This window comes from Bos mutus, chromosome 22, assembly GCF_027580195.1.
Source record: "Bos mutus isolate GX-2022 chromosome 22, NWIPB_WYAK_1.1, whole genome shotgun sequence".
NCBI lineage: Eukaryota > Metazoa > Chordata > Mammalia > Artiodactyla > Bovidae > Bos > Bos mutus.
This window is the reverse complement of record NC_091638.1, coordinates 71,729,901-71,844,981: the sequence shown is the minus strand read 5'-3', so window position 1 is coordinate 71,844,981 and position 115,081 is coordinate 71,729,901. Positions and strand designations below refer to the sequence as shown.

The 115,081-nt window shown below is 55.9% G+C and overlaps 3 protein-coding genes across 11 annotated transcripts; 2 read left to right on the top strand and 1 right to left on the bottom strand.

Moving 5' to 3' along the window:
- Nucleotides 1-19,964: 19,964 nt before the first annotated feature.
- SAXO4 (stabilizer of axonemal microtubules 4) lies at nucleotides 19,965-28,945 on the top strand. The gene is made up of 14 exons (XM_005909874.3): nucleotides 19,965-20,083; nucleotides 20,606-20,743; nucleotides 20,916-21,033; nucleotides 21,290-21,443; nucleotides 22,776-22,904; nucleotides 23,812-23,875; nucleotides 24,314-24,426; nucleotides 24,797-24,856; nucleotides 24,988-25,074; nucleotides 25,403-25,516; nucleotides 25,602-25,696; nucleotides 27,893-28,057; nucleotides 28,551-28,642; nucleotides 28,842-28,945. Exons 2-13 carry the CDS (start codon nucleotides 20,635-20,637, stop codon nucleotides 28,627-28,629), a joined length of 1,287 nt encoding a protein of 428 aa, XP_005909936.2. The 5' UTR covers nucleotides 19,965-20,083; nucleotides 20,606-20,634; the 3' UTR covers nucleotides 28,630-28,642; nucleotides 28,842-28,945.
- A 15,082-nt stretch (nucleotides 28,946-44,027) lies between these two features.
- On the top strand, nucleotides 44,028-47,666 carry LRRC10B (leucine rich repeat containing 10B). The gene has a single exon (XM_070360544.1). It carries the CDS (start codon nucleotides 45,633-45,635, stop codon nucleotides 46,509-46,511), a length of 879 nt encoding a protein of 292 aa, XP_070216645.1. The 5' UTR covers nucleotides 44,028-45,632; the 3' UTR covers nucleotides 46,512-47,666.
- Nucleotides 47,667-50,752: 3,086 nt separating this feature from the next.
- On the bottom strand, nucleotides 50,753-114,553 carry SYT7 (synaptotagmin 7). Of its 9 annotated transcripts, XM_070359039.1 has the most exons (13): nucleotides 113,895-114,553; nucleotides 88,552-88,655; nucleotides 83,756-83,835; nucleotides 79,495-79,626; nucleotides 78,372-78,599; nucleotides 74,617-74,985; nucleotides 70,582-70,704; nucleotides 65,648-65,783; nucleotides 60,906-61,176; nucleotides 57,795-57,964; nucleotides 57,040-57,154; nucleotides 56,329-56,528; nucleotides 50,753-54,163 (listed from the first exon to the last, which is right to left on the bottom strand). In XM_070359039.1, the coding sequence occupies exons 1-13, from the start codon at nucleotides 113,923-113,925 to the stop codon at nucleotides 54,059-54,061; spliced, it is 2,064 nt and encodes a 687-aa protein (XP_070215140.1). In that variant the 5' UTR covers nucleotides 113,926-114,553; the 3' UTR covers nucleotides 50,753-54,058. The 9 variants fall into 9 exon arrangements, with proteins under 9 accessions (XP_070215140.1, XP_070215141.1, XP_070215143.1 ...); XM_070359040.1 differs by lacking the exon at nucleotides 70,582-70,704; XM_070359042.1 differs by lacking the exon at nucleotides 78,372-78,599.
- Between the last annotated feature and the right edge of the window lie 528 nt (nucleotides 114,554-115,081).

Genomic DNA, 115,081 nt, shown 5'->3' with positions numbered 1-115,081 from the left:
TAATAAACACACAGCAAGGGCCAGCAGCCCCCCAAGGATCCACGAGGAACCAGAATCTGGACTCATTCCTCTCCGTTTGACACCTCACTGCTCGCTGACCTCATTCAGAGCGTGTGCACATGGGCATCTGGCCCTGCCCCTCTCCTCCTGAAGAGGTCTTGCGAGACCTGCCCCACCCTACCTGAAGTTGTCTCGCGAGACCTGTCACACAGGCTCCCGCATCAGATGTCAAATGGGGGCAGTAAAAGCTGTCCTCTCCCCAGTGTTTAAGTCTCCAAAATCCGTAAGCCAAATCCCCTTTGCCCAATTCTAGACTAGATGCGGAGAAGGTGATGGCACCCCATTCCAGTACTCTTGCCTGGAAAATCCCATGGACGGAGGAGCCTGATGGGCTGCAGTCCATGGGGTTGCGAAGAGTCGGACACGACTGGGCGACTTCACTTTCACTTTTCACTTTCATGCATTGGAGAAGGAAATGGTAACCCACTCCACTCTTCCCTAGAGAATCCCAGGGACAGGGGAGTCTGGTGGGCTGCCGTCTGTGGGGTCGCACAGAGTCAGACATGACTGAAGCGACTTAGCAGCAGCAGCAGACCTTAGATGGGGCATATCTGTTGGGGTCACTACAGAGCCACCTCTGACCAGCACAGGCCGTCGTCTGGGGGTCACATGCCCTGTCTCCTCAGCTCCAGGCAGGGCAGCAACTGGCACAAACCTCACTCATATTTTTAAACAGCCCTAGGGAAAGATTCCACTGTGCAAGTTGAGAGTTTACTTTTATCTTTCCGTCCATCTGCTAGACAGAGAGTTGCCGTGATGGGGAAGCTCACACAGCCATAAGCAGCAAGCAGGGCTGGGAGACCTGTCTGGTCACTTGTTACTAGTACAGCGAGTTGTATCTGAGGGTGGAGGACTTGCCATCCTGCAGCTGGCACGCCGAGAGTGCTCATGAGGTCCCAGTTAAGCCACCGTGTTTGGTTTCTCGGTGAGCCCTCTGGAAGTGAGGACCGGCATTAGGATCTCCCCCCACCCCCGTCAGGCGACATAGCATCAGTGGGATAGTGACCTGAGGCAAGGAGTGCTCCTCTGCCTTTAAAAAACAAATATCTGGAAAAAAAAAAAAAACACCTGTCAGGCACCAGACATTTCAGGGTGGACAGCAGAAAAGTTGAAGCTATCGAAGATAAATAACATCAGGCATCCGAAGAGGAGATCTGTAAGGAGGAGATCTACCTCCTTGTAGCCTGAGAGGTAAAGTCTCCATCTGGGTCCCAGGTCTCGCCCGAATCCAGATACCCCTGCCAAGGATGAGACTATTATCTTTAAAAGGACAACATAAACGCACTTTCCATAACTACACATCACAGCGTGTAGCATTAAAAAGCAAATTATGACGTTAAGATGAACATAGTTTCCCAGTGGGTTTCAGTTAGCTTCTGTGTTGTGGAACGTTCACATTTGGTGACACCCTGGGGCACGGGTTGAAGAAATAGAGCAGAGCAGTTTAGGGAGACAGACCTAAGGTAGAATCCTGGCTCTCCCATTGGTCAGCTGGGTGACCTTGGGCACAGACCTAAGGTAGAATCCTGGCTCTCCCATTGGTCAGCTGGGTGGCCTTGGGCATGCTGTTTAACCTTGTCCACTTTGTGTCTCATCTGTAAAAGGAAAGGTCAAAGAGCCACCTCATGTGTTGCCGCAAAGACAAAAGAAGTCACGCGTGGGAAGTGCTCGGCATGGTGCCTGGCACCCGAGTGACATCGTCACGGCCAGTGGTGTTGGCTGATGGTGTGCCCAGCACTCCTCAGAGCTTTCCTCGGATGACACTCAGGCCTCACAACAGGGATCCAAGGCGGGCACAGCTCTCATTTCCTTTGTCCAGGTGAGGAAAGTGAGGCCTGGTGAGATTAAGCTGCTTGCCCCACATCACAGGCTAGAAGTGGGGCAGCTGGATTTGGAAGCTGGACAGTGGGCCTCCAGTGCCTGTGCTCCAAAGCCATCCGCTACCTCCTTTATAAAGTAAGCAGGGCATTGAAAAGCACTTGCACAATTGGGCTTGCCTGAGCTCTTGCACCGCTACTGCCACCACCTGGAAGCCTTACCAGGTGAGCTTTCCAGAGCATGAGAGATGTGTGTCCAAGTCATACTTGTCCCCTCAGCCAAAGTCAGCTGATAGGCAAGTGGCCCCAACCCTAACACAGCCAAGCCCAGTCCAGATTGCAAACCCAGAGACCCTTAAGGTAAATAAATGCTTATTACTTTAAGCCACCAAGTTTTGGGGCGATTTGTGATGCAGCATTATTATAACTGTTCGTAACTGACACAGATGGTAATTGGGCTTCCCATATAGATGTGCTTACAGAGAAGAAAAATCACTGACTGGCCAGTGTGAGTGAGTATCCTGTCTCCTGGGCCGGTGACTGCCTCACTTTAGCACTTTTTAAAAGGCAGCTGCTTAGTATATCAGACTCATAAGCGTAGTGTCCGTCTCATACTAACACATGTAACTCCTCCTCAACCATCTGAACAGGCAGCACGTCCTGAGTGCTCGCACACTGGGCTAACACAGAACCTGCATTGATTCACGCAGTCCCTGTAACAGCCCTATGAAGTAGGCTGTCCTGTTGGCTTCATTTTGCCAATGAAGATACAGGCCCAGAGGAATGGAGTTACTCGCCTGTGGTGACGTTGGCTCAGCACTTGAGCAGAAGCAATCAAAGAAACTGAGGTAGGACCCTTGACAAGTAGGAGTTCTATGTTCTGCAGTAGCAAAATGTGGGTAACGCTACTGCCTGCTCTGACTGGGGAGGAAGCCCATGTGTTTACCAGGATGACAGCCCACAAGGAAGAGGCTGGAAGGCAGAAAACCAGTCACCCCTGTTGGTTACTATTGGCTGCAATTGGTGAGGATTTATAAGGAAGACATGAGCTCAGCAAAGAATTACCTGGTGTCTGAAATTCACCAGGTATGAAAGGAAATAGAACCCAGAAATCTTGGGCCTTCCAGGGTTAGAAATCTATACTCTAAATAGACAAAGATAAGATATAGGCAAAGCTTTGGGCAACAAAGCCCCAGTAAAACTTTCCCTTGGATGAAGTGTCTCAGGAAGGATCAGATTAGAAGTGTGCCTCTTACTTGTGTATGTTGGTCACTCAGTCGTGTCCGACTCTTTGCGACCCCATGGACTGTAGCCCACCAGGCTCCCTTTCCATGGGATTCTCCAGGCAAGAATACTGGAGTGGGTTGCCATACCCTTCTCCAGGGGATCTTCCTGACCCAGGGGTCAGAGCCTGGGTCTCCTGCAATGGAAGCAGATTCTTTACCACCTGAGCCACCAGGGAAGCCTCCTACTTAATTGTTCCAAATAGCTTCAGTATGTTGAGGAGAAAGGGAGAAGCATGGAGGGGAACCAGCAAAACAAGTTAGGCTCCAGAATTAGGTCTAGGAAAAGACAGAGTGTGTGTGACTACTGGCACGTGAAACCTTTTCCTTTCCTTCTTTTCAGAAGTCAGCTTCTCTCAAGAGATGACTACACTCATCTCCACTTCCTTGTCTCCCATCCTTTCCTTGTCTTCACCTCTCTAGCTTCCCACCTCATTTCAGAGATGACGAAAGCATCTCTCACCAAGGTCACGAGGACCTCCAAGTTGCTAAATCCAATGATCATTATTCAAAGCTTTACTGTCCCCTCTGACCAATGATAGAAACCTCCCTTGCTTTTATGATTCAACACTTCCTTGAGTTTGAAGTTTCCTTCTGCCTTTCCAGTCACACCTCTACCTATTTGGAGACGCATCGGTGCCCCCCACTCCCCTGCAGTCATTAAGTTTGAAGTCCTCCCTGATACTTCCCTAAGAGTCGTCCTTTTTTCTCTCGGTGCTCCCTCTTGTGATCTCACCCACACCGGGGTAAACATTAGCACCTTGCTGTTGTTACCATTGAGCCACCAGGGAAACTCCCCATTACTGCGGAATGTGGACAATTCTCAAATCTGGGTTTCAAACCATACTTTCCTTTGAGCTCCAGCCTGCACATCTAACTGCCAGCTTGGCTCCTCCAGTGTATCTCAAAGGTCCTGCAAACTCAGCATGTCCAAAAGGGAACGAGGCTATTCCCCCTACCTCACCCACCCCCCAAAACCTCCCTAGTCTTCCTCTGTAGTCTCTCAGTGAAGGGCATCAGCCTCTATCCAGTTGTTCAAGCTAGGAATTGTGCTGAGCCCCTCCCTCTCCATCCATTACATCCCAAGGCTGGTGGACTTTCCTCCAAAATAGCTCTTGCAAACATCCCTTTCTGTCTGTCTCCAGCATCATCACCATGGTCAACTTGCATTCTTCAGCTGCACAATGGCTATGGCCATCTGAACCCCTTTCAGATCTGTTCTCTACCTGCAGCCCTGAAATCAGTGACTTGCAATGCACTGTACCAGCCATGGCTTCCCCCTCCTGAAAACCCTTCAATTGCTCTTAAATAAAAATGAAAATCCTGGGACTTTCCTGGTGGCTCAGCGGTAAAGAATCCACCTGCCAATGCAGGAGACGTGAGCTTGATCCCTAATCTAGGAGGATCCCACATGCCTTGGAGCAACCAAGCTGGTACACTAAAGCCCTAAAGCCCGGGAGCTGCAGCTACTGAAGCCCATGCACCCTAGAGCCCATGCTCTGCAACAAGAGAAGCTACCGCAATCAGAAGCGTGCACACCACGGCTAGAGAGTAGCCCCTGCTCTCTGCCATTAGAGAAAAGCCCATGCAGCGACGGAGACCCAGCACAGCCAAAAATGATGAAATTGGGGGGAAAAAAGGCCCATATTAAAAAATAAATAAATAGATAAAATACAAGGTATTCAAACCTTCTAGGAAAAAAAAATTGGGGGGACTTCCCTGGTGGTCCAGTAGTTGGGAATCCACCTGCCAAGGCAGGGGACATGGGTTCAGTCCCTGGTCTGGGAAGATCCCATGTGCCACAGGGCAACTAAGCCCGTGCACCACAACTGCTGAGCCCATAGGCTGCGGCTACTGAAGCCCAACTACCCTGGAGCCCACGATCTGCATACGAGAGAAGCCACTGCAGTGAGAAGCCCATGCACTGCAACTAGAGAGCAGCCCCCACTTGCCATAACTAGAGAAAGCCCACACACAGCAAAGATCTAATGCAGCCAAAAAGAAATTTAAAATTTTTTAAAGGAAGTGTTTAACATGACCTGTACGGGTCCTGTATGGGATGCCCACAATCTTAAACCTCGTCTTGGCGCAGCCACCAGTTTCTTTGCTCTGGCCCTTCCAAGGCTCCTTCAGCCTCTCATCCTCTCCATGACCATTCCCGCCACAGGGCCTTGGCACATGTGCTTCCTTCTGCCCGGAGTTCTCTTTCCTCCCTTTCCCTCTTCACTCCTGTCCTCTTTCAGATCTCTGCTCAGGTGCATTTCCTCAGAGAAGCCCTCCCTGACCCATCCATTTAAAATCCATCATTCTTTGATTAATGACTGTCTCCCCACTGGAGAAAGGTCCGTGTAGTTAAAGCTAGGATTTTCCTAGTAGTCTTGTACAGATGTGAGAGTTGGACCATAAAGAAGGGGGAGTGCCTTCTTACTCCTCGCTCAGTGTGGTGGACGTTCTTACACTCTGCCCACCGCTCATCCCCACCAAGCATGTATGCCCCCGGCCTTGGTTGTATCCTTCAGACTGTTTTTCCAGGTAGCACTGTTCTCCACCCTTCCCAGATGCAGGCAGTGGAGTGGCGCTTACTGTGGTCTCCCAAGCCAGGTTTTCCCTGGGTCATCTCACAACAAGCCTCCCTTCAGAGGAGATTGTGTCATCCTGCTTCTACCTGAGGAAACAAACTCAGAGAGGCTTGCCCACAGCCACAGAGCTGGGAAGCAGCAAAACAGGATTTAAGTTGAGGTCTCCCCAGAACTTGGGTATCTGACAACACCCCTTTGTCCCAGACTTACCTTGTTCACTCATTGTCATCATGAGCTCTGCCATCTATGCCAATGTACCATCTATACCAATATCTACTTACTTATTTCTCTTGAGTTCCTTTTTATTTAAACAAATTAATTTTAAAAGGAAATGACATCATCACCATAAGTAGAAAAAAATCACATCAATAGTGTCACTTGCCAAGATTAAAAAGGTAACTATAAAAAAAGAGAGATGTTACTGAATTTTTCTAACAATTATTTTTTAAAAATTTCAAACATACAGCAATGTCCAAAGTGTTTTAGAGCACGTCCCTGGTGGTCCACTGGCGAAGACTCTATGCTTCTACTTTAGGGGGCATGGGTTCAATCCCTAGTCAGGGAACTAGATCCCATGTGCTGCAACTAAAAAGATCTTGCATGCTACAACTAAGACCTGGCACAGCCAAATAAATATTTTTAAAAATCCATCCAGTTTTTGATGCATTTCAAAGAAAATTATAGACATCAAAACATTTCCCTTAAATACTTCAGAATGCATATTATTAACTAGACTTTGATACTTTATATTTAAATTTTTTCTTTTGCTATAAAATGTACATACAATGAAATGCACAAATCTTAATTGTATGTTTGCTGAGTTTTGACAAATGCTTATACCAACCTCCCATCAAGATATAGAAATTACCATCACCCCAGAAATTTCCTGCATGCTCCATCCCAGTCAGTCCCCACAACACACCTCCCCACAGCCCAGGCAACCATATCTCTGATTTTTCCCTCTGCCATAGATTAGTTCTGTCTGCTGTAGAATTTCATATAGATGGAATCACACAGTATGGACTCTTTTGCATGTGCCTGCTTTCATTCAGCACAAAGTTTTTGAGGTTCATCCGTGTCATCACATACATCAGTATTTGTCCCTGTTTATTATTGGCCATTTGTATTCCATCATCTGACTCAACCACAGTCTGTTTGTGGGTCAGGAAGGTCCCTGAGTAGGAAATGGCAACTTACTGCAGTATTCTTGCCTGGAGAATCCCATGGACAGAGGAGCCTGGTGGGCTACAGTCCGTGGGGTTGCAGAGTTGGTCGTGACTGAGCACGCACGCATGCCCACAAACACCCAAGCTGTTTCTAGTTTGAGGCTATTATGAATGAAGATATCATACACAAGTCCTTCTCTGAACACATGTTCTTATTTCTCTTGGTGAACATCTAGAAATAGAATTGTCAGGTCATAGGAAGGTGTATAACTAGTTTCAAAGTGACTGCCAGGACTTTTTCCAAAGTAGATGTACTATTTTACACTCCCACCAAAAATGTGTGAGACATGCAGCTGTCCCAGAGGCTTGCCAGCATTTTGTGTTGTCTGTGCTTTAAATTCTAGCCATCCTGGTAGGTATGTCCTGTTGCCTCACTGTGGTTTTAATTTGCATTTCCTTGATAATGAATGATGTTGAATATTTTTTTTCACGTGCTTATTGGCCACATTCATCTATCTTCTTTTGCGGAGTATCTGTTCAATGGTTTAGCTCATTTTTAAATTTCGTTGTCATTTTATTATTGAATTGTAGGAGTTCTTTGTATGTTCTGCATACCAGTCCTTAGCCAGATATTTGTTTGCAAATCTTTTTACCCAAGTCTGTGGCTCGTCTGTTCATTTTCTTAAGAGAGACTTTTGAAGAGTTGAAGTTTTAAACTTTGATGAAGTCCAATTTATCAGCTTTTTCTTTTATGGTTATTGTTTTCTGTGGCTTGTTTAAGAAGTCTTTGCTTGTCACTAAGTCATGAACATATCTTTATATCTCAAATGAATTTTTAGGTGTGGTTGAGGTAAAGTTTCAGGTTCTTTTTCTTCCAGTTGTTCCAACATCATTTATTAAAAAGACTTCCCATTGATTGCTTTGGCATCTTCATCAAAAATCACATCTGTGACTGTAAAAACAAAAAGCAGCAACAGTTTTATTAAATTTTAATGTTTTAAACAAAATGTTTAAATGAAAAGTAAGTGCAAATAAAAGTAGTCTAAGTGAGTTACAAAAGTTCATATGTAAAAATAAGTTCCTCACTAAGAAAAATGGAACTGGTTAGGACTCATCTGCCCTCCAAGGATACTTAGTTTAATACCATTAGATCTGGAATGAAGGTGAGAGATTTCCCTAATGGTCTAGTGATTAAGAATCCACGCTGCCATTGCAGGAGGCGTAGGTTCGATCCCTGGTCAGGGGAACTTAGGTCCTGAATGCCACGTGGTGTGGCCAAAATAAATAAATAAAATGGAGGTGGAATTCTCCATTAAATCAATTTTCTTTTTAAGGCGTGATATTATCCAGTGCTGAGAATGCCAACAGCCATATGTGTGTAGGTGGAGAGACTGAAAGAATTCAGCTGGCTTCTCCAACACACTTTTCTATTGGTTTGTTCCATAAAAAAATGGTTTTCAACATTCAAGAGTAACGTTTGCCATGGGATCCCCCCACCTACACTGTGCATTGGCCACGTGGCAAGAGAAACGAGCTGACATGTGGTCGGTGTCCTGGTCAGCGTCAGGAAGACAGACCACACTTCTTTTAGCTTTGTCCTGAGACTAATAACAGATGTGCTTACCATGAGAAGCAAGTTTCTAATTTAGCTAATTTATTTCTCATTAAGAAAGGGAGAGGCACTCTGGCCATCCCACTGTAACTGGGAAATGGTACAGAAGAGTCATGCCACTGGCCAGGGAGCTGGTGAGTGGGAAGGTGGGACAGAAGCCGGGAGCCTGGTTCCAGCTGCCCTCCGCACCTGCTGCAGTGTTGCCTGTTCCTAGTGAATATGAAAGTGTTAGTTGCTAAGTCGTGTCCGACTCTTTGTGACCCCATGGACTGCAGCACACCAGGCTTCCCTGTCCATGGAATTCTCCAGGCAAGAACAATGGGAGTGTGTAGGCATTGCCTTCTCCAAGGAATCTTCCTGACCCAGGGATCAAACCCAGGTCTCATGCATTGCAGGCAGATTCTTTACCATCTGAGCCATCAAGGAAGCACCAAGAAAGGGCTTTCTTTGGTGGGTCACTTATGTGTGCTATTCCCACGACTCAGCCACTTAAGGATATAAGTTCTTAAAAACCTGTCTGAGGACTTCCTAGGTGGTCCGATTGGCTAAGACTCCATGTTCCTAATGCAGGGGGCCCAGGGATCGATCCCTGGTCAGAGAACTAGATCCCACGTGTCCTGTGCTGTGCTGCTCTGAGTCATTCACTTGTGTCCGACTCTTTGTGACCCCATGGACTGTAGCCTGCCAGGCTCCTCTGTCCATGGGGATTCTCCAGGCAAGAATCCTAGAGTGGGTTGCCTCGCCTTCCTCAGATCCCACATGCTGCAATTAAAATATCACAAAGGCTGCAACTAAGACCTGGCACAGTCAAATAAATAAATAAATACTTAACAAAACTGTTTGTCTACACCCCCAGTAAAACCTCAGGGAGGCTGCTTGCTTTGGGAACCTTCTGCTCTTTGGGGCTCACTGCCTGTATCCTCCTACTCACTGCCTCTGGAGGCCTCTGCCAGGGGCCCAGCGGCCCAGCGCTCTCATCTCTTCCTCGCTCTCATCTCTTCCTCTCCGGGTCACTGCATTCCACTCCCCCCACGCAGCGAGCCCCACCCTGAGTTATCTGCTTCGCTTTCCAGTTGTGGTAACACACGAGATCCCACTTAATAAAATGGCCTTCATCTACGAAAACAAGCCCTCTGATTCAGCTTGAGAGTGATTTCCTTGAGGCATTTCCTCCAAGAACCATCAGAGAGCTATAATCAGGGAACAGACTTACTCAGATCCCTGCACGGAGCCAGGGGAAAGGCTTTCCAGGCAGAGCGAGTGCGAGAGTGCAGGGCCTGTTTGCAGACTCTTGATGTGGTTTCCTTTGTGAGGCTGGAGCAGGGGGCACATGGTGGGAGGGGTTAGAGATGACATTTGGAAGGGAGGATAGACGATTTTATACGTCATGATCAAACTTGTGTGCTTATTTCTGGAATAAAATGACACAGTAATGTTTAAAAATTATAATGCTTGGGAATTCCCTGGTGGTCCAGTGGTTAGGACTCAGTGCTTTCACTGCTGTGGCCCCAGGTTCAGTCTCTGCTTAGGGTACTAAGGTCTTGTAAGCCGTGTGGTGCAGCCAAAAAAATTATAAGTTAAGGTGGATTAGCTTGCAGCCTTTGCAGTCAGCCAGTCCTGGGGTAAGTGCATGAGTATGTGTGTGTGTGTGTGTGTGTGTGTGTAGAACTTGCCACCTGCCAGGCAGTGTTCTAAGCAAGTGTATTACATGGATTCAACTGGGATTTGAACCCAACCAGGTCAGCCTCCAATACTCTTGCTCATTCTGCTACCCTCCATGGTCCCCGGGAGCATGGAGAGATTGTTTATGCGTAACCCTCCCCTCCTACAAGTTCCATAGGGGAAGGAACCCTATATCACACCCCACTGTAGCCCCTGTTTTTAACATAATGCCTGGCACATCACTGGTGCTCATTAACACTCATCGAATGACTAATGGACTGATCAGATAAATGAAGGTGAAGGCTCTTCGTGGAGCTCTCTCTACTGGGTGCAAGACCATTCAGGAGTGTGGCCGATGGAGCCCGTTCATGAGACCCAACAAGTTAATGGAGAATGTTTGAATGTTTTATGAGGGTCCCTTAAATATTGGTTTATGTAATTGGCTGCTCCAGGTCTTAGTTGTGGCATGCAGAATCTAGTTCCCCAACCAGGGATCAAACCAGGGCCCAGGGCCCAGTGGTAAAGAATCTGCCTGCCAATGCAGGAGTCGTAAGAGTCATGGGTTCAGTCCCTGGATTGGGAAGATTCCCTGGAGTAGGAAATGGCAACGTGCTCCGGTATTCTTGCCTGGAAAATTCCATGGACAGAGGAGCCTGGTGGGCTACAGTCCATGGGGTTGAAGAGAGTCAGACAGAACTGAGTGACTGAACACACACAGAGACAATCCCAGGCATGCTACAGCTATGATTTTCCTAATAGAAAGGTACTTGCCGGGTTAGGCTAGACAATGATAAGCAATAAAAGCCCCACATCTCAGTAGCTTCATAAAGCAAGGTTTACTCCTCACTTGTATCAAGTCCAGTGTGAACCGGGCATCTCTTCAGCACAGCTCCTTTGTGTGGTGACCCAGCCATCCAGGCTCTGTCATCTCAGTGTGTGGTCTCCACTGCTGCCACTGAAGAAGTCGGGAGAGTGGGAAAGACTCTCATCCTCTCAACCCTCACAGCCCAGGGGCTGCAGATTGTCACGTGGCCCTGCTGTCTGCAAAGAGCCTGGAAAGGGTCGTCCTCCTAGGGAGCTGGGAGGAGAACCAGATCTGGCGGAGCCCTAGAAGTCTATCCCAGTCCGTCCTTCTGATCTCCAAATACTGCATTTGATGCACTCTTCTTCCTACACACAACACACACGAACCCCCTTTCCAAGAGACAAAACCCAATCCCTGCCTCTAGCCCAGGGTCTCTTGGATGCCCTGAGGTCTCCTTATGGGCCTAGATGTGGTCCCTCTTGATCCAGAGATACACGAATTTAAAAGACAATTTCCCTGCTCCCCCTGCACGCTCAGAATGCAAACACAGAGCAGTGGCAGGGTAGCCCCAGGAAAGATGCCGCTGGGGAGAGGAGACCTCCCTGGCGGTGCAGTGGCTACGATTCTGCGCTCCCAGTGCAGGGGGCCAGGGTTGGCCTGGTCAGGGAACTAGATCCTGGATGCCACAACTAAATATCCCTCATGCCACAAGGAAATAAAGTATTTTTTAAAAGATGCAGGAGGTAGATGGGAGGGAGGTTCAAGAAGGAGGGGACATGGGTGTACCTATGGCTGATTCTTGTTGATATATGACAGAAAACCACAAACTTCTGTAAAGCAATTGTCCTTCAATTAAAAATGTAATAAAGAAATAAAATGATTTAAAAAATGATGCTGTTGGGAAGAGGAGGATGGGAGGCGCCAGTAGCCATGGTTTGGAAGCCTGCTGGGCAGACACAATGTGGGTCCCTCCTCTGAGGCAGAGGAGACCCTGCGACTGCTCTCCTACAAGCAACCCCCTTCACCAGCTCTCTAGGGCCCTTGGCTTGCTCACTGGAGCCTCTTTCTTTCCTATTATCCTCCCTGATTGCATCTGAATCAGGGGTTTTGGGCTCTATCCTCTTTGAGAATTGCAGGAATTTCTCATCTACTTCCTGCCCATAAAATTTAAATAAAATATTAAATTTTATTGTTTCTCCTTTTCTAGCTTTATTGAGGTGTAATTGACATAGACCATGGGTAAGTTTAAAGTGTACAACATCGTGATTTGATATGCATATATTGCAAAATGACTACCACCGTAAGGTGAGTTAATATATTATCTGTCATCTTACATCATTACCTTTTATGTGTATATGGTGAAAAGTTTTAAGATCTACTTTCTTGTTGTTCAGTCGCTAAGTAGTGTCTGACTCTGTGACCCCAAGGGTTACAGCACGCCAGGCTTCCCTGTCCTTCACTATCTCCTGGAGCTTGCGCAAACTCACGTCCATTGAGTTGGTGATGCCATCCAACCATCTTCTCTTGCCCTCAGTCTTTCCCAGCATCAGGGTCTTTTCCATTGAGTTGGCTCTTCACATCAAGTGGCCAAGGTATTGGAGCTTCAGCTTCAGCATCAGTCCTTCCATGAATATTTAGAGTTGATTTCCTTTAGGATTGGTTGGTTAGATCTTCTTGCAGTCCAAGGGTCTCTCAAGAGTCTTCTCCAGCACCACTATCGAAAGCATCAATTAGTACTTTTAAGTGCACAATATTAGCTCAGTTAACTGTAGTCATCATGCTGTACGTTATATCCCCAGAAGTTATTCATCTTATGATCAGAATTTTGTACCCCTGGAGCACCTTCACTCATTCCCCTCTTCCCCATCTCTGCCTCTGGCAACCACCAATTTACTTATAGAAATATAAGTTTGTCTGTCTTAGACTGCATATGTAACTGAGATCATGCAGTATGCCTTTCTCTGTCTGAGAAATTGTTTTGCTTAGCATAATGTCCTCAGGCTTCCTTGGTGGTAAAAAACCCACTTGCCAATGCAAGAGACATGGGTTTGATCTTCGGGTCAGGAAGATCCCCTGAAGAAGGAAATGGCAATCCACTCCAGTATTCTTGCCTGGGAAATCCAATGGACAGAGGATCCTGGCAGTCCAGGGGTCACAAAGAGTCTGACACAACTTAGGGACTAAACAACCATGCCCTCAAGGTCCATCCATGTTGTTGCAAATGGCAGGACTTCCTTCTTTTTATGGTTGAATAATATTCCACTATAGATACACAGTTAGGAACTCTTATACATCCTATTGATTCTGTTTCTCTGAAAAACAGCAAGACACTGAGGACAGGGGTTGAGAGGAAGCCCTCTGGATGCACAGAGGGCATCTTATTTTCAGAGACTTGACTCTGAAAGAGTGTGGAGAGTCAAATCTCTGAAAAACCTTTTGCTTAGGCTGTAGCAGCAAACAGCATCCCAGCCCTGAGGGGCTGGAAGTGCCACGGTTTCTCTATCACGTCCCTGTCTGCTGAGCGAAGAGCCGCTCTCAGGGACAGCCTGCCTCCAGACAGTGACTCAGTGATCCAGGCTGCTTCCATCCCGTGGTTCTTCCATCCTGACATTCCTCTCTCCAAGCACAGAGAGTAGAAAACCCACCACCACTGACTGTCTCAGACTGGGAACGGCACGCCTCAACTCCTTGTGTAGCACATTGGCCAGAACTGGCCACATGGCCCTAACTGCAAGAGAGGCTGGGAAAAGTAAAAGACTCATAAGCACTCACTGAGTGCCTTCTGTACACCCAGCTATGCGCTAAGCACTTAAATATCGTCTTTTCAGAATCCTCAGGTATGAATTCTACCACGACCTCATCAGGCAGCTAAAGAAACAGGCTTGGATGAGCTGAGTCCCAGAGCACAGGTCCCAGAAAATCAGGTGTGTGGAGAGTCAAAACCAGGTCTCTGTGCATCCAGAGGGCTTCCTCTCACCCCCTGTCCTCGGTGTCTTGCTGTTCACTGGCAAGAATCTCTCTGTCCCGCTGGAAAACTGGGGCTGGGTTCTTATTTTCTGCTCCATCTCATTTCATCCTCCTCAGGAGTCATGAATTTTTAAACCCTGTGCAAGATCAGCCAGTTCCCCCAGAGGAGACAGCAAAAGAACAGAACAGGCAGAAACAGAACAGCCATCAAATACGCTCGGCAGAGTTCTTCCAGGAAGCATCTACCGGGGGTGCAAATGAACTACAGGAAGTTGTGCTAGCTTGGTGGGAGGTGAGGGGAGAGAGTGCTCAGACCAGCAAGAGAATCATTTCCTTTTAGGAAAAACAGAGAGGGAGAGGGGTTGGGCCCAGGTCACTAGACTCAGCTATTTCAGTGTCTGTGGTGACAGCTAAGTGAGCAAAGCCTCCAGGGCACGTTTCAAAGGTAGAGGTTTTAGGACCCTAGGCCTGGGCACCTCTTCTGCCTCACTGAAGCAGCAGCCTTCCCAGAGGCCCAAGTCACAGTGCAGAGACTAGAAATGGGCAAAATCGATAGTGAAACCTGAAGTCATCCCGGCCTGGGTACTGGCCTGATCCCTGGACCCAGTGTGTATACCCGCAATACTCCCAGCCCCCATCACTCACCAGCTCCACCATGCAGGTCACACTGAGTCCCTTTTCTTACAGTCCTCATTTCATTCCCATAATAGCCCAGGGAACAGGTGGCATCCTGCTGTCACAGGGAGGAAGGTTGTCCTTGATGAGGCTGGGATCAAAACGCAGGTTGGTAAGGCCCCAAACCCAGGGCTCCTATCCTAACACCAGGCCGTTCAGACCCAGGAGCCTCCAGATCCCCTTCCCTCGATTCAGTTACCTGGCCATCCTGAACCCTTCAGAGGGCAGCCCCCACCACCCAGGGCTGACCTGAGGGATGGTTGTGTGAATCCTGGCCACCTTGCTACCCCCAGGCCGCGGACAAGAGGGGGCCCGTGGGCTTGGCGCTGCCCCAGCCAGCCCTTCCTGCCATGACCTTTTTAATGTCATGTCCCAGTTTCAAGTTGCTCCATCTCAGAGGGTCGCTCCAAACAGATGAGATCCAGGTGATCACATGGGGGACCCCTGGCCTGGATGAGGGTTGTCAGGTGAGCTCAGAAGAGTCTGGGTTCAGAAACAGCGTTCCTGTGGGCAGAATGAGGGGTTTGATGAGCTCTGTTCCTCAAACCCTGTGGCCTCTGCAAACCTCAGGATCTCGGCTGGGAGGTACTGCCAGTGCCGGTCCCATCAGTCCCAGAGGGTGAGGCTGAGTGTGGGCTAGGTGAGTCAGGCTCCCCTCTACACTCCCCTGTAACAAGACAGGGAGGAAGGACCTGGAAAGAGGGTGGACTGGGTCCTGCTGTCTCACCGATGAGGGGGATGGGGAAGACGCTGAGCCAGTTATCATTTTAATATATTTGAAGAAAGAGTTCCAAGGCCTTGAGGCCAAACAAACCACACATCTCAAACTAAAAACAAACACGCCAAACCTCCTGTTCTGGCCCAGCGCCCTCTTTCACGGACAGCCAGATCAGAGAGGGTGATTAATTAAGGAAAGTCACACAGCGCCATTTGTGCCAGAGGCAGACAGCAAACCCAAGTTCTAGAAAAGGCTCAGAAAGGAGGAGAGATGTGACATCACCTCACCCAAGACATTGGCACATTGGCATCCCAGCCTCTTCCTCTTTCACCTAAAGGAACTCAGCCCAGGCCTTTTCTGGGGGCAGCACCTGATTCATTCTCCTACCCCAGTAACCTCCTTACCTCGGGGCCCACCTGAAGTCAGGAAACATTGCCTTTGTGCCTATCCCAGTCTCCAGCACATGGACTTTAGAGGTTATGAGTATGGATTTTAGAATTTCTAGCAATTTCAATTCTGGGTTGCATCCCTCAAAACTGAAAGCAAGGTCTTGATAAACCACATGTACACTCATGTAATAGCAGTATTATTCATGATAACCAAGAGAGGACACAGCCCAAGTGTCCATCTACAGATGAGTGGATAAACAGCGTGCGATATATGCATACAATGGAGTATTATTCGGCTTTAAGAAAGAAGGAATTCTGATACCTGCTACAATAGGGATGAACCTTAAAGACATCATGCTAAGTGAAAGAAACCAGACACAAAAGAACAAATATTGTATGACTCATGGGGTCGCAAAGAGTCGGACACGACTTAGCAGCTGAACAACAACGAGCAGTCAAATTCACAGAGACACAAAAGTCGCATGGAGGTTGCCAGGGGCTGCGGGGAGAGGAGAACTGGGGAGGTAGAAAAACTGAGGTCCAGAGGTGAGAGGTTCAAAAGTCAAAGAGCAATTGGATTAGCGCCGGGAGCAGCCCCTAGACTCCTGCACCTTGTGGGCTCCCGGTCCTTGCCGCGCCCACCCCTTCCAGCCCCTGCCCCCGAGCACACCTTACCCAGGCCGGCCCCTCTGTTCTGGAGAACCTAGGGGTGGCCTGTGGCTGGGCGATCTAGCAGCTTCTCTGCTCGCGCCCCTGCAGGAACCGCCCCTTGCCAGCATTATGCGGGCTGCACCGTTCGATCACCTGCAGTTTCTGCGTTATGACCGCTGGGTGTCGCCACACAGCAAAAAAACACAGACCGCCGCCTCCCAGAATTCCTCCCCAAGGTTTTCGTGGGCTTGACGCTGGTATCCTCAGCGATTCAAGAGCTCTCCGAGACACAGCCCTAAGGGACAATAACCTTTCACTGTCCCATTTGCCTCGCATCCACTGCGAAAAGGAAAATCTAGTCCCAGCCTCCCTCCAGGCTGCCTCCCCCAGCTGAGCCCCTCCCTTGCACCCTGTGCTCTGGACACAGGGACCGGGCAGTCCCGCCTTTGCCTGGCTAGGATTTCCACGTGGAGTGCCCTCCCTCGTCTCTGCCTGGTGCAGGCCTACTGCTTACTAGACACTGTGCAAAGGGTATTTAAGATTCACCAGCAACCCTGCAACATCGATGCCGAGTTCCTTCCATACAGGTGCAGAAAGGGGCTCGCATAGCCCCTTTAAACTGGGGTCGCATAGCTAACGAGTGGCAGAAGCACTTTTAAAAAATATTTATTTATTTAGCTGTGCCAGGTCTTAGTTGCAGCACGCGGGATCTTTAGTCTCTGCATGTGGAATCTAGTTCCCTGACCAGGGCTGGAACCCAGACCCCCTATGTTGGGAGTGCAGATTCTTAGCCACTGGACCACCAGGTCCCTGACCTGAATTTTGAGCTCAGTCCTCTCAGGGTCCTGATGTGAATTTTTGTTGGCTACATCATGCCGGCATGACTGAGACTGCTGTAGACTTGGGCTCCCAGAGGGCAGTGCCCTGGGGAATTTGTGTTCTTAACCCTAGAACCCAGTCTTTTGCCAAGACCTTTCCACAACTCGTAGATGGCACCTACCACCTCGGTGCCACTTACAGCCCCACAGGGAGGTACCCTTATCACCCCCACTTTCCAGAAGGGGAAACCGAGGCACAAGTAACATGGTGGTGGATTGGTTGCTAAGTCATATCAGACTTTTGCAATTCCATGGACTGTAGCCCACCAGGCTCCTCTGTCCATGGGATTTCCTAGCAAGAATACTGGAGTGGGTTGCCATTCCCTTCTCCAGGGGATCTTCCCAAACCAAGGATTGAACCTGAGTATCCTGCATTGCAGGTAGATTACCACTGAGCCCCCAGGCAAGCCTTCACACCAAGTCTTCTGGTTATTAAGTGTCAGAGCCAGGGCTCTGCCATCTGGCTTCAGAGTCTGGACCCTTGCTTGTAACCCTTTCCCTGAGAACCCTTGGAGGAGAGCCTCCCCGCTCTCTGTCCTAAGGGATTCCCCACCTGTTCTTCCCTGTCTTGTTTCTCGTGCGGCGCTCAGGGGAGCCTCTGTCGTTAGACAGGGAGCTCCTGGCTGAAGGGCCGGGCTGTGGACATTCACTTCTGTTTCTGCGGCTCTTCCTTTTTCTTCCTTTTTGTCTGTCCCGTGCCCATGCTCCCTGCTGGCCCATCAAGGAAGTCCCTGTCCCTGCAACTTCTGATCCCCAAACAGACTTGTCCCTCTGGAGGGCAGGTGCTTGTTACACCTCTGCTGGGTCCTGGTCACCTCTGGGTCCAGGGCCTGTCTGTGGAGGTCAAGTAGAGACACAGTCCCTTCCTCAGCAGGTCATTTACTCTGGGTGAATGCAGCAAGGGCATCTCCTGGGCAAGGGCAGCCGCCCTTCCCATGGCCCCGCTTCATTCACGTCCCACTGTCCCCTAAGAGCAGGGGTACCCTGGAACCAACTCATACAGCTCCTGAGAGCCAAAGGGGAAACTTCCAGGAAATGTGCCAGCTGATTGTTGAATGCAGCTATTGTTAAAAACTTGATGATATAAACTTATAATCTACTAAATTATATTAAAAATGAAGCAGATAAATACTTCAAAGTCATCACCTTCTCATTGCATGCTTACATTTTTCTGTCGTTCATGTTCTTGTGGTTACTTCTGTCTACTGCATCTGGATGCTGGAAATATGATACAGTATATAGTGGTGGGCTACTGACTCCGTCTACCCAGTCCTCTTCTTGGTAACATTGCATTCGTAATTTGAGAGTGACCTGTGATGAGAGTGTTTAGATCATGAAAGTGTTAGCTGCTCAGTCGTGTCCGACTCTTTGCAACCCCATGGACTGTAGCCTGCAAGGCTCCTCTGTCCATGGGATTTTTCCAGGCAAGAATACCGGAGTAGGTTGCCATTTCCTTCTCCACAGAAATTGATAAATGCTACAAATCAGGACACTTCTTCCCAACCCCAACTGCTTAGTCCCCCTTCCCCAGAGATCCAACTGTTAAACATTCACAAGCCTTATGTCAGTATGAGGTAAATGGACCCTCACAGAAGGAGCGTGGACTTTAAAATTTTTTTGAATTATTTTTTGTTTATTTATGGCAGTACTGGGTCTTCATTGCTGCGTGCAGGCTTTCTGTAGTTGGAACCAGCGGGGCCTACTCTTGGTTGCAGGGCACAGGCTTCTCATTGCGGTGGCTTCTCACTTAAGCTTCTGTAGTTGCAGTGTTGCTCCATGGTATGTGGGATGTTCCTGGACCAGGGATCAAACCTGTGTCCCCTGCATTGCCAGGCAGATTCTTATCCACTGCACCACTAGGGAAGTCCTTGGCTTATGCCTTTTTAATTTAGGTGCCCTTTTAATTCAGGTGAGGCCTGGGCCTCATCTTTCCCATCACAAAATAAAACTGAGAAGAGCTTTTAAAAACTGAGTCTCAACTACCTGCTAGGTACTGAATCCACACTCTCATCAAATCTTCCAACAGCCCTAGAAGCGGGGCTAGTGACACCCTCGGTGAAGATGAGGAAATGGGGGTGTTAAGAGGATAAATAACTCATCGAAGGCGACAGGCCAGGTTTGAACCACACTCTTCACTGCTGTGGTTTATTGGCTCTGTAATAATAGTACCCAGTTTGAGGGTGGTTTGGGGGATTATACAAGGTAATGTGTGTAAAGGAGCTTGGTACAGATTTGGCTCTAGCAGAACATAGTAAACATTAATTTACCCAGAGGCTTAAGAGTGGGATCTGGACTCACCCACGTTTGAAACTCAACTCTGCTATTTTCTGATTGTGAGATCTCTGGCCAGTCAAGTCACTTTGCTTGCCTAAGCCTCATTTTCCCTGTGTGAAAAGAAGGATAATAATAGCTACCTGGAAGAGCTACTCAGAAGCCTGGAGATAAAAGATGTAAAGTGCCTGGTGAGAAGTGGGTACTCAATAAATGCGAGTGATTGTTCAGGATTATCTTTTATGTTGTGTCACTCGGACGTCAATTCTGCTCAGCTCAGGCGAGGGACACCACAATAGGGGCTGGAGCCTCAGAGGCAGGACCTTGCCTGGGCAGCTCCTGGCCTCCTCTCTTAGCCAGGTCAGCCCTCCAGTGGGCCCTGGCTTTAGAAGGGTTTGAGAGGCCAGGGGACGCTGTTGCTAGGCACCTGTTGCTAGGCAACATACTGTTTCTCCTGGCCTGGCCACCTCCCTGAGGGCTCAGGCTTCTCTGGAGCGGCTCCTGCCTCCTGCAGCCTCTTGCCCGACCTCAGAGCCCCTGCGGAGGGCAGGTAAGGGTGGAGCCAACTGTGGCTGGGCCCCAAGAGAGCCTGAGAGAGCCAAGCCAACTTCTAGTGGGAGGTGGGCAAGGATGGGGGAGTCCAGGGGAGAGACATGGAGCCTGGGGCTGAGAGTGAGCTTCGGAGCTGGGGTGGCCAAGAATTCCCAGGGAGGGCAGTAGTCTGGCCATTCAGTCCCCAGAAGAGGGCGTGTGGGGGTTCACATAGGACTGGGGAGTCCTGGCTCTGCCACCTATTGTGAGCTAAGCCTTCATCACTCAGAACCTCAGTTTCCCAGCTGTAAAATGGGGGAGGGGTTGATGATAAGGTGTGGGGAAAGCGAGATGAGACACAGGCTGCTACGTATTGACGATCACTAGTCCTTTCTCCAGTTGAGGGTGTTGGTGGAAAGGCACAGACCTGGGAGGAAGGCCGTTGTGAAGGCTTCCATCACCCCCTCTGTGGTCCCCACAACCTGGGCCTGGGGCAGGCTGGGCTGCCAGACCTACAGGGCTCCGTGTGCTTCCTTCCTAGGCCCCCCGGGGGCCCTGCCCCACAGCACCATGATGGGAAAACTCCCCCTGGGGGTTGTCTCCCCTTATGTGAAGATGAGTTCGGGGGGCTGCACAGACCCTCTGAAATTCTACGCCACCAGCTACTGTACAGCCTACGGTGAGGGCTCCTTTGTGTAGGAGCCACCCCTGGCACATGGGGCAGGATGGGGACTGCCTTTTAGACCTTGGGGGGTGGGGGTGAAGTATGCTGGCCCTGCCTGGGAAGCCCCGGTCACTGTTCTCCCACCCTGCTGACCCTCAGTCCTGTCTGCCTGCTTCCCGTCTGGCAGGTCGGGAGGATTTCAAGCCCCGCGTGGGCAGTCACAGAGGCACAGGCTACAAATCAAATTACCGGCCTGTGGTCTCCTATCAACCGCATCTCAATGCCCTGGATAACACGGCCACGGGGTACAGTCTGTCCAACCCCTCCTCACCCCCTGCCTTCCCAGGCCTTAGCCCTCAGGGCCATCGGACCTCATCAGACCAACTCCAGCCTCTGCGCCTGGGGTCTGGGGTCCTGGGGGACTCAGGGACTGGTCCTCAGCCTGGGACCCAAAGGCAAGAAGACTCCTGAGGCAGCTGTGGGAGGTTGGAGGGAGGTGGACGACCCGCAGGGGACAAAGACAGGTGGCGCCGGTATTAATAGCTCCTGCCCCACCCTCAGGGAGCAAGGCTGCAACAATTTCCAGACCGTGACCAGTCAGAGTTACCGCCCCCTGGAGGTGCCCGATGGCACACACCCACTGCCCTGGAACTTGCACCAGACCAACTCTGGCTACTCTAGGGAGAAAGCCAGTGCGGTCACCCCCATCAAGGAGGTCAGTGCTGGGCCAGGGCCAGGGGAGACGGGGAGCCCGAGTCTGGGGTGGAGGAAGCGCTAGAGGGTGGCCTGAGTGGGGATACCTCCAGAGGGTGCGGCTGCACTGCCAAGAGTTGGTCAAGGCTGAGATGACTGGACATGTAGGAGCCACTGTAGGCTGGGGTCCACTCACCTGCATCACTTTGACTGCACCCTACGCCCCATCACGTCCCCTTCCATTTCCATCTCCACTCCCGTCACCATCATCACCACCCCCGAGTCCTATTTCCTCCCCACCTCAACCTCAACACCGTCCCACGATCCCCCCGTCCCATCCACATCTCCATGGCCACATCACCATCCCCACTTTTGCACAGGCATCCCCATCTTTTTCACTTCTGTAATTGTATGACCGTCTTCCTTATTATGAAACCCTCCCTGGGGTTTCAGACCGTAAAGAATCTGTTTGCTAATGCAGGGGACCCGGGTTCAATCCCTGGGTCAGGAGGACCCCCTGCAGAAGGGAATGGCAACCCACTCCAGTATTCTTGCCTGGAGAATCCCATGGACAGAGGAACCTGGTGGGCTATATAGTCCATGGCGTCTCAAAGAGTCAGACATGACTTAACAAGTAACACTTCCTTATTATCATCACCACCACCAGGATGGATGCTGTCATTCATTCATGCAAGCATACATTCTAAACACCTCTCTTATTATTTTTATTTATTAAGTTTTGGGCCAAGCTGTGTGGCATGTGGGATCTTAGTTCCCCAACCAGGGATTGAACCCATGCCCCCTGCATTGGGAGCACAGAGTTGTAACCACTGGACCATGAGGGAAGTCCCACCTCTTCTATTTTTGAAGGTGATATGTGCTGGAGGGAAAAATGTAACAAGGAAGGGGCAAGGAGTGAAGAAGTGAAAGTTTCCCCTGCAAGTCAGGAGGGTCAGAAAAGAGCTTGCTATGGTGACATTAGACAAAAACTTGAGGGAGGTCAATGTTCCTCTGGATGCAGCTAAGTGAGGGAAGAGCAGGCAGTCCAGACAGCAAGTGCAAAGGCCCTGAGGCGGGAGCATCTGACAGGAGGAGGGATGGCAGGAAGGAAGGAGACTGGAGCAGAGTGAGGAGCCGGGTCCTTGTGGGCTGCTGTCAGGATGTGGGATCCTACCTGGGGTATGGTGGGGATACTGCAGGGCTCTGAGCAGAGGAGGGTCCTGGCCCAGCTTCACTGTAGAAGGACCCTCGGGCTGCTGTGCAGATCCTCTGCAGGGGTCAAGGGCAGAATCAGAGTTTGGAAGTGATTGCCATCCCCTCAACAGGATGGAAATTGACTGCTCCCTCCTCCCAGGTCAGGAAGGTCCATTTTGACACCCAGGACTATGGGCCCCAGGCCATCACGGGGCTGGAGCCCAAGGATGCGCCCCTGCTCCACCAGCAGCAGAACAAGGGATCGCTGAAGTGGGAGAACGAGGGACATGTGAGTGCCTGGCTCTGATGAGGGCCCTGTGTGGGCAGAGGGGCCAGAACCCACCTCCTCCTTCCTCCCTGGGACAGGCTCTGAGCTGGCTCACCCATGGAGCTGGCTCAGTGCAGGCTCAGGGCCCACACAAAGACAGGGGTGAGCCAAGGATTTGATATTCGGTGTTTCTAAGACAGCATCAAAGTGGTCCCCCTTATGTGTATCTTTGGGTTTAATCCCCAAGCTCCCGTCTCTCCTGACCCCCTCCAGGGGCCCAGTGCTCTGTGAGCACCCACTTCCTCCCTTCAGTCTCTCTTCTCTCTTTGGGTCACCCCTGGCTCTGGCTCTCAGGGGCTCCAGGCCTGGAGTCCAGTGTGGGATGTGACTTAGTAGGTCTTTTTTGGGGCTGTGGTGGGTCTTCTTTGCTGCACGCAGTGAGTGGGGGCTACTCTTGCTGGCAGCACACAGGCCTCTCACTCTGGTGGCTTATCTCACTACGGAGCACAGGCTCTAGGCACGCAGGCTTCAGCAGCTGCGGCGCGTGGGATCAGTAGTTGTGGCTCTCGGGCTCAGTTGCTCTGTGGCATATGGGATCCTCCCGGACCAGGGATCGAACCAGTGTCCCCCTGCATTGCAAGGCAGATTCTTAGCCACTGGACCACCAGAGAACCCTGGATGTGACTTAGTTTCAGTCGTCACAGAGGAGCTGTGCTCTCATGCTGGAATTTTGGGTGCTGTGACCCTGGATGAAAGAAAGATTTGTGTGGGGGCAGGGAGTAGGGGGAAAGTGTTGCCGGCCCTCCTGTCTCAAAGAGCCATGCAGGTCTACTCAGAGCCCAGAGAACTGAAGAGCCAGCACCACCCCCACCGCCTGCAGGCCCTGGCCCACCTTGTGTGCCCCATTGCTCCATTCTCTCTGTTCCAGGGCCCCCGCTTTATGACTTCCGAGTATAATTCCAAGTATCTCAAGGAGCCGTCACATCAGCCGGGTAGGCAGATGCAAGTTGGAGCTCTAGCTACCATCCCACCACACATCCCTACCCCCGACCCTTGGGGAGGGAATCCCTGGGGACCCCAGAGCTGGCACAACACTAAAGGAGGTATCAGCAGAAGACAAGAAGGACACACAGGCTGCTTGGGGAAACTATCCTCCCCGGCCTGACCTCTGTGCTTTAGGCCTGCCGATCTCCAAAGGACAACTCACTTGCCTAGGATGGCTGCTTGAAGCCTGCCCTTCCTTGTGCTCTCCTCATCTGCTCTCTGCCCTGGACTCTGGAGCCCCCACCAGTACCCATGATCCTGGTGGCTCAGGCCTCCAGATCCTTGGAGCTGCCTCCCTCCCCACCTACTGGGACCCTGAGCCACTGGCAGCCATATGGGTGGGACCAGCTGGTCCCAGGCCAGCAAGGGGGGGCTGTCTTTTGCAGATCTCTTGCAGAAGAATTCAATTGGTGCCAAGGAGGAGACTGGCTTCACCGAAGAGTCCAACAAGAACCCCATCGTCTTCCAGCCGCCCTCCCAGGCCCTTCCTGGGGACCCAGTAAGTCAGGCTGGGACCCACTAGACTCAAGGTGATTGCAGCCCTCCAGTCTGGGGGAATTCTAGCTTTAAATATGTATATGCTGCAGATGCCTTTGTCTAAACACAAGATGAAAAAACTTGGGCAAAAATCACCACTTTGGTCAGCTCCCCATTTGACGGATGAGAAGACTGAGGTTCAAAGAAGAAAAGCAGTGTAGCCAAGGTCACTTGGAGTTTAGACAAGACCCATGGCCTGCTGGTTCCCATTCAGCACCATGCTCCTTCCCTTCTTCCAAACTCTCCCGTTTGGTGCTGAGCTGTCCTCTGTACCTAGGATAGAGGAGCTGCTGCCTCTGCTGGCTTGATGCTCCCCTGTGGCCTCTTTCCAGGTCCTCCTCCCTGGTCGGAGTGTCACCAAGTCGGACTTTCTCCCCATTTCCCACCCTCATGTAAGCTGAGCCAGGGTTGGAGCCAGGGCGGGGGTGGGGGGCAGGGATGTCTATGCTGCAGCCTGGGGTCCTCTGGTGGGGCGGTGGGGGCTGTGCCGGAAGCTGTACCAGGGGCTTCCTTGCTGCCTTAGGGGGATGAGTTCTTGCCAGTGCTGGCCAGAGGCTCCGAGCGGGAGACGGGCTTCAGCCGAGTGAATGAGAGGACCCTGAATCCCAGAGTGAGTGGCCTCAGGGGGCTCCCTCAAAGCGGGGAGCAACTCAGAAGGGAAGGGACAGGGAGGTTTCTTGGACCCGGTGGCATTTGATCCAGGCAGGATGGGAAGAATCAGGATCTTTGGAGATGCGGAGGAAGGACCCCTGGGTGGAGAGGCAAAGGCCTAGGGGCTGGAAAGTGAGGAGCATGTTCAAAGCAGTGACTTGGGTGTTGAAGGAGGAGGGACACCGTCGTGGGGCTGGGGCTGCTGGGGCTCTCTGCCTGTCCTCCATCCATCCTGCTGCCTTGCCTTGGCCACCCAGCCACCCTTCCTGTGGCTCTGTCCCTTCCAGGTGCCCCCTCCCTGCCCAGAACCCAGCAGCATGAACCATTGGCAATTCCAGTCTCCCCAGAGGATGCAACAGACAAATGTTGCCCTGCTTGGCCGGGAGACCGTGGGCAACAAGGTGAGGTCTGCGGTACCACCCCCCAGCCCCAAATCCCCACTCCCCTCCTGACCTGACAAGTCCCCTCTCTGACCTTCTGGTGCAGGAGCCCTCAGGGTTCAGCCTTAACAACCCCAGCTATGTCCAGAGCCCCTATGACCCTGACATGGATAATCGCTACCTGACCACCTACAACCAAGGGTGAGCCCCCTTCCCTATTACTTATATCTGGGTTTGTGAAGCTGGTACCCAGTTCACAGACAGGGAGACTGAGGCTGGACAAGTAATGAGTTTACAATAATTAGTGAGGACCCAACACTTGATGAATGTGGTTCCCCCCAGAAGCAGATCCCTAGCCGAGGAGTTGGGTGTGAGCCCTTTACTGAGGATGTCAGGGAGGGAGTAAGCATGATGGGGAAGGGCCGGTGGCCAACAGTAGTGTGTTATTAAACCAGATATCCCATGGGAAGACTCTAGAAACCAGTGCAAAACATACAATTCAGAATGATCCGGGCCAAGAAGTAAGAGAGCTGGGGTATTTATACCCCACCTCTGCCAGTCCTTGGTTAACAACTGTCCCCAGGGGTGATGTTAAATCCCAGGTACCTCCTTGCCCAGGCAAAGTGGGCTTCAACAACCCAAGGGGCAGCCTTCCCAAAGATGCTGTGCAGGCCATGGGTGGGCAGGTAAGGAATAATGGGTACTACGGGGTCCACGTGGTGCAACAGAGCATCTGCTAAGACAACACTAAGTCCATGGCAGGAGGGCTCCACGTACCCTCAGAAGGTAAGCTCTGTGTTGTGTGAGCCCTGGGCAAGATGAGTGTCCTGGGCATCAAGGAGGGCTTCCAGGAGGAAGCGGCCTTAGAGCCATGGTGGGGGCTGCCCAGGCCAGCACTGGGTGGGGAGGGCATCACACAAACAAGTGGGAGCAAGGAGATTGATTCTTAGGAAAATCCTGCCCTCACGGCATCTGTCATCTGTGTGTCAGCATGCGTCATCTGCGTCTACACTGCCCTCCCCCAGCTCCTCCATCTCCCAGGGAGCTCTCCCCATCCACCCTGGATCCTTGGAGCTAAACGCCCCCTCTTTTGGATGGAAACCCTGAGGCTCAGAGGGCAGAAGCAGTGCCTGAGCCCGATAGCAGATCATGATGTGCGTGGCTGCTGCAGTTCCCACGGAGGGCAAGGAGGAGGGGCAGAGCCTCCCTCAGGACACTGGGGACAGCTGTGTCCCTGCCCCTCCCCAGGCTCCTACAGACCCCTCAGCCCCCCACCTTCTCCTTCTCCACCCACCTGTCCGACTTCCTGAGCTCCCACCAGCATCAGCACGCTGCTTCTTCCTCCTGCGCCCAGAACCCCGGGGGTTGTGATTACTGATTTTTTTTTCATTTATCTCTCTGTACCCCTTCTTTGTAAACTCAAGGGCTGGGCCCACATATTACTCATCTTGGCACCTTCAGAACCCAGCCTAGGCTAGCTCAGTGGAAACTGGCAAAATGGAAGAGATGTCCAATGCTGAGAGGGGAATGGATGAGATGGAGTTCCCAGCCCCCATCCTCTCCCACCCCTGAGATATTCACAGGCCAGGAAGGCATCTCCTTTATATATACATATGTATATATATGTATGTATTTACTTGACTGCTGGGTCTTACTCATTGCAGCATGCGGTATCAAACCCAGGTCCCCTGCATTGGGAGCGTGGAGTCTCAGCCACTGGACCACCGGGAAGTCTCAGGGAGGCATCTCTTTCATACAGTGGTGAAAAATCTGCCTGCCACTGTAGGAGATGCAAGATATGTGGGTTTGATCCCTGGGTTGAGAAGATCCCCTGGAGAAGGAAATGGCAACGCGCTCCAGTATTCTTGCCTGGGAAATCCCATGGACTGAGGAGCCTGGTGGGCTACAGTCCGTGGGGTCGCAAAGTATTGGACACAACTAAGCGATTGAAGTGCACACAAACACACGTAGACACACTCACATATTATATATTATATATACTTGACTGCTCCGGGTCTTATTAGCTGCGGCATGGGGGATCGAACCTGGGTCCCCTACATTTGGAGCGTGGAGTCTTAGCCACTGGACCATCAGGGAAGTCTCAGTGAGGCATCTCTCAAAAGTCTTTTCCACCCCTGAGTATGTCTCAGTATCCGGGGCACCACAGAGGAGGGGCATGCAGCTCAGGGCAGGATTCCAGGGTAAGAGGGGAGTGAGGGGCCAGGGCCTTCAGGAGGGCCTGGCAGAGCAGGTGGCGTGGGCAAAGGCAACGAGGCGGGAGGACCACGGCAGGGCGAGCTCCTTTGGAGCCGAGATTCCTGCTGGAGCAGAGCGCAGAGGCAGCCCAGGTGGACAGAGGCTAACGTACGGCAACCTGCCCTTCTTTCCGCATGGTAGATACTTCGAGAACATCCCCAAGGGCCTGGACCGCGAGGGCTGGACTCGAGGTGGCCTGCAGCCCCAGAAGCCAGGAGGCTATGCCCTCAACCAGCCGGTCACCCGCCTGGAGGCCACCCCCACCCCCACGGAGAGCCTGAGGCGCCTGCACCCTCACGTGGGCAGGTAGCGCAGCCCCGCTGCATCCTTTGCTGTGTCCCGCGGCCTGTCCCCGGCCTTGCCTGCCTCCTGCGTCTGTCTGTCCGTCTGAGATGCACCTTTCCCCCCACTGCTTTATCCGTTGCCTCTGCTGCCCATCTCACCCCAGCGACCCCTCCTCTGCACCGCTGCTCCCCTGCCCTCTCCTTGTTCCCGGGAGCTCAGCTGGCTCCGACATGCTCCCTGCCTGGCTAATTGGGGTGGGGTGGGGTGGGGTGGGGTGTCGGGGGGGACAGAGCTGAATGACTGTGGTTCTGTCTCCTCACTCTGACTTCTTTTTGCTCAATTCAATTCCTCAGAAATCACATTTATACCAACAATGGCCTGGAGTTGGCAGGCAAAGACTGGTTGTGGTTTGGCAGTGTGGGCTGAGCCCCGCAGAGAGGGGAAGGCAGAGGGGAGGAGGCCTGGGCTCCCTGCCCCCTCCCCTCTCTCACCTGCACCCGCTTCTTCCCTGCAGAACCCTGATCTCTGTGGACCCCTTCTACCGAACTGCGCCTCCCAGCGGCCACGTGAGCCGCTTCACTGCGCCCAACTGAGCCTGAGGCCTGGGTAAGGGGCTGGGGACCCCCACTCCGTGCCGGGGTGGTCACTGTGGGGCAGCCCCCCAGCCTAAGTCCTGAGTCAGGCCAGCCCTGCCCGGGGACCCCAGCCCCAGAATAGGAGGTGGGAGGTCAGGGGCATCGAAGGAGAGAGGGGAGTAGTGCACGGACCACCCAGAGCCCTTCATGCCTCTTCTCTGTTCACACAGGTTTGCTGACCTCAGGGGACAGAGCCGGCTACTGTCCCTATTCCCACATCCCCCCGGGGGCTCCCCAGCTACTTTCCTAATGAAATAAAATCAGTGAAGCCAAATAATGTGTCTGCAGTGTCAGAGGGGTCTGGGAAAGGAAGGGTGAGGCTGGGGAGGGGGTGCACGACTGGAGTCAAATGTGGAGTCAGGGAGGCCTGGTTGGACTCACCATCATGATCTGGGTAAGGCACTTCGCTCTTCAGACTCAGTGTCCTCTCCTGGGAATGGGTCACCTCGGGCCTGTGCTGAGTGTTCTGTCCAGTGTGGGCGGGAGGAAGCCCCCAGGGTGGGGGGCGGGCAGGCCAGAGCAGAAGGTGGGTCTATAGCATGGGGAGGGGGATCAGAGCAGGTCTGCTGGGGCCCTGCTGGTGCCCACATCGGAGAATCTAAAGGAGATGGGAGGGGACTTCCCTGGCGGTCCAGTGGTGAAAGGCTCTGCAATTCCCCTGCAGGGGACACAGGTTCAATTCCTGGTTGGGGAACTAAGATCCCATGTCCCACAAGTTGCACAGCATGGCCAAAATAAATAAATAAATAAGAGGGGAGGAAAGCCAGGCAGGAAGAGTCCCAGAGATCTCTCTCCAGAGACAGACGGAGGAGGGTCCGCAATGGATGTCTCCCTGGACACTGGGCCCTGGGGGTGGGGTGAAGGCTTGTCGCAAGGCTGGTGCCTCAGTACCTTCGTGAGAATGAGAACAAGCCTTCCTCTAGGCGGATGCCCCACTTTAACACAAGACTTGAAGAGTAAAATTTTCTGGGAGGAAGAAAAGCCTCCCTTCCTTCAGGTGCGGCAGCCTGAGACCCCTCAACCTGCAAAGCAGAAACTGGGCTGCCTCTCAGCGCCTTCCATCACCTCCTCCAGTGCTTTTGTGCAGTGCCCAGCCTTCTGACCATACGCCGTGGTCCTGCTCGCACCAGCCCCTTATTTTATAAATAAGGAGCCTAGACCCGGAGAGGAGGGGACGACTTCAAGATGCTCGAAGTCGGACAGGGCAGAAAGGCAGCAGCCGCCCCTCTGGGGATGTCCTGGATGTCCGCTGCACCTCGCAGCTCAGCCCAGCAGGTGGAGGGGCAGACAGTGGTCCGAGAGCTGGGCCCCCACCCTCCACCTCCACCCCTGCCCCTGCGTGGGAGTCTGTGGAACAGCTCTGCCGGCCCCGGGGCCTGTCTGTGCTCAGGAGTCTTGAGCAGCAGGCCTGGGGGCTGTCCATGGTCTGAGTGGGGTTCCATGTGGGAAGTGGGTGGCTCCAGCTGGCTCCAGCATGGGAGGAGGAGAGGAGTGCGGGACACAGCGTATCTCGACTACAAACGCACAGAACTCAGGACCCAGTGACAGCCCCACACACTGTGGGCGGGGCCTGCTGGTCCGTGGTCCCCAGCATCAGGGGTAAGTCCAGGCAGATGGAAACACACACGCGCACTCCTCACCCAGTTTCACCTCTCCATGTCCTTCCTCAGCCGTGTCCTGTTACAGCTCGTGTTTCCTCCTCGCCCTGCCTCTGCTAGCTCAACAGGGCTTACGGTGTCAGACACCAGAGCTGGAGGATGCTCCCTCTCCATCACCTCCTGCTTCACTGTGCTAAACTCCGTTTCCAAGCCTGGGGCCACCCCCACCACAATGTTTCCTGAGCCCGGGCTGTGGACTCCACCCCTGGGCTCCCCTTACCCCTGCCTTCTCCCCCCAGCTCTCAGGCAGCCCATCCTGGCCTCCCTGTCTGGGTCCTGGGCTCCAGCCCAAGGGGTTGTGTGAGGATAGGGTGGCCCAGAGGGTGGGGTGGCAGGACAGGAGTCCAGCAGGGGGTCAAGGTCAAACCTAGGTGACTCTAGAGCCCCTGCCTGGCGCAGGACACAGGTTTCCTCATCTTTCCATAAGGAAGCAGACACAGAGAGGTAGAGCAACTGGCCCAGGTCCCCCTGTCTTAAGGATTGTGGGAGGGGGCCTGCTGGAGAGCGGCGGAGTGGGAACCCAGGGTAGAAGTCGCCTGGTGGAAGAGTGAGTTGATTCCAAGTCATACCTGGCTTCCTGGCCTTTGCCCTCCTCCCCGAGCCTCAAAGGGATCGAACTTTGAAGTAATGGGCAGAGTAATCAGTCATGGGCCTTGAACCAGGGAAGACTGTGGGCAAGGACTCCAGGGAGGGGTCAGCCCAATGTTCGGTCGGGGGTGGGAGCAAGGGAGGGTGAGAGGTGGGCATCCCTGTGGGGAAGGCAGGGGAAGGGGCCTTGATGGCCATGCTGCAGGGCCCTTCTCTGCCGCTCTCCTCCATTATGAGGCTCCAAAAGGGCGCAGACCGTGTCTGTCTTGTTCACACGGAAAGCCAGGGGCAGTGTGTGCACCCTTGCAGATACTCAGTAAATATTAAATAATTGAATGAATGAATGAATGAATTTTTCCTGCTGGTGTGGGCACCAGATGTGGGTTCTCAGTGTCACCTGCCCGACACCAGGAGGTCAGTAGCACAGGCTTCCTGAATCTCTGTGGCCCAGTGATGGAGACTGCGTGGGCCCCGCCTCCTTGCCCAGATGCCATGGCTGTGGCCCCTGGCACCGCTGTGCTTTGCCCCCAGGTCACCTCTTCTCCCTCTGAGTGTGCCCCGTTGCTCTCTTCTCTGGCTTGGCCTCTGACCAGCCCCAACTGTGTTCCCTTGCAGTGGCCTGAGGGCCCCACATTCCAACCTTGACCCCTGGCAGGTTCCAGGACCACAGTAGGATCAGTGCCAAGCAGTCCTCTGTGCCTTGTCAGGGCAGGAGGGGTGGACATGTTCTCGCCCTGTGGCTATTTGTGTTACTGAAACCACGTGGGAGGGACTGGCCTCTGCCTCGTCAGTCTCCTCTGGGCTGTCAGGTGAATGTGGGAACTGATGATGTAGTTTCGTTTTCAGGGTCCTGGGCCCTCACCCCTCTGAGTCTCGAGTTTCTAGCCTGCCCCCAGCTAGCATCAGCCCAGCACCCTGTCCTCCCTTGGGCCAGGGCTGTCCACAGAGGGTACCTGTCTAGGCCTGAGCTGTGGAATCAGACTCCCTGGGTCCAAATTCCAGCTCCCTGAACCCTGAGGCTGCCTCCCTCCTCCAGCTGATCATTTGAGCTACAGCTAATATAATATAGCTCACCCTGTGGGCTAAATGAGATGACGTGTGTAAAGAATTTAGCATGCGATGAATAGCTGTACTGATGCTGGAGCAGAGGAAACCCAAGTCCCAGATAGAAGTGGGGATTTGAAATTGTCACAGGGTCTGACCTTTGTCCCCTCCTGCTTGGCTCTGGACGGGCCCCTCCTCTGGTCTCTTCTCTGCCAGCAGGCCTCCGCTTGTCTGGGAGAGTTTGGGTAGCTGATCCACCTGGACAGCCTTACCCAGAGGCCCCTCAAGGGGGTGCTATCTCTGAGGACAATTCTCCCAGGCCAATTTCCCCAGGCCTGGAAGGGCCTCTGCTCACCTGTAACCAGGACAGTCTCTCCTTTCAGCAGGTGATCCCTGGGTTGGGAAGATCCCCTGGAGAAGGGAAAGGCTACCCACTCCAGTATTCTGGCCTGGAGAATTCCATGGACTGTACAGTGTACAGTCCATGGAAGGGTCACCAAGAGTTGGACACGACTGAACGACTTTCACATTGAATCCGCTACCATATTGAATCCTCCCCACCCCCCACTGAAATTTTAGAAACTGTTCTGAGGTGTCATCAACAATGAGGATGATTATTCTTTATTAAGCCCCCACAGCCTGCTGGGAGCTGGGAACATTCTGTGGGCCTTCATCTTTTGAGCAAGAATGCAGAGGGACCTCCCTCCGGGGGAAGTCTGGGGACACAGGTGGGTGCTGTGCTGATGGCATGGGTGTGGGGGAGTGGAGCCCCAGACGGCAGGATGCAGACAGGTGCTGGGTGCTGTGTGATCGGCAGGCAGACGTGTGTAAGGCTGGTGCCATTATAGAACCGTGGCAGCTGATGTTGATGGGCACCATCTGGCCCGGGTCACATGGCGACCTACAGATCCACCAGCTCACGGGCTTGACAGCTGGCCAGCTGGGAAAAGGCACTGGTTGGTGGGAACTGGAAGCCTGGGGGGTGGTGGGAAGCCTTGCATGGGGAGGCTGCTACACACAGAGACATGGGGGCCTGAAAGGCAGGATCCGACCCCCAACTTCCTCTCTGACTGTCCTGAGAGGTCCCCAGTCCCATGGAAATGTTCCCTGAGCAGCAAATATTTTTGGAGGCATCAGACTCCGGAAACCCCTCTCCTGCTGAGGTCTCTCTTCGAGGTCAGAGGAGGGCCTGCTGAGTTCTCCTGCTCCAGGTATCCCGACACTCCTTGCTTCTCAAGATGCTGCTACAGACAAGGTTTGCCAAGAAAGTTCTTTGAGTCATAAAACTTCACTGCTGCAAAGACCTTTGTGAAAATAAGTTCAGCCTGAGCCAGAGGGGTGCAGCCAGCTCCCAGAGGCTCATGGCTTAGTCTCTGCTAGGAATACATGGTCTTTCCCATCACATCACTGCACTGGGGGTCTTGGATTGCAGCTGCTGAAAAGCATGGGGCTTTAAGCTTCTCTGGTGGCTCAGATGGTGAAGAATCTGCCTACAATGTGGGAGACCTGGGTTCTATCCCTGGGTTGGGAAGATCCCCTGGAGAAGGGAAAGGCTACCCACTCCAGTATTCTGGCCTGGAGAATTCTATGGACTGTATAGCCTATGGGGTCACAAAGAGTTGGACACCATTGAGCAACTTTCACTTTCACTATTTGCTGAAGTGGGGTGTGTGTGTGTACACTTCAGAGGTCCTTAGGTAAAGAGGCCAGGAAGGCATCTAAGACAGGGATTCTAAGAAGAGAGATTGGACAAGATCCTGAAAAAGCTGTGCTCAAAAAAGGCTTTAGGAGGCTCTGGGCCCAGCGAGGTGTGGTCCCCATGGCAGGACAGCTTTGCTGCAGATCCTCTTTCTCCTGGTGGGCTCTGGCACCAGGTGTGGGAAGCTGGTATTGAAGAACCTGGGCAGACTTATTCCTGAGCATATATGAGGAGGAGGATCTGGCAGTGTGGGGCCTCCTAGTTATGACAGTGAAGGCCCTGTGGGTCCGGGACAGTGGGCCCTCCACTGTGATCACGTGACTCACTTAGGGCTCCAACCATGCGGGGTAGCAGTCACAGCTCTTTGCGAGCATCAGAAACCAACTTCGGGGACCTCCCTGGTGGTTTAGTGGCTAAGAATCCACCTTCCAATGCAGTGGATGCAGGTATGATCCCTGATCGGGGAATTAAGATCCCACAAGGCGCTAGACAACTAAGCCCCCGTGTTGCAATGAAAATCCCGCATGCTGCAACTAAGACCCAATGCATCCAAATTAATAAATAAATATTCTTTAATAAAGTAAAGAAAAAGAAAGAAAAAAGAAACCAACTTCAGCTTATTTAAGCTATAAGAAATTTATTAAAAGGCTTTTGGAGCTCACAAAATCTTCAGGTGGACCTGAGAATAAAGGTTAGAGGCTACCCAGCCAAGAACCATGATCAAAATCGCCCCATGGACCTGGGCCCCCTGAGAGCACGTGCCTCCCTCCCTGCAGGAGCCTGGACTCTGTTCCTCCTGCTGCCGCCGCCCCCACACATCCTCAGAAGGGACTCCACACAGTCTCTTCTGCTCTGCATCTCTCATATCCGATTCAAAATCTGGAACAGGTACTTGTGCTGGATGGCTGCAGCCAACTTACCAGGGAGGCTGGGAGTTCCCAGAGTTTTCAGCTTCCATAGTAGGATGTGTGGGTTCTGTTTGGTAAAGCATTTGGGGTTCTCCCACTCAAGAGACTGCTGGGAGGCCCAAAGAATTCAAATGTCCTTCACATATGGGTTACCATCAAGAAGGGAACAAGGCAACTTTCCTGGTGGCCCAGTGGTTAAGACTTCACCTTCCAATGTCGGGGATTTGAGTTCAATCCCACATGCCTGGGAGCCAAAATTGGAAACATAAAGCAGAAGCAATGTTGTAACAAATTCAAGAAAGACTTAAGAAAAAAAGAAGGGAATAAGCATTTGCTGTATGCCTCCCGTGAGCTGGGAGCTTCACATACCTGGCAGAGCTGCTGCTGGTCCTTAAGGACTCTCTGTGGGACATGAGAAAAGATGCCCTTCCCCACTGCCCTAACAGCATACCAATCTACAAGTTTCCTGATGCAACCGGAGCCCCTTGGACGTGGTTCCCACGTATAGATGACATCCCCTCCGCACAGCAGATGTAGATTTCACAGGCACATACTCAGGAGCTTGGAAACATACCTCGGTCTCACTGTAACTGAACTTAGACACCCATCTCTTTGCTTCCAGTGCAACTTGATCCCCTTTGAATTAAAACTGTCAACTGGAAAAAAAAATCACGATGTGAGAGTTGTGAGTGAAATTTTATTTGGGGCAAAATGAGGACTATAGGCTGAGAGGCAGCATTTCAGATAGCTCTGAGAAATTGTTCCAAAAAGGTAGAGAGGAAGGTCAGTGTATATGCGATTTTAATGAAGGCAGAGTACATGAAATTAAGCACATGTTTTTCTTGGACTGTAGCCTGCCAGGCTCCTCTGTCCATGGAATTCTCCAGGCAAGAATACTGGAGTGGGTTGCCATGCCCTTCTCCAGCAGATCTTTCCAACCCAGGGATTGAACCCAGTTCTCCACGTTGCAGGCAGATTCTTTACCACCTGGATCACAGGGGAAGCCGCCCCCTCCCCCCGCCATTTTTTTAACAGAGGTTGCTGATAATCTCGTGAAGGTTACTGCTAGTCACGAGGAGCAGACATCACCATGAAGGATATTAGTGCTTTTCTAGGTACGAAGAGATGCAAGAACTGGACTCAAAAAACCTTTTTTATTGAAAATATTTAACTATCTGAGCACCTGTTCTGCCAGTTTTTGCAGGAGCACAGAGTGCCTCATTCTTGATCTTCACCCTGAACTCCTTTCAGGAGGTATTCAAGGTCAGCAGTCGCATCAGCTCATAATGGTAGATGCTGCTGTTGCTGCTGCTATTTAGTTGCTAAGTCACGTCTGACTCTTTGCAACCCCATGGACTGTAGCCCGACATGCTCCTCTGTCCATGGAATTTCCCAGGCAAGAATACTGGAGTGAGTTGCCATTTCCTTTTCCAGGGGATCTTCCTGACCCAGAGATCGAACCCAAGTCTCCTGCTTGGCAGGTGAATTCTTTACCACTGAGCCAGCTGGGAAGCTGTAGATGGCAAGTGCCAGCGTGGAGTTGGCAAAACTGTCCATCTGAGAATCCAGTCTGGTCAGGATCTGCTCCTGTTCTCTTTCATCTCCTTCCCCAAGAGGGCGCATACCTGCCTGGAGCTTGCTGCCGGGGGAGAGGCATCTGTCCATGGTTGACTCCCCCCAGATGTGAAGTGGGCTTTGATCATCCACACCTGTCCTGCCTGCATCTACCTGGAAACAAGAGTGACACTCTGGTCTCTGGTTGCCAGGGTCACGCAACCAGTCCTTCAGCTGCCTTACCTGGACCACACACTCAGCACCTCCAGGTCCATCAGCCTGCTCTCCGACATACCAAGTCCTCCCTGGGGGTGCATAAACTTCAGGATGCTCCCCCTCAGGAAACAGGGGGATATCGTGGATTCTGGGGAGGGTCCAGATCACCTCCATTTCTACTGAGGCTTCTGCATACAGGCGGGGTAGGAGGAGCTGTTATATCCTCAGGACACACCTGCTAAGAGAAGTGCCATCCCCTCTGCCCTGGTATTCCCCAAACGTACTTGGGACCTTTATATATATATATATATATATATTATTTATTTATTTTTGGCTGTGCTGAGTCTTCGTTGCTGCGTGGGCTTTTCTCTAGTTGCTGCAAGCAGGAGCTTCTCACTGTGGCGGCTTTTCTTATTGTGGAGCATGGGCTCCAGAGCACAGGCTCTGTAGTTGTGGCGCATGGGCTTAGTTTATCCGTGGCACGTGGGATCTTCCTGGACCAGGGATCAAACCAGTAACCCCTGTATTGGCAGGCAGATTCTTTACCACTGAGTCAACAGGAAGGCCCACTTGGGATCTTTTCATGGCACCCTCAGGCTCAGCCCGGGCCAGCATCCATGTTTAGGAATGTGGCTCTGCCTCCTCCCCCCCACCCCCTGCCCCCTTCTCTCCTGCCTGCCTGTTGAGCCCTCAGCTCCCGTTGGGTGGGATCTTGACTTCTGTGATGACACACGCTTCCTCGCTCCAGGGCTTACAGCATCAGCTCCCGGCTCTCCAAGTTCAAAGCCTAGCTTTTTGACTTAACAAAAAGTATTTCTCTCTTAGAACCTGCTCTGTGTTTCAAAGCCTCTTTTGCAACTTAAAGCCAAGGATTTGACTCTTTGTTCTGAGTTTCCTTTGGAGAGTGGAATTTGAGAAGCCAATTTAGCATCTGAATGGAGGGTAAGGGATATAAGGAAATTGCCTCCAGAGGAGCATCAGTTGCTATCTCAAGATTATACCCAGCTCCTACGTTATCTCACTGACACAGGATCCTTCGAGGAGAGGAGGATTCCAGGTTTGGGACTAGGGTGAGGCAAGTGAGGCACTTCTTTGGGCAGAAGATTTAAAGAAGTGCTATCAAGCCAAGGAATGCAGACAAATATTAGTTTAATGCAGTAATTTAAAAAATCAAAATTAATGCAAAAAACCTCATGAGGAACACAGTAGTGAAATTTAAACACAGGATTCATATCACTGACTTTTCTTTTGACATATGATCCACTATGGATCACAGCACTGGCTATGACCCTGCTTTTATTGCATTAAACTATTATTTCTCTTGATTACTGAGTTTTTTGGTGCCCCCTTAAATTTTATGCCTGGCCCAAGTAATCTAGCTGTCCCTAGCTCCCCTCCTCCCACTTCTTCCCCACCCGCAATTCCACCACGGTTTGGGACTTCCTCCAGATGTGAGAACTGAGGTTCTGAGAGGGTGAGTAGTTCAAGTCAGGACAGACGGCCCCAGGGATCCTGTGGGAGGGACACTTCCCATCCATTCATTCAACACATGTTCGTTCAGTAGGTATGGGGCTGAGCACCATGGAACATCCATGAACAAGGTCTCCACCTTCATGGATCTTATATCTTTAGTACAGAGGAAAGTGCAAGTGTTAGTCACTCAGTTGCTTTAGACTCTTTGCGACTCTTTGCACTCAGTTTCTTTAGACTCTTTGAGACTCTTTGGACTGTAGCCTGTCAGGCTCCTCTGTCCATGGAATTCTCCAGGCAAGAATACTGGAGTGGGTTGCCATTCCCTTCTCTAGGGGATCTTCTCAACCCAGGGATTGAACCCAGGTCTCCTGAATTGAGGCAGATTCTTTACCTTCTTAGCCACCAGGGAAGAAACAGACTTCAACTAACTCACAGTTAATTATTTATTTAATTATAATTGGAATAAGTACTTTGAAGGAGAAATGTGGGAGCTGAAGAATCTGTAACATCGGGGCTTGACTCCTGTGTTCTGAAGGATCTGGGAAGATTCTTTGAGAGTGGGAGGTTTCAGCTGAAATTTTAAGGGTAAGCAGTGCGAGGCAAGGAGAATGGGAAGAAGATGGACCAGCATATGCAAAGCTCCTGGGGTAGAAAGAAGCTGGTGCATTTGAGAAACTGAGAGGAAGTGTGTTAGACCAGGTGCATTCTGTAACAAACAGCCTATACCTCTAAATGGCTAAACATATTAAAAATGTATTCCTTATTTGTTACATAGTCTAACATGAATCAGAGAGTGCATTTCCAAGTAATGACTCGGGGATCCAATTCCTTTCCACCATTGACACTGCAGAAAATAAGAGAGGACGATTGTGTAGGGAGGTGGCATGTGTCAATTCTGCCGACATCCATCGGCTCAGGGCTCATCCCAGGGCCCCATCCCATCAGCCTGAGAACTCAGGAAGAAGGGGAAAAAAACAGAAGTTGGTGACCCTCAACAGCCCCCACCACAGGGAGGGGGACTAAGACAGGCTAGTCCTTGGTGGTCATGGTTGGGAGCTGAGTTTATAGTCTTGGAGCAAAGGATTGGACCTACACTTGGCCACAGGTCTAGGAAGGTATTAACATATGGGCAGCAGTCAGCTGTGACCACTGTGGCCTATTTCGGAACGAAGTGCTCAGAAGTCATTTTGGAATGTGGAACCTACTAGAACCATTACTTTGGTCAGGTTTCCATCCACAGTGTGGAGGCAAGGCCCTGGCCATTGAGTCAGCCTCACTCTCTTGGCCATGTTGCTCCAGCTCCTGTGTCCTTGGGAGAGATGAAGAGGGTTTGTGGAGGTGGGGGTGGCTACTGAATGGAAAATGACACTCTCAGCTTTCAACAGACCAGGCAGGTCACTCTCAGAGCTCTTGTTTCAGGGGAAAATGATCCTCCAGGGTATATCTAGGCTCTAGTTTCCAGGGAGCCTGGGGAGCAGATGCTCAGAGGCTGAGGCTGGGCTAGCCTTGTGAGTCTGTTTGTCTAGAGAAAGTTCTGGGCCAGTGAGGGGCCAGAGACTACCTGGGATTTGCTAACAGGCAAACCCTGAGCCCAGATCACAGCCCTACGGGCCTCTTTGCTTGGCCCTCTCCAGCTTGTTCTGGGGTTCCTAGACTTGCACTAGGAAGAGAAGGGGATGACAGAGGATGAGATGTTTGGATGGCATCACCGACTGGATGGACATGAGTTTGAGCAGGCTCCGGAAGTTGGTGATGGACAGGGAAGCCTGGTGTGCTGCAGTTCATGGGGTCACAAAGAGTCAGACACGACTGAACGACTGAACTGACTGAGACTAGCACTGTGGGTTCTAGGACACCCCCAGTTGGGCAAACACTGAACCCCAGGGCCTGGAATCAAGGACGGTCCTGGAAGTTTTTCTGCTGTCGGCAGGGTGGGAGAAAGCACTTGGGCATCCTGGGTGGTTCTTCTGATCTCCCACGGCCAAGAGGGGCAACAAGATACAGTGGGGGGAGGCCTGGCTCGCAATAAGATGGATTGGGTTGGAATCCTGCCTTTGCCCCTGACCAGCTGTGTGACCGTGTTCAAGCTACATAACATCTCTGAATCTGTTTTCCTCATCTGTAGGGCAGGTACCTGCCTGGCCAAGGTGTGGAGAAAGGTAAATCAGAAAACCCGGGGGTGCTCAGTAAATGGTAACCATCATTATTTTTGTGGCCGAGAACTGGATGGGAGGGGTGAGAGCAACATAAACTCCTCCCCCGCCTCCTCCCCCTACGCCGCACTGGCACACATCTTTCTTGCAGCTGCAGCCAAAGGGATCCTGTTAAAATGTGTGTCAAATCATGTCACTCCTCTGCTCAAAGTCCCCAGGGAGCTCTCACCCAGGGTCAATGCCAAAGCCTTCACAGGAGGCCATGAGCCCTCCATGGTCTGCCCTGTCCCTTCCTCTCTGTCCTCATCTGTTGCCAAGCCCCACCCACCCTTGCTCTGCGGGCATTCTGTGGCTCCAGAACGCCCAGGCACACTCCTGCCTTGGGGTCTTGGCATTGCCATCCCCTCTGCCTGGAACCTATTTTCCTCAGACATCTGTCTGCTTCATTTGTTCCTCCTCCTTCCAGTCTTTGCTCAAATGCCATCCTGCCACCAAGGCCTCCTTGGCCACTCTGTTTTTACTTTTTATTTCTGTTTTTCACTTTGATATTTATTTATTTATGTGTTTATGTAAGCTGCATTGGGTCTTCTTTGCAACCTGAGGAGTCTTTCATTGCAGGCTCACAGGCTCTTCTTTGGGGAGTCCAGGCTTCTCTCTGGTATCTGCATCTTGGATTAGTTGCCCCAACGTATATGAAGTTTTAATTTACTGACCAGGGATCAAGCCCACATCCCCTGCATTGGAAGGTGAATTCTTAACCATCAGGCCACCAGGGAAGTCCCTGGCCACTCTGTTTTAAGTGGGGTCCTCAGTCCTCTCTTCTTATTTTAGCTCTTCTATAACTTGGCTATTGCCTGACATATTCAAATGCAGTTTGTTGATTATCTCCACTCATAGGAATGCAAGTTTCACAAAGGCAGGGTTTTTTTTTTTTTTGTCTCAGGTTCACATGCATAGCCATCCGCAGTGTCTGGGCATATGAGCAGGGGCTTCATGGTTGTTGAATGAAACCTGAATGATGGTGAGGACTCAAGTTCTGGCTGGTACAGGTAAAGGGAGTGGGCCATGGTACAAAGGACTTGTCACTTCCTTTTTGGCCAAATGAGGGAGTTGGACTAGACCCTCGGGAGATGAGGAACCACGGGAATTGTAAGTGTCATTTAGTTCCTGCCTCCATGCACTTTTCTGGGGTGAGGGCCCCTGGCTTCTTAACAGAACCTGTGATCTTCTGATGTACCAAGCATACTCCCAGGGCTGGCATTTCATGGTTGGCTCTAATAGGCTCAAAGCCTTGCTTTCTAAGAATAGACGATGCCAACATTCCTTTATCTTATTTAAGTTCCATCAGCCACAGAGGTCCTGGCTCCAAAGATGGGGGGTGGGAGGTGAGGGGGAGGTGGGGGGTTGGAACATGGGATGGTGGGGGTGGGAACCAGACGGGTCGTGGCAGGGTCAGTGAGGCAGGGGGCTGGGGTGCTCGTGGGGACACAGGAGGGGCAACAAAGGGGACTTCTACATGACATGTGCAGTTTTCTTCCTTTTATTTAAAAGAAACTAGATATAAAGCAAGTGTGACACAGTGTGAGCAACTGTTAGCGCTGGATTCTGGGCACAGGGGTGTTTATCCCAGAAAGCTCTGTACGTTTTCTGTATTTCAAAAATTTCTTAAAAAAAAAAAACAACACAATGGATTTGGAGGTGGGTGGGACAGTTCTAGCTCCTGACCAGAATTGGAGAGACTGTTTCAGGGGGCCTGAGGGGCCTGGCCTTTGGACATTTTTCCAGCACGTGTGGGCAGAGGGGCTGGCTGGGGTCTGGGTGAATTCCTGGAGCTGTCAGAGCCCCTCCTGGCTCCCAGGTTTCAGTTTCCTGCCTTTCGGGGGAGTGGGGAAAGGCTGAGAGGCCCCGTGCTGGGGCTGAAGCTAATTCATTAGTGACGCCTCGACAAGGGCTGGGCGCCCGCAGCGCTGGCGTGATTCATCAACACGATTGCCCCGCTGCCAGCCTGCGTGGGCCCAGAACGACAGCGCGCTTTACCTTTCCCCACTGAGAAGGGCCTGGTGGGAGGCGAGGTACAGCATCTACCGAGAGCAAGAAAGAAAGAAGAGGGCTGGTCCCCTGTACCCTTGAGCCCAGGAAGCTCTGCCAAGGCCGGGGCTGGGGTGGCAGGGGCTTGGGTGTCCTGCCAGTGCTGGCAGAGCCCAAGAGGGCTGCCTGGTGCTGCAGTGCCAGCCCCGAGCATGTGGTGAGGGGGGTTGGCTGGGCCCCCTCCTCCGCAGCAAATGTTCCCTTGGGGAAGCTGCTGGCGGGGGTGGGGGTGGCACCAGGAGGTGGGGTGGATGGGGAGGCGCTCTTTCCTGTCCCAGATGCCTGGCTGCGTTTTCCTCAGCTTTCTGGTCTCTGAGGTGTCAGCTCTTCCCAGAAGTTCTCCCAAATGAGTAGAAGGGAGAGAGTTGGTTTGGGGCTTAGGGGAGATCCAGAAGGAGCTTGAAATCCTGCTGCCTGGGGCTCAGAATCCTCCTCCATCACAGATCTGGTATCTCAGCCCTACTTATCCTCTGCCTGGTTCCTCTACTCAGCTCGGATCTTGTTAGTCTTCATTCCAGGGCAGCTAGCTCCTGGCTCAGAGCAACACCTGCCTCTGTGTTCTCCATCATCTGTTTGCCCCGTGACATCCCTCAGCTGATTACAACTGCTATTGCTCTGCCCTTCTGTTCCCTTATCCAACACATAGATATCAAGCATCTGAGCAAAAGATGCCAGGACCAAAAACAAAAAAAAGGTACACACGGAATAATTCTATTTATATGAAATTCAAGAGCAGGCAAACCTGATCCATGATGATAGAGGTCAGGATCACCGTTGCCTCTGGGAGGTGGGGATTGTCTGGAAGAGGCAGGTAGGAGGGAACTCTGAGTGATGGAAATATTACACGGTGTTTACATTTGTCAGAACTCACCAAACCGTATACTTACGGCCTAGGCATTTCACAGTATGTAAGGTTTGCCTTCATCTTTTAAAATGTTGACAATTCTCATTGAACCACCACTATGTGCCAGACCCTGTGCCAGCAGGGAAGGAGACAAGCGTGCCTGCCCCACCCAGCTTATATTTCAGGGCTTGTGGTTTGCATCCTTTTCTTGCATCAGCCACTGCTGTCTGCCCTTGGACTGGCCTCCTGCCCTGCCTGTAGTGGGAAAAAATGGGATGGGTCAAAGGGCAAGATGCAGTCTAGAGGTCTGTCCCATCAGCCAATTATCTTTTTAAAAAATTTATTATTTCATTTATTTGGCTGTGCCAGGTCTTAGTTGCAGCATGCAAACTCGTAGTTGCAGCATGTGGGATCTAGTTCCCAGAACAGGGATGGAACCTGTGGGATCATGGAGTCTTACCCACTGGACCATCAGAGAAGTCACTCAGCCAGTTATCAACACACCAGTCACATGGGAAGGCAGGATGGAGGAGGCTTGGAGCCTACACACTTGACTCCCTGACTGTATTCTTTCATCACTCTGTGACCTTCAGCAAGTTGCCTAATCCCTCTGGGGCCACTTTCCTCATCTTTCTAACGGGATTAATAACCATCAGAATTAGAGGCTTTGCCATGAGAAAATTCATGGTTAGAAGTGGAGTCATTTCCATTTATTGGAGTGGAACATGGTTAAGACTACTCCAATAAATGGAAATGACTCCACTTCTGACCATGAATTTTCTCATGGCAGAGCCTCTAACTCTGATGACAAAGGCATTCTTAATCCCATAAGTACCTAAGAGGGGCTTCCCAAGTGGCACTAGTGGTAAAAACCTGCCTGCCAATGAAGGAGATGTAAGAGACATAGGTTCGACCCTTGGGTTGGGAAGATACCCTGGAGAAGGAATTGACAACCCACTCCAGTATTCTTGCCTGGGAAGTCCTATGGACAGAGGAGCCTGGCGGGCTACAGTCCATAGGGTCGCAGAGAGTCAGACACGACTGAGCACACACACGCACACATGGTTAAGAAAACAAGTTGGAGAGGCAGTCTGCCTGGTTTTATTTTTATTTATTATTATTTTTGGCCAAGCAGTGAGGCATGCGGGATTTTAGTTCCCCAATCAGGAATGGAACCTGCGCTCCCTGCAATGGAAGCGCCAGCCTTAACCACTGGACAGCCAGGAAAGTCCCCTGCCTGGTTTCAAATCCCAGCCACTAGCCAGCGGGGTGACCTTGGACAAGTCACCCGTGCATGTGTGCATGCTAAGTCACTTCAGTCCTGTCTGACTCTGTGCGACGCTATGGACTGTAGCCCACCAGGCTCCTCTGTCCATGGGATTTCCCAGGCAAGAATACTGGAGTGGGTTGCCATGCCCTTCTCTAGGGGATCTTCCTGACCCAGGGATCGAACCTGTGTCTCCTGAATCCCCTGCACTGCAGGCGAATTCTTACAGTTGAGCCACCGGGGAAGCCCCAAGCAAGTCACCCAGCTCATGTCAAACCTCTCTGAGCCTCAGTTTCTCCATCTTTAAAATCGGGGCAGTGAGGGTACCTACCTCATAGGTTTGTGGCAAGGATTCAACGCAGTGCTTTTAGTACAGTGCTGGGCACATGACAGGCTGGCAATAAACCAGAGGGAGTGTTTCTGCTGGCAGCTCTAGCAGGAGGGCTTGGAGTAGGAGGGAAGTCAGGGGCAAAAAGGCTGCTGGTGAGAGCGTGTGCAAAAGGAAGCGTTACAGAACGAGTGTGGTCACCGTTTGTGGTGCTCAAAGGCGCTCGTGTGCTCCAGTCCTCTGTCCACCGCAGTTACCCACCGACCTTAAGCACAGCTGGAGGAACTCGGCAGAAGGGGTGAGTGCACTAACCCGGAACCTGCGGCGCGCTGAGGGTGTACCGGGCGGGGAGAGGTACGGAGCCAAGCTTGGGTCCCCGCAGATCCTCGACCCACCCTGAAAGAGCCCAGAAAGAGCACTGTTCTGAGTTACTCCCCTAATGTGACCCTAGCGGGAAGACTGGACACGCACGCTGGCGGGCATTGACCTCGCCTCTCAGTCCCTGCTGGAGAGCCACTTGTCCGGAGTCTTGGGTCGCGCGCCGGCATTTCCTCAGTCCTTGTTTCCTTCCCGGACTTGCAGCTCTGGGCGCCTACAAACCGCACACGAAGCGGCTCGCTGTGGCTGGAAGCGTAGACAGCGTCAGTCGTCGGGTTTGTGTTGGCACGGAGCCAGGCTTGCGGGGCGCGGTTCTTGGGTTCCCTGGGTTAGTGCTGTCTCCGGCGCCCGACGGGTGGGAAAGCGGGCCGCGGGCCGGGGCTCCAGGACCCAACTCAGCTGCACCTTGGCCCCACCCCGCCCTCCTTCCGCTTCATTGGCAGCCGCGCGCGCGTCGGGGGTTGCCAGGGCGACGGGTCTCCAAGCTAAGAATCCGCGCTAACCCAAACCAGTCGGCCTCCAGCAGAGGGAGCGGCGGAGGCCGGAGGGCGGGCGGCCGGGCGCGGCGCGCCTCGGCGGGGCCCCAGGGGGGCGCCTCCTCCCCGCCCCGCACGGCCTCCCTTCCGAAGCAGGGACAGGCCGGGGCGGGGGGCCCCGGAGCCAGCGCGGCCTCGGCCCCGTCTAGGAGGCCCAGGGGCCGCCAGGGCGGGGCGATGCCGGGCGGCGGCGGCGGCGGCGGCGGCCCCGCCCGGGGCTGGTGACCATGGGCATCGCCGAGTCTACGCCGGACGAGCTGCCGTCGGACGCTGAGGAGCAACTGCGCAACGGCGAGCAGCAGTTGGAGCTGAGCGGGAGGCGGCTGCGGCGGCTGCCCAGCGCCGTGTGCGCGCTGAGCCGCCTGCAGAAGCTGTACGTGAGCGGCACGGGTCTGCGCGAGCTGCCCGAGGAGATCGAGGAGCTGCGCGAGCTGCGCATCCTGGCGCTCGACTTCAACAAACTCGAGCGCCTGCCCGACGGCCTGTGTCGCCTTCCGCGCCTCACGCGCCTCTACCTGGGCAGCAACCGGCTGCTGGCGCTGCCCGCCGACTTCGCGCAGCTGCAGAGCTTGCGCTGCCTCTGGATCGAGGGCAACTTCCTGCGGCGCTTCCCGCGGCCGTTGTTGCGCCTGGTGGCGCTGCAGTCGCTGCAGATGGGCGACAACCGGTTGCGCGCGCTGCCCGCGGAGCTGCCGCGCATGACGGGCCTGCGCGGCCTCTGGCTCTACGGCAACCGCTTCGAGGAATTCCCGCCCGCGTTGCTGCGCATGGGCCGCCTGCACATCCTCGACCTAGACCGCAACCGCCTGGGCGGCTTCCCCGACCTGCACCCGCTGCGCGCCCTGCGCGTCTTCTCCTACGACCACAACCCGGTCACTGGCCCCCCCCGCGTGGCCGACACAGTCTTCCTTGTGGGCGAGGGCGCCGTCGAGCGCATGGCCGAGCGCGACGAGCCCACGCCCCGGCCGCCGCCCAGGCGCCCAGCGCGGGTCTTTGATGATGAAGAGGAAGAAGACCTGCTCATAGGGGGCGGTAGCTCCCAGGCTCTGGGGGCCCCCGGCGACAGCCTCCGTGCCCTGGAAGCAGCTCCAGGACTGGGCACCTGAGCCTGTGATCTGAACGATGGGCTTTGGCCAGTCTGGGAGGAGGGGCTCCGGGAAGGTTGTGGGAACGGTGGGTCCCTACTTGGGGGCAGAGGAGGGGTCAGTTTGGGCACACTGCCAGGGACAGGCAGGCCTGGGAGCCATCTTCAGACATTCCAGGGTGATGAGAAGACTGCCTCCCGGCTGGTCCCTGGGCAGTCGTCAGGCCAAGAAGCCCCAGCTCTTTCCACCTATAGCTCCTCTGGCCCCTGATAGAGTCACTGGCAACACAATAAAAGCACCAGCTTCTTCCTGGAACCAGGGTCACCACTGACCACGGAATCATCTCCTCGGCTGAGTCTGGATGCCCAAGGCCCCCACCTCCAACCGGAGTTTGGATCTCCTAGGTCCACCCTTTCTGGCACAGGAGCCACTACCTCTCGGGTGGACCACATGCCTGCATGAGGCAGAAGTGCGAACAGAAGAAGGCCTGGCTCAGGGGCAGGGGGCTTGGAGCTGGAGCCTGTGCCCTGGACAGACAGGTGTGGGAGCCGGGGATTGGGGACCAAACACCACAGCTGCCCTTGCCCCTCCACCGGGGCTCATGGTACATACCTCCCTCTCCAGGCCTCCTAAATTTTGTGGGGAAGGGGTGGGGATAGGGGGTCAGCCAGAAGGCAAGGTCTCTGCCCCTGCCTTTTCTTCTGTTCTCTTCTCCCAGCTTGTGTGCGGAATCTTGCTGCAAAGAGAACAGGCCCTCCCTTCCCCACGGCCTGAGCCTTCCAGCTGTCAGGTTTGAAAAGAAGCCACTGTGCCTCCAGGGCCTCCTGCACCAAGAGAGAGGCTCTCTGCTCTGGGCCGCTGCTCCTGTGTAGCCACCGCCTGGACTCTCCATTCCCTTAAATGGGCAGCGTCAGGGTGGTTGGCACGGCGTGGGGCAGGGGACGAGCCCTGTGTGCCTCCTCTCCGTCACCAGGACAGCCTCCAGGGGGTGAGGAATGAAGCTTTGCTCTGCAGTTCCCAGGGTCAGATCTTTCCCATCCAAGCAATAATGGGAGGAAGGCCCAGGGCCAGGGCCACTCAGGGACACTGTCTGGGGCGGGGGCCCCACATGGTGGTGTTTTCTTTAGGAAGAGAAAAAGAAAAAAAAAAACTGGCTGTAAACATAAATTATATTTCTTGGAGAAAGAATGTGCGTTTCCCACATGTCTGTTTATTTATAAGCCCTGGGAGCACTGGGTCCCGTTGCTGTGGGGACTCTGGGCTGCCCCTGGCACTGCCCCTTGTCCATGTGCCCCAGCTCTGCGTCACAGTGGCCCCAGCCAACTGTTGTATCCTGTCTGGGGCAGGAGAGCTTGTCTTCAGTCACAAATGGCTTTCGCTGCTCAAGACTGCTCTTCTGTCTGGCTGTATCTTTCTGCCACCCGGCCACTGCCCCCAACCCCCAGCCTCCCTTCCCCGGTCTTCTCCAGCTTCCTTCTCAGATATCCTGACTCTTAATATATTTTTGAATCTCAGGCTGGGCTGACCTTTCTCTATTCTTTCACTGGTACTGACCCTGTTCCTCCCCATCTGTGACTATTCTTCCCTCCTTCCATCTCCCTGGCTCCATTTTCCTCTCTCTGTTTCTTCCTCTTAATTGTGTTTTTTTTTTTTTTTATTTTAAGCTCAGTCATTACTTTCTCTCCTCATTGTTAAGGGGGGGCAGGGTGGAAAGAGTTAAATATTTTTTTTTTTAAAGAGAGAAAATTGTAAAACCTCAAGCCTGGAGGCCTATGTCCCATGAGAAGATGCTGCCAGGCCACCATCACCATGGCAACAAGGATAATGTCATATAAGGCCCAAAGGTCAGGCTTGGCCCAGCAGCTCGCTGGCCACTGGGCTGGCCCTGCGGATCAGGAGGAAGCCAGGGATGGATCTGAAGGAGTCAGCTTGGGAGAGTGAAGGCCTCCAAATGCACAAAGTGCTTGTAGAATGGGGAAGACTAGAGGCTGCCTTCTTCTCAAGGAAGAAAAGGAGCCTGGGGTTTGGCTGCTGACTGTGTCCCTCCCAGAGACCCTCAGGTGCCACGGTCCCCCTGTTGAGGCTCCATCAGGGCTGGTGGTCCCTCCCCACTGGCCCACCTGCTCCCCAGCCCCCAGCTGCCCGTGACTTAACACTTGGCCTTGGAGGAGAAGGGAGAAAGGGAGATGATTTTTATAGGGGCACTTGTAACAATGGCCAGGTCAGCAGTTCCCCATGTTGTTGGGGGGACAGTCAGGGGTGGGTGGATTGTGGGGGAACAGGGCAGGGAAGCCCTGGAAGAGTTCAGTGTTTGTGCCAGGGATGCAGGGCAGAGGCAGGCTGTGGGGATGGTGATGAGATGAGAGCAGAGGCAGCAACAGGGCAAAGAACAGGCCCGGGGAGGTAAGTGACTTGCCCATAAGTGTATGTTAGGCCTCCTAACCCAGTGCTCAATCCGAACCACCGGAGATGCTACCTGCCTGTGGCTGGTGGTCAGGTCTGGGTATGGAGTCAGTGGGAATCATAGCCTTTCTTCCTCCTGGAGCCTCCCAACAGCCAGCCCTCCCAGCTGGCAGAGCAGCATTCCTGAATTCATTACCACCATCCCCCTCTTCCCGCTTCAGAAAGCAGGAGAACAGGGTGCTCAGAAACTGGGGGCCCTGCCCAGAAGCACCTCCCTTGCTTCCAGTGCCATCACATGGGCTTGCTTAGCCATTGCCCCAAAGCTTCCTTAAGACACCTGGGCACTCTTGTTCTCAGAATGGACATTTATTAGCACACCCGACTGTGCTACGCAGAACATGTATTCAGACAGGGGTCCTTGCCCGAGGGTGGGCTCACAAGCTAAAGGTGACACAACACATACACACAAGACTCAGACACAGGGAGCGGGGCTTCTTCAAGGGAGACAGGTGGTCAGGGGAGCCAAGGGCTGGGGCATACAGCATGTTCAAGCCGTGTCCTTCTGGTTGTCTTTGTGGGGGAGGGAGAGGAGAGCAGGACGTGGCCTGAGATGGCCTTCCAGAAAGCAGCGGAATCCAAGAGGGACTGGCAGGAGAAAGAGACCAGAGGGCAGTGGTCCCAGGCACAGGGAAGGATAGGGGAGTCTCTGCAGGTAGGGATGAAGAGAAACCCCACGAAGTGAAGGCAGGAGAAAGACAGAAGTGCAGGAGGAGGGAGGCTTGGAGCCCACGGCAAGGGGCTGTCACTTCTGCCAGGCCGAGCTGTCCTGCTTTTTAGCCTAGATTTTCCAGATTGAGCAGAAGTCCTGGCCAGAACTGCTTGTGAGGCTTACTTACCTGACCCTAGGGCTCCCTCCAACCTCTGAACCAGAGACATTTAAACCATATTGTCAGTATGGGGCAGAAGGGGAGAGGGCGGGCAGCTTCAGGTGGGAGTACTTAGTGCAGAGTGAGGAGAAAGCTGCCAGCCCCCGGTGCGGGGGAGCAAGAGGCGAGGTGGCCCCTCTAATAGGAGTGGACAGGGGCCAGCAGGTGGCCACATGACAGTGGAGGGCTCTCCTTTCCTGTGCACCCATACAGGTGCAGCACTTCCCTTCTGAAAGAACCGGGAGAGCTGCCAAGCCTCGTTTCCCCGGGCTGTGTGCGGGAGGGAAGGAGAAAGGGCAAGGATGGTTATTGCTCTTCTGTGGATGGAGAGAACTGAGGAAGGAAACAGCTTGCCCCGGGGCCTCTGTGTCTACTGGGGCCCAGCTTCCTAGGTCCTCAGGCCGGGACTGGCCTGGGACGCTTTTGAGTTGAGACTTTTCTAATACTAAAGGATGAAACCAGAAAAAGGGTGGAGAGAAGGCTCAGGTCCAGCCAACAGACCCAGAACTCCACAGGGAACACAGAGAGGACACACTGGCCTGAAACCACAGTGGCCCTGTCAGAGTTCACATTGGTGGTGGGGAAGGTGAAGGCTCTCCCTTTGGTTTGTCTCACCTGCCTTGGAGGGTGGTGAGGGTCCCCTGGGAACTGTGGGGAGGGTGTGTTGGGCTGGGTGAACTAGAGGGGGCACCCTGTAAGCCCTAAGGAGACTCCACTCCCAATAAGCCTTGCTTTAGGCATGATCCAGGGAGTATGGCTGCTTCCTGGCTTTCTGGGTAGCTGGTGGGTTCATATCCTCAACCTGAAGATAGGCTAAAAGGGCCTCACCAAGTGAAGCTGAATCCCAAAGGTGACAGGTGAGGGGAGACTTGGCCCCAGGCTACCCATCCCCATCCCCCACTTCCTCTTCCCCTGGGAGATAGTGGAGGGCTAGGACCCACGGAGGAAACAGCCAAGGCCCTACTTTTTCACGATCCTTTATTAATCAGAATGGGCCTTGCCACAAAAAGCAGGGCCCATCCCCACAAAAATACGATTTTGCAAAGAGGAAATCTTGCTGGCTTAGAGGGTGCATGTGGTGGAAAAAAAAATTTTTTTTTCCCTCTTTTTTTCTTCAGTTTTTCTTCATTTCTCTTCGCTGCAATTTTTTTTTTTTTGTGACGGTGGGTTTTTGTCGTAGTTTTTTTTTTTTAATAAAACACTTGCGCTCAAGGACTCAAACACAATACAAACAGAAACCACCAATCCCCACCCCTGGGGCCCCAGCAGGACTGGGGACTCTGGGGACTCCCCTTGGCTTTTTGTGTGGCTGTTTTCCTTGTCCCTTCCCTGGCGTCTAGCGCCAGTGGGCAGGTGCGGGGTCCTGGGGCAGGTGGAATTTATACAGCAGTTATGTGGGGTGATGGTCACAAGAAAGGATACCTGAACAAGTTAACAACTAACTCTAGGGTGCCCACAAAGATGGTGGATGACGCTCAAGAAGAGTGCAGGAACACAGTGGAGAAGAGATAGGTGGGCCCAGGCCGGCCTCAGCTATCCCCGGAGGCTCTGTGGGGGGAGGGGCAGGCGGGCCTTGCCTTCAGGCTGCGGTAATAATACTTTGCTCGCGGGTAGCACCTTCAGAATCCTCCTGCCTCCACCCCCAGGTCAGGTGACGGCGGCCTTACAACCTCCCCCATGAGGTAGGTGAAGTATTATTACCATCATTTTACAGATGGGGAAACTGAGGCCCTGGGAGTGTGGGTGATCTTTCCAAGGTCCTGGGATGGCGACAGGGCAGTGCCCTTCCTCCACCCTCAAGTTCCCCCTTTCTCTGTTCCCTAAAGCCTTAGACCTCCCTCCGCCCTCACCCATACCACCCGCCTCTTACCTTGCTAGCCCACTTTGCCCTTGGCCCGCCGCTTGCCACCCCACCCCCGCGTCCCAGAGCTTAGGCTGCACGTCGAGGGTTGGAGAACCCCAGGCAGGGTTCATCGCTGCGCCTGGGTGCGGTCAGGTTTGGAATAGGCAAGACCCTGTGAGGCTCTCTGCATGTGATTGGCTAAGAGCTTCGTGGGCGGGGCTCGGAAAAACGGGGATGCAGTTGCCCCGCCCACTCAGTGCTAGTTGGTCCAATTCCCGAGAGCTCTGTAGCAGGCAAGGGGACCCGGGGCGGGGCTTGCTCTCCCACCGGCCTCGGGGTGGAGGGGCACAGGATTTGAGGGCGGGATGGAGGCTGGCAGAGCCCCTCCGCTTCTCAGAGCTTCCAACAGCAACCTTTCTTCGCTTCCACTGTCTCCGGAGCCGCTGTCCTCCCTCCCCGCTGGGGGTTGGTTCCCCAGCCTGCCCGATAAGGGCCGTGCCATGAGGGCAGACCCCCATTTTAAGCAAAGCTACCATATAGAAAATTTGGGATTTACAAGGAATGTGGATGACTACTTGCTTTACGTTAGCACTCTTCACTCTACAAAATGATTCACTTACTTTGTATGATATTCCTCCAGATCCTTGGGGTCAGGGGTAAGGGTGAAGGCATGAGAGTCTATGTAAGAAACTTTTGATATGGGCAAAAATGTGAGCAGAACGCTCAGCTCAAAGGGAAGTCTACTTAAGGAACATGGTTCCCAACTGCCCATGCTTTTGCCGTGCAAAGTGGGGGACCTTTTCCAGGGTCTCCTTTCCTGGGGCGTCAGACCCATTTGGGGGTAGAGCCGTGGTCTCAAGCCTCGTCCACAGATTGTGGTGTGCTGGCGCCACCTGGCGGCATCTGCCGGGAATGTCAGGCGCAAGCGCGCGGACCCCGGGATTCGAAGGCGTTTGCCAGCTGTCTTGTATCAACACCGGTACCCACGTGGGGATGAGGGGGCTTAAGCAGGGATCATCTTGAAATCTTCCCTCTCCGTGGAGCTGCTAGTTTTGGTCTCTGCAGCCGCGGAGGCAGGGAAACCACAGTTTCTTTGTGGGGGAGGAGGGCAACCTCAAAGCTCACAGGATCCGGGAATGCTCTCTGCTTCCTCCGCCTGAACCAGGGGACCAGGGGCGGTGGGAAACGTGAGCTGCTCAAGTGATGCAAGGACAGAGACCACGATGGAATGAAAGGGCAAGTCTCCGAGACGGGGTGGGATGGAGGAGAGGGAGAATTTGGGAGGGAGGTCGGCAGACAGAGGAGGAAGGGGAAGGAAGCTGGAAGGCGTGGTGAGTGCTACCAGTGTGGCTGGGAGGTGACACCTGGGAACGCGGAGGGTGTCTTTGGATTGAGGATGTTGGGGAAGAGAGCTCGTGGGGGCTTGGGACCCCTGAGACAGAAAGGAGCAGAGGTGGAATGTGATATACACAGTGGTGCCTAAAAGGCATGAGCCGATGCTCAAGAGATGACATTTTTGGGGAGGGAGCAGTGGAGAGCTCTGGGAGGCGGGAGGAGAAGGACAGAGCCCAGGTCTCAGCCCAGCTCCTCTCTGCCCCTTTTCCCCAGCCACCTCTTCCTCCATCCCTGCCTCACCTCACCCCCTCACCTGCCTCTCCTCTCCCAACCCCTAGCTCTGTGCCTTGACTTCTCAAGCCTCTAGCCCACCCAGTCCTTTCTGCATCGCCTTCAGTACATGGGCCCCAGGGACACAGGGAGTGCGTGCTGCCACCCCCAAACGTGCACGCACACACACACATTACACACACACGGTGGACACAACACAAGTACACAGGGCTGCGGCTCCAGGACCCCGGAGCAGGCTATATACTATCCTCGGCATTCAGGGCCCAGCCGGCTCCTGAAACTGCCCTGGAACAGGCCTCCCTCTCTCTTGGTCAGGCCAGGCCGGGGCCAAACGCCTCCGACATCCCCTCTCCTGGGCCCACGTTGGGGGCGGGGGAGGGGGCGGCCTTCCTCCACTCCTAGGCTCTGCCTTAAAGAAAACGGGGGCGGGGGGGGGGGGACCGTGCCCACCTGGCGGGCCTCTGGAGGGATCTGCCCTCTGGCTCTCAAGCTCACCTCCCCGCTTCTTGAGTATCAGCAAGTCAGGAAGGAAAGGGGCAAAGCAGGCAAATGGCTCCCAGAGCCCCTCCCCCAGAGCTGGACTGGTGGGGAATGGGGCTGGTGCTTCCTAGAAGCAGGGCCCGACTGGTTCCTGGGACCTCTCCCTGGCCGAGCCCTCAGGATCCTTCCCTCACCCATGGCCGGGGGGGCCAGGCCGGGCCTTGTGCATAAAGTGGCGAGGGCGTGATGGGGACCCGGCTCTCGGCCCCCTGGGGCTCCCTTGGCCCCATTCAGGCCTTCAGCTGGTGCCACTGGGCCACAGGCTGCCGGGGCCGGGCAATCATGTCCTTCCAGTGCTTCACCTCCCCGGGCCCGCTCTTCCAGGACAGGTAGATCTGGGGAGAGAGGGAAGAGGAGGCGTTAGTGGCACCCTCTGAGGCACTGTCCCTTCCCCCACTGGTGGTGACACTCTGTCCACGGTGACACCCTAGCTTGTGATCGTGGGGACCAATGGGGTCTCTGCCTGCAGTGACAACCTACCCTACAGAAGCCCCTCCTATCCCCAGCAACCCCCCCACCAGCCTGACCTATCTTCCTTGTGCTTTCTCTCGGGAGCCTGGGCATGCCTGGCCCTTTTGAATTAAACTCCCAGCCAGTTTTGTGGTGGGAGATGGATGGGGATGGAGGCAGGATTCTCCCACGCCCTTCCCTCCCCTACCTGCTGGGCACTGTCTATCTCTCCTTACTGACAAACACTCCCACACTTCATAGGCACTTACTACCTATCAGGCACGGAGCTAGGGACTTTGCATACCTAGATCATCAAATCCTTACCGGTGAGGCAGGTATGTTATTATCCCCATTTTATAGATGGAGAAACTAAGGTACAGAGAGGTAAGGTACAGAGAGGTATCCTGTACCCATAGTCACAGGATTTATGAGTGGTGCAGAGGGATTTAAATCTGGATCTTTGGGCCTTCGTTTGTTGTTGTTCAGTTGCTCAGTCGTGCCCGAGTCTTGGAGACCCCGTGGACTTTATACTATCAACCTAATTCTACCTGCTTTCATGTGAGAAGCTTCATAGCCCCGGGGCAGGGGAGGCTGTGTACGTGATCCCCTGGCTAACCTCAGCCTTGTGACTGGTGGTTAGCTCAGAGCATAGGGCTCCCTAAGCTACCTGGGCCAAAGGGAGAACAAATCCACCTTCACCTCGGTTCAGCCAGCAGAAGGTAGGGCTCACTCAACTCTGAAAGACTAAGCCTGAGAAAAGACTAAGCTGGTCAAGGAAGGGCTCAACACTCATGGTCCCAGTGGGATGTGGGTGATGCTGTCCTGGGGACCCATCCTACCTGTGACCACAGGTCAGCAAGTCATACATACTCCCTGGGCCTTGCTGGATGGCAGGCAGGGCCAGGTCTCCTCTTTGGGGCCAGCTGCTTCCCTCCCACCCCCAATAGCTAGGTTCTCCATTCCCATCTGTCTGAGGGGTGCCTCCACCTTGGCCCTCTTCCCTGTGGGTGCCCAGGCCACTTCCCATTTCCCTCATACCGGGCCATCCCCTGGGTGACGCATGTTCTCCCCTCACTTGCTCCTGTGAGTGAGCATCTTCCCTTCCCCTGTACCTCCCTGATCAACTGACTTCCTGCACTGTTCCTGGTCAAACCTCCATTCCCAATTGGACGCCCATGCCCTTACTAGGAACTTCTCAGTAATAGCCATTACGATCGTAGCTAACATACATGTTCCATATGCTGTGTTAAGCACCTTGCCTGTGTTATTTAATCCTCCCAGCACCCTGTGAGGCTAGGTTTGTTTACTCTCATTTCAAGAGGAAGAACGAGGCTCATAAACGTTATGACTGTTAAGAGGCAGCACTGGGCCCTGGATCTAGGCAGGGTGACTCTCAAGCCCACATTCTCCACGCTAAGCCATAGCCAAACAAAGGAATAGACATTTCAAAGTAGAAAAGAGATGGCTTTATGGTACGGAATTGCATCCTGGAAAAACTCAAGGCCAGGCATGGACTTTCGCTTAATATATGACGAAGAGAGGTCAGTTTCTGCAAGGAGAATGTCCACATGCCTCAGGCAGTTCTTACAACACCCTGCTAAGTGCTGTAGAGTTGGTATTATAGCTCCATTTTGCAAATGAGAAGGCTGAGGCTCAGAGAGGCAAGGTCCTACAGCTGTTGAAGAGCAGAGTCTTCAGAGCCTGACTACAGCTCTCAGCACAGGCCCCAGGCTGCTACCCTCTGCAGGCAGAACCCAGGGTGACACTGATTTACCTTGTCAGAGGGCCCTGCCCAGAAAACCCCCTTTGGGGCCCGGGACACTTTTCCGCATCATTTCCTCCTTTCCCTGCTCTTCCAGAGGTCTGCCCTGAACTGAGGGACCCATGGGAGGACACTGAGGGGCAAATCTCGACCAATCCTCTCCTTTTCAGATGAGACAGACAGACTGACCCCCTCTCCCTCCTGCTGTCCAGCCCTGCACTCACTCACTACCCCGGCAGCTCCTTTTAAGGACACATCCTTGCCAGGCGCTGCCCCACACCCCCCTACCTTGCCAATGACGTCGTTGCGGCTGAGCTTGTCTTTGTCCATGACGGTGATAATGATGGTCGTCTCCCTCAGCTTCTCTGTAGGGATGTCGAAGGCAAAGGACTCATTGAAGATGGGGTTAAGGTTCCTCTTCATCGTCACTGTCTTCTTCTTCTCCACCCGCTTATCCTTGTACATCAGCCACACCTTCACGTAGGGGTCTGGGGGACACCAGGGGGAAGGGTCAGAGGAGCAGAGAGGGGAAGCTGGGGCAGGAAGGGCTGTGCGCTTTCCCTGCGGGGTGAGGAAAGCCCAAGGGAGAAGGAGGGCAGGGGGACCTGGGGCATCAGCAGATGGAGGAGCTGCCAGGGACTGTAGCCATTGCCTAGTGCTCTTCTGGGAACACAAACGGGAAGACTGAGAGGCTCAGGTCTCACTCGAGGTCACAGAGAAGACGTGTCGGAGCTGGGGCTAGAACCCAAGGCCCCCCCCACCATCGTGTTCACTTTCTTCCTGATCCTGAGCAGGGCAGAGTTCAAGATGATGCTGAACCTTAGGGTATTCCCAAGGCTGCCACCAGGGCTGTAGGGTAAAGGCGTGGGGACTGGAGGTGGGGCCTGGGGGTCGGGGGTGAAGCCTACAGCCAGGACCCTGCTGTTCACATCCAGCATGACTCCTGTGCACCCAAAGCTCCCTGGCCCATCTGCCTCCGGCTGTGAGAGGTGCCAGCACCTGACGTGCCCCCGATGTCCATGGCTTTGAGGTTCCGGGCTTTGATGATGTTCACGATGATGGAGTTGGCAGAGGGGTTGTAGCAGAGAGACAGGAGCAGCTCACCTCGGCTCCCCTGAGAGGGAGAACAAGAGGGCCGTGGGGACCAGGGGACCCCTCCCCTTGCACCTGGGTGCTTACCCACCCCCTCTGCCTGTCACAGCTGCACAGCTGGTTTCCCTTCACCTGGAAGGTCTGGGCCCTGCTCCCCAGGCTCTCTATCACCGCCCAGCCTCCCCAGGTGCTGAGCATTGGCACTGGCCTCCAGCCGGGTGGTGGGAACTCGGGTCTGCCAGGTCCCGCCTACCCACCCTGCCCACAACCCTCCTGATTCCTTGCTATTGAGGAGGGACTAGGACCCCATCTGAACTTCCCTGGTGACTCAGATGGTAAAGAATCCCCCTGCAATGCAGGAGGTGTAGGTTCAATCCCTGGGTGGGGAAGATCCCCCGGAGAAGGGAATGGCAACCCACTCCAGTATTCTTGGCTGGGGAATTCCATGGACAGCCTGGTGGGCTACAGTCCATGGGGTCGCAAAGCATCACAGACTCAATGAGATGAGTTTGAGCAAACTCTGGGAGATAGTGAAGGACAGGGAAGACTGGCGGGCTGCAGGCCATGGGGTTACAAAGAGTCAGACACGACTTAGCGACTGAACAACAACCAGGACCTGGTCTGTTAGCTGCCCAGCCGGGGACCTGCAGGTAGGGCCTTACACTCCCATCGCTGCATGGCTTCAGATCCTTCCAGAAGGTCTGCATCTGGGTCAGGTCCACCTTGTTGAGGGGGATGGACACCTCCCCGATGGGGTCATTGCGGCTGAAGCGGTCATAGTCCAGGACCTGGAGGTAGAGGACCCTCTGCACCACTTTCTCGTAGGGGAAACCTGGGGGGCAGACAGTGCAGGTAAAGAGCAGGACAGAGCGGTCACACGGAGCCCGGCAGGGCAGCGCTCCCGGGCAGGAACGTGTGCACTCAGACCTCCCTGAAGTGTCAGCAAGGACCGTCTCATTTGTCTCCCTCGACAGTTCTGCGAGGTGGACGGCATCGTGTCCATTTTACAGATGAGGAGACTGAGGCTCAGATGGCTTAAATTATGGGCCCAAAGTCCCACAGCTAATCAAGAGCAGACGATTCATTCACTTGTTCATCACGAGTCTGTCCTGGCGGCTGGGCAGTGACCCCCCTTGCCCTCTGGGCGGCCGTGCCGCTGCCAATTATCCTGAGACAAGTCTGGGCACGTGGCCCTGCCTGAGATGGCCACGACTGCTAGAAAGCAAGGCCCAGGAGGACACAGGACGGGGGAAACAGCAAAGGTGGAGAAACAGCACTAGACTCCTGTCTTAGGTTCCCCACTTTCGCCCTAGCCTCCCGCGAATGCTTCAGCCTGTCCGTCCGTCCTTCCTCAACAAACCAGCAGCCACCCCCATCTCCACTGCCACCTCGCCATCCGAGCCACTGGCACCTCTTGCCCAGACACTCACAAGAGTCTCCAAACAGCCCTCCCTGCTCATGAGCTTTCTCCTAGAGCCCATTCTCAACACAGCAGCCAGAGTGAGCTTTTAAAAATAGAAATCACATCATGATACTCTCCAGCTTAAAGCCTTTCAATGGCTCCCAGTGCACTTAGGATAAAAGCCGGGTGCCCTGCCTCGGCTTTAATTTGGCCCGCTGTCCTGTCCCTGCTCACCTCGTGACCGCTCTTCACTCAATGACTGGGCTCCAGCCACCCTGGCTTTTCTTGCCTTGGCCCCACCACGCCGTGTCTCAGCTTATCCTCTTCCGTCAGGTCTCAGCTTTCTTTCCCGATGTCCCAGAGGGGCTCAGATCCCCTGTTTTATACACTAGCCCATTCCTTTCGCAGCACTTATCACAGGCTGCACTAGAGATTTATGTTTCCTTGAGTCTGGCTTTCCCAGAAGGCTAGAATTTCCAGGAAGGCATCTCTGTCCTCAGCCACCACCAGATCCCAGCGTCTAACACCATTTCTGGCACGTAGTAGGCACTCGATTAAATATTTGTTAAGTGAATCAATCATTGAACAAATGCCCGTGAAAGGGCCTGATGGAACAGCTGGAGTGTTCTGGGCTGGAACAGGACCTCAGGCCAGAGCGGAGAGCCAGGGGAAGGCGCTGGGACAGGATGGAAGATACTGGGGAGCCAGAGGAAGGTCTGAAGCCTGAGTCACTCACTGGGCTTTGGGAGGCTTAGTAGGAGGAAGAGCTGACCTGGGAGGGCAGGGGGTGCGGGCCAGCCTGGAGGCCTCAGGTGATGCGATCCTGAACCAAGGTGTGAGCAGGGAGGAGAGAGAATACTTAAGATCCTAGTTCAGCTGGTAGAGAAGATGAAGGGAGAGGAAGAGTTCTGCGGGATTCTGGTGCCTTCTACCAGAGATGCCAGCAGCACAGAGTTGCCTCTGATAGGAGCAGCTGCACTCGAAGAGGAAATTTTTTGTCCCTTGAGCCCCCAGCTTCTGAATTCTTGAGAGGGGGCCCATATCGGGGGCGGGAGGGGGTGCTATGGGCTATGTCTTGCTCACTTTGGAGTACCCCAGGCACCTGTTCAAGTGACTTTTTTGCCTCACCATGCGGTTTATGGGATCTTAGTTCCCTAACCAGGAATTGAACCCAGGTCCTTGCCAGTGAAAGCATGGAGTCCTAACCACTGGACTTCCAGGGAATTCCCTAGGTGACCTTTGGCATCTGTTTAGGTGAAATGCACGCGGACAGGTGTTCTGGAAAGGTTGAAGGCTCTAAGAAGTCCCTGAACTTGAGTCAGCTCTCTTCAACACCTATCTGGCAAACTCCTATTCATCCATCAAAACCCACCATGAATGATCCTGCTTCTGGGAAATGGTTTTCAGTGTCACCAACAGGAGTTTATATTGGACTCTTGCACATCTGCCATGAAATGCATGGTTTACCTATCTACACATCTGTGTTTTCCAAAGAATGCCTTAAGGGTCACAATGGTGCCTCATTCTTTTCTGTACCCTCAGTACCCAGGACAGTGCCCAGCCCATAGTTGATGCTGGGTAAATGTTTGCAGAAGGGATCAGTGGATTGAGGCTCTGCCCTTAAACTTCACCCGACCAGTTGGCCACCTACACCAGCAGACAGCTAAGCCTCTCACTGGTTATGCCATCTCTAAACCGGCCCTCATGCAGAGCTGAGGACCCCATGCAGAACTGAGGAGGGGAGAAACAAACAAATATCCACTGGCTCACCCTTAAGGAATTATTTAGTGGGTGCGCTGGCTGTCACCCTGCCAGAGGGTGTTTAACAAACTGATATAAAGTGCTTTCTGGGTGTTGTGAGTGCTTTTACAATTCGCTGATTTGTTTAACCCTCACTATTATCTTAATTTTACAGATGGGGAAACCATGGCACGGAGAGGTTCAGGAACTTGCCCCAGACCACACAGCTAGTAAGCAGCAGAGCTGAGATTTGAACTCAGGCAGCCTGGGCCACAGCCTGGGCTCTTACCCTCTATGCTATGGTCACTGCAGGTGTTCCTCCTCTGGATCCTGTGGTTGCCTCCCCTCCTCCCTGCATGCTGAGGATGGGTCCTGCGTCCGGGCAGTGGCCCAGCTTTCCTCCTTGCCCTCTGGCTGTGATGCTGGCTTCACTCAGCCCTGTAACCTCATCCCAGCCAGACATGAAATGCATCGGGGTGACTGGGCCGAGTTCCTGGGCCTGTGCGTGTGTGTATCTGTACAAGTGTGTTTGTGCATGTGGTCATCTGTGTGTGTGTGTGTGTGGCTGGGCGGTACGGGGGACAGCCTAGGGGAAGAGGGGACTCTGGGGGCAGGGGTGGCACAGCCTCACCTTCAAAGAGGAAGGTCTCGTTCCAGTGGGGGTTCAGGTTCTTCCGCTTCACCTTGGTCTCCAGCTTGTGCTTCTTGTCTGGCAGCAGGTAGATCTTGACGAAGGGGTCGCTGGTGCCGCTGAAGTCCTTGGCCGGCAGCTCCTGGGCCTTCATGATCTTCACGGTGAGCGTGGACTCTTGGAAGTTGTAGCCGACGCTGAACTGGATCCGGCCCAGGTTCTCTCGGCTACAGCCCTCGTGGGCCTCGTCCTCCTCGGAGCCTGGGGAGAGCTGGGGGCAGGGGAGAGGCAGGCAGCGTTGGGGAGAATACTGCTTCCCCGAAGCCCCCTCCACAGTCCAGCAGGGTTGGGAGGCCCCCTGCCTGTGCCCAAGGCCGGTCCAGCTACGGAGAGCTGCCTCCATCCCTGCCCCGTCACCATGTGGGGTTGGTGGGTTGGGAGGCCCCCTCCCTGTGCCCAAGGCTGGTCCAGCTACGGAGAGCTGCCTCCATCCCTGCCCCGTCACCATGTGGGGTTGGTGGGGCACCTCTCCTGTTCACATCTTGGTGGTGAGGATGCCGAGGCGGAAGCCAAGTGCCTTGACCAGGATCACACAGGGAGAGGGGGCAGAGCCAGGACAACCCCTGAACCCCAGAGCCGTGTGCACCCCACTCCCCAGCCTCTTCTCACAGCCCTGGGTCTGCCCCCACCCCCAGCTTCACCACAGGCTGCTTTACCTCCCCTGGTGCGCCCCGGGACCCCAGCTCCCTCCTCCTCCTTCCCACCCTTCCATCAGCCCTACAGGAGGGCCTCCTGTGAAATACACCAACACAAAAACCTGGGCTACAAAACAGATGAGGGAGATTGTTCTCATCTCAAAAGAGTTTACCACGGCATTTCTTTAGAAAGTGACTCTCTGGGGTTCTGAGGATAAAGAGATTTCCAAAATGAGAGAGGTGAATTTTCAGAAGCAACGTCTATTTGTGTAAAGCAGGGACATGCAAAGTGCAGATTCCCAGGCCGCATCCCTGGGGAGCCTCCTTCTTGGGGGGCTGGGGTGGGCCTGGGCAGCAGAGCTTTTTCCTAGGAGCCTCGGATGACAGTACTGCACGCCGGATGGCTGCAGAGGCGGCCGCACCTGCATTCAGTCCTCATCCCCGGGGCGGGTGGCACTTGGTTGGGCCAACCCAGCAACCAACAGACATGGGGGGTGGCATGGGTGTCCCATTCCCCGGAGGAAGTCGAAAAAATGGGAAGTAGCTGGGGGCGGGTCTCTCAGCCAAGTGTTCCCAGCTGTGGTTGCTCACTGGGGACACGTGGTTAGGTTTTAGAATCCTGTCCTTCCCCAGCCACCTGCATCCTTCCCCGGGTCCTATCCTCAATTCCGCCTCTGACCCAGGGATCCACATGGTCCAGGCATTCTGTACTCTGGGCTTCCCAGGTGGCTCAGTGGTAAAGAATCTGCCGGGCAGTGCAGGAGACCCGGGTTCAATCCCTGGCTCGGGAAGATCCCCTGCAGAAGGAAATGGCAACCCACTCTAGTGTTCTTGCCTGGAGCATGCCATGGGCAGAGGAGCCTGGTGGGCTACAGTCCATGGGGTTGCAAAAGAATTGGACACGACTCAGCAACTGAACAACAACAATTCCTCTCTCTAAAAGCTCCTGAGGGGATTAAGAGCCAGGGTGGGGCCCAGGGTACCACATTTAAGACAAAACTGCTGGAACCGGTTTCATTTCGCCCCTTCCCCTGCAGGAGACTTTTCTGTGCCCCCTCCTTCCTCCTGGAGAGGCGGCCCTAGGCTCTGAACTACTAAGGAATACAGATGACACGAATATGTATGATGTGCACCAAGCACGGCAGAAGTCTCTTACATCACCTTCTTGCTGAATCCTGACAACAGCTGGGAGAGGCAGTTATGACCACTCTTTAGCTCAGGAGACTGGTTCAGAGAGGTTAAGTCACAAGTCCAAGATTGCACAGCAGTATGGACTCTCTCTGACTTGAAAGTCCACTCTTGCCACCAAAGCAGGCCCACATCCCAGGGTGATTTTGAGACTCTCCCACCGTCCCCCTCAAGCCAGTGTGTGGACTCCCCTGCCTCAGGTGAGAGGCACCCAGATCACACCAATAGTAACCACCCTGGGCCCGGCTCTGCCCTGTTCGCTTTGCCCTCAGCTACTCCCTCCAACTTCCTGATGAAGCAGACACTACTGGGCTCTAGTCTGGTTTGGGGCACAGAGATTATTGCCTCAAACAGCCTGTGACTAAGTGATGGGCTAGAATTCAAATGCAGGTCAGCGCCCGGCCATCATGAATGCCCTTCCAGCTGCCCTCACTCTTGCACTCAGGTCCAGTGTCTGGGGCTTCACCAGCCACACCCCTGGTCCTGCCTGGAGGTGGGAGCAGGGCGGAGCTGCCTCCCCTATTCTTCTCACAGCAGAAGTGGGTCCCCCAGCCCCACCCCTTGGCCGGATCCAGGCAGCCCTGTGCAAGCTCCATTCAGGCCCACTGAGAATCTGGCTTTCCAGCTCAGGTCCAGTTTTCCCCGGGAGCTCCTTCCTTCTCCTCCTACTGGCCCCACTCCCTCTGAACCTCAGTTTTTGCATCTATAGAGTGAGACCATGAGACAGACCTATGTAATGGGGTTCCAGGGAAGGTTAAAGGGACCCTTCTGTGGTCCTGTTCTGCAGCCTGGCGCCTGCCACTGCTGGCCACGAACTGAGAGCCTGGGGCATGCAGTCCCTTCCAGGACCACTTGCCCCACCCCATGCCTTCTAAAACTGGGGTGGAGACCCTGGTGACCGGAGCACAGGTGGCCCCAGCCCCTCCTGGTCTGGTTATTTGGATCTTGGTTCGCAAACAGGGTGGTCTGGTGCTGAGAGTCTTAACCTGGGCCAGTGGACTTCACCTCAGAAGTGGGCAGTGGCTCTGTGTCCACTCCCAGTCTTCCCAAACCACAGCCCTGAGCCCTAATTAACCAGCTGGGGCAGCTCCTGGATCTGTATCCATGGCAACCAAGCTAGCCACGCCACGCCACCCCCGCCCTCCCCACCAAGGGCTGGAGGAGGTGCTACTTCAGCCCCAGCTCTGGTAAGCAGGCAGGAGCAACCCAGATGCGGGTATGGCTAGGCCTCCTCTCTGACCCCCTCCCCTCAGTCCCTTGGTCTGAAAGGCTATATTGGGTGCCCGACTTGTTTCCTGACCCCTGAGCTTCGGACAGTCTGGGACCTGGAGATCAGCCTGGGGCCTGGTTTCCTTCTGCCCTATTCATCTTCATCATCACTGTTAATGCCAGTGACCCAGCTGTGGCCTAAGGCTAGGCAATTAGACCCTGCCTGCCCACCTCTGAGCATCCGCTGAGCACGTGAGAGGGCTCTGGGGCCTGCACTCCCTTCTGCCTGAGGCTGCCGGCCCCTCCCTGGAGGCAGCAAGGGGCAGGCGAGCTGGCTGGGAAAGGGCTGTCCCTTCTGGGAACCTGGCTACCGGGAAGCTGGAACCAATTAAGAGGCTGTGCAGGGAGGAGGGATGGACTGTGCCGAAGGCCCGTCCAGAGGAGAGGAAGGCCGGGCTGATTTACATGGGTGGGGGAAGACAGGCAGGAAGGTGGTGGAGGACCAGGCAGGCAGGGCTCAGGGCGGGCAGGAAGAAGGGGAGAGGGGAGAGGCTGAAGGAAGCCCAGATCTGGAATGTGGAAAAATCTGATACCCTACTCTATATTCCAGAGAAATGCAGACTTGGGCCCGTGGCAGGCCTGCTGACTGGGAATCTGCATTTTAATGAGATCTCCCAGTGATGTGTGTGCCTATCACAATCTAGAAAAGGGGAGTGTATGGATGGTTTGAGCCAGCCAGAACCCTAAATGGCAGGAGGGTGGGACCTCTGGGAAGGTGGGGGGTGTTGTGTCAGAATGGTGGGCAAGGGAACACTGAATTGAATGATGTCAGGTCTAGCAAGGGCCCGGGAGCCCACCAAGCCCCTTTCCTTCTCTACAGGAGGGATGGAGAAGACAGGGAGGAGTAAGGGGAGGAGGGTGGGACACCCAGGTCCAGGGATGGGAAATGATTTGTCTCCACTAGGAATCTAGCAGGCACTGGGTTCCCACCCTCAGGTGGGTCCTCGCCAAGCCTTCCTGGGACTTCTGGGCTGCCAGGCCTTTGACTGACTCTGGCCTGACCTCTGCGGCTGCCCAATCACAGGGGGCTCGCCCTGGGGCCTTGGGCCCTCCAAGGAGCCCTTTGGAAAGTGCAGGTGGGGCAAATGGCTGTGACTCACTGCTGCCACCAGGGGGTGCCATGTGACGCCACAACCTCTCCCCTAGAGAGAACACCCCAGATCCACAGGGCCGGGATCCCAGGAGGGTGGGTCCACTCAGAAGGACTAGGACCAGAGGGGTTCTGCTCTCTTGTTCTCTTTGGGCCTCAGCTGACCCCCAGCAACGGGGTCCCGGAGTGCCACCTGACACCTCCACTCAGCGGGCGGTCCCTCCAAGAGAGGGGACACCTTCCGCTCCAAGTGCTTGGTCCACAAGCCTTTCCTCCTAGGACCATGTATCAGATTTTCTAAGGCCCTGGCTCCACCCAGAGACGGGAGGAGGATGGGAATTCTTAGTCTGTCTTGACAGATGAGGAAACTGAAGCACAGAGAGGCTGCTGGGGTAAAAGAGCTGGAAAAGGAGGCAGGGCAGGCTCACTTGGCCACCAGGGTCATTCTCCTGCATGACTGACCCCCATGCTCCCCACCCACTGCCCCCGGCCCTTCTCACCATAAGCATCTCACTGGTGAGGGAGTTGACGAGGTCTGAGACGGAGGAACGAGGCTCGGTCCGGCGGTCAGACTCATCGTGGGGCGTCTGGCCGGGCACTGGGGCTGTGTTCACTGCCTTCCCTCCTGCAGGCAACCTGGGGGCAGGAAGGGATCTGAATGAGTGTGGGCTTGGAGGTGGGCTGGACTGGGCGCCGCCGGCCTGGGAGGCGGCAGGACCTTCTGGTACCCAAGCGGCTGCCACCTCCTGCGGGCCAGCAGGAGACCTCCCCCTCGCCTCTGCCCCTGCGTGATCCGGCTGGACATCCCCTGGCAGCTGCTTTTTTGGCCCGTGTTCCCACCCCTCCTGTCCCATAGAAAGCACCCCACCCTGCAGCCCCTGCTCACGTGGTGCTCTCTGAGCACCGCCCTCCCTAGAGGCTCCCTCCAGCCCTGCTGGCCCCAGCCCAGGAGGGAGGCTCCCGAGACAGCGTGTCCAGCTCCCCTGTCCGCGTCATTTCCCTTGGCAAACACTCCCAGAGCTCCTGTCTCCTGGAGGCCCCACCTGTTTGTTCAGGCTCAGCAGGAATACAGGTGCCCTTTAGACACACGAGACTGACCAGGTGAGGTTGGGACCGGTGTCCACACAGCCCTGTCCACTAGAAATTTCCATGTCCACGTGTGGCTATTGAGCATCTGAAACGTGGCCAGTACAACTGAGAACCGAATTTTTTCTTTTGATTGACATAATTTAAATGGCCACCTACTGGATGGGGCAACTCTACACTGCCTTGCTCCCCAGTCTCCACCCTCCTCCCACTCTGAGGACTGCACTTTGATAAGGCTCTCACCCGGGGTCAGAGGAAGACAGGGTCCCACTGAAAAGCCCCCGGCTCTGATGGTTCCACTCCAGGCCCCTATCTACACCCTGACTCTGCATGGCCCCCCCGGAAGCTGGGCTCTCTGGCCCAGCGGCTGGGTGGTGAGCCAGTCTCTGTCTAGCCGGGATTCAGGAAGCCTGTCCAGGGACCAGGCTGGAACATCCCATGAGACAGAGAGGTGGGGGCAGGCAGTGAGGAAGGGACCGTGTGGTGAGGAGCATGGGGCTCATGACGGGCTACGGTAGAACAGCTTCGAGGCTACCAGAACCATAGACTCGGAGGCACACACAGGCTGGACACAAGTCATGGCCCTCGGAATGGACCAGCCACCAGCAGCCACGGTTGGCTACAACAGGCAGACAGGACATGCATGGAGTATGCCAGGCCCTGGAGAGAAGACACCAGGACCCAACAGCAGGCTGTGTGAACACACACACACACACAAACACACATAAACACACACGAGTGCACACAAGCACGACAGACACCCAGGCAACAGGGAGAGAAATGGCATGGGCAACCAGGCGGATCGACCAGAGGTAGCAAGATGACGCACACGCAGCGCTGTGCACACTTAGATTCCAAGAGGACACACATTCAGGGAGGCCCGGGCATGCCAAGGGGTGCGTGTGAACCGGGACACACTGAAACAGAAAAAGCAGGGAGCAGTTTTGGGGACAGACGCCACAAGAGTCAGACGCACGGTGCACCTGCTGTGAGAACCCGGCCTCGTCCAGACAGCACGGAAAACGCCCCACCCGAGCCGGAACACGCGGGGCACCCTCCCAGAGGCGGGGCCACAGCAGAGCACGCGCACGCATGCACGCATCACAGACACACACACACGGACACGTGCTCACGCAGACAGGCACGGGGAGGAAGAGGAGACTGAAATAGCTGGAGAGGTAAAGTCAGGTTAAAAATAGAGTGGGAGAGGAGGAGAGAGCCAAGATTGACTGCTGAAGGTATGAGAAAGTCGGAGTTATTCTGGCCACACCACAGCATCAGCACAGCTGCCAAGCAGCCTGGGAAAAGATGGTCAGCACCACTGAAGCTACCGGAGGTCACAGGACAGAGAGAGACAGAGAGACGGGGCACAGAGGCAGGGGGAGAGGCGGAGGGGCCCAGCCTGGCCCGGGGCACCCCTGTGAGGAGCAGATGGGAGGAAGGAGACAGGGAGGGAGGGAGAGAAGCCAAGAAAGGTTAGTCGGACACAAGTGAAGAGGCTGCAGGGTGGACAAGGGGACAAGGAGCGAGGCGGCCGAGAGGAGAGGCCGAGAGGAGGCGGGGACACACACCGGGACGGAGGAAGCATGGTGGCTTCGGAGCGGGGGGCAGCGATGGGGTGGCCAGGTCCCGTCCTGCCCCCCACCCCACTCTGGGGGGTGGGGCCATGATGGAAACCATTTGGATCCCGAGAAGCGATGGTGAGAGGGACGGACAGGGCATGAGGCATGCGTGGGTGCAGGGCAGCGCTGGTGAGGTGGGCCGGGCGAGTAGGGTGTGGGAGCCAGGAGCAGCCGTGGCCTCCTTCCCTCCCCCTCGCGGGCCCAGGAGCCGTCTGCATCTCTTGGGGCTCCAGCACTGAGGCCTAGGGGTCTGGGGGGTCCTGGATGGGGGGTGCTTCAGGGCCACCAAGAACTGTGGGAGTGGGGGGCAGTGACTTGCTAAATGCACTCCCACCTTGCTTGGGACCTGGAGTGGCCACACCTCCTCCTAGGGCTCTTCTGTCTCCCGGGAACCTGCGGCTAATAGACCTGGGGGGGCTGGATGCTCTCCCCTACCACAGCCGTGGGCCACCCATCTGCTACCCCGGAGACACCTGGCCAAGGGGTCAGCTGGGTGGAGAAGGGGGCGCTGGGACTGGAGGGCGAACCCTGGACGTGGAGGCAGAAGCTGAGGAGGAAGGGAACAGCTGACCCAATCTCACCATTGCAAGGTCCATGCAGCCAGGAGCCCAGAAGGGTGGACCCTAAAGTGCCCGGTGCCCGGAGGGTGATGCCAATGCCAAGCTTGGGGGAGGGGAGAGTGCCGGGCAGGAAGCACCCTAGCAGTGGCCCATTGCCTGAGAAACACCCCAACAGCCATGAGAAATGAGCTTCCAGAATGGAGTAGGTGTGACTGGGTGGGAATGGCCTGGGTCCACTCTGAAAGTCAGGCTGGGTGGGGGCGAGGGCGCAGGGCCCCCACCTCCACACCCACCTTTCCCAGAAAGGCAGGGGACGACTGATGCAATGATCAGAAGGGATGAGTGTGTTAAAATATGGAGTGAGACCTGAGTGGCAAGGAGGTAAAAATAGGCGGTGGGTGAAAATGGAGCCAGTTAATTAACACATGGGTGATGTGAAATCTCGTTTCCAGCCTGCATCTGCTCCCTCACGCTTCACACCTTTGTCGTCCAGGAGCTCGGGTTCTTAGCAAGGCTTTCAGAGGGCTCCAGCTCCTGCGGCCCCTAGCCCTCTCCCCCAAAGACCTCTGGCTGGCCTGTGGGAAGCCGGGACTCCGATGGTTCCAGTGGCCTGGAGGTGGCAGACTCGGCTCCTCCCGCATCCCTGGACCTGGGCTCAGGGTGTGACACCATTTGTGCCCGTGAGTGGAAGAGCTGGTCCCATGCTCCCCTCCCACTCTCTGTTCACTTGTGGCTTTGCCCACCAGACATGCCACTGTGAACTTGGGATGGGAAGAACATAGGAGAGTTGGGTTTCCAGAAGCCACTGCAGAGACAGCAAGTTGGCAAACTCGGCCTGTCCTCCCCTCCTGCACAGGCCCCCAGCAGCAGCCTGGGACAGTCCCTCCTGCACCTTTCGGGCTCTTAGTGAGTGAGGGTCAGGGTCCCTGCCTGGCAGACAGGCTCTGACCCATGCCTCAACCCGAGGGGCTGCTCCCTCGCTAGAGGCTTAGCATGTCCGAGTTGGAAGGGGTCACCCTGTCCAATCCCTCACTTGACAGACGAGGAAGCAGAGGCCCAGAGAAGGGCTGTGACTTGCCCAATGTCTCAAAACCAGAGCTAGAAGGAGGTGGCCTGGCTGTCAGGCCACACAACTCTCCTATAGGCCTTTGGTCTGATGAAAAGTACAACCCAATCAAGAGGATGAGTCCTCCTCCCGCGATTACAGGTATGTACCTGACCCAGCCCAAGGCCAGGCGGGAGGCGGCGGCCAGACCAGGTGCAGGGTCATCCTGCCTTAGTGATGCTGCCTGAACCCTGGGTCCCTTGACCTTTGCCCGACCCTTCTCCATGAGAGCGCTCCGCTCCCTCCTTGAGGTGAGGGCATCAGATGATGCTTCCTTTGGCTCCTGATGACCAGGGCGACAGATGGTTAAATGCCCAGCCCTCTGCTCAGCCCATGCTGGGGCCACGCGGGCTACTCCCGAAGGCCAGCTGCAGGGCTCCCAGTGACAGAGGGCCTGACCAGCCCCTGCCACCTGCTCTTACCCCCCACCCACCCCGTTCCCTGAGTTATCTCAGGCTCAGGGGGGGGCTGCCTTTCTGGTTCTTTCTGATCCCTGGGCCTTTCTTAGGCCCCAGATCTTCCCTGCCAGGGCCTCCTCTTCCATCAGCCCTGAGCAGCCGGGTCACATCTCCGCAGGGGTGGGGTGTGTGTGTGTGTGACCATCACCCCAGGGGGACCTCCAGGCAAGAGGGAGGTTGAGGTGGCGGGGATGAGGGAAAACAGGCTGACGCCCCCTCCCTAACATCCCCGCCGCCCACCAACCACCAGAGAAACTGGGATTTCTGGGTCGGGTGGGACAGAAATGAAAGATGAGGGGGCAGCAGAGGGGAGCCAAGCAGGAAGATGGGGCCGAAAGGCTGGCTTGCTCCGGGCGAGGGCAGGCAGGCCCGGGGAGCAGGCTTGATCCAGAATGGTCCCAGGACAGCCACACTGGCCTCAGGCCCAAGGGACACCACCAGCGTGGCAGGTGTGAGGGCGCCAGCTGGGGAGGGGTTGTCCTCCCGCTCCAGCATCCGCAGAAGGTGCCGCTGCCTTGTCCAGCAGCCGGGGGTCGAGGCTGGGAGCCTCTCCACGCCTCCTCCTCTGCCACGGCCGCCGCAGGCCCTCGCCTGTGCTCGTACCTCTTGTCCCCCTGAGCGTTCTGGTTCTGCTGGGTTCCTGGGTTTTGCAGGTCAGGGATATTGGCAAAGTCATCCTGTTCCGAAAGCCCTAAGACCAAGGATAGCACCACCATCCGGCCTTCCCTGCCCGGGGGGCGGGGTGGGCAGCCCACCAGCGGGGGGAGAGGAGGAGGAGGCCCCGCGGGGTGGCGGGGGCCAGGGAGGGGGAGGAGAGAGAGACAGAGACAGAGACAAAGAGAGAGAAGAAAACAGCAGCGTAAGAAACTGGCCTGCAGAAGAGAAACCAAACTTCAGCACTGTCAACAGTTGTAGAGCAGAGGAGGGGAGAAGGCGGGGGCGGCGGGCCGATGGGGAAGGGAGGGGAATGGAGTGGAGGTGTCTGCAGCCTGAGACCCAGCTCGCCACCAAGGAGGGGCTGGGCAGAGGCGTGTGGCTGGGATGCCCCAAGAAAACCCGCAGGGAAGGCTAGGAGGAATGGAGCCCAGGCCCGGGGACACGGTCCATATGCCAGGTTCATTCATCTTGGGCTGAACAAAGACCAGAGGCTACTCAGAGCACCTGGGCCCCTGGGAGAAGGTAGGGGGAGGCCCTCTGCTGCCATCTTGCTTGGGGACCCTGCGGGCAGGGGTTTGGGCTTCCAGGCAGGAAGTTCTTAGAAAGCTTGGAAACCCAGAGGGCGCTGCATCCAGAGAAGTCCCTCATCAAGACATCCCTGGGTCCTGGCCGCCAGGAGGCAGGTCTGGGGGGCTCCCTCCCAGGTCCTTAGAGACTCGGCCCATTGGAGGAGAACGTTAGTCTCTTCTGGCACATGGTGGGCTGGCCATCCTGCGCCTTCTCCTGGGTCCCCCTTCCTGGAGATCTGGGGAATAGCCACCAAGGCTTTGGGGTCCAGTTCAGGGGCCTTTCCTTGGAGAATCAGTCCAGAAGGCGCCAAGGGGCAAAGAGAGAGAGAGAGACAGAAAGTGCAGAAAGCTGGCAAGGTCTGTAGAGAGCCTGGCAGGACTCGAGGGACCTGTGTCCACAGTCAGGGTGGTCTGGAGGAATCGTGCCCTGAGGGAGGCTCAGTTCTGATGGCCTAGGAATCATCATGTGGGCAGCAGCGTGGGGCCAGAGGTCAAGTGGTGACGTCTTCCAGGCCAGCTTCTCTCAGAGAACCGCTGGGCGGTTGTGGGGCTGCCTGCCCTTTCCAGGGGTGAAAAGTGCCCCTCTGCCCCTCTAGTCCATTGCAGTTTGTAGGTTTTTCTGGGTGCTTGGCTGAGCTCCCCCCGCTTTGGCTTCTCAACTGAACACAGGGAGAGCGATTCTCAGAAGCGGCAGGCAAGCCACCAAGGGAAAGATGGCCAGCCTGATGGGACGTCCCAGAGGGTGGGAGTCCTGGGCCAGGAGGTCTCCCGCTTCAACCACCGTCCAAGAGCACGAAGAGGTTGGTCGCCCTGGAGAGTTGCTGGAGAGGTCGTCATAAAGGCGAGTGAGACATGACAACAGAGGGGAAGGGGCGGGGGTCTTAGATAGTGGGGGAAGGCCGTGGGATCTGGAGCCGGTGGATGCTGACTTCTTTGTCTTTGCATCTTCGTCCTGGCCATGGCTGCTCCAGGCTGACACCTGCACCGGCATCTAACTTTCGGAAAGAACGCCCCCCTTTCCTCAGGACGAATCCTCGTTTTTTCCTTTGTTCCCTGCCCACTGGTACTGTTTCACAGTTGGTAAAATTCCATTTGACTGCCTGGAAGCTGGTTGTGCTGGGGGAAGTCAAACCCAACGAAAACAACATGTTTTTCCCTGGTTAATGCATTTTTCAGATACTCCTTTTGCTCTTCTTCAAAACAAAACGGCTGCTCTGCATAAGTTCCTGGTTTGTCATTCTCCATGGCATCGCAGGCCGCAGAGGCACGAGTGAAGGGCAAGAGGAAGAGATGTGGGGAGAAGCTGGCGGTGTTGAGGGGGGTGGTCACATCCTGGAAGCAGGAGGAACGCCTTCTCCCTGCAAGAGGTAGTGGGATTTGGGGGGTCCTGGTTAGCCTTCTCACCCTGACTCTCTGTGTGGGTCCCCAGCATTTGTGGTGAGAGAAGGATATCAGAAGCAGGCCAGCTGAACTGTGAGAGGGGTCAGGGGCTGGCAAGCTACAGCTGGTGGCCTGTTTTGTGCAACCCACAAGCTAAGAATGGTTTGTACATTTTAAAAATATTGCTTTTTTTTTTTAATGTGATCGAGCCCACGTGTCCCTCAGAGCCTAAATTATTTATAAATCTGGTCCTTTATAGGAAAAGTTTGCAGACCCCTGCTGTGAGGGACTACAAGTGGGAGAGGTGGGGAACTGGGGTGAGCCCTGGGGCTGGCCGGCCGGTGAGGGGCGCAGACACCGCAGTGGGCAGAAGAAGCGCTGATGCTGGGACGAGAGTGATGCTCATCGAATCCTGGCCGGCTAGAGAAGGGGTGGGCAGAGGAAGGGGTACCAGCGGCCTTTCTGAGGCTGGCTGCTTTCTTCCCGAAGCCTGGGCATGGCCCCTGCTCCCACGTGACAGCTACAGACTGGGAGGCAGGGTGATGGCTGTGCAGATGGCTGCCTGCAGTCAGGAGGAGCAGAGGGGTGCAGGGTTCCCGGCGGCTCTCCGTTCTGCTCAAGCCACGGCAGAACCGATTCCCATCACTCTTCCAATCCACGCCGGTGCCACAGCATCCGCCCCAGGACAAACCGCCCTTCTGCAGGCCAGGAGGCTCTGTTGGCTGTCTTGTCTCAGGCCGGCGTCCGCTGAATTCCTGACGGTCCTCGGGTGGGGAAAAGCCCCAGCAGATGCGCTGCCTAGTTTGGCCAAGTAGAGTCACAGGCGGCATGGCATGTTCCTGCCTGGCCAGGGCCAAGGGTACAGGAAGCTGGCGCAGGGGGGTGTCTTCCGTTGGGCTGCCCCTCCCAGGGGTAGCACTCCTGCCCGCCTTTCGGGCTGGGGTCTCAGCCGGAGGCACGAGCCCTGAAGGACGCTCAGAATCCTCACATTTTGCCAGTGAGCTGGGCCTTCACCTTGGCCTTCCCCTTCCTCCTCCCTTTCTCCTCTCCCAGGCTTAGTGTGCTGGTCTCCTGCTCCATGTAAAGTGCTCCCAGGAAAGACCTGGGTGTTGAGAATAATCCCCAGAGCCTGGAAGGAAGGTCACGTTAGGCCAGAGGAAGGAGGTAACATCAGGGACTGAAGCCCAGGCCGGCCCTGGGCTCGGAGAGTGAGTGTAGATGCCCAGAGGGACACTGGGCAGAGGGCACCCCAGGTGGGGCCCTGCCAGTGCGGGAGGGGCAAGTGGGCACACAGCAGGGGGTGGGTGAGGGACACATCCAGTGGAGGGGAATGGTTAAGGCCAGACACAGATGGGGTGTTGTTACCTCTCTGACCTGTGCACTTTGAAAAAGCCTCTGATACAGAGATGTTTTCTAAAGCTTTGGGGGGACATTTTGAGGTTTGTTCTCAGGGAATGAACGGGTCATGGTGGGAGCCAGGGAGGGAAGTGGAGGGCAGGTGGCTATGGAAGGTCATCAGAGGGACAGAGGACAGGGCCCCAGGCAGGGACAGGGGAAGTGGGAGGGAGGGAGGGAGGAAGTGCAGGGCCGGAAGGTGAGCAGAGTCGGGTTACAGGGATGGGAGGAGGCGAGGCCTGGGCGCTGGAGTGAAGGAGACCAGGTTTAGGAGGAGAGAGGAGAGAGGTGACAGGGAGGCCAGGAGAGCCTGGGCCTGGCCAGAAGGGGAGAGACAGATCTGGGGACCTCGGTAGCATCCCCTAGTGTCTCCACTGGCTTTGGAGGACATCGGGGCGGGGGGTTGGGGTCTTCAGGGGGTGGCTCAGATACAAGTCCTTCCATGGGAAGGGGGGCGCTTCAGGGACGAGCCACGAGCCACAAGAGGCTGGGGAGAGGGTGCCCGAGTCTGCCGGGCACCTTGCCTTGGAGACGGAGGGCTAAGCGTGGTTCAGAGCCAGCTGCTCCAAAGGAGACGGGGAGGAAAAGAGGCTGGGTCAGGGAGGTGGGGGCCGGGCCGCTCAAGCAGGGCACTTACAGGAAGGATTTCATGTCCAAGCCTCGGTTTCGAATCTGCCCCACCACGTGGTCCCAGCTGCCCGGGTTGGAGCGGCTGCGGCCGCCGGCCGGCCGGTACTTGGAGCCGGCCGAGGAGCCTTGCCGTGCCTGGCCCCGGCCGTGGGCCCGGGGGTTGGGGCCGGGCACTGAGGCCGCGTGGGCCTGCAGCTGGCCCAGGCTCTGGCTGGTGGTGGGCTGGCTGGGCTGCCGGCCCCGCTGGTGCTGGCTCAGCGGCTGCTGCAGGCTCTGCTGCCGCGTCAGGGTGCGGGGTCGCTGGCATTTCGGCTCTCCCGTGGAGCTGGGGATAGATTCAAGGGTAGTGGCCGTGGACAGGGTGGAGTCCTCGAAACTTGGGGCAGGTGGAGGAGAGGAGAGAAAGGAGAAGCAGGTGAAGGGATCACAGTGGAGGAGAAAGACGCCTAGGGCCAGGACGAGGAGGCCCCAGTGTCGGGCGCGCTCTGCCGGAATACCTCGCCGGGCCTCCATCCGAGCTGTCACCGCTGCCGTCGCCACCACTAACTCACCCAGGAGGCCACCACCAGGCCCCACACCCACCCAGAGGCCCCCAGGTGGCCCGCCCAGCCCCCCACCCCGGCCCTGGCTCAGCTAGTGCCTGATACCTCCTGTCTGAGCCGACCTCTGTGCTGGTCTGAGCAGGCCGCGGAGCTGCGCCGCTGGCCGTGTGGTGAAGGCGGGTCCCAGGGCCCCATGGCTGCCTGTCCTGCTGGAGCGGGAGGGGGTGGAGGGAGCTGGGCCACCCCCTCCCACCATCTCACTGGGGGACCCCAAGAAAGTCCGCCTCTGTGCTGTAAGTGCTACAGGCCTTTGGAGACACCAGGAAATCCAGGCCAGCGTGGAGCTGGCCTAGTAACGTGTGGTGAGTCAGGAGCAGCTAACAGTTGTCCTGCTTTGTCCTCAGAGGCTGGGGCGTGTCCCGGGCCTCCAGGACCTCTGCCCTCTGGCCGGTGCTCCCTCAGGGTTCAGGCTCTGGCACGGGGAACCCTTCTGGGGTTCCTTGTTTCCGAGGCTTAGTTTCCTTTCCCAGTATCTTGGGAATGACTCCCAGTCGGAGGAGGGAACTCAGGAAACCACTTGGCCGGCTGCTTGGCAGAACTCGGATTGCCCAAGTTCTGACAAAGAACAGGGTAATTATCCTGTCCTCTATGCATCTGCAATAGGGCCCCTGCCTCATGGGCCACCAGCATCTCTGAAACATGCTGGGAACAGGACATGGCTCATCAGAGGCAGTCTGGGGTCAGAGAGACCCAGGGTTCAGGACCCATCTCTGCTGCTTCCTCACTGAGGGACTTTGGGAAAAGGAGGCGACCTCTCAGTTTACTCATCTGTAAAATGGGGGTAAAAATTCCGAGCTGCCTCCATCACAGGGTTGCCATGGGAACCTAATGAGGTCAGGCCCAGGGAAATATGCTACTGGTCCTTGCTCCCTTGCCAGGGGAAGCTACAGATGTCTCAGGAAATGGAGGCAGAAGGAGGTCTCAAAGACCACTGGCCTCCTCTGGCAACCTGTCTGCTTTGTCTCCTGGCCAGAGCTTTCAGCACCTGCAGGGCCAGAGCCTCAGGGGACCCACCCTCCTCGTCTTCTGTCCCTTCCCTCCTTCTTCCATTCAATCGTCCAGGGCAGGGGTTGGCAAATTACGGCCTGTGGGCCAAATCTGACTCGACGCTTGTTTTCATAAATAAAGTTTTACTCGAATGCAACCACTGGCATTCATTTACATGTTGTCTATGGTGGCTTTGGGGCTGAGTAGTCATAAAAGAGAGGACCTGACTTGCAAAGCCTATTTCCTATCAGATCTCTTAGAGAGATAGCTTGCCGCCTCCTGGTCTGGGACCACAGGGCAGATGGGACACCCCCCTCCCCCACCCGAGCCGCCCTAGGGAGGCCCTGGGGCCCCTGGAGCCACGTTCACCATGACCAGGCAGCCTGGCTCACCCCCTGAGCCCACCCTGGGAACCAAAAGGACAACAGTTAGGCTGCCCCTGTGGGCTGAGAGAGAGAAAGCGAGAAGAGGGAGAGCAAAGGAGGGACAGAAAGTCAGAGAAGAATAAAGAGAGAAAGTAAGAAAGAAAAGAAGAGAGAGAGAGAGAAAGGACAGAAAGGAAAGAAGAAAGAGAAAAGCAAAATATGGCTTCAGCTGGGGTCTTGGCTGGGGTCTTCAGGGGTGGCAGCCTCACCTGGCTCAGGCCTGGCATCAGGGTGACCCCCAGGGGCAGGCCGTGGCCTGGCTGGCCGGGTGGGCCCACGCTCCCCGGGGGCAGGCTGAGGAGAGGGGAGGCCGGCACGGGGGCGGCCGCCTCCTCCTCCTCCTCGCTGACCTCATTTTGGTTTTCTATCACATCCAGAATTAGTCCAATTTACAACCTCTCAGTCACAGGGAGACTAAAATCGGTTCCTCCAGGCCTGGAGCCAGCGGAGAGCATGGAGGCCTCAGCAGCTCAGAGTCTGTGGCCAGAGTAACCCGGTGAGGGCGGGGCGCTGGGCCTGGCTCTCTGAAGGACGCTGGGGCTTCCCTCTGGGGCCTTCCTGAGGCTCCACGTCAGGGGGCACATCGGCTGGTGCTCCTTCAGGCCGATGAGCAAACGAGGTCTCAGTGTGGTGGTCCTCAGTGGTCCCATTGGCGGGAACCACAGGTTTGCTGAAGAGAACCGGCCCGGCCACCAAGAAGGGGTCAGGGCTGTTGGCCTTCTAAGTGAGAGGCTCCTGCCTTAGCTGGGAACGAGGCGGTTCTAAAAGCCGAAAATGGAACCTACGTCCCAGTAGGTGAGAACGGTCATAGTTCCAGGGATTTAGAGCTTGGGAGGCTTAGCTGTGGGGAAATGGAAGGTTCTAAGAGCCAAGATGAGAATAAGGCTGCCCCATGGCGGGAGGGAGGAACTTAATATCTGCAGAGAATAGAGGCCCACCCTATGTCTGCTCCCAGGGAGGGACTAGACTGACTGTTTGGCCAGCTCAGAAGTTATTAAAAGGGAAATGGCTCTTCTGTCTGACATCCAGACCACCCTTGTCAGAAAAGTTAGCTGGGGGCTCAACAACCCAACCTCCAACAACATCCAGTCCCAACAGCTGAGAGCAGGACAGGTCACCGACCGAGACCGGGACAGTCAATGGGGATGAGCCAGTGGGGACCTCCCAGCTGCTCACAGCGGGTCCAAGGAACAGATGGTGTCATGATGCAAGCAAGACTGGGACAAGCCAATGGAGTCACCTGATGGTCAAGATGAAATGGCTCGACCTCTGGGTCTAGAGCTTTGTGCTGGTTGCAAGAGGGAAGGCCCGGTGGCAGATGAGCAGCAGAAAATAGGCTGAGGCTGGGCCAGCTCCCCAGGGATGGATGGTCCAGTGGCTAACAGTTGTGGCCTGGTGCCCATGGAGGTCGAGATGGGGCAGCCAGTCAAAGAGGATGGGATGACCCAAGGACTGAAATGAAGCTGCCCTGGGGGCAGAAAATGAAATGATCTGGTCACTGGCAAAGAGAAACCGATGGGGGTGGCAACCGGAGGCTGAGATGCACGGTGCATGGCTGAGTAGGTCGTGCCGGGTGGCAAGGATGATGGGAGTTTTGTGAAGGGATGGGATGAGCCAGGGGCCGAGGACGGCACCTCTGGGGGCAGCAGCGGGCATGCCAGGGGTCCCGCTGTCCACACTGGCAGGAGGCGGGGGTGAGAGGGCAGGCCTGAGCTCACGGCTCCGGCGGCCGTGGGGCCATCACTCACTTGGACAAGTTGAGCTTCCCGGCGGCCAGGTGGCTCTGCACCGTCCGCCAGCGGCCTCTCCCCGCCGCCTTGCCACCGCTGCCCGGCTCGCTGGGGGCAGCCCCGCCGCTTCTCAAGGCGTCCTCTCCGGGTGGCGGCGCCGCTGCCGGCTTCTCCCCCAGCCGGCCTTCCCGCTCCACCGCCAGCCCCGCCGCGGCGGCCACTTTGGCGCCTGCCAGGAGGGTGCCACTGGACGTACCATGAGGCAGCCGGGCCAGAGGGGCAACCGGGGGTGGCGGTGGGGGAGAGGGCAGGCCACACGTGGGGGTGGGGGCGGGGTGGGGTCAGAGGAGGAGAAACAACGACAGATAAAAGGAAAAAAGAGGCAGTGAGAGAGGAGGAGGAGGACAGAGAGACGGACAGACAAGAGACAGACAGAGAGAGAGAGAGAGACGTCAGCACTGCAAATGGGTCACCAGCGGAGCCTGCAGAGAGGAGAGAGGGGACGGGGCGGCTGGGGGTCGGAGAACCACGCACCACGACAACGGAGGGGCCCTCCCCACCGCCTGGGGCCGGGCGGCGGGGGTGGGAGGGCAGCCACCTCCAAGTCTATCCCACAGGACAACGAAGGGTTAACGACGGAGGAAGAGCGGGCTGTCCAGGCCAGGAGGCCCCAAGGCAGGGAGAGAGAGAAAGCCGTGTTAGTCAGAGTTCATCACCACCACCACCATCACCGCCACCACCTCCACGAGAGACCACCGACCACCAACCGGAGCAGCCAGGGCAGCAGCACACAGCAGGGAGGAAAAAGCGAGCCACACCAAGAGAGAGGGGATCCAAAAAAAAAACCAAAACGGGCAACCCCATCCTGACTGCACAGAGGGGGCGGGGGCCGTGGGGGCCAGCTGGGGAGCCGGGTGTGGCTGCGGAGTGGGGTGGGGGGCGCTCCTGGTGGCTGGCCCTGGGGGAGGGGACGGGACAGGGGCAGGCAGGTGAGGGTGGGGGGGCAGGAGGGGTTGCTCGTCTCCATGGTCGGCCTGCCCATGGGGTGCACGGGTGGGGAGGTGGGGGGAGGGCCAGGAGGGGGAAGGAGGGCGTGCGAGGGTACTGGGTACATATGATCAAACCAGGTAAAGTCACTCACTTGAGGGACAGTCGTGGGTCGCCATAAGGGGCGTAGGGTGAAATGTTTAGAATAAACTCCTTGGGAGGGTAGGAGCTCCATTTCTGCTGCACTGTGCTCTCATTGTTATTCCAAAAGTCTCTGTCTAGATCACTGGAGGGGCAGAGAGAGAGGGGAGAAAACAGGGAGATACAAGAAGAAACAAGAACCGCCCAAGTCCCGTGTGGGCAGAGGGGCCGGGCCCCCAGGGGGCCACTGAGGGTGGGGTGGGCCGGGGGTCGGTGCCTGCGGGAGGAAGAGAGGCGGGTGGCCCACGCGCGCACACACACACACACACCGCGCGTGCACAGACACACACACACATACACACACACACACACACACGCTCCAGGGCGGGAGAGGTCGGTGAAAGGAGGCGAGCTGCAGGCGGGCAGACTGGAGCCTTGCACCCCGGAAGCTGGTGGGAGAGAGAAAGATGGTGAGAGAGGAGGTGGCGGGGGAGGAGAGGCCGGGACTCAGCCTAGGGTGGGATGGTGATGGTATGCGGACGGGGAGGAGGACAGGCCGTGCTGGTTTCTGGCTGGAAATGACTGGAAGGTAGATCAGACCCTGCTGCCTACCCGCTACGTGCCCCCTTTCCTGGCCTCAGTCTCCTTGCCTGTCAAACTGGAAGGTTGGCTGCAAACACTGAGCCATAAGACTCAAAATTCCCCACCCTTCCATCTACTTAAGGTAGCCACTCTGGTGACAGGCCCCGCTCCTGGCTGGTCTCTCGCCCTCCCACTGGCCCCAGGTCCCCCTGGCCTCCTCTGCTCTCTCCCTGCCTCAGGAAAGGCTGGGATACAGCCTTCACAGGAGACTATCCCAATGTCAGCTGAACTGAAGGCACCCTCTGCTCACTACAAAAGTGGTAGTTGGGTCAGCCCAGAAAAGGGTGTGAGCAGGGTCAGCAGAGGCCCTTCAGGTGGAGGTCTGAGGCCTGCATGGAGGGAGACTACCCCTCTCTGGGCAAGGGGAGTGACGGGGCAGACCCAGCCTCGGCTCTTGACGTGTACTTGGCCTATCCCTGTCCCTTTCCAAAGTGGAGCTGCTGGGTCTGGAGGGGACCGTGTGCCCGCCTCCCCACCCCTCCTGCCCCGTGACATGTCCTACGGAAGAAGCAGGTGTGCTAGAAGCGCAGAGAAGGTGGGGATCTCCCTTAGGGGTGGGCAGCAGAAGCCTCGGCAGGAGGCGTGGCCTGGAAAACCCAGGAGTCAAAGACGAGGGGTTCCACCAGCTCTTTGGGTTCCTGGGAACCTCCCCAAGAGCAGAACTGGAGCACAGTGAGAGGAGGGCAACCCCCAGGCCAAAGGAACATTCCAGAAAGGAGTCATGTCTGAGCCCTCAGGAAGGCATCAACAGCAAGGGGCTTGGGGGGCATGTCAGGGGTGGGCATGGCATGTGCTTAGGCCATGCCACTGCTCAAGGCCAAGGTGAGGGCCCTGCTGGGGGTGGGGGACACCGTCAGGAGGCACAGCCCCTGAGGACAGAGGAAACATGTTCTCGGGGGACCTGCTACTCCCTCCAGCCAGCCCCAGCATTTGACCTCAACCTTGGTTCTCAGCCTCAGACTGGCGAACAAAGGAGAAAAAGAGGAAGTGGAGCTGAGATGTCTCCCCAGGCTAGGAGGAGACAGCGCCCCGGGCCTGAGGGTGGGCAGGGGCCCCTTGGGCCTCCCTGGTGCGGACAGTCTCTGCCAGAGTGTGCCTTGGAAATGTCTCACAGGGGATTCTGTACTCAGGGTCCAAGGCCCAAGCCCTGAGCCAGCTCAGGGTACAGCAGGAGCCGGGAGTGGGAGAAGCAAGGGAGGCCACTGGAAGGCAACCCGAGTGGTGGTGGGGGGCTCCCCGGGGAGGTTCCCTCCCCAGAAGACCCTATTCCCTACTCTGCCGGAGACACGCTCTGGTCCCCTGCCCTAGCGTAACAGAGCAATGGAGCAGCTGGAAGGCTTTTTTCCTCTGTCCCCTCCAGATCTCCAAAATTGAGGCCCATCCCACCCAGGGTCATCACTGCCAGGCTGGCCTCCTCCGCTGTGTTCCAAGGAGCCCACGGTCCCTAGGGTTGCGTGTGGTAGTACCAGAAAAGAGGCTCTTTCATTAAAGAAGTTTACAAAACACTGATTTCTTTACTGCAGGGGCTTCTCAGAGCCTTTAACGTACCCATGCATATCAGTGTTTCCCAAACTTAGTTGGTCACGGACCCCTGGATCCATGGGATCACTATCAATCTTTTACAGGGGCACGAGTGCTCTGAGGAACACAGTTTGAGAAACACTATTAACAGTTTGAAAAACAGCTATTAAAGGATGCAGCTTCTCAGAATCCTTGATAACATGATCCTTTGGGAGGAGGTCCCAAGCCCATGGGGCAATTGTGCAGCAGGTAAACCCTGCTTCCTGCTGCCCCACTGGCTGTGTGTGTGTGTGTGTGTGTGTGTTAGTTGCTCAGTCCTGTCCGACTCTTTGTGACCCCATGTAGCCTGCCAGATTCCTCTGTCCACGGAAATCTCCAGGCAAGAACACTGGAATGGGTTGCTACTCCCTGCTCCAGGGGATCTTCCCAACCCAGGGATCGAACCCAGATCTCCCACATTGCAGGCAGATTCTTTACCGTCGGAGCCACCAGGGAAGCCCGCTGGCTTGGGCCCAGGCAAAAGCCAAAGGCTAGGGACCTGGGGGCATGCAGCCATGAAAGGTGGCTTCCTTCGCCTGGGGTTGAGGGTCTGATACCTGTGGACTCTGTCCCAGCAGACAGAGCCTGCTGCCCACTCTCCCTGCTATTGGAATCCCATCTCCTCTCACAGCCCTTTCTAGGACTGTCTGGGACACACACACCCTTATCCAGGAAGGTGATGGTCACCTGGCAGAGACAGGCCCCCTGGCCCAGACCGTGGCTACAGAGGCTACTGGAGTCGGGCCCAGAGGCTGCGCAGGAGCTGGGTTGGCCCCTGCTCCCCCACGTGGTCCCTCCCCTCCTTCTGAAAGCCTGGGGCCTGGGCTCTTGCAACAGCCCCTGAGACCTGCCAGCTCTCAGCTTTGAAGACTGGAGAATGTGCAACCAAACCCAGCTTCAAAGGCTCCCGGCAGCCTCCTCCCGAGCCTCCTCCCCACCCCCAACCTCGGCCTGGCCCACCCCTCCACTTACCCGCTCCCCCACAGACACACACCCACAGCTTCTGTGAAGGCCCCAAACAGGGTCAGAGCAAGAGATGAAAAAAGAGGGGGGCGGCCCGAGGAAGGGCAGGGAAGGAGCCCTCAGGAGCAGGGCAGAGGGGGAGCGAAGGAGGGTAGGAGGAAGAGAGGAAGACAGACCAGCGGAAGGGCAGGAGGGGAGGCGTGGGCAGGAGCAGTGGGGCCTGGAGTCGGGCGTGGGGGGCTGGGGAAGGCCCCGCTTCCAGGCAGAGCCCTTGGCTGGCAGGCTCGGCCCTGGTAGGCTAAGATGGAAGGGTGCCCAGCCGCCTCTTAGCAAAGGCCGGGGCTAGGCAGAGAGGAAGGGGACGATCCATTGGGCCACAGGGCAGAAAGCCCTCTAGGAAGAGGCCTCTCCCCTCACCCAGTTCCTAGAGTCCCCAGTGGCGGGGTTGGGAGCTTATCCCAGTGTCTCCCAGTGACTCTCAAGAGTGGTCTGCAGGGCAAGGCAGACCTGCCCACTTGAAGAGGGATCACAGAGCCAAATGGGGAAACCGGTGGAGTCAGGGCAGCAAGACTTGCAGTGGGGACCAGGTGTGACCAGGGAGACCTCCCCCAACGCTCTGCTTCCAAGAGCCACCCAGCACTGGGTTCTGTCGGGGTGCCCAGGGTTCTTGTCTGTTCTCCTTCCAGGTGACCCTCAGAACATGGGTGGGGTCTGAGCCCCCTCCACCGCACCCCCAGAAAGGGGCTCCCCAGCTGGGGGAGGAGCTTGGAGGTGCAGGGGAGCCAGGCAGGGCTGGCGGACCACGTGTGTGATGTGCAGGTTGATGGAGCACCCAGGACCCGGGTTGAGGGAGGAGGCAGACCATGGGGGGAATGAAGGCAGTCAGAGATAGGGCTGGGGGCCCTGGAGCCTTGAGAGGGTTCTGGGAGGCACGGGCAGAGTAGGTGGGGCCCTGGAGTCACTCTGAGGTGCTGGGAGGGCGTATATGGGCATGCGGGTGGAGAGAGCACAGCACCCAGGTGTAAAGGAGAAACTATGACCACACCCGGGGGCTCCTCCCACCTGGACTGCCTGCGTGCCCCTCCCCAGACTCGAAGCCTGGCACCTACTTGATGGCCTTCTTCTCACTGCGCCCACGCCCTGAGTCTGGCGTGCCCACCGTCTCCAAGGAGTTCTTGTAGCGTTTGCCCTGTGGAGACAGCACCGGGGTCAGTCCTGGGAGACAGGGCCTGGACTCTCCCTGCCTCCCCAGAGCAAGGTCCCAGCGGGGAGGGGAGTGGATGGGAGCCCAGCCTCAGCGGCAAGGGCCAGGGCCAATGCCTGAGGGTGCCACCAGCCAGGAGTGCCGGCCCCCACCCATCCCTGCTCCCCGGTTGGCAGTTCCTAGGCTCCATGCCCTGCCCCGTTGACCTGCACCACATCCCTGACCCCTGGGGACAAGGCCCCTCCCGCCTGCCTGTCTCCTGGGGCTCTGGCTCGGCTCCCAGAAACATATCTCCCTCTGCCATGGACAGACGGCTCTCAGGCGCCTGGCCACGTCACACGGGCCACGTCACTGCCCCCAGATGGTGGGGGTGGCATCCTGCAGGGCAAGGTTGGCAGTGGCCAGTGACGTGAGCAGCGGGGGCGGGGAGAAGGCCTGTGCCTAGTCCTGCCGGGGCCATGTCCCTTACTGTCTGGGGGCTCCTTGAGGCACTTCTGCTCTGGGCCTGTGAGGCAGGGCAGGGCTTGAGAACCCACCACTATAGGAAGGAAGCAGGGCTGCCCATGAACTCTGGGGCTGGGGGCAGCCAGGCTCAGCCCCCTAGAGGTCCTCAACTAGCATGCGTGGAGGGACAGGCCGGGCAGAATGATGGGCATGGGGTAGGCACGCCAGGTCCCCTGGCTGGAGCAAGGGCCACGGCTACAGCGGTGACTGGGCCTGCTGCTGGGAAGGTGAGCACCATTCACCTTCTCGGTTTGGGTTTCTAAATTTAGCTCCTGCAGAGCCTGGCACCATTAACATTCCTGGCGGCCACCGAGCGTCCTCACGCGCACCCAGGGGCCATGGGCCTGGGCGGGGAAGGGGGAGTGCAGGGGCTGGGGCTGTCACCCACTGGGCACTGGCCTGCCCCTGCCCAGCAGAGTAGGGACGGGGACACACACACACATACACATGCACACACGCACGTGCACACACACACACACACACACACAAACAGGCATACATTTCCCCAACATCCCGTCATGTGTGCCAAGACCATAGCCACAACAGTCAATTATTCCATTCTCCCTAAAGCAAAATAAAAGCCGCACAGCCGTGTTCCCCGACGCTCCTGCCAGCTGCAGCCCCTTCCTGGGACTGGAGCTGCCTGTTTAGGGACAACAACAGTGGAGCTTGCAGGAAGAGGAGTGGGGAGTGGGGGGAAGGCCCTCATGCCACCCCCCAGCACCCCTGTGCCTCGGAGGCACCAGAGTCCTGTCCCAGCAGTGCCCCACACTCCCCCTGTCACCCCGCTCACGTCCCTTGCCCTCTCTAGCCTCCCTCCTTTCTGAAATGGTGTGGCATCCCTGGATGAGCCCTCGTCCCTCACCCTTCAAGGTTCTTATCACGGCTTTAATATTTCTCTTTCCCTACTTCAGCTCCCACCCCTGGGAATGTAGCCCCCAATGGCAGGGACTGTATGGGCTCTGGTATTTGGTGTGGTGCCCCACCCACTCTGGCATCCCTGCCTCAGGCTGATGTTCTGAGCCAGAACCCAAAGAGTGAAAAAAAAAAAAAAAAAACACCACCAGAGCTGCTGGATGCCTTGGGTCCACAAAAGCTGCCCTCTCTCAGCTTAGCTCTGGTCCTTCCCATCATCACCCAGAAGTTCAAGCCCCAAACAATTCCTAGTTCCACCTGGGAAGGTGGGGAGCCTGGAGCACCTCTGTGGTGGCCCAGGGCCCTTCATGGGCAGGACCCTCAGTCTGGAGCCCTGGCCCCGTGGTTTTCCAGCTGTTCAGGCAGCCTGGGGCAGGGAGCATCTGCTGGCAGTCCCTACCTTACCCCTCATCCCTTCTCCTTTTTCTTCTTGGTCTTCAGGGAACGTGCTCTGGCCAGCACCCTCTTCCAAGACTGGTCCGTGGCCCCTGCCCCAAGCCCAGGCACTTGGCTCACCCAGAGTGTTCTGGAAGCTTCTGCCTGCCCCTCTTCTTGCCACAGCTCAGGGAAGCTTCCCCTTCAGCTGCAACGATCCTTTTGCAGAGGAGCTGGGGCATATGGGGGATAGGAACCAAGGCAGGACTTGCTTTAGGGGTCAGGGGGAAGTAAATGGGGCAAAGAGAGGAACCCCAGCTGGGGTCCTGGAGACACTGCTGCTGACAAGTGCTCAGTTGTGGCCCATTCTTGCGATCCCATGGACTCCTGCTCGCCAGGCTCCTCTATCCATGGGATTTCCCAGGCAAGAATACTAGAGTGGGTTGCCATTTCCTTCTCCAGGGCATCTTCCCGACCCAGGGATCAAACCTGGGTCTCTTGGTGTCTGCTGCATTGGCAGGTGGATTCTTTACCACTAACGCCATTTAAGAAGCCTCCCCACTGGAGAATTAGGTGGCTCTAAAGGAGCCTGATCCCCCCAGCCTGCTTAGCAGGGAGGGGGTTGGCCAGGCTGATCCGGAAAAAGCCAGCTGGAGATTAAGGAAGTTATTAATGTTTGGAAATGGGATCTGGGCTGTCAAGTATCACGTCACTGCTGCTGAGGGGACAGGCAGGCAAGGAGAGCCCAGCAACTGTTGGGGGGTGCATTTGAAAGCCCCTTCCGGAGACAATCTGGACAAAAAGCTCCCTGGCTTCTGAGACCCAGGTGGAGGGGCAGCGGGGAAGGGGTGGCAGGACTGGGGGGTCCTGGCCAAAGTAATGTTCTAGCAGCAGCTCAGAGGATTAAGTCAAAGAGGGACACGTGCCGGTCTGGTCTGGACCCCGGAGGAAGCTCCTGGCTGGAGGCTGGGAGGAGGGGCTGGGCCAGGAAAGGTTCTGCAGCTCTCAGCTTCCCAAGGCACTTCCTGCAGTGACAGCCCCCCACCTGCTACAAAAGCTGTCATCTCTGAACTCCTGTCCCCAGGTGAGTGGTGAGGCCCTCAACAAACACAGAGATACGCATGCACACACAGACACACGCACGCATGCACACACACATACACACACACTGCAGCACTTACATGGGGATGTGATGAGATGATCCACATCCCACCGTGCAGGGCAGAACACACACACACACACGCACACAACACTAATGTCCTCAAAACTGACACCCCCAGTACAAAACAGCCCCCACTCAAGGTCAGCAGCAGTGCCTGTTCGTACGACAGTCCCCTGCCTTCACATACAGACAGATGGGCAGCCTAAGGGCCCTGCAACAAGACGCACAGGGCTGCAGTGCAGGCTCACCCCCTCCCAGGCCTCCGAGGACACTGGCACACACAGGCACGTGGCCAAGCCCCCTCCTCCACCTCCCCTGAAATTCTGAGACAGACACAGAGACAGGAAATCCAGGAACAATGCAGGGCAGCCAGCCTGGCACCTGCACACAAGGAGTGGGCCCAAGTCACACACACATACTCGCACGCTCTCGCGCGTGGGGCCGGGTTGGCCTTTTCCGTGGATCCTCCCCAGGGAACAGGCTGCCTGAAACTGCACATCCTGGGATGAAGAACACCCCCAACCCCCAGGCTTGCCTTTCAGTGGAAATTCACACCGGGCGCTCTATGTTTGCTGGGGCTTGGTCCCATATGTCTGTGTGCACACCCAGAGCCACACACCTAGGCACACACTGGTGGACAGACAGGGGTCTCACGGGCATTCGCATGCTCGTGACTACGCGCACACATGCCGCACTTCCCGCAGAAAGGACTGCAGGCACACAGTCCTGAAGGGAGCATGGTGGCCTCTTGGGTCTGGCCCCAGGGGTATCTGCCCCTTCTCCTCATTAGGACTGAGGCATGGAGCTCCCACCTACACGGTACCCATGGCCACAGCCCTCCCCTCCCCTCGCCCCTCTGTGATTGGGCAGGGAGAAAAATGTGGCACCCTGACCTCACTCCCACCATCCTCGATCTGGGGCATGGAAGGTGTCTGCTAGTGACCCTTCTTCACCGAAGCCTCAGAAACGCCCCACACCTGGGACACCTCTGGGCCCACCTCCGGGGGTGCCCCCTGCAATCCTCAAAGACCCCGCAGCACTTCCAAACTGGGGCAGCAGAAGGGGGAATGGGGCGGCGGCCTCAAGGGCAGCCACCCTTGGGGAGCTGCGGGGGTACAGGAGGGTGATTCAAGCCGACTCCCCATCCCGGCGCCCTCCGGTGATGAATGTCCCTCCTGACGGTCTCGTTACTTATTGATGGCCTAATCCTGCTCGTTAATTTCCCAGCCCTCGTTAAAAATGAAAAGAAGCCGTTTGTGCCTGTACAAACCCCCGAGAACCAGGATGAATGGGAGGGTGCAGGGGGAGGGGGCGGGGCGGGCGGAGCCTCCTCATTGGACAGGAGGCCTGGCTCGGCCACGCCCAGCCCTGGGTGGTGGCGGGAACGCGCGGGCGGAGGGGAGGGGGCGCGCGGCGCTGGGTGGGAGGGGGGTCTCCATTCTCAGTCTGCGCGTGTGTGCCTGCAGTCCTTTCTGCGGGAAGTGGGGCGTGTGTGCGCGTAGTCACGAGCGTGCGAATGCCCCCACCAGTGTGTGCCTAGGTGTGTGGCTCTGGGTGTGCACACAGACGTATGGGACCAAGCCCCAGCAAACACAGAGCGCCCGGTGTGAATTTCCACGTGTGCCTGGCTCTGTGGGCAGGTGGGTCGTGGGCGCGCGCCCTTGAGAGCGTTCACGAGCCTGTCGTCGAGGAGGGCGGGGTGCAGGGCCAGGCCGCGTCCCCCCGGGAGCCCTTAAGAGCCTCACCAGTTTGCGCTGACACCAGTGGCAGAGGCCGCAGAGGACGACAGTGACGCTAAGGCTGACGGTGATGATGGCAGAGACCAGCAGGACATCGCGGGTGGGCGCCCCTGGAGAGGACATGCACAGGTCAGACCCTCACTGGTCAAGGCCAGCCATTCTCCCGCAGCCCAGAGCCCCCGCCAGAACAACCGCCCAACCCACACTGGGAGCTGTGCGCCCCACGTTCTACACTCAGCTCTGCCTTTTGGGCTCACCTTGGGCGGTCTCTTCCTCCCTCTGCACCTCCCTTTCCTTATCTGTAAAATGGGAGCCTCTGGTAGGTCTCTCCCAGTCCCTCACTGCATGGACTGCATGGTCCCCCAAACTTCACGCCCCCTAAGGAAGAGGTCAAGTGTGCCCCTGGCCTACCCAGACCTCACTGGGCTTTCTGTGCTGTGCTGTGCTTAGTTGCTCTGTCGTGTCTGACTCCTTGTGACTCCATAGACTGTAGCCTGCCAGGCTTCTCTGTCCATAGGATTCTCCAGGCAAGAATACTGGAGTGGATTGCCATGCCCTCCTCCCGGGGATCTTCCCAACCCAGGGATGGAACCCAGGTCTCTGGCATTGCAGGTGGATTCTTTACTGTCTGAGCCACCAGGGAAGCCCCCAATGGGCTTTCAAGTACCTCTTAAAGAGCTTCTGCCAAGAATGCTTCCACCCCCACAATCCATACACATACTCTGAGCCACAACTCCAGCCTCATTTGCCAAAAGGGTTAGTTCCCACAGCCCCTCTGAGGCCATGTGCCCTATGGGCCCTCACAGACCCTCCCCAAGTGCTGGCCACATGTGTAATCAAAGAGGGAATCTGGAACCCCCTGAGCAGTCCTCATCCCCTTTAGCTCAGCTTTTCTTGGGCTGGAAGTCCACCCAACTGACCTCTGCACGCCCTGTCCTCCCCTGCCCTAGTCCCTGAGCTCGCCTCCCGTCCTTCCCCGCACCCCCCTCCCCTCCAGCTCAGCCTCACCTTGGTTGCTCACAGTGCCCCTGCGTGCTCCTGGCAGGGGTGGATGGGGAAGGGTGTGCCCCGCAGCTTCCGTCCTAACAGCCCAGGGGCCCTAAGCTTCCAGGGTGGGAACCTTGATGGACTTGCCCTGGGAGCCAAAGCCCAGGTTTCTGTGCAAATCCCACTGCTTGCTAGATATGCGGCTTTAGTCACCTAACTGCTGGGCTTTCTCCCCCTGTAAATGTGGATTAACCCTCCTCCCTCCCTCCTCACAGGTGGTTGTGAACACGAGCTCAAACCTAAATGTAAGGAAGGAGAAACTTGACCAGAGATTATTGTGTGGGGGAGTGAGTCGACAGAGACCGGCACAGATCACACGTGCTCTGTAAATATGTGCGTGCCCGGATGGATCTTCAAGTCAAGGAGACGCTGTTTATTTACAGAGGAGCCTGCGTGGGCTTTTTGGTTTCAGCGATGGTGGTAATTAAGAGTCGACGATATCTGTCTGCTCCCGGTTCCTGCGGTTTTAGCTTCTGGGCGCCCAGTCCCTGTTGCTTTGCTGTGGGGCCTCATGGAGGAGTGCCCAGCAGCCAGCCCCAGCGCTCAGGGCCCTCGGGCTGCCTCCCACCACGACTCCAGCGCTCTGGGCAGCCAGTCCCGTTGTCTGGTCTCCTCAGAATCCTGCTTGGGCTCTACCCCTCCCACCTCAAAGTCTGGAGTCTGCAAGCTGTGGGGAAAGGCCAGTCTTGCGGGGCCCTTCCGTGTCCACCTGGCAGGCCATCTACGCTTCCTCCTGTCCTGAGTCCCAGCCTCAGCCCCTAGAAAGCCACTGCACCCAGCTCACTGTCAACCTCAGAGTCCATAGCACCCAGGGGCTCTGGCCTGGACAGCCTGCAGACACCTGGGAAGTGGTCCTGCCCTTCCTTCCCTCCAGCAGAGGAGCACAGCTCTGCTGAGGCTGGAGCGGCCACTTGTGTCATGGTTCTCAGGCCAGATGGGAGGCTTCCATCTTGAACCTTCAGGCTCCAGGGGGTGCGGAGGGACAATAATACCATAGGCCCCCAGACTCAGGCCTGTGGTCAAGAGATGTGCAGACACAGCTTCTGGGAATGGGGCCAGCGCTCTTTCCAGCTGTCTCCATGGGAATTGCCCCTGCCCCCACGGAGAGAGCCTGGGGGTGGGGTGCTGTGTGGGCTGGGAGAGCAGACATTCCTTTGCTGAACTCACTTTTAAATAAATTCCCTTCTTGGGCTGAGCTTTCTTCAACCACTGTCTATTAAGAGCTGACCCTGAGGCCCAGGGGACAGGTCAGAATTCAGCTAATTGTTGTTAGGACGGCTCGTGTCCTAGAACCAGGGAATGGCAGATAGATACCCAGGCTGAAGCTCAAGACTCCAGGAGACCCAAGAACAGACTCAGGTGTGAGTACAGTCTTTGCCTCTTAATAGCTGTGTGGCCTTGAACAAGTGTCTTAACCGCTCAGTGTCTGCATTTTCTCCACAAAGTGAAGATAGGGGATATCCCTCATGGTCCAGTGGTTAAGACTCTGAGCTTCCACCACAGGGGCACAGATTTGATTCCTGGTCGGGGAACTAAGATCCTGCATGCCAAGCAACATGGTCAAAAGAATAAAATAAAATAATTAATCCCCCACCACCACATTAAAAAAAATAAAGTGAAGATAATAATGACACCCACTCATGGAGTTGTTGTGGAAAATCCCATGGACAGAGGAGACTGGTGAGCTGCCATCTATGGGGTCGTACAGAGTTGGACACGACTGAAGTGACTTAGCAGTAGCAGTAGCAGAAGATACAGATTGGGGCTCCCCTGGTGGCTCAACAGTAAATAATCCACCTGTGATGCAGGAGCTGCAGGTTGATCCCTGGGTCAGGAACATCCCCTGGAGAAGGGCATGGCAACCCACTCCAGTATTCTTGCCTGGAGAATCCGATGGACAGAGGTGGGGTATAGTCCATGGAGTTGCAAAGAGTTGAACACGGCTGAAGCGACTGAGCAGATATGGATTATTATTAGGGTTGGCAGTGTCAGTTCTCTCTCAGGTGTCCAGAGAGCTCCAGGAGTACAGACAGAGAAATGATTGCTGGACCAGGGAGCTATCTGGCAAGGCTTCCCCGAGGAGGCGGTATTTGGTGTGATCTGGGAGAGGGACAGGATGTGAAGGTAGCACAGTCTGGGCAGAGGGGACAGCAAGAGCGAAGGCATGAGAGGGAAGAACGGTCAGGCGTGTTGTTGGAAGATCTGGACTAGGGGATGGGGAGGGAAGTGGTGGAGGCTGGGTTGGGAATGAGAATAGGGCCTGATGGAGACGGGCTTTGTCTTTCTCGCTGAGGGGCTCCTTGTGTTTGTGGGCTGTGGGAGCCATGGAAGGTTTTTGAGCAGGGAGGGTAGGATCAGAGAGGGAGTCAGCAAGCTCGTGAGCTGGGAGCTGTGGTTGGCAATTACACCCCAGGTGATTCCTCTGCTCTGGTGCCCTTTCCGCACTCACCCTGCCCCACATCTCTTGGCCATGGGGCAATTCTCCACGGGGTCACCTCCCTGGAGCTCCCTTTTCTCGTTGTCAAACAAGGTCCTTATCAAAACTGCTCCTTGACCTGTGCTGTAAGTTGAAGAGCCCCTGAGGACAGAGCCTGTCAATCCCAGAAGCCAGTGGCCCCTCTGAACGGACCCCAGAGATCCAGAAAATACCTGTCTTAAGCAATCAGCGTTCTGCAGGCATGCAGAGTGAGCACCAAACTTGGAGTCTGGGAGAAGGAGGCTGAGGCCCTATTCTGGCCACTAACGAGATGTGTGGCACTGGTTGCAAGGCACTCAGCCTTAGATGCCAGTGCCCTCCTGGGTGGAAGAGTTGACCTGTCCTTGCTCTGACGACGAACAGATGTTCAAGGTGTTCTACATGCAGTGACAACTTTGTCTGCACGACAGCTGAGGGGAGCATTAAGATTGTCCCCATCTTACAGACGTGGAAACTGAGGCACAAAGGGGGTCAAGTACCTTGTCCAAGGTCATTCACCTAGTAGGTAATGGAGCGAAGGCTCAAACCCAGACCGTCTGACTTCGAGCCTACACTCTTTGCCCAGACATCACACCCACTACAGAGGAGGGTGATCAGTGGTTTTCCAAGTGTGTTCTTTGGAACACCTAGGGTTCCCAGGAATTTCTCAAGGGCCACAGACAAAGATGGATGCTGAGTAGATAGGGCTGTGTCCCCGCAAGCCGTTTGCAACCAAAAGAACCTGATTTCCCTGTTTCATGTCCATGGAATGTCCCATGTGAAGAAAGGGAAATATTACTAAGGAAAGTTGAATCCTCCCAGATCAGTGACCCTAGGACCCCCTGCAGCATGTGCGGATGCTATCATCTTCCACACAGCTGACCTCTCTCCCAAAGATTCCCTGCCCACCCCACCCTCCACCAAGCAACCCTTGAACAGTCCTTGAATCTAGGGTAAAACAAAATGCTTGCCAATGAGAAACTGCATTGATACCATAATCAAGTGGCACAACGCCCTCGGCCAACATGCGATATTGCCAACAAGGGGGGCAGGCATATTTTTGCCTGCCAGCCAGAGTGAAACCATTCCCAGAGCGTGGGGTCACTGTGTCTCTGGCTGCAAGAGACCTCGGAAGTCAGGTCCCATCAATGAACAAACCCCCTGGGCAGCCCTGCCAGGGATAGGAAGCTGCTTCTGCGGGAGGCAGACCCTCCATGAACAGGCACTGGTAGCTAGGGCTGCTGTGCCTGTCTCCCTCGATCTTCCCCCCGCAGTCCTAAGCCTGCCCTGCGGAGCTGCTGGGAACAAGCCGGCTCCCTCTGCCACATGACAGGCCTCCAAATCCCCGCCGACAGCTCTCATGTCCCCTTCCGGTCTTCTCCAGGCAAAGCCGCCCTGGCCCTTCCTCCGATGACATACATGGTTTCAAGTCCCCTTAGCGTCAGCATATTAACATTGGGGGAAACAAAATAATGCAGCCCTAGTCAGCCTTTGATAGGGCTGAGTTCCACGACCTACCCTTGGGCAGAGGAGACATCTGGGTCCCAGGGGTGAGACACAGACAAGGGCAGACAGATGTCTTCAGGAGACCTGGGAGGCAGGGTGAGCCAGGAAGGAGAGCCAGGCCCTCGGGGTCCAGCCCCAGGGGTGTCAGGATGCGAGACGTGAACTCAGGCACATCCCTGCCCCTCTGCCCGGGACTGTGGCCACCATGTCAACGTGTCAGAGCCCAGGATTGATGACCATCTGGTGGAGTGCTGTGGGCTTCACCAGGTGCTGTGGGCAGAGACCATGGTCCTGACCATGTCATCCCACCGGGAGCTCTCAGGGTAAATAAGACCTGTGTGCTCGAGGAAGTGGTCCCCTCTGAAGGTGGATAAGATGTCCAGACACAGTCTTCCCTTCTAGAACATCAGCTCCACAAGAAGGGGGCTGGACCTCGTGTTCACCATTGTCTTCCCAGCACCAAGGACAGCTGGGCATATAGTAGGTGCTTGATAAATGTTTGTTGAAAGAATGCATGAGGAGGAATTCCAAGCCTCTAGGGATAAATATAATAATAGAGGCTACCATTTATTAAGTGCCTACTGTGTACCAGATTATAAAGGAAGGGGATGTTTCTGTTTTGCTTTTTCCTATAACCTCTGTGACAGGCCAATGCATGCAAGGTACTCAGTAAATATTTGTTGAATGCCCAGTGTTTGCATATGTTACCTCCCTTGTCACCCAAGCAACATGGGAGAGAAGAGATGGGAGGGTTTGAGAGCCTCTCTCTTTTACACCCACACACACACACACCCCAGGATCAGTTCTGGTCTTCTCCCATACCCATCTTTGCCTGAAAAGTCCTGATTTTTCTAGACCCAGATGAGAAGCACCTCCTCCAGGAAGCCTTCCATAATCTGCCCAGTGGGAATTACTCCTGCCTCTGAGCTCCCATCATTCTGTGCGTGTACCCGTCTTTTAGCGTGCAGTGATTAAGGGCCAGGGCTCTGGGACCAGATTGTTAGGCTCAAATTCTGATTCTCTGTGTGCCTTGGTTTCCCCGTCTACAAACAGGGGATAGAATAGTACAGGCCTCACAGGACTATTGTGAGGTTTAAAGGAATTAACACATACAATGCATTTAGCACAGTGCCTGACACAGAATAAGTAGGCAATAAATGCTAGCTATTATCATAATATCACCACATTGAGCCCTGCATTAGAGACATCTGGGACACGAAGTTGGCCCTCAGTGAGTGGTGAATGAAATACTAAAAACACATTTAGTTTTCCCCACAGGATAGCAGAGGTCAGGGGTCATGTCTCACTCAATCCTGTGTACTCCTGACCCCCTCCCCAGGACCTGGCCCAGGGCTTAACAAGAGCAAACCTCAGTGAACACCTATGACAAGGAATGGGGAGAGCTGAGCCATGGGGGTGGGGGTGGGGGCGGTGGTGTGGCGGGGGTCGGGGCAACAGCTGGAAGCCAGGCAAGGCTTCAGATATGAACTGCAGAGCTGACCGCATCCCTTGCCAGGACTTTGCCCCAACTCCCAACTCCTCCTCATGTCCTCAGCAAGCCATGATTTATAGATGAAGAGAATCAAACAGGCTGCGGCTGCTGGGATGCCCTGGGGAGCTGCTGGAGATGCAGTGGACTTCTGAAGGCAAGCTCACAGCTGCCCAGGGGGAACACGAGGGGAGCCAGAGGGGGAGCAGGCACACATACACAGGCCAGAGACACCCATGGCTCACGTGCACACACACAAGTCATGGAGACTCACCCTTGGCACAGACATCTATGCCCCCCTCCCCCATGCACAGACGCACACACACACGTATACACACACACATATACACAAGCCATCGGGACTTACCCCATGGATGGACACCCATGCTCTCACACACAAAAGTGAATACACAGCCACGGTCACAGTCATGAACAGATACCTAGCCCACTCTGCTGTCCCTGAAGTCTAAGTGTTCATGCACCTTCTCTGGCCTGGAGTCCTCTCCCCATGGACCCCGTTTGTCTTTTGGGGCAGAGCAGTGGGACAGGAAGTAAACTTGGAGGCAACTGACCTGGGCTCAGGTCCCACCTCTGCAGCTGGCCAGTGACCCAGGGCAAGTCTCCTTCTGGGCCTCAGTGTTTTACCTCCAAATGATGAGAAGAACCCCAACTTCTCTTGCTGGGGTGTCATCAGGATCAAAGAATAGCTAACAATCATTGAACACGTGCCTTTTGTGGCAGACACTGTGCCAGGAAGCTTATATGCACCATCTCGTGTGATCTCCTTAACCTTATATTATCTCAATTTTGCAGAGGAAGAAACAGGTATGGAGAATTAAGGCAGCTTGAACTTGGCCTTGATCCTGCTATGGCTGCCCTCCTCTGAGCTGAAGCATGTGAGAGCATTTTGTAACATGCCACACTGCACAGCCCAGCCACAACCCACATGTCTCCTCTTTCACACTTGAGGCTTCACATAGGCTGTTCCTTCTGCCTCGAAGGCCCTTCCCTCTATTCTCTACCATCTATTCTCTTCCTTTTATTCTCAAGATCTCTAGACAAAGATGGTCTTCATTTCCTCTCACATTCCTTTCTACCTCCCCTGTAACTATGGCAATCCATCCCTGTGGATTAATAATTAGCATTTTCCATGTCTTCCCCCCACTGGGAACATTTGGAGATTTGAGACCCCCAGATCACTCATCTCTGTAGCCCAAGGTCTGGTGCACAGGAAAGGCTGGATAAATAAGTGCTAAACAAATGCATGAAATTATTCAAGGCCCCACATGAGCTTACCTCCTCCAGGAAGCCCTCCCTGATGACAAGTGCTCACAGCAGTCTCTTCCTTCTCCAAACTTGAATTAACTGTCTTATGTCCAACCTCCTTTTCTTGGGAGTAGGCCTGTCCCTCAAGCAGGGCCTATGGGGTTCTCCTCATTGCTTGGGTTTCCCACAGCCCATGGCCCAGGACACAATATAGAGAAACTAGTGGACATGCTGGGAATCTGGGCACACAGACTCTTTCCCCAAGAATTCACTTGCTCTGACAGTCTGATGGTGACATTCACACTCCCCACATCCAGCCCTTCCAAAGTTGTCCCATTACCCTCACACCCTCCTAACCTAGACTGCTTCCCTCTTTGGGGGATCCTCAGATCGCAAGGCCTTGCTTTCCTCACCAAGTGCCTTTAATCATAGTAACTAGTGTATGCTCAACACTGAATCATGTTCAGGTCCTCAGCAGCCCTTTGAAGGTAAACCCTCTCATCCCCATTTCACAAAGGAGGAAACTGAGGCTCAGAATGGGTAAATACTTGCCTGAGAACACACAGCAGAGGAGAGACAAAGCCAGGAGTGGACCTGGAGTCTGGAAGGCCTCAACTCTGTGCCCCATGGGAGTTAAGCCTTAAAATAAGTTGCTTCAAGGAGAGACGGAAGGGAAGAAAGAAACGAGTGAACACAAAATATAAAGAGCAGCCAGGAGGACTTCCCTGGCAGCCCAGTGGTTAAGACTTCACATTCCAGTGCAGGGGTTCCAGTTTTATCCCTGGTCAGGAGCTCAGATCCCACGGGTCTTGTGGCAAAAAAACCGAAACATTTTTTAAAAGTAGCAACACTGTAGCAAATTCAATAAAGAATTTAAAACTGCTCCACATCAAAAGGGAAAGGGCTTCCACTTTCCACAAACTTCTCCAAGCACTTCTTGGAGAAAAGTGGGTAAGAGACCCCTCCTACCCACACATCTTTGCTCCTTCCTTCCTCAACTGGTCCAGCCCTTGGCCTCAGTAAAGCATCCTCATCAGATAGATGCTGCTGCTGCTAAGTCGCTTCAGTCGTGTCCGACTCTGTGCGACCCCATAGACGGCAGCCCACTAGGCTCCCCTGTCCCTGGGATTCTCCAGGCAATAACACTGGAGTGGGTTGCCATTGCCTTCTCCTTCTCCATCAGATAGATGCTAAGATGTTCTAAAGTCTCAGAATAGGTTGGGGATTGGGTGTTTGGGGCCAGACAGGGTAGGAGCAGGAAGAAGGGGTGAGTGGGGTATCTGAGGACTCCCCTAGGGCCCTGTCTCAGGTGCTGACTAGGGTGCAACCACTCTTCCAGAGATGAGGCAGTGATGTTGGGGGTGGTTGGGACTACATCTGCCATCACTTTCCCATCCCGATCCTGCCTCCTCCCACTTGATTCTGCACCGCAATGTATCATGCCCCAGCACCTCCCCCCACCATCCTTTGGTGGCTGCAGGATGACGTTCGAGGTGGAAAACAGTGAAAGCTGGAGTCACAGGTTTCCACAGGAAGCACCCCTCCACGTGCATGCAGAGCAGATGGAAATGGGGGAGGGTGGCAGGGCAAGGGCAGAGCCTACCAGCCCCAGGACTATTTGGGCATAGGAAGGGGAACAATTTTGGCACCTACCCCACCTCCCTTCCTCTTCTCGACCCAACATGCACAAGGAAGCCAGAAAAAGGCAGAGTGTAGGAGAAAGCAACAGAAAACCAGTGAGCTAAACTCTGAACCCCAAACAGCCAGGCAAAGCTCCAGGCTTCCTGTCATGCTGAATTTTCTGCCCTTTCCTCACTTGAAAACTCCCCCACTCCAGGCCACCCACCTTGGGAATGGGGGCAGCTCATTCCTTCCAACAAGAAAAAGAAAATGAGATGGACAGGTAGAAGGAAAAAAGAAAAAGGAGAGGAAAGAGAGCCTCTCATTTCCCAGGAGCGCTGGGCTGTTGCTCTACCCCCATACCCTCCAGACAGTCTCTCTGAGTGTCCTTCAGAAAGCAGCGGAGGCACCCACAAGCTCTCTGGCCTCACCTGGGGCAGGAACAAGGCTGGTGAAAGAGGAGGCCCAAAGGGAATTGTTTTGGAAAGTTACAAGTAGCTGAAAATAGGGGCTTAGCACGAGCAAGCCTCCTCAACCTTGACTGTAATAAAAACAGATAATGCGTGAGTGAGCCAGGGAGAGTGTGCTGGCAGGGGCCGCAGAGGCCGGCTGGATGCAGACAGTTTAGAATTCAGAAGAGATGCCAAGTGAGTAAACAGCGAATGAAGGATTATCTGGATGGGCCAGGAGCCGTTCCAGCAAGAAATTGGACGGGGACATGTCAGGATCCACAAGAACTCTGACTCCTCATCAGGGAGTGGGGCCTGGTGAACTACAAGGACCTCATCCATGCCTTCTCTACCTCTGTTCTGTCTTCCAGCAGAGAACATGGCCTTGGTAACACGGCTCAGGTTTGTTTAGTGCAGAACAGTTGACAGTGCTCCAGAGTTTACTGAGGATTTTAAATCCATTGTCATATTTAATGGAGGTGTCGAGGGTATCTTCTATCTGGTGACTCCCTCCCCTCACTAAAGCCACACCCCCAAACTCCTACAATTCTTGGCTTAGGGAAGTCTGGTGCATCTGGCTTAGTCCTCAGCCTCAAAAAAGGGTGTGTGTAGGGAGGGTTACAGGACATCTGTAGACCCCAGAGACCTACTGAGTCTGGAAGTCTTCAGGGTGAAAGCCATTCAAGGACAGAGAGGACCAGGTGCCAGCTCTGAGCAGGGAGCTCAGACTGAAGGGTGTCCAGCCAGAAGCTAGCCTGGAACCTGTCACTCACCCTGACTCAAAACCTGATGAGTTGCCTGGGCAGCCATGAAAATGATCATGTCCATCAGGGCAGCAAGAGCCCAGGAAAAGGAGAAGCTCAGATAGAGGGCTTCTCCACCAGGTGTGTGCAGCGGGGGCAGGATCAGGGACGTGTGATGATTAAGTGCAGGCCTTGACCACTAGTTACTCTTATGAATAATGCATTGTTGTGCCTTGGCCTAAATCAGCATCTTATTGTTATTAATAATACACAGCTGCAAAGAAGCTGGGATTGGAATGGTGTGCTATATTTTATTTGAGGACCTCAGAGCACTTAAGAGTTCCTCATGCTGATGACTCAACTCTACCTCCGCAAGTCATACACTTCCTTACAAGACAGGGCACCTGTCCTGCCGTGACACCTTCCCACCTGAGGCTCGGAGCCATGAAAGCCATGGGGGCTAGGAATCTTCTCTCCTGGGATTCAAATTCCCGACTTGAGTTTTTGGTGGGGGAGGGGATACACTTAATCCTCGCCAGCTCAAAATTCCGGGGGATGCAACATAATGTGAAGCTGCTCCCAGAGATGTTCAAGAAGGAGGGATTAACTCGCTGGGATCCAGGTGTCGGAGGAGGTGGATGGAGAGAGACCACTGTGGATCTGAATCCAGTTCTGCCACCCACTGTCACTGTGGCTGTGTGATCTTAGGCAACTAACTCAACTCTCTGGCCCTGTCTCCGCGTTAGAATATAAGGATCTGAGATTCCTTCTTGGAGCTGTTGTTCTTCCATATTCTGGTGGTATTATTTGCACCACAAATTTCTTGGATGGATCCACGGAGCCCGGTGCTCTGAACTCTGTCCGCGGTGCTTAAACAACGATCGGCACATCGCCTCTGTCCTTGGTGCTGAAACAGAAATCGGTCCCAGGGCCGCGCCCTTTTCCGGGACTGCAGCGTGGCGGTCCCATTTTCCTCTGCTAATTACTCCCTGATAAGTCCCAAGTTGAAGACCCAGCAGCGAGCAGCCAACCCCAAGAACCCCCTTTTCCTGGATGAGGCCTGAAGATGCCAAGAACCCCAGTCAGCAGCCCTGCTCCTGATAAAAAGAGCTTCCCAGATAATGAAAATGCGGCATCCCCTTCCCTCAGGGTAGCCCCCCACCACACTGCCTCCTGGCGGCTAGCGCGGGTACTGCGCTCAGAGCAGGCACACAGAAGGGTCCCCAGGGTGGCGCCGGGAGTGTGGGGAAGGAGCAGCAGACGGTTGGGCCCCCGCCGCCCCCTCACCCCTCCTGGGGCAATCTGGAGCTCTGAGCTTGCAGCGCTGTCCAACACACAAACGCTGCAGGCTGTCCAACTGTTTTCCGGCCGCCTTGGGGTGCTGTGCTGCTCCATTCACGGCAACTTCAACCCACACAGCTGGACCCTACCAGGTGAAACTTCCTGTTCTCTCCTCCAAGGTGGGTGGGGTAGACCTGTTTAAACAAACACAACCTTTTCTCCTGCTGCCAGGCCAGTCCTAACAAAATGAACACTAAGGCCTGTAATATGCCTTCACCATGGCATAGTCTCTCTACCTCACACCCACCCAAATAAGAAACGTGCCCACAGCTCTTTCCTATGAAGAATGGGTCTTGGGGGAGAGGGCCACAGCTGCAGCCCAAGCCTGTTCCCCCCACCCCACAGGTAGGGGCTCTTGGAGAGGCAAGGCAGCTTGGTGTCTCTAGGGATTGCTTGTATTAGCCTCACTGGGTGCAGAAATTCTTCTCTTCCTAAAACAAACAGCAAAACAAATCAAACCACCTGAAGACAACACCCTGAATCAGCTTCTCTGGATCCAGGCAGGGAGTAAAGATAATAGCCTTTAATTACAGTGAGTGAAGTGAAAGTTGCTCAGTCGTGTCCAACTCTTTGAAACCCTATGGACTATACAGTTCGAGGAATTCTCCAGGCCATAATACTGGAGTGGGTAGCCTTTCCCTTCTCCAGGGGATCTTCCCAACCCAGGGATCAAACCCAGGTCTCCTGCATTGTAGGCAGATTCTTTACCAGCTGGGCCACCAGGGAAGCCACTTAATTACAGCAGATAGAGCTAATATACATTGAGCAGTTACTACAGGACAAGCGCTGTGCTGAGAGCTCTGTGAACATTATCTCATTTAGCCTGGCCAAACCCCGCTGCCCCAGGGAAGCATCATGGTCAACATCCTACAGATAAGGAAAGTGGGGTTCAGAGAGGTGAGGTGACCACTCAGTTGGGGTGCAGCTGATGAGTATTGAGACCAGCAAGGGAAACCACATCTTTCTGCCCTTAACCTTACAGCTCAACTGGATCTACCACCCCATCCTTCCATGTTCTTTGGGAAGCTTCACTGCCCCCTTAGGGGTTTCTAAAGCCACCCCACCCCTCCACCATCATCATGTCTCAGCTGAGAACCACATGGAGGAAAACTTCACCCTCCCACAGCACCTTACAGCCTGCGAATTGCTTTCAAAGCCACTGTTTGAATCAACTCTCATGATACTGAGGCCCTCTTCCGATTTTACAGGGGAGGAAAAAAAAAAATTAAGGCTCAAAGGAATAAGTTTTGTTCCATGTCACACAATGAGTAATGGAGCCAGAACTCAGGTGAAGATGGTGGGGCTCCTAGCCCAGTGCTCTCTCTCTCCCTACTTCTTCATGGCTGGGGTCCTGCAGGCAAACCAGCAAGGGGGTCTTAAGGACCTTCATCTCCTGGGGGTCTTCCTGAGGCCCTGACCTGAGCTGCTTCCTTTCTCCTGCTCTCTAGGGGCCATCAGTTGGCTCAGCTCTAACTTGGAGTCTCAGAGTCTCATTTGAAATGATTTTTTTTTTTTTCCAGGCAATTACTTCCTGCTAATTAGGAGGCAAGACTGCCAGTCCCTGGGCCCTGGGCTGACCCCTTTTCTCAACTCATGGGGGTGGGGGATTGTTGAGATCCTAGGGAGCAGCACCAGCCACAGAAACTGCCTGGACCAGCCCCATCATCGGAAGGAGGCCAGGAAACTTTTGAGGGCGGGGGGGACGGGTGGTGGAGTCAGGTACTCCAAGAAATGGGAAGAAGGGAGGCGGGGATGCTACAGCTCTGATGTGAGAGAGCGCCAGGGGACAAGAAGCTGGAAGAAGCCTAGACATGCCAGGCAGAGTGAGAGAGAGACCTAGGATCGGGAGGAGCAGGGGGAGCCAGGAAGATCCAGAGAATCGGGGACACGTCATAGGAAGGGACAAGGAGGCATCTCAGGAAGCAGGGAGACAGAGGAGGAGGGAGAGATTTCCCCTCTGCCAAGGGAGAAAGACGGAACCCTGGAAAATGGTCAAGATGACAGAAGTGGAAAAGGTAGAGGCGGGGAGATACCGGGGGACTCCAGGAAGGGGGAAGGAGGTATTGCTGAAGGAAAGCCCTAGGGAGAAGGGGAGGAGAGCGGGGGAGGGCAGCTGGAGTGGCCGCTCCCAGGGCCCTGAGAAGAAGGGCTTTCTCTACGTCATTGTCCTTGAGCCTCCCCCAATGTCAGTGCCCAGCCAGCCGGGCCTGCCCGCCCTCCTACGCAGCCACAGGTGCGGGCGGGCAGGATGGCAGGGCACCAGCCGGCTGAAGCCCCAGATGCTTCACTCATCCAGGGCAGCCAGCCGACTCTCCTTTCTGCCAACCTGTCGCCCCCTCCAGCAGGCTAAGCCAGGACCCTCCTGGGTCACAAAGCCATGTGACCAAGGGGCTCTGGGGCTGTGTGGTCCAGCCCCTCCACTTTACGGAGAGGAGAATCAAGGCCCTGAGAGGAAACAGAGCTTGTCCAAGGTCACAGAACAAGTGAGCGAGGAGGCCAGATGAAAAGAGCTCAGGGGCTAAGTCTCAGTGGTGGGTCCTGTTCCCTCCTGGGTGAAGCCAATAACAGGAGACAAGACAGGTCTTGGTTGCCAGCAAGTCAGTCCCTGATCCGTCTAAGCCTTGTGGAGTGTGGGGTGGCAGGCAGAAGGCAGCGAGGGTTGCCAGGGGCTGGAAGGGAAGCAAAGGAAGTCACCATTTATGGAGCCCTGGGTGGGAGGGTTCTGCATGGGTTATAATTGCAGCTAACATTATTGAGCACTTACTAGGTACAGTGTTCCAGCCACTTAAGACATTACATGCAGATCTCATTTAATCCCCACGATAACCTTATAAAGTATGTATTACTGTTATTCTATTATAGGGAAGAAATGGAGACTCGGGAGGGTTGAGTAATTGGCCAAGTCTGCAGACTAACCAATGGCATGGTTCTAACTCTGGTGGCTGGCTACTGCTCTGAGGACCCCTGCACCCTGGCATTATCTGGAGATGCTCAGAGCCCTGAATTTGCAAGATCCTAGCCCAGCCCTGGTAGAATCTAGGCCCCAGATGCCAATGGGGTTACAGTTCTGTGTTGTGGAGGCTTCTGATGGCCCAAAGGAGATCCTAGACTTGAATAAGCCCTGTCTTACAGTGCTGGGGTCCGGGTTCTAGTTCTGGCTCTGCCACTAACATACTGTGCAACTTTGGGCAGGTCCTTTGCCCTCTCTGGCCTTGGTTCTCCCACCTATATCATCAAAGAGCTGTTACTTAGTCACTAAGTCATGTCTGACCCTTTGTGACCCCATGGACTGTAGCCACACCCACCCCAGCTCCTCTGTCCATGGGATTTCCCAGGCAGGAATACTGGAGTGGGTTGCCATTTCCTTCTCCATCAAAGGGTAGGACCAGATAATAGAGCTTGTATGTATGTATGTATGTATGTGTGTGTGTATTTGTGTGTGTGTTAGTTCAGTCATGTCCGACACTTTTCAACCCCATGGACTGTAGCCCGCCAGACTCCTCTGTCCATGGAATTCTCCAGGCAGAGCTGGTATACATGATACTAACTTTGTGACAGACACGGTTCTAGGCAGCATATGGATGTTAACTCAGCAGCCCCTTCCAGCCCACTCTAAAGTAAGAGCTATTATTGCCTGTTTTAGAGATGGGAAAATGAGGCAGTGAAAGGTTAAGTAACTTGCCCAAGGGCACAATTCTAATCAATACATGGCTGATCTGGGATTTGGGCCCCATTACTTTTGATCCAGAGCCCATGCTCTGCCTGCCACTCTGCAGTTTCCCTAATGACTCTCTCCGCCCCTGCTTGGTGCCCCAGAGAGATCTGCCTATGTTCCTCGGCCCTGGCACACACACCATCATGCTTCCACATGGGAGGCTCACCCGCCATCACGTGTCTGCATAACACAACATGCGTCTGCTCATGCTGCCACACCCACTCCTGTGCTTCCGCCCAGTTTCTGTCTGGAATAGCCACACACGACCATCCGTGGCCGCAAGAACAGGCCAGCTCCAGCAGGCCCACATGAACGCGCACGCACGGCCCCCTTTCTGGGCACTGGCTGACTCGAGGGAGCCGTGTGCCAGGCTTCAGCATATGGCCACGTGGCAGTGACGTGGGCCGCCACACCCCTTCTCCTCTGCGTCCCCCTCCCCCCACCAGTGCCTGGGTGGCTTGCACGTCACATCGCACACCTGCCGGCACCCCCATCCACGCTGCCTTCCTCACGCCTCTCCCCTAACAGAAGCAGGCACCTTCTCCAGGAAGGAAGCAGGCACAGGCCCAGCCTGGCTCCCACAGCCCAAAGATGCCAGCCAACCCGGGGGGAGGAGAGGGAGAAAGAGCCATTGATCAGAGGCTCTGGGGGCCCAGGGGCTATGGTTCCCATCGGACACTAAGCCCTCCCTTAGGTCTGAGTGCAGAGCTGAGCCCCTCAGGACCCTAGAGATGCCAACTCCCCTTTGTCATCGCCAGATATGGGGCCAGACAGGGAACCAGGGGACAGAGGGTCTGTCCACCACTGCTGAGCAGGACTGTGATGCCGAGAGGGCTACTCTGGCCAAGTTACCGGTGCACACCCCCCACCCCATCCTTGGTCCCTGCTCTCTCCTCCCCCTGCCCAAGCATCTCAGAGTTCTGTGTATTTTTAGGCCTCAGCTGACAGGCTGTGAAATCGCTCCCTTCGCACCTCCCTAACCAGGCGGGGGCTGGAGAGGGAGGAACGGGGTTGTGAGGGGGGGCACACACACAGCCGATTCATCAGGCTCCTCCAGGGCTGGCAGGTGCCAAGTAGGGAGTAAGGGGTGCCTCCTTCTGAGTGAGAGGATCTTTCCACGTCGCCCAGAGAGAGGGAGAGAAGATACGGTGGGAAGGAGGCTCCGCCCCACTCCAGGGGCCTGGCAATAAAGCTTTAGGGGACGCCGGGCACTAAAGCAGGTGCTGGGATATACTCTGGGTCCAGCTCTGAGGCCAGTACCCATCCCTAGCCCTCCCTTCTGAGCAATGGACCAAGAGACAGGCTGGCTCAGGATAAGGGCAGTGTGGTGCAGTGGTTAAGACCAGGGCTTGGTGATGAGGCTGATGTGCAATTCCATGCCCTGCTCTACTGAGTGACCTGGAGAGACGCTCCACCTCGTTGGGCCTCAGTTTCCTCATCTGTGCAACAGCGGTAACGATATCTCCCTCGAGGGGCTGCTGTGAAGACTAGATGAAAGCCGTACATGTAGAACGAGGTGGTCTGTGGGTCCACCAGGCACTGCTGAGAGATCCCCCTTACGGCTTTCCCCCACTGGCAAATCCTCCTCCTTACCATGATCCTTGAGACAGGAGCCCAGAGTTCATCCTCTTTGGTACCCACTGGACCCTCTCCCCCAGGGAAACAAACCCCCAGCTAAGGTGGGCAGAAATCATAGACCATCCCCACCCCCTGCTTCCTGCTATGGGGCACCCATGCCCATTGCACATGCACACGGACTCAAATGCCAACACGCTCATCTGCTGCCAGTGCCTGGGTGTGAGGGCGTTCGCTCTGGGATGACCCCCTTAGGGAAGTGGGAGGACGTACCCAGGCCCTGCTGTGAATGGGCCATTGTGCCAGGGGCCGTGGGCATGGAGAGGGGGGCGGCCTGCCTAGTTGCTGTGGAGACAGGCTGGCTCCAGTGGGGCTCTGGAGCTCAGGCCTGGCAGCTGGAGCTTGAGCAGTACGGCTCCTCCAGGGCCAAGCCCTGATACCCATGGTGGGGGGTGGGGTGCAGGACTGATTCTCAGGAGCCTTTACTGTGTTCAGTGGGCCCTGGGACTACCCCACTTGGCTCTACATCTCTCCCCGGGAGACTTCCTCTGATACCCCGGCCCCCTAGGTAAGCCCCTGGGGGTGTACAGCCATGTCCCCCTGCACCAGGCTGTTCCCTTGACTGCCCATTACCCACCACAAGCTTTCCAAGGGCAGAGCCCCAGACCTCCTGCTAAGGGTGCTCTCAACACAGCCCTGGGCAGGTAAGAGACAGTGGAGGGGCTGGACAGAGGTGGGAACAAAGACGTTAATGGCTGGGGATGCAGCTCCATAGGTGGGCCTGCCACGAGGCTTCCCACCCTCCACACTGCTGCGTTAAAGTTCTTCATAGAGAATGCTGAAAAGCCATCCATAGCCTGCCATTGCCCAAATTAAAAAAAAAATGTCCAATTTTCCTACTTCAGAACGCCAGGAGCTTCATCAGCTGGCCCAAGCCTCGACTCCTGTGCTTAGTTGCTCAGTTGTGTCAGATTCTTTGCGACCCCACGGACTGTAGCCCACCAGGCTCCTCTGTCCAAGGGGATTCTCCAGGCAAGAATACTGCAGTGGGTTGCCATGCCTTTCAAGTCTCCTACTACGGCCCCCAAAGACCTCCGTTCCAGCCCTGCAGGCTTAGACACTCACTGCTGCCTCGACCGGCCGAGACCTGACACACGTCCAGGGCACTGCACATGCTGTCCCCACCACGTGGAATGACTCCTTCCTGCTTGCTCACATGGCAAGCTCATTCTCCCTCCAAAACCCAAAACCCTGGACCCGAGGCTCATGCTCCTGGGTCTGGCAGTGTGGCTGGTCCCAAATCAACTTCTAACTGCAAGTTCCGCCGTCCCAGGGTGGTCTGAGAATGGACCAGCTAACGTACATCGAGGGCTTAGAAGAGCACGTGGCATCTACTGAATGCTCCACACATCTTTGCTATTCTGAAGTAGACGGACCGACACTGCCTCCGTGAAGCCCTCCCACTGCCGGCAGCAGGGTGGAGTGGGGCTGAGGCAGGCCTGTCCTCCTTGGAGCTTCCAGAACCCGCATCCCGCACATCAATCACTCAGTGCAGGGTAATGTTGATAACAGCTGTCGCTGGTTGAGTGTTTACTATCTGCTGGGCTTTCTGCTAAAGATGTTTCCTGCCTTATCTCGCCTCATCCTCTGACTCCATGGGAGGTAAGAACCAGCATCATACCCATTTAACAGGGGAGGAAACTGAGGCCAGGGTGGTGGGGGGACTTGCTTTAGGGACACAGTCGCAAGTGTCTCTACCAGAAGCTGTTTGACCCCAGACACCTGGCTTAAGCAAGCCATCCCTTGCTGCATGGACATGAAGTGCGTAGCACATACCAAATGTTCCATAAATAAGAACTTTCTATTATTGTCCTGCTGTTACTATCAGTGGAGGGAACAAAGTCTGTTGGATGATCTAAGAGGGGTTTCCTTAGGCTGGACCCCCTATAAAGCAGGATGTGTCGGCTCAGTCACTCAGTCATGTCCAGCTCTTTGCGACCCCATGAACTGTAGCCCCCAGTCTCCTCTGTCCATGGGATTTTCCAGGCAAGGATATGGGAGTGGATTGCCATAAAGCAGGAAACTCCCATTTTCCTGGAGAAAGAAAGTGAGGGTGCAGAGGAAGCCTTGGGCTGCCAGGAGTGAGGGTTGGGATGGCAAGAAGGTATACAGGGAGCCCCAGGATCTGGACCCAGGGGACTTGAGGAACCTGAGGGATGCTGGAGGGAGCCAGTGCCCGCAGGTGTCATGGCAGGCCCAGGCTGGGCAGGGCAGGAGGGGGCTGGCCGTGCGCTAGCTGAGCTGGCCACTGCTCTATGGCCCCGCTGACACCACCCCGCGGTAATGAGACGGATCCAATTTGTACCCAGGGCCCCGCCGGGAGCAGCTGCTGCGGCAGGGTTTGAAGTAATTTAATTGGACACATTTGCCACACAGCTCCCTCCTCTGCTCCCCTCATGGAGTGCCTCACGCCGGTACCCCTCGAGGCCTCCCACACCCCACGCCACCCCCCACCCCAGCTGGAAGCAGGGTGCACGCTTTGCCAGCCCGTGCTGTGAGACCCCCACCTGCTAGGATGGATGCCTTGGCACCTCTCCTCTCACTCTGGGGGCTCCTGAGCGCTCGGGAGCCACAGGGCTGGCGGGGTTCTACAGGTGCAAAGTTCTCCCCTTTCTCCGAGGCAACCAGCACCTCCGGCCCGCCTCTTCCGATGGGCAGAAAGGGTCACTGTCTTTCTACCCCGGCCAGCTGGAGAACCCCAGCTCCCTCCGCCCCAGGAAGGGCATCGGAGGAGCAGGGCCACTACCAACATGGGGGGAGGCAGTTCTCCTCTGAGAGCTCTGGGAAGGGGTGTATACACACACACAACGAGTTGGAGAAACACGTATACACACCCAGTTACACACACACACATGTTGACAGATTCACATGTTGTCCTGGGCCTCCCCGTATCTGTACACACCAAAGCTCCAACCCCACCCCCCCATCCACCCTAACATCCCTGCCGTGCACACTGCACAGCCAGGTGAGGCCCTGCTCCCAGCAGATGGAGGCCTTGCAGGCAGCCAAGCTGGCAGGTGGGAGGGTGTGGCAGGGGGCAGGCAGGGCCCCTGGAGGGCACAGGCTCCGCCTGGCTGGGTACAGGGCCAGGGGAGCTGCCCTCCCCCAACGCTCTCTGTCACAGCTCCCCACGCACCTTGACACACCTCGCTACAAATCCACTTATTAGCTCCTGTTTACAGCGGGCATGGCACTTGGATGAGCTATTAGGGCCGTCCAGCTGCCACCCGCCTGCACCCAGGTACATACACAGCCCAGCACTTCTGCCCACCGGCCCTGCCCTCCCTTTCCTGGGTGCTGGGGCCCCACACCCGCAGTCACTCAGATCCATCAGTTCCCCAAACCTCCCAGCTCACCGTCTGGGTCAGCTTCCAGCTCAGCCCCGCAGGTGATACACTTCTGCCAAGGGACCCCTCCAGGCAGATGCTGCAGAGCCTCCCGGGGCAGGCCCGACGCACCAGCCCACCTTCCGACCAGCTGGGTTCAGAGCTCCGGGCACAGGCTCTGGGCACCATCCAGCCCCTTCCACAGGTCCCATTTTGTCTACCAACTCTGTTCCAACCCTTGGGGAATTCTGCTGGGTGAGACGAAGCCCTGCCCTCTAGACACGAGCTGGACAGGGCCCAGCAAGGCTGCCCCCGCTGCCCGGAAGGTCAGGGACGTCCATGTCCGTGGAACTGGCACGGTCCACCTGGTACCACTGGCTGGGGTTCCCTGGCAAGGCGGGCGGTCACCCGGGCTAGGTCTGGCACAGGCTGGCTCCGGCAGCAGGCCAGATCAGTGACCGCCCCAACAGACAGCGCTGACCTTACGGGTGGCATGTGCCACCTGCCGGGCATGCCCAGGTGACAGGGTGCTGGCCCCATGCAGGGCCTCTCGGGCCCACCCAAGAGGCCTCAGAGCCTTTGGGGAGCCTGTGCGGCCGACTCCTCTTCCAGCCAAGAGTCCTCTGCTCAGGACTGGGCCTCCTGCCCCCACCTCCCAGCCCCCACACCCTCCTGGAGGCCCCCCTCACCACGCCTCTCTCTGCTGTTCCTGGCCTCACTCCCTGGGGGAAGCAGCTATTGAAAACGGTCCAGCGGATTCAATAAGAATTCAGAGTCCCTGAGAGAATAGGGGGCGGGTGGGCGGGTCAGGCGGAGGGAGGTGGAGGGGGAGAGGGGACCGCCCACCCCTCCTCTGCCTGTCCCTCGGGTAGGTCGGAGCCCGCGAGAAGGGGACAGCCCTCCATTGTCACCAGCGTCACCCCACGCTGCTTTCACTGTCCCTGGGGCCTGAGCTTGGGGTCAGCCAAGCCCTAGCTGCCCGGGGCCTGTCTCTGTCCACCTGACGCCCACCTGTTCCTCTGCCTTCCAGCTGTGCCTCCCCTGTCACCTCCTGGCCTGTGCACTCCCATGCTGGTCCAGCCTGCTCGAGCCCTTCTTCCTGAACCAGGAGGGGCTGTGAGGTTCTCTTCCCCTCCACCATCCCCTGGTCCTGAGCCCCCAGCCTGTTAGTCAAGCTGTCCGCACAAGGCCACTGAACAGCACAACCCAAGGCCAAGGGTGGGGGCTGGTCCTAGAAACGCTACAGTCTGGGGGTGCTGGCTACCTTGACCCAAGCCCCACAGAAGTCACACATCCAGCCCTGCCACCAGCCATGGCCCGTCCGGAGGTCCCGTGATCTTCAGCTCGAGACTCTGACTCAAGCCCGGGAGGCAGGCCTGGGAGGTCTGGGCCTGTGCAGGTGGGGTGGGTGGGGGTGGGAGGGGAGAGTTTGTGAAACGGTAGGATGGTCAGGCCTCCCTGGGCCGTCCCACACCCCAGCCCCCGTCCCTGACCTTGATGGCCCTCACAGTGTATAGCCCCGATCTGCCCTTTCGGCCAGGCCCTGATTCTTGTCCCACACACCAGCCAGCAGCCTCTGCCCCTCACTTGTGCCCACAGGTGGAGGGGTTGGTCTTGGGGTTGAGAGAGAAGACCTGCTGTGCCAAGGCCCCCTGGCCCGTGGGGTGTTCTCCACACTCCTTAGGAATGACGTACCCGGCAGAGCTGCTGTAGGGGGGAGCAGAGTCCGCTAGCAGGTGGACAGACAGAGGAGACTTTAAGTACTACTATCCCCAAGGACAAGTTCAGGGAGGGCTGGGGCCAGAGCTGGCGGCCCTCAGGACCTGAACTCTCTCCCAGAGCGACCGCACCAGCCCAGGCTTTCCTTCTCTGGCCTTGCTCACTCGCTCACCGCAAGGTCACCTATCCCTGCCTCCCTCTCTGCTGCCGTCCTGCCTGCCCACTGCAACGCTGACCCCTGTGGGCCGGCCAAGGCCCTGCCCTGCCAGGGGACAGGGACACAGAGCGGTCAGGCCAGCCCAGCTTCGGGATGAACAGAAGATGGAGGCCGTGGGCCGGGAGAGGGCTGCCTGTCTACGGGAAGGTGGAGGAGAGCTTGCAGGCCTGGCTGGGAGGGGGGAGGCGGGGCAGAGTTTGGAGCAGGAATGATGGAGGTGTGGGGTGGGGGGCTGGTCTTCCTTCTTCACTGGGCTCGGGCTTTGCCCCACAGTCCCGTTGCTTCAGCCAAGGAAGAGAATTCAGATCCGGAAGAGAATGGCCTGTGGGCCAGGGGCCCACACAGGCTTGCCTGTCCCCTGTTGGGGTAATGGTCTTAGCAGTAGGCTGAGCCATGTGGGGACTTGCAGAGGGCATGGATTACAGGAGAGAGTACCACAGGGACCTTCTGGAACCAGCCGGGGGCAGTGGGGAGCATGAGAGGACAGGAGACAAAGATCTTTTTTTGAAAGGATTGGGCCGCAGGTGTTCCAGGCAGTGGGATGAAGTGATGAGGATGTAAAAGGTCCACTGGCCTTTGGGGGACCAGAGGGATGGGCTTGAATCACACAGGAATTCATTGGCATATCTTACTCCCATCCAGTGCCAGCCTTGGGGGACACACTCCCTGCCTGGGGGAGCAGAGTCCGGGGAGCCTGGGGTGAGCTGGGGAAGGGGGAATGCCTGGCCTGGAGCTGTAGGGATGAAAGGAGGTGGGCAGGGAGGCCAGGGGGCGCAGAGTCCAGACTGAGGTCCCTGGCTCCTCAGAGACCCCCAGAGATCTAGGATCAAAAGCAAATTCTGCCCTCTGCAGCCTATTTCTGACCCCATCCAGCCCACTGCCCACCTCAGACAGAAGTAAACTGGTTGTAAGTAAGGCCAATCTGTTTCCACCAGAACTGGCCCTGCCAGAGGACTGGTGAGTCCTGCAACTGGAGTGGGCAAGACAGGTCTCTGGCTCAGACAGGGAGGCCCATTCAAGGGGGAGAAGGAAAAGTCTAGGGGCTGCCAGCAGGCCAGGGGGCAGCACTGGGTTCCAGGCCCTCTGCCCAGAAGATGCCAAGCACATCAAGTTGGCCTCCGTGGAGAGGGCAGAGGTGCTTGGGGTTGTGGTGATGTCATGGTGCCCAGGCGTGGGAGGAAAGAGGAGGGAAGGAGAGGGGACAAGGGCATGGCCCAGGCCACTGGCCTAACAGGAGGCTGCCAGCCTGGCAGGGGGAGGGGAGAGTTCTCACTGCATCCCCCCTTCCACCTTCACACCCCAGAGCTGGTCTCTGCATTGAGCTATTGGCTTCTGAGAGTGCGATCCAAGGAAGAGAACGCCTATGTCCTTGGTCTCAGTGTTGGAAGCTGGCAGCCCACTTGGGGGAAGGTGCCAAGGTGGGTGATCTGGGTCCCGAGAAATGAAGGGAGGGGTCTCCAAAGGCACTGTCCCTTCAGCCGTCACCTAGAGAACATTCATAGGTGGCCATGAGGCTATAGAGTGGGAGACTGAGTCCTCTTTCATGCATATACGCAAGCACAGAATGAGTGCAATGCCTGGCACCCAGGAGGTCCTCCTGGGTGGGCTCGAGCTGCTATGACTTGATGAGGGTGAGGACAGACACGGGGGCAGGCTGAGCAAATGTGAGGGAAGGAGCAAATGTGGGGCTGGGGCTAGAGCGGGCAAAGCTGGCACCACAGGAGTGCCCTCAAAAGCCTTGGGGCTCTAGGCCCCTTCTGCAGAGGACCTCAGAGCTGTCCCTCCCCCCACCCAGGGCCCCCAGACCCCGGAGGTTAGCATCAGTAAGCCTAGAGGCTCTTGGTCTGGGAGCAAGTCCTCGGGCTTGGGTGTCGTGCTTTCAGCGTCAGAGAGAAACCCAGAAGCAGAGACCCTGCTGCTAGGACTGGCAGACTGGGGGTGCTGGGTCTGGGGTGGGGCACCCCAGGTGGGAGTTGAGACTGAGCCTGGGGAGGAGGGGCAGGGGACCTGCCTACAGGTGGGCACTGTGTGAGGAGGCGTCATCAGGAGCCAAGGAGGAAATGGCAGAGCAATTTCCCGAGAAAGGTGGAAAGATTCCTGCTTCCAAGATGCCTAGCAGTCGTGGGCTTTCAGGCCACTCCCCGGCTCCGCAGAAATGCAAAGGAGCACGGCCCCTCCCCCTCCCACCCCCGACAGGACAGGAGTGAGTTTGGGGTTCTTTGCTTCCCCCCTCCCCAAGGCCTGGAGAACATTCCCCTGGCACCCCTATTCTCACCAATCTCTGCTCTCTTTCCCTTCAGGTACCCCTGCCTCCCTTCTCATCGTTCCTGGGGCTCACCGCCCTCCAGAAGCCCCCCTCCCCTGCGGCTGCACCAGATTTCCACTTGCCCCCTGGCACCCTCTCGGTTCACAGTTGTCACGGCCGATGTCACTCCGCTTCCCCGTGCCCACAACCTTGGCCGAAAGCTGCCTGGGACCCAGGGGTGCCTCTGAGGGCACTGCGGGGGCGGCAGCTCCCCGCTCCGCCACACACGTTGTCCTTGGGCTGCGGGGGGTGGGGGGGGAGGTCCTTGTGGGGACACTGCGAAGCCGGCGCCGGGCATCAAGCTTGGCAGTGCCCGGACTGACTGCGGGGGGCCGGGGTCCGAGCTGCTGCCGCTCCAGCCCGCGCCCCCGGGGCTGGGGTGACCCTGGGTGAGGGGAGTCCGTGCGGCTTGGTTGGACAGCAGCCCCCGGTTGGGGCTCCGAGACGGCGCCCCGGCGCTGCCGCCGTCCTGCCCGCCGGTGCGGGGCGCCCCAGACCGCGCGGGGCCGCGCTTACCTGGGCTGGCCGCCTCCGGGTCCCGGTACATGGTCCCCTCGTCGCCGGCTCCCTCCGGGCTCTTTAGAGCCTCCCGCGGCCGCGCGTTGCTCCGCCGCCGCTGCAGGGCATGGGGCCGGGCGACCCCCGGGGGCGGGTCCGAGGGCGGGGGCCGTGCGGACTGCACCGAGCCGCGGAGCCGGGGAGCGGGGGCCGCCCGCCAGCCCTCCCGCCCGCCCGCCGAGCACGCTGCCGCCGCCGCCGCCGCCGAGCCGCGCCGAGCCTCCTCCCTCCGTCCTGCGCGCCGCGTGTGCGCGCCGGAGCGTGTGTGAGTGTGTACGAGGCGGTGTGTATGTGTGTGTGTGAGCGCGTGTGTGAGCGCGCCCGGGACACCGCCGGCGCCGCCCGCCCGCCGCCGAGAGCCGTGGCCACCGCCACCGCCTGACGTCCGCCGGTGCCCGCTGCCGGCCGCGAGCCGTACTGCAGCCAGCGCCCGCCGCCGCCCGGAGCCGCCCCGAGGGCACTGCCGCCGCCCCGCGCCCCGCCCGCCCGCAGCCCCCGCGGGGAGGGCACGGAGCCCGCCGGCGGGGCTCTTCGGGCCTGCGGGTCCCACCGCACCAGGCGCCCCAGCTGGCCGGTGCGCCCCGGATGGCAGCGGCTTCGAACCCGGCAAAGCGGCGAGGCCGGCCACCTCCTCCGAGGTGCCCTTTGACTCCGTTCCAAAAGGCGAGCAGATCCGCTCCGCGTTTTCCACTCGGTGGCGGCTGAAGGGCGTCAGCTCGGGGCTCGACAGAGCGGCGGTCCCGGGAAGGGAAGCTGGTGTGTGCAAAAACCAGGAGTGGATTTTTGCCAACGCTGAGCTGGGTCCACCACGCTGGCCATGCCCACAGCTTGCGCATAGCTGGAACCGAAAGGTCTAACATCTCGACCCTGAGCGAGGGACTAGGCCTAGTGACCTTCCCTACTTAACCCAGCCACACAGTAGAATAAAACAGACATCTCAACCTCTGTCCCTGCTTCCCTCTCACCACTCCACTGCCCTCTTGTTTTCCTTGACCCCAGCCCTTCTGTGAGTAAGAAGGAAGGGCCTCCTTGCCCTCCCAACCCTGGGTCTCACTTGGCCTTCCCTGCCTCTGTCAGCTCAACACAGTCCAAGTCAGGTGAACCCTAATTCTCCTCTCTCTACAGAATTGGAACTGTTTGATTCT

Bases quoted from the DNA above. Each gene is read 5' to 3' on its own strand.
- SYT7 (XM_070359039.1), bottom strand. From the start codon at position 113,925: ATGTACCGGGACCCGGAGGCGGCCAGCCCAG. The intron at 78,600-79,494 runs GTGAGTGACTTT...TGGTACGTCCAG, and splicing joins GACCCACGACTGTCCCTCAA to TGGCACCCTCCTGGCAGGCG. The intron at 57,155-57,794 runs GTAAGGCCCTAC...TCTCCCTCTCAG, and splicing joins AGCCATGCAGCGATGGGAGT to GGGAGCCGAGGTGAGCTGCT.
- LRRC10B (XM_070360544.1), top strand. From the start codon at position 45,633: ATGGGCATCGCCGAGTCTACGCCGGACGAGCTGCCGTCGGACGCTGAG.
- SAXO4 (XM_005909874.3), top strand. From the start codon at position 20,635: ATGATGGGAAAACTCCCCCTGGGGGTTGTCTCCCCTTATGTGAAGATG. The intron at 22,905-23,811 runs GTGAGTGCCTGG...TCTCTGTTCCAG, and splicing joins AGTGGGAGAACGAGGGACAT to GGCCCCCGCTTTATGACTTC. The intron at 28,058-28,550 runs GTAGCGCAGCCC...TCTTCCCTGCAG, and splicing joins CTGCACCCTCACGTGGGCAG to AACCCTGATCTCTGTGGACC.